At 47.2% G+C, this 144,179-nt stretch overlaps 3 protein-coding genes across 3 annotated transcripts in view; 1 reads left to right on the top strand and 2 right to left on the bottom strand.

The window, feature by feature from the left end:
* LOC149438172 (uncharacterized) overlaps positions 1-9,872 on the top strand; it is a 13,650-nt gene extending 3,778 nt beyond the window's left edge. Inside the window, exons 2-6 of the mRNA XM_089660187.1 lie at positions 401-498; positions 588-809; positions 888-1,094; positions 1,205-1,346; positions 8,743-9,872. Coding sequence (XP_089516313.1) covers positions 401-498; positions 588-809; positions 888-1,094; positions 1,205-1,346; positions 8,743-9,653 — 1,580 coding nt within the window. The 3' untranslated portion in view covers positions 9,654-9,872. The remainder of the gene's footprint in view (positions 1-400; positions 499-587; positions 810-887; positions 1,095-1,204; positions 1,347-8,742) is intronic.
* Positions 9,873-37,713: 27,841 nt separating this feature from the next.
* LOC149438170 (uncharacterized) lies at positions 37,714-136,127 on the bottom strand. Its single transcript, XM_089660186.1, is given in 7 exon segments — positions 37,714-40,126; positions 52,143-52,394; positions 52,710-53,180; positions 74,782-76,685; positions 89,787-89,919; positions 134,825-135,657; positions 135,660-136,127. Coding segments are annotated over 7 exon segments (5,652 nt in total). The 5' UTR covers positions 136,102-136,127; the 3' UTR covers positions 37,714-38,509.
* Positions 54,432-56,479, bottom strand: LOC149438171 (uncharacterized). The gene has a single exon (XM_089660171.1). It carries the CDS (start codon positions 56,427-56,429, stop codon positions 55,278-55,280), a length of 1,152 nt encoding a protein of 383 aa, XP_089516297.1. The 5' UTR covers positions 56,430-56,479; the 3' UTR covers positions 54,432-55,277.
* Positions 136,128-144,179: the final 8,052 nt, after the last annotated feature.

Here is a 144,179-nt window from a genome sequence, read left to right as displayed (position 1 = left end):
CCCTGATAGAAGAGAGAAAGAAGAAGAAGATTCTAGAAGTCACCAGAGAGATCACTGAGCTGCTGACAGGAGAGGTGAGCGGTGCCGGGAATTCTGGGACATTCTCCAGTAACAGACAAGGGATGTGTCTGGATGGTGACTGTATCATTGTGTGTGTCAGGTTCCTATAAGGTGTCAGGGTGTCACTGTCTATTTCTCCATGGAGGAGTGGGAGTATTTAGAAGGACACAAGGATCTCTACAAGGACGTCATGATGGACAATCAGCCGCCCCTCACATCACCGGGTAAGAGGAGACTTTATTGTAAAGGAGAGAGCAGTACGGAGGATCCACCTAGATCCCCCATCATCTGATAAACACATAGAAACAATGGATTCAGTCAGTGTGTGTGTTTCCTACAGATGGATCCAGTCATGGGAACCCACCAGAGAGATGTCCCCGTCCTCTGTATTCCCGGGATTCCACACAGGAAGGTCACACCATCCCTCACCATCATCAGGTAGATGAGGAACAATCACTGATAGTATCATTAGGATCTGTACATTATCTGCATTGTTACCATTGATGTCATTTTTATTATATATTCAGAGTGGAAACCTGAGAGATCCTAAAGTTGAGGTTAAAGAAGAGATAAAAGAGGAGGAGGATGGGGGGATGGAGGAGTCAGAGCTTCTAAAAGAACACAAATATCTGTACCAGGACACCATGATGGAGTCATCCAGCTACAGGAACCCACCAGAGAGATGTCCCCGTCCTCTGTATTCCCGGGATTCCACACAGGAAGGTCACACCATCCCTCACCATCATCAGGTAGATGATGACAATTATTGGTAGTTGTGATTTATACACAGCATGTTTGTTACAATGAATGTTTTATTATATATTCAGAGTGGAATCCTCGGGGATGATAATATTGATGTTAAAGAAGAGTATAAAGAGGAGGATGAGGAGTATGGAGTGATGGAGGAGTTTTCAGAAGGACACAAGGATATGATGGAGCCACCTAATACCAGGAACCCACCAGAGAGATGTCCCCATCCTCTGTATTCCCAGGATGCCACACAGGAAGGTCACACCATCCCTCACCATTGCAAGGTTGGTGGGATGGAGCATCTAGAACATGGACTTGTAGAGACAATGTGTGGAGTTCTTTTATGTGACCTTATATTTTACAGATGATATTTTCTCTCATTTCCTTGATTTAGAGTGGAGATCCAATCGATATAAAAGTTGAGGTGAAAGCAGAAGAAGAAGAGGCGTATGTGAGGGATGATCAGCAGTCTATGGAGGAGGATGGAATAACGGGGACATTTATAGAGGAGGACACTCCTACAGAGATCAGCACAGGTGGGTCATGAACACTAAATCCATTCCTCCACCCATACTGCTCACTGATTGGTCCAGAGTAGGGCGGGGACTGGGTGATATCAGCCTGTAATCCCCTGGTCACTTTCCTGAGCTGTGTTCCCCGTCCTGTATTCCTGGATTTCTCTCGGATAATCTTCCTTCTCTGTGCTGCAGACACAATTTATGTATCTAGACTGGATTTATGGAGGTTCTGGGGCTCAGCTGGCAGCAAAATGTTCATTTTCACCATAGACATTACTTGACCTAGACACCTGGGATGTGTGCTTTTGGTATTCTGCCCCATGCCTGGGTGTAGTAAAATCTCTGATAGAACAATTCTCCCAGGGCTACTTGTTCTGTGGTCTGCTGGCTGTGCCGGGTGGAGGGATATGTCTGTAGTGTCTCAGACCCAAGTCACTGAGTGCAGTCTCAGGAGATGGGAGGCAGCGGTGTGGGATCTCTGCAACTTGTCTACAGTAAACATTTAATCTTCCACTGATTGCTGAATACCTATATTATGTCCCCTGCACTATATACTCTATGTTGTACATTACATCCTCCTGACCCCTGCACTATATACTCTATGTTGTACATTACATACTCCTGACCCCTGCACTATATACTCTATGTTGTACATTACATCCTCCTGACCGCTGCACTATATACTCTATGTTGTACATTACATACTCCTGACCCCTGCACTATATACTCTATGTTGTACATTACATCCTTCTGACCCCTGCACTATATCCTCTGATGTACATTACATACTCCTGACCCATGCACTGTATATTCCATGTTGTACATTACATACTCCTGACCCCTGCATTATACCCTCTGTTGTGCATAAAACACTCCTGACCCCTGCACTATATACTCTATTTTGTACATTACTTCTGAGAACATCTTAATGACCTCTTCAGTAGTAGCGAGGTCAGAAGAGGAAAGTGTTGAGGGAGGTTTAATATAAGGTATGCTAAGTGGGATGGATGTCTGTGCAGTGGTGATGCCCCTACAAATTGTATCAATCTTGTTTTTGAAATATTTTGCCATCTTGTGAGCAGTGAGTGAGCTACTGGGTGGAGGTGGAGAAAGTAGAGAGTTAAAAGTAGAGAAGAGACGACGAGGACTGGATGACAAGGTATTTATGAGAGGGACAAAGTCGTCTTGTTTGGCAGCATGGAGGGAGGAATTGTATGTGAAGAAAGCAGATTTATATCGGGTGAATGCTTGCTGAGATTTGGTTTTACGCCACAGTCACTCCAGCGCACGACTATGTCTCCTAAGATGTCTGGTGTGGTCAGTCTGCCACGGATGTAATGGTCGGGGCCTGATGCTTCGTGTTGTTAGAGGACCAAGTGAGTCCAGTGTGGATGACAGTGAACTGTTGTAGACAGCAGTGGCCAGGTCAGGGCAGGACAGGGGAGAGATTCTGTCATAGAGTTGGTCAGTTGCAGAGTGGAAAGGAGCCGGGTTCAAGTTGTGAAGGTTTCTGCGGGTAATTGTTGGCTGCTTGGAGGGATAGGTGTTTGAAGACGAGGAGACTGTGAAGGTGATGAGATTGTGATCAGAGAGAGGAAAGGGGGTGTTTGTGAGGTTGTAGGGAGTGCAAAGATGGGAGAAAACAAGTCTAATGTATTCCCATCAGAGTGAGCGGAGGACGGCGTCCGTCAGAGTGAGCGGAGGACGGCGTCCGTCAGAGTGAGTGGAGGACGGCGTCCGTCAGAGTGAGTGGAGGACGGCGTCCGTCAGAGTGAGTGGAGGACGGCGTCTGTCAGAGTGAGTGGAGGACGGCGTCCGTCAGAGTGAGTGGAGGACTGTATACATTGTGCTAATGCAAAAGATGAGGTTATCTTGAAGAGTTGGGATGTAGCCGGGTTGTTGACATTAATAGGGATGGTAAAATCTCTGAGAATGATAGTTTGTAGTTCAGAGGAAAGAAAGTAGGGTTGCCAGGCGCAGAAATCATCAAGATATCGGGACACGGGTCCAGGAGGCCGATAGATCACTGCAATCCTCAGAGAAATTGGAGAAAACAGCCGGATTCAGTGAGTCTTGAAAGAAGAGAAGGATAGAGAGGGAGGGTTAGGGGGGACTTGAAAGGTGCTCAGTGAGGATAGAAGCAAATCAACCCCACCACCTTTCTGACCACTGGGTCTGGGTGAGTGGGTCCAGATGAGGCCTCCATAGGAAAGTGCCACGAGAGAAGCAGAATCTGCTGCTTGAAGCCAGGTTTCTAATCGCTAGTAGGTTAAGGGAGCCGGAGACAAAAAGGTCATGGACAGAGGTGAGATTATTACAGACAGAGTGGGCATTCCAGAGCGCACATGAAAAAGGGAGGGTGGTTTTTGGGAGCACGGGGGCAAATATTAAATTGAGGGGATTGCGGCTATTCCTGGATTAAAGAGGGTGCCTGGTGTGGGGGTGAGATAGTGGAGGACCAGGGTTTGGGGATATATCCCCAGAGGTTAGGAGAAGGAGGGTGCCTGTTGTGGTGGTGAGATAGTGGAGGACCAGGGTTTGTGGAGATATCCCCAGAGGTTAGGAGAAGAAGGAGGGTGCCTGATGTGGTGGTGGGATAGTGGAGGACCAGGGTTTGGGGAGATATCCCCAGAGATTAGGAGAAGGAGGATGCCTGGTGTGGGGGTGAGATAGTGGAGGACCAGGGTTTGGGGAGATATCCCCAGAGGTTAGGAGAAGGAGGGTGCCTGGTGTGGTGGTGAGATAGTGGAGGACCAGGGTTTGGGGAGATATCCCCAGAGGTTAGGAGAAGGAGGGTGCCTGGTGTGGTGGTGAGATAGAGGAGGACCAAGGTTTGGGGAGATATCCCCAGAGGTTAGGAGAAGAAGGAGGATGCCTGGTGTGGGGGTGAGATAGTGGAGGACCAGGGTTTGCGGAGATATCCCCAGAGGTTAGAAGAAGGAGGATGCCTGGTGTGGGGGTGAGATAGTGGAGGACCAGGGTTTGGGGAGATATCCCCAGAGATTAGGAGAAGGAGGATGCCTGGTTTGGGGGTGAGATAGTGGAGGACCAGGGTTTGGGGAGATATCCTCAGAGGTTAGGAGAAGGAGGGAGCCTGGTGTGGGGGTGAGATAGTGGTGGACCAGGATTTGGGGAGATATCCCCAGAGGTTAGGAGAAGAAGGAGGATGCCTGGTGTGGGGGAGAGATCCCCAGAGGTTAGGAGAAGGAGGGTGCCTGGTGTGGTGGTGAGATAGTGGAGGACCAGGGTTTGGGGAGATATCCCCAGAGGTTAGGAGAAGAAGGAGGATGCCTGGTGTGGGGGTGAGATAGTGGAGGACCAGGTTTGGGGAGATATCCCCAGAGGTTAGGAGAAGAAGGAGGATGCCTGGTGTGGGGGTGAGATAATGGAGGACCAGGGTTTGGGGAGATATCCCCAGAGGTTAGGAGAAGAAGGAGGGTGCCTGGTGTGGTGGTGAGATAGTGGAGGACCAGGGTTTGGGGAGATATCCCCAGAGATTAGGAGAAGATGGAGGGTGCCTGGTGTGGTGGTGAGATAGTGGAGGACCAGGGTTTGGGGAGATATCCCCAGAGATTAGGAGAAGAAGGAGCATGCCTGGTTTGGGGGTGAGATAATGGAGGACCAGGGTTTGGGGAGATATCCCCAGAGGTTAGGAGAAGGAGGGTGCCTGGTGTGGGGGTGAGATAGTGGTGGACCAGGGTTTGGGGAGATATCCCCAGAGGTTAGGAGAAGAAGGAGGATGCCTGGTGTGGGGGAGAGATCCCCAGAGGTTAGGAGAAGGAGGATGCCTGGTGTGGGGGTGAGATAGTGGAGGACCAAGGTTTGGGGAGTTATCCCCAGAGATTAGAAGAAGGAGGATGCCTGGTGTGGTGGTGAGATAGTGGAGGACCAGGGTTTGTGGAGATATCCCCAGAGGTTAGGAGAAGGAGGGTACCTGGTGTGGTGGTGAGTTAGTGGAGGACCAGGGTTTGGGGAGATATCCCCAGAGATTAGGAGAAGGAGGAGGATGCCTGGTGTGGGGGTGAGATAGTGGAGGACCAAGGTTTGGGGAGTTATCCCCAGAGATTAGGAGAAGAAGGAGGATGCCTGGTGTGGGGGTGAGATAGTGGTGGACCAGGGTTTGGGGATATCTCCCCAGAGGTTAGGAGAAGGAGGGTGCCTAGTGTGGGGGTGAGATAGTGGAGGACCAGGGTTTGGGGAGATATCCCCAGAGGTTAGGAGAAGGCGGATGCCTGGTGTGGGGGAGAGATCCCCAGAGGTTAGGAGAAGGAGGGTGTCTGGTGTGGTGGTGAGATAGTGGAGGACCAGGGTTTGGGAAGATATCCCCAGAGGTTAGGAGAAGGAGGGTGCCTGGTGTGGTGGTGAGATAGTGGAGGACCAGGGTTTGGGAAGATATCCCCAGAGGTTAGGAGAAGGAGGGTGCCTGGTGTGGTGGTGAGATAGTGGAGGACCAGGGTTTGGGGAGATATCCCCAGAGGTTAGGAGAAGGAGGATTCCTGGTGTGGGGGTGAGATACTGGAGGACCAGGGTTTGGGGAGATATCCCCAGAGGTTAGGAGAAGGAGGGTGAGTAAAGTAAGATGGGAGCGGGATGTACATGAGCGCACATGCCTTCCAGTCCTGGTGTTTGGGTCAGCAGGAGAGTGAAGTATCAGCAGGAGGTGATGAGAGCAGTAGTAGGGAGATGGTAGCAGTGAGGGGGAGATGTACAAGTTTTGGGGTGGAGCAGAGGAGTAAAGAAGTGAGATTTTGGGAACGCAGGAAAGTAATATGAAAAGGAGGAGTAGAGGGGACATAATAAAAGGTACACGGAGTGGGTCTTGCTGGGAAGGGGTTAATTTGGCCCCTGGGATGATCTGGAGGACCCCTCGGAATTCCGGGACCATACAATGACAGACCACAGGAGCAGGATGGTTCTAAGTATGCTCATTTATTAGTAGCAAAAGAAGGATTTAAATACAATTATGGAGGGAGGATGTCTCTCCATCCAATCAGATTATTACAACCAATATCGATTCAACCAATCAGAACATCATTAGCTAAACGTATTTCATAACATGATCTCATCCCAATAAGTATTATTATATAAAAATACTGTGTGTTGCAGAAATCAAAGTCCAATATCTGTAGCTGGCGTGATATGACACATTTCGGGCAGGTTGACATGACATATTAGAATTTGTATAAACAGTAGCCGAGTAAATACTCCGTATTGATTTCATCAACGTTCTCTGTCTGTGAGATGTTAGTATGTTTCAGAATTATTGAAATAGATTTTAGAGAGGTATTAGAGATGAACCCTTTCTCACACAGGACTCAGACTTGTAGGAGATGTTTCCCGGGGTGTTTGCTCGCAGTCTGTCCAGCATGCAGGAGAGTTTCTTGTTGTATCTTCCTGCTGCTTGAGTTCTCCTGCTTTAATTCAACTGCTGTGTTGAATTGTGTCTCCGCACTCCATCAAAACAGCACTCATGCAAAAGCAGCACCCCATCTGTGACTATGTGCCCCCATCTGTGACCACCCCCATGAGCTGATCTAAATTTATAGGGAGATGGCCAAATGAGCACTCATCTCCGCCCCAATTAGTAACTGATAAGGATCACATGAATAGGGGGGATGTTTCTCAAACACAGACCAGACACAGGCCACAGTCATTAAAAAGGGTGCAACAAGAGGTGAGAACTAATCAACACAAACAGACAAATATATATATATACACTATTTGTTCTGAAATTAAAAGGAGTCAATGTGCTGTTGTAGTTTAGAGTGGAGAGCAGATAGCAGCATTTACCTGTGAAAAGCAGGGAAGGTATGATTAGACTGCTGTGTTCAACTGCGTCTTAGCACTCCTTCAAAAACAACACTCACGCAAAAGCAGCACCCCATCTGTGACTATGCCCCCCCCGATCTGAGAAATACTCCTGACCCCTGCACTATATACTCTGCTGTGCATTACATACTCCTGACACCTGCACTATATACTATGTATTGTACATTACATACACCTGACCCCTGCACTATATACTCTGTGTTGTACATTACATCCTCCTGACCCCTGCACTATATACTCTATGTTGTACATTACATATTCTTGACCCCTGCACTATATACTCTATGTTGTACATTCCATACTCCTGACCTCTGCACTATATACTCTATGTTGTACATTACATACCCCTGACCCCTGCACTATATACTCTATGTTGTATGTTACATACCCCTGACTTCTGCGCTATATACTATATGTTGTACATTACATACTCCTGATTCCTGCACTATATACTCTATGTTGTACATTCCATACTCCTGACCCCTGCACTATATACTCTGCTGTGCATTACATACTCCTGACACCTGCACTATATACTATGTATTGTACATTACATACACCTGACCCCTACACTATATACTCTATATTGTACATTACATACTCCTGACCCCTGCACTATATACTCTATGTTGTACATTACATACTCCTGACCCCTGCACTATATACTCTGTTGTACATTACATCCTCCTGACCCCTGCACTATATACTCTATGTTGTACATTACATACTCCTGACCCCTGCACTATATACTCTATGTTGTACATTACATACTCCTGACCCCTGCACTATATACTCTATATTGTACATTACATACTCCTGACCCCTGCACTATATACTCTATGTTGTACATTACATACTCCTGACCCCTGCACTATATACTCTATGTTGTACATTACATACTCCTGACCCCTGCACTATATACTCTATGTTGTACATTACATAGTCCTGACTTCTGCTCTCCCCCCTCCCCCCACTGCTATATATACACATAATATGGATTCTCTCATGTTACACCCATTTCCCCCCAGCTGGACATTTTATATCGGATGCTGTGATTGGAGCACAGACTTTTACATGGTGATAATAATGTGATAACATCCTCCAACTTTGGACCCTTAAACAGAAAGTGATAATGAGGGAGGAGTCAATACCCCAATGATGGTGGTCTTCAGGATCAGTCCAGTCTTCATCTTGGTTGTTCTCCCCCCATCCTCACTCTCTGACCTCTGGTGGGGCTCAGCCCCGCTGTTCTTCATGACTAAATCATGGAGTAAATCAGGAAGTGCAGTACTTCTTGTGTTGGGAAGATGGCAATGAGTGATAGAGGGGGTGGGGACCCTCGTCCTATAATCCCCTCATCACTGTCCCTCCTATAAAAGACAGTTCTGGTTGTTTCCTCACTCTCTGACTAAGGTCCATGAATAAAGAAATGACCTGGTAGGAGATCAGAGGAGCCATTTCCTAGTTCCCTTGAGGGTGGAATAGTAAGCTCCTCAGAGACCAAGCTGCCTGATGTGGGCGAAGTCCTGGTTTGGGGAAACCAATCAGCTCCTGTCTAGTAATCCTCTTTGTCTTTGTATTTTAGTCCATGGCCGGGAGATGAGGAAAACCTCCGAGGATTGTCTCACTTTGGCTCCAGACTGGAAAGTAGAAGATGAGGACATCACACAGTATAGTCCAGGAGAAAACCCGGCTCCCTCCAATGTCCATCCGGCACCACCCAGTGTAGATGGACCATCGGATTCCTCGTATTCTGAGGAACCTCAGACTGTGCGGGACCAGGCCGGCCTTCCAACAGGGAAGAGCTTCTCCTGTCCTGAGTGCGGGAAATGTTATTCACAGAAGTCCCATCTTCACAGGCATCAGAGATCTCACACAGGGGAGAAGCCATATTCTTGTCCTGAGTGCGGGAAATGTTTTTCACTGAAGTCAAGTCTTTGCAGCCATCAGAGATCTCACATGGGGGAGAAGCCTTATTCCTGTCCTGAGTGCGGGAAATGTTTTTCACAGAAGTCCAGTCTTTACAGACATCAGATATCTCACACGGGGGAGAAGCTGTATTCCTGTCCTCAGTGTGGGAAATGTTTTTCACAGAAATCCAATCTTTACACACATCAGAGATCTCACACAGGGGAGAAGCCGTATTCCTGTTCTGAGTGCGGGAAATGTTTTTCAGACAAGTCCAGTCTTCACACACATCAGAGATATCATACAGGGGAGAAGCCGTATTCCTGTCCTGAGTGTGGAAAATTTTTTTCACAGAAGTCCCATCTTTACAGACATCAGAGATCTCACATGGGGGAGAAGCTGTATTCCTGTCATGAGTGTGGGAAATGTTTTTCACAGACATCCAGTCTGCACACACATCAAAGATCGCACACAGGGGAGAAGCCATATTCCTGTCCTGAGTGTGGGAAATGTTTTTCAGTGAAGTCCAGTCTTTGCAGACATCAGAGATCTCACACAGGGGAGAAGCCGTATTTCTGTCCTGAGTGAGGGAAATGTTCCTCACTGAAGTCCTGTCTTCCTGTACATCAGTGATTATAACGGGGTAGACAGATCAGACCGGGGTCAGTTCTTATTGGAGGGGTGGAATGGGGAAAGATGGGGGGAGGGCTATGGCAGATAAGAAGGTTCCCATGTTGCAACCAGTGGAATTGGTACCATTTGTATTAAAGTGAAACAATTACAGAAAATCCATGTGAACAAGGTGTCGGTGAATGAACAAGGTGTCAGTGAATGAAAGTGTTTGTTCCCCAATGCCAGAAGTGTGCCCAGCACAATAGGTGAGTTGGAAGGTTTGGTGCATGAAGAGAACTAGGATTGGATTGGTATTGCTGAATCTTGGCTTCATTCCTCACATGACTGGGCCATTCATATTCCTGGCTAGGTTCTCTTTCAGAGAGACGGGGGAAATAGGAAAGGTGGTGGTGTCTGTCTCTATGTGAGAAGTGATCTCAGAGCGAGTGTGAAAGAGGACCTAGTTGATGGAGAGTGTGATGAGGCTGAAGTATTATGGGTGGAACTGCACATGGGGGGCGGTACTACAAAGGTCATCATTGGAGTTTGTTATAGGCCTCCCAGTGTTAATGAGGAGGTGGAGACTCAGCTCCTCCCACAGATGGAAAGGGCTGGGACAGTGATAATAATGGGGGATGGTAACGACCCGGAAAGTGACTGGAGTAATGGAACTGCCGGTGTAAACACAAAACAACCCCTCCTGCCCTCTATGGCCCAGAACTGATCCTCCCTATCCAGGAGAGGTGAAGATGAGTCCAGGAGAGAAGTAGGACTCTCAAGTATTTGAAAGTGGGGATGTAGTTGGGCTCATGGAGTGTGTTGTACGAGCGAGGGAGATGAATGCCCAAATAATCCAGGTAGGAGGTGGGCCAAGGAAACTATCATTCTGTTTTACAGAGGAAAGGGAAATGTATGGAGTACAGAGAATAGGACTGGCAGGGAGGTGTTGGGTTGGACCAAAGTAAGTAAAAGATCATCGGCAAACAATCTGACTTTACCCAGTTCAGGACCGACCACCACACTTATACTGCGGCAGGGCAGTCCCTCTGTTCCAGATCACATACAGTACATGTACACATGTGAGCCCACCGCCCTGACTGTGCTGTCATTCAGTACAGCACAAGCCGATCAGGTCCAGCCAATGATTTCTGGCCTGGACCTGCTGATCACCTGGACCTGCTGATCACCTGCACCTGCTGATCACCCGTACCTGCTGATCACCTGTACCAAATCAGAGATCATTCTGTGTCCATATTTATAAACACAGGAACTGGAAAGGTACACTAGTGAAGAGGAGCACAAATAATACAAAGTATTCCCACAAGCAGCTAAAAAAGGTGATCAATAATCAATAAACCAACCTAACAGTGAATTCAACTAAAACAACTCTGGCCACACCTAAACATACTCATATATGTGCAAAAATGTCAATAAATAGAAATACAGCGCCGAGCTTTCCTTAATTGCTTTAAGTCCGCCCTATAGCAGAAATACTTCAGGGAGGAGTCCCTGCACAAAATCATGTGTATATATGTGGTTCATGCTCCCGCGGTGACCGGGGACGTGTGTGCACGCACCAACCTGCCGTTGCCATGATTCAGTTCCTGACCAATCATCATGTTCAGGCCAGTGATGTTCGGATCTGATGATCGATCCCTGCCCTATCAGAGATCTTCCTGTACCTGTGTTTACATTACACAGGTACAGGAAATGATGAAATCTCTCTCTGAGCACATTCCGTCCCAGAGAGAGAAGAAAGCAGATCCACGCACTGCACACACAGTAAAATCACATGTAGGACACATTTAACCCCTTGATCGCCCCCCAGTTAACCCCTTCACTGCCCTGTCACCAGTGTCATTAGTACAGTGTACAGATTTTTTGCTGATCACTGTATTAGTGTCACCGGCAATTTCAGATAGCGTTAGCGTCCCTCTCAGATGGTGTCAGATTGCCCATCACTACACCAGTCATCACATTTAACCCCTTGATTGCCAGGAAGACGCTCATATACAATAAACCTCCATTGCTAGTTTAGTGTGTGAATGGATCAATATCTTTGATTAGATCAGCACTATACCAGCATTCACACACCTGCCAGCACCTGCATTTAGCCCCTACGCTTACCCCCCTTCTCCCCCAGCAAGTGCAGTGTCAGTAGGTCACTGTCACTTGATACATTGCACACAAAACCGCAGTGTTTGCAAAATCAAAACGTCCTTGACAGCCAGGTGCTCTTTTTCCCGTGAGTCGCACTAGGTACCTATACATTTAGTGGCCAAAATGTCCAATAAAAGGTACTATAGTGAAGAGGCCTCCAGGATTCTGAGCATGTCAGGTGAGAGCGAAGGGGAAGATTCACTGATACAATCAGCCTCAGAACACGAACCTGCAGACAACAGCAGCACCCTGACAGATAACTCAGATGATGGAGAAGAGGTCCCTGCTAAGGTCAGGTGTACCCGACCCCATTCCCAGGTTGCTGAGGTGGTATAACTGCATGATGACTCTCATATGCAGCTGAGTGCCAGTACTAGTGCCGCACTACCTTTTGGTGAACTGGCGAGCACCAGCGGCCTAGTACGTCCTGGTCTTATACATACCAGCACTGCAGTATGACTTGGTGACATGGCGAGTCCCATAAGTGCAGTACAAGCTGGTGCGGTGGCGAGTACAAGTATTGTCCCACAACCACCAAGAATTCGCACACAGGCTCATAGAGCCCCTAGTATCCTTCTGGATGTGCTTGCAAATCCCAATTGGCAGCCCACAAATTCTGCAGCACCCGTACTTCCCCCATTCACTCCCCAACCCGGAATTCAGGTGGACACAGCAAATTTAAATACTCCCCTTGATTTTTTGGAGCGGTTTTTCATGGAAGATCTATATGCATTAATTGTGGATTAAATCAATGTATAAATCAGTTTATCGCCACCAACTCAAGTTCAAACCTTACCAGACTATTTGAATGGAAACCTAATACGTTTTCCAAATTTAAGTTTTTTTTGGGCCTAACCCTCAACATGGGCATTACTTAGAAAAATGAATTGCGGTTGTATTGGTCCACAGACCCGATTCACCATATGCCGTGTTCTCTGCTGCCATGGCCAGGCATAGATATGAGACGATATTGCATTTTATGCACTTCAACGACATCTCCTCGGGGTGACCCTGAATTTTACTGACTCCACAAAATTCAGTCCCTCGTAAATCACCTCAACCAAAAATGTGCAGATGTCTATACTTCCCAGCAAAAAATCTGCATTGATGAGTCCCTCATTATTTTTATGGCCAACAATTTTTCCCCAGCAAGCGTGCCAGATATGGGGTCAGGGTTGGCGCTATCCTGGTATTTCAGTGCCTCCAAAACTGTGATAGGTAGTGAGGAAGTGAAATGAGGAAGTTATGCACTTTCAGGCTTTCAAAGTGGTCATTGGATTTCAGGTTCCTGTATGTGGCTAGGCTCCCAAAAAGTCTGACATGTGGTATCCCCATACTTGGTAGAAGTAGCAGAATGTATTTTGGGGTGTAATTCCACATATACCCATGGCTTGTGTGAGCAATATGTCACTTAAGTGACAATTTTGTGTAAGAGAAAAAAAAAGGGGAAAAAAAAATCTTCCATGGACTCAAAATGCCTCTCAGCAGATAGCTTAGGGTATCTTCTTTCTGAAAAGGGGTCATTTGGGGGTGTTTGTACTCCTCTGGTATTTTATCACCTCAAGAAATGTGATGAGCAGACAGAAAGTAAAAGCTGTGTAAATTCCATTATCTATCCCATAGTTTGTAGACGCTATAACTTTCACACAAACCAATTAATATGCAGTTATTTGGATTTTTTTTTTACCAAAGACCAAATACATTTTGACCTAAATTTATGATGAAATTTGACTTAATTGGATATTTTTTATAACAGAAATGAGAAAATATTGTTTTTTTTTTTTCAAAAGAGAATTAGAGTTCCGATTTCCAGAATCCCATCGTTGGGAGTTTGGTTGTATGAGTTTGTTTTTGGAGTAGGTGGTAGAAGGTAGAGAGATGGGAGCTGGACGGTGTAGAGCTGTTGAAGAGTGTTATGAGGCCCATGGGCTGAGTGTTCTCACACCAGTGCAGGTGAGGTAGCATATGTCTAATTCTGAGGAATTTGTAGAAGTCTTTCTGGTCCTGAAAATAAGTGAGGCTGGGATTCTGAAACGTTCTTATGTAAGTGTTGTTCAGCAGATCTTTGACAGAGTAAATGCCCTTTGTGTACAAGTTTACAGGCTGATATCTTCAGATAGGAGTTCCAAGGTGAGAAGAGAAGACATTGCAGAACTTTTTGCAGTATGTCTAAAGAGGATTACTCCAAAGAGTTCCACATTCATATGATTGGTGTGGAACTTTTGGTGTCCAGGAATTCTGGTCAGTTTCTATCATTGCACCATGGAGAGTATTCTTCCCATCCACACTGCAGTGTAGTATGATAGCTGTAGGGTGGAGGATAGGAAGTGTCGGTCTCGGGAGGAGAAATAAAGCACAGCGGATCATAGGTACAGATCTATCGAACTTGGACACAGCTATGCCAGCAGACTAAAAAAGAGAGCAAATGGCAGAGTGATCCTTCCCGGTTACAGTGTGTTTGTATCTATGATAAATGACAGGCTAAACCCACCTGGAGACTTTCTCCACACCTGGAGTGTGCTGAGTTCTTGGAGAACGTCTACACAGTGTTTCCAGATTGGCTTTATCACCCCAACGAGCTCGCTCCAGTTCATGGATGTCATCATTATGTTTGGAGGATCTCACCAGTCAGGAGCCTTTCCTGTCATCCTACATGTTCCCTTCTGAGGATTGTTCTATCCCTGTACTTTATGTTTAACATTTTCATTATGAGAGGATTGATATATATTTTTATACTTTAAAGCAGGGCTTAAAATTTTGAGTCTAGACCTACTAGCCAGGAAAAAACCTTACTCTCCACCAGTTGCCCCACCCAACCTTGTCCAGGTCTGCCTCCAACCCCACCTCTGGCCTGTCCCCAAACCCTGCTCCTAGCCCTGCCCCCAACCACACCCCCTTAAAGCTTAAATTACATTTTTCTTTAGAATAAAGAGTCCAAAATATAAAAAACTGCAATTATAACATAGCTTTATTATGTCAATTTAAATATCACAGCAATAGCTTAATGGCAATCGGGTGCAATCAAAATATCAAGTTTTACAGCTTTAAACCTGCAGTGAACATTTTGTATTTTTTTGTTTATCTCTTGCAGCTTTAGTAACTAAAGTCTCTTATAAAAGATGTAAATTTAGTTAAAGTAATTTACCTTAAGCTGGTGGGTGTAGTGATGTGCAGTGTTGGCGGGTCTCTCCTTCACGTGTCCCCCAAGGCAGTGTAGAGCGGGCCTCTCCTCGTGTCCCCCAAGGCGGTGTAGAGCAGGCCTCATGTCCCCCAAGGTGGTGTAGAGTGGGCCTCATGTCCCCCAAGTCGGTGTAGAGCAGGCCTTGTGTCCCCCAAGGCAGTGTAGAGTGGGCCTCGTGTTCCCCAAGGTGGTGTAGAGCGGGCCTTGTGTCCCCCAAGGCGGTGGAGAGCGGGCCTCGTGTCCCCCAAGGCAGTGTAGAGTGGGCCTCGTGTTCCCCAAGGTGGTGTAGAGCGGGCCTTGTGTCCCCCAAGGTGGTGGAGAGCGGGCCTCGTGTCTCTTAAGGCGGTGGAGAGTGGGCCTCATGTCCCCAAACGTGGTGGAGAGTGGGCCTCGTGTCCCCAAATGTGGTGGAGAGTGGGCCTCGTGTCCCCCAAGGCAGTGCAGAGCGGGCCTCTCCTCGTGTCCCCCATGGCGGGGGAGAGCGGACCTCTCCTCAAGTCCCCTGTGGTGGTGGAGAGCAGGTGTCTCCTCTCAGTGGAGGAGAGCAGACCTCTCCTGCACCTGTCCCCTCAGTGGCGCTGCCAGTGTAATGGCGGTGCTGAAGAAGAAGTCGGAAACCGGAACTCGGCTTCACAATGAGGCTTGGAGCTCCATCTGTGCTCGCCACACAAGGATTTCCCTTCGTATTTGGCGAGCGGGCGAGCGGCTTTTTCAAGCCCTGCTTTAAAGAATAATTTTACATTTTCTTTACCAAAAAGATTGATTTCAGAGGGAATCTGTTTTAATGTATTTTCTATATGTAATAAAATATCTTTGTTAAAGCGTTGGTTCCATAAGAGCTAGAATTATATTTTCTTCCTTATCTTGTGTTATATTTGAGTTTCCCTGGTAGCCGTGTAAGGCAGATATTTTACAGGAGTGATTATTCAGGCTGTTCACACCAATGCATTTTTTAGTACTTTTTGTTTTCAGAAACGCACTCCAGTCCATTAAATATGGTTTCCTATGGGACACATTCACATCTAAGCTTTTTTGAGCTGCTGTGTTTTTGGAAAGGGTCAGGGACTTTTTAAAAAGCAAAACGAAGCATTTTTGCTACAACAGAGTTCAATGGAGAATTTGCTGAAATGCATGGTTGTGCATTTTTATTCTGCCCAGCAAATAAAAAAATTCGACTTTGGAAAAAAAAAACTGAACAAAACACAAAATGCACCACAAAGGTATCACAAACGTATCAACATGCAAGTGTACAATCCAAACGCACACGTTCCTGCATTAAAAATGGTTCGGTTGGAACCAAACAGAATCAGCAAGGGAGAATATTACCAGCACACCGAGGATCACCAATATGGGGCCAAACGTTTTAATGAACGATCACATAGTTACATCAAGGCAATGTTTTGGAGACTCGCAGGACTCCTCCGTCACATGCCTGATGAAGGGGTCCTGCGAGACTCCAAAACGCTGCCTTGCTGTAACTATGTGATCATTTATTAAAACGTTTGGACCCATATTGGTGATCCTCAGTGTGCTGGTGACATTCTCCCTTACAAACATATCAAAAACACATAAAAAATGCAAAATGACCTGCGAAAAGCAAACTGCAAAGATGTGAACAGAGCCTTACAGATGTTTCTCGGGGCTGCAGTTCCTCTGAGCTCCTCAAGGTGGTGATCTCACTTCTACCCAGACAGGAAGTCTCTATGGAAGACAGACAGGAAGTGATGTCAGGTACAGACAGGAAGTGATGTCAGGCAGGAAGTTCCAAGTGGTTTTGAAGTAGAGAAGAGACGTTACCAGAAGTGACAGCAGAGGAGGTAATAAGACATTATTTTCTATTTACACCCAGTAACCCCCATCATGTCCATCCTCTTCCTCCATAGTCACATCCGTCCTCTTCCTCCATAGTCACGTCTGTCCTCTTCCTCCATAGTCACGTCCGTTCTCTTCCTCCATAGTCACGTCTGTCCTCTTCCTCCATAGTCACGTCTGTCCTCTTCCTCCATAGTCACGTCTGTCCTCTTCCTCCATAGTCACGTCCGTCCTCTTCCCCCATAGTCACGTCCGTCCTCTTCCCCCATAGTCACATCCATTCTCTTCCTCCATAGTCACGTCCGTTCTCTTCCTCCATAGTCACGTCCGTCCTCTTCCTCCATAGTCACATCCGTCCTCTTCCTCCATAGTCACGTCCGTTCTCTTCCTCCATAGTCATGTCCGTCCTCTTCCTCCATAGTCACGTCCGTCCTCTTCCTCCATAGTCACGCCCGTCCTCTTCCTCCATAGTCACATCCGTCCTCTTCTTCCATAGTCACGTCCGTCCTCTTCCTCCATAGTCACGTCCGTCCTCTTCCTCCATAGTCACGTCCGTCCTCTTCCTCCATAGTCACGTCCGTCCTCTTCCTCCATCATCATGTCCGTCCTCTTCCTCCATAGTCACATCCGTCCTCTTCCTCCATAGTCATGTCCGTCCTCTTCCTCCATAGTCACGTCCGTCCTCTTCCTCCATAGTCACGCCCGTCCTCTTCCTCCATAGTCACATCCGTCCTCTTCTTCCATAGTCACGTCCGTCCTCTTCCTCCATAGTCACGTCCGTCCTCTTCCTCCATAGTCACGTCCGTCCTCTTCCTCCATAGTCACGTCCGTCCTCTTCCTCCATCATCATGTCCGTCCTCTTCCTCCATAGTCACATCCGTCCTCTTCCTCCATAGTCACTGTGACGTCTTTTATCTCCAGCAGATGATGATACACACATATACAGTGTGGGAACCCAGATTAACCCCTTCAGGGGCAGAACATTCCCCCACTTCCGGGGCCGGAACATTCTCCTCATTGTGGAGATAAATTCTAGTAATATGGTCCTCTAAACAAACAGCACTGACAATAAATAGACAAGACAAGGACCATCCTGACCATACATGGCCTACAAAGGGCAATGATGACACTACACAGGCAGCCAATGGGCAATCATTACACTATGCAGCCAACACAATGATGGAGTGCCGGGGTCAGGAGTATGGAGCATAGAGCCCCTTACATTGCTGCTCAGGAGGAAGGAAACATTCCCCAGCCGGCCATGAAGAACATGTTCCATCATTGGTGTCAGGGGGAGGATAATACTGAGGGAAGTAGAGGACTGAGGGGTCTCTGAGGAGGTAGTGGGACTAAAGAACTCTGGATCCTCTGAGGGATTCCTGCATCTGAAGGACTCTGGGACCTCTGAGGAGGAGGAGTAGCTGAAGAACTTTGGGAGCCTGTTAGGAAGTAATAGGGCTGAACAACTCTGAGAGGTTAGTGGGGCTGAAGGACTGTGGGGGCCTCTGAGGGGGTATTCAGGCTGCAAGGCTCTGAGGTAAGAGAGGACTCATAGGAACTCTTGGTCTCTGATGGTCCTCCCACTCCACCTTCACTTACTTTTCTGACCTCCTTAAAGAACTCCTGCCAGCACATGTAGGAAGTCTTCACCTCTCCATCTCACTGGTCAAGAATTATATTGCAAGACACAAAATAGAACAAAGAAGGACACTTGGTCCTTGGGGAGGTCTGTTTTCATAGCATTAATGCTTAATGGATGGACAGTCCAATACCTTCCCATACCACAGAATCTGGCAGTGCCGGTACTAGAATTCAGAACCTCAAAAATCCACTGCCACTCTGTACAATGTCCTGGAAATTTCAGAATACTTGGCAACTAAGAGATCAAACCCTTCCCCCTGCTGTCCTCCTCCTACCCACACATAGAAGAGATGAGAACAGACTCCTCCCCCACAGCTCTCTACTCCACTAGCACCATCCTCCTGCTATCCCATCCAATCCCTTCTCTTATTGCAGAGAGTGACAGTGACATCACTCCTGTCAGCAGGGTGCCGGAGATTGGAGCCTTGCAGCCGTAGTTCTGCCAATTATCCTGATTATCCAGCAATTCCAGCCAAAAATCAGCAAGTTCCCCGTCCTGGACATCATGATGATCCGACATTGACCTCACAGCACTGCCTCAGAGCAAACTAGTCATAGGAAGGATCAGATTTATCATTCCTTGTCTGCAGATCTAATACTCATCAAAACCAGTTCAGAGACCAAACAAACCCAACAGAGAAAAGGGGATTTCTGATGCAGCAGGTCAAGAGGGTCCCGGGACCTTGAAAATTTAGTAAACCCTAAACAGTCCTGACTAAATGTCTTCCCATGGGGGGAGTAGTCGTTCAATGTCCAGCAACCCTCCTATTCCCCCCTCACATCCACATCCTATTATTGTGTGACCAATACCATCCAAATCATTCTTACTTTCATTTCCCAAAGTTATCCGTCTACAAGGAGACCTGTATAGATCACATGATGGCACCAATGAGGATGGAGGAGGACCGGAGTCACATGACTGAGAAGATACTAAACCTCACCCTGGAGATCATCTACCTGCTGACTGGAGAGGTGAGGAGGATTCTGGGAGGTCACATGACATCACTCATCTCTATTAATAAAACACAGACCTGACCAGAGAGGTGAGGAGGATTCTGGGAGGTCACATGACATCACTCTCATCTCTATTAATAAAACACTGACCTGACCGGAGAGGTGAGGAGGATTCTGGGAGGTCACATGACATCACTCTTACCTCTATTAATAAAACACAGACCTGACTGGAGAGGTGAGGAGGATTCTGGGAGGTCACATGACATCACACAGACCTGACCGGAGAGGTGAGGAGGATTCTGGGAGTCTAACATGATATTCCTATTGGTTCCTCCATACAGAGATTTCCTCTTCTGAAGTCAGGTGATCATATGACCATCACAGTGCCTCCATGTGACTCCCTAAACCCTGAGAGACACAACATGCAGAAGATTCTAGAAGTCACCAAGAAGATGATGGAGCTGCTGACAGGAGAGGTGAGCGGTGCCGGGAATTCTGGGACATTCTCCAGTAACAGACAAGGGATGTGTCTGGATGGTGACTGTATCATTGTGTGTGTCAGGTTCCTATAAGGTGTCAGGGTGTCACTGTCTATTTCTCCATGGAGGAGTGGGAGTATTTAGAAGGACACAAGGATCTCTACAAGGACGTCATGATGGACAATCAGCCGCCCCTCACATCACCGGGTAAGAGGAGACTTTATTGTAAAGGAGAGAGCAGTACGGAGGATCCACCTAGATCCCCCATCATCTGATAAACACATAGAAACAATGGATTCAGTCAGTGTGTGTGTTTCCTACAGATGGATCCAGTCATGGGAACCCACCAGAGAGATGTCCCCGTCCTCTGTATTCCCGGGATTCCACACAGGAAGGTCACACCATCCCTCACCATCATCAGGTAGATGATGACAATTATTGGTAGTTGTGATTTATACACAGCATGTTTGTTACAATGAATGTTTTATTATATCTTTCAGAGTGGAATCCTCGGGGATGATAATATTGATGTTAAAGAAGAGTATAAAGAGGAGGATGAGGAGTATGGAGTGATGGAGGAGTTTTCAGAAGGACACAAGGATATGATGGAGCCACCTAATACCAGGAACCCACCAGAGAGATGTCCCCATCCTCTGTATTCCCGGGATTCCACACAGGAAGGTCACACCATCCCTCACTATTACAAGGTTGGTGGGATGGAGAATCTAGAACATGGACTTGTAGAGACTATGGGCTCCAATCACAAAGCGGTATCTTCCCGTATCCCAGTATGTAGTAAGATGCTGCATGCTGTTTTTTAGCAGTGAAGCCTGCGGGGAATTTACCACTGGTGTCCATAGCAACACTTGTAAATAGCTTGTTGTTAAGGAGAGGGCAGCCGCCAGTGTCCTCAACAACCAGTAAACAAGGAGCGGACGGCCACCAAGTTCCTCGCAGACAGCTGTGACAGGTCTGCTATGGATTTTTAGGGAAACACCGATGCCAAAATAATTTAAAAAAGGCGTGGATTCCCCTCCAAAATCAATACCAGACCCTTAGTGAGTGCCCACCTTCCTCCTGAACCATACCAGGCCACATACCCTCAACATGGGGTGGGTGCTTCAGGTCAGGGGCGCTCTGCCACCCCAAAAGGACCTTATCTCCATGTCAATGGGGACAAGGGTCCCTTCCCCACATCCCTGGGCAGTGGTTGTGGGGGGCTGTGGGTGGGGGACTTATTGGAATCTGGAAGCCACCTTTAACAAGGAGGCCCCCAGATCCCAGCCCCCCCACAATGTGAATGAGTATAGAGTACATAGTACCCCTTTTCATTCACCAAAAAAGGGTAAGAAATTTTTTTTGACAAAACAAAAAAAAAGAACAATATCCCCCTGATGTAGATCCATCAATGATCCAATCACGATACTCGCTGTCATCGCTGACTCGAAGAAAAAACAAAGCTCCCCTCCTGACATCTGACAGCTCCGCCACCTCCCACTTCTAAATAAACTAAGGAGCGCTGCTACCCTGTGACATCACTGGGTGGCCTTGCCCTCTTGTGACATCACCAATACAACATGCCCCGGTCAGTGACATCACCAATACAACATGCCCCGGTCAGTGACGTCACCGAGTGGCACCGCCCCTTAGTATATTTAGTGGCAGGAGGCAGCAGAGCTGTCAGACAGAGGGGAGTCTTCATTGGGAGCGGAGCTTTTCTTTCCGAGTCAGCGGTGACAGGGAGCATCGTGATTGATGATGGATCTACACCGGGGGGACATTTTGCTTTATTTTTGCTTTTTTAATAAAGGACTTGTCAAAAACTGCCTGCTGTCTATTTAACAGAATACTTTTTTGGGGTGAATAATTAGGGCTACCATGTACCCCATACTCATTCACATGGGGTGAAGGATCTCAGGGCCCCCTTGTTAAATTTTGTAAGTCCTCTGCCTGCAAACCCCCACAGCCACTAGCCTGGGTTGCGGGGAGTCCCTTGTCCCCATCAACATTGACAAGGTGCTCTGGGGGAGCAAAGCCCCCCTGCCCCAGAGCATCCACTCCATGTTAAGGGCACGTGGACTGGTATGTTTCAGGATGGGGGGTCAGTTGCTCATCCCCCCGTTTACTGACCTGCCAGGCTGCATGCTCAGATAGGGGACTGGTATGTATTTCTTTCATTTTGGAATGGGGTCTCCCTCAAAATCCATACCAGACCCGAGGGGGGGGACCCCACACCATTTCCTTAATTTTTCATTGCTGATAATTCTTTTTTTCAGATTTATCGGTTGGTTAGGACGAGGCGGCCGCTCGCTCCCTAACAACCATGTTGTTTACTGGTTGTTAAGGATGCCAGCGGCCGCCCACTCTTTACCAAGCAGTACACATTTCCTGAATGCCGCATGTCTCCACCACTAATTAATGACCGCATGCATTTCATTCTTTATTTCCTTCTGTGAATGTAACGCCTGTTCATGCGGTATTTACTGAGCGTGTTCAGTGTTTGTGGTCAATACCGCAACACGGGATAGGAAATGGACAGTTTCAGGATGGCATGCGGTATTTAGGGGAAATGTACCGACATATCACATGTGATCTGCTTCTGTGAAGGGAGACAATGTGTGGATTTTGTGTGTGATGTCACAATCATAAATCTTACATTTTACAGATGATATTTTCTCTCATTTCCTTGATTTAGAGTGGAGATCCAATCGATATAGAATTTGAGGTGAAAGCAGAAGAAGAAGAGGCGTATGTGAGGGATGATCAGCAGTCTATGGAGGAGGATGGAATAACGGGGACATTTATAGAGGAGGACACTCCTACAGAGATCAGCACAGGTGGGTCATGAACACTAAATCCATTCCTCCACCCATACTGCTCACTGATTGGTCCAGAGTAGGGCGGGGACTGGGTGATATCAGCCTGTAATCCCCTGGTCACTTTCCTGAGCTGTGTTCCCCGTCCTGTATTCCTGGATTTCTCTCGGATAATCTTCCTTCTCTGTGCTGCAGACACAATTTATGTCTCTAGACTGGATTTATGGAGGTTCTGGGGTTCAGCTGGCAGAAAAATGTTGATGCTCACCTTAGACGTTACTAGACCTAGGCACCTGGGGTGTGTGCTTTGAGTTTTCTGTCCCATGCCCAGGTCTAGTAAGATCTCAGGCAGAACATTTCTCCCAGGGTTCCTTGCTCTGTGGTCTGCTGGCTGTGCCGGGTGGAGGGATATGTCTGTAGTGTCTCAGACCCAAGTCACTGAGTGCAGTCTCAGGAGATGGGAGGCAGCGGTGTGGGATCTCTGCAACTTGTCTACAGTAAACATTTAATCTTCCACTGATTACTGAATACCAATATTATGAGTCCTGAGCCCTGCACTGTATACTCTATGTTGTACATTACATACTCCTGACCCCTGCACTATATACTCTATGTTGTACATTACATACTCCTGACCCCTGCACTATATACTCCATGTTGTACATTACATACTCCTGACCCCTGCACTATATACTCTATGTTGTACATTACATACTCCTGACCCCTGCACTATATACTCCATGTTGTACATTACATACTCCTGACCCCTGCACTATATACTCCATGTTGTACATTACATCCTCCTGACCCCTGCACTATATACTCTATGTTGTACATTACATCCTCCTGACCCCTGCACTATATACTCTATGTTGTACATTACATACTCCTGACCCCTGCACTATATACTCCATGTTGTACATTACATACTCCTGACCCCTGCACTATATACTCTATGTTGTACATTACATACTCCTGACCCCTGCACTATATACTCTATGTTGTACATTACATACTCCTGACCCCTGCACTATATACTCTATGTTGTACATTACATACTCCTGACCCCTGCACTATATACTCTATGTTGTACATTCCATACTCCTGACCCCTGCTCTCCCCCCCTCCCCCCACTGCTATATATACACATAATATGGATTCTCTTTTGTTACACCCATTTCCTCCCAGCTGGACATTTTATATCGGATGATGTGATTGGAGCACAGACTTTTACATGGTGATAATAATGTGATAACATCCTCCAACTTTGGACCCTTAAACAGAAAGTGATAATGAGGGAGGAGTCAATACCCCAATGATGGTGGTCTTCAGGATCAGTCCAGTCTTCATCTTGGTTGTTCTCCCCCATCCTCACTCTCTGACCTCTGGTGGGGCTCAGCCCCGCTGTTCTTCATGACTAAATCATGGACTAAATAAGGAAGTGCAGTACTTCTTGTGTTGGGCAGATGGCGATGAGTGATAGAGGGGGTGGGGACCCTCGTCCTATAATCCCCTCATCACTGTCCCTCCTATAAAAGACAGTTCTGGTTGTTTCCTCACTCTCTGACTAAGGTCCATGAATAAAGAAATGACCTGGTAGGAGATCAGAGGAGCCATTTCCTAGTTCCCTTGAGGGTGGAATTGTAAACTCCTCAGAGACCAAGCTGCCTGATGTGGGCGGAGTCCTGGTTTGGGGGAACCAATCAGCTCCTGTCTAGTAATCCTCTTTGTCTTTGTATTTTAGTCCATGGCCGGGAGATGAGGAAAACCTCCGAGGATTGTCTCACTTTGTCTCCAGACTGGAAAGTAGAAGATGAGGACATCACACAGTATAGTCCAGGAGAAAACCCGGCTCCCTCCAATGTCCATCCGGCACCACCCAGTGTAGATGGACCATCGGATTCCTCGTATCCTGAGGAACCTCAGACTGTGCGGGACCGGGCCGGCCTTCCAACAGGGAGGAGCTTCTCCTGTACTGAGTGTGGGAAGGGTTTCCGGCGTAAATTAGAGCTTAATGTGCATAAAAGATCTCACACAGGGGAGAAGCCATATTCCTGTCCTGAGTGCAGAAAATGTTTTTCAAGGAAGTGCAATCTTTACAGACACCAGAGATCTCACATGGGGGAGAAACCTAATTCCTGTTCTGAGTGCGGGAAATGTTTTTCAGAGAAGTCCACTCTTCATAAACATCAGAAATCTCACACGGGGGAGAAGCCTTATTCCTGTCCTGAGTGCAGGAAATGTTTTTCAGAGAAGTCCACTCTTCATAAACATCAGAGATCTCACACGGGGGAGAAGCTGTATTCCTGTTCTGAGTGCGGGAAATGTTTTTCATGTAAGTCCAATCTTCACACACATCAGAGATCTCACACGGGGGAAAAGCCATATTTCTGTTCCGAGTGTGGGAAATGTTTTTCAGAGAAATCCCATCTTTACACACATCAGAGAACTCACACGGGGGAGAAGCCTAATTCCTGTCCTGAGTGCGGGAAATGTTTTTCAGAGAAGTCTAGTCTGCACAAACATCAGAGAACTCACACGAAGGAGAAGCCATTTTCCTGTCCTGAGTGCGGGAAATGTTTTTCAGTTAAGTCCAATCTTCATAGACATCAGAGATTTCACACAGGGGAGAAGTTGTATTCCTGTACTGAGTGTGGGAAAAGTTTTACACAAAAGTACAGTCTTTACAGACATCAGAGATTGCACAGAGGGGAAGAAGTCACTTCTGTGTTCTGAGTGCTGGAAATGTCTTGAAAAACAAGCAGATCTTTTTCATGCATCAAAGGTCTCACATGGGGAAAAGCCACATTCCTCTCCTGAGTGCAGGAAATGTTTTTCACAGATGTCCAATCTTTAAAGACATCAGAGATCTCACACGGGGGAGAAGCCACTTTCCTGTCCTGAGTGCGGGAAATGTTTTTCAGAGAAGTCCAGTCTGCACAAACATCAGAGATCTCACACGGGGGAGAAGCCACTTTCCTGTCCTGAGTGCGGGAAATGTTCCTCTCTGAAGTCCTGTCTTCCTGTACATCAGGGGTCCCACACAACCCTGGAGGTGTATTAGTGCCTTGAGTGCGGGAAATGTCTTCTAGATGAATGTTGCTGGACATCCCAGCTCTCATGTGGGGAAGAAGCACACCCTGATATACACCTCAGATATACTCCATGGCTGATCTTCATCATGGAAGAAACAGTTCATAAGGAGATCAGAGGTCACCAAAGACATGGATGAAGTGTGGGACCAGGTTGGCCATTGATAGCAGGAGAAGAATAAAAATGGAGTCCTGCCCTGTGATTGGCTGAGTACATTTTGTGGTGGGAGATTTCACCAACACTTGGAGGTCTATGGAGAACAATGTTGAACGGATGTGACCGGAATTCTCCAGCTGGGAGGAGTTTTGGCCGTATTTTATTTCTTGTGATCATTGGCTCCATCTAGTGGCCATAATATCATATTGGGCTAGTTTTACTGATGGAGATATTTCAGAAAAATCACCTCATTGTGGCCACTAGATGGAGCCGGCGATCATAGGAAATCTCTGTGTTACTTAACATAGGGCTGGATGTTGTCACAGCTGGAGGAATGATTGTCTCATTGGTCCAATGAATGTTCTATAAATAGAGCCCTTGGTTTCCTTCATCAGACATGGCTCTATACTAATCCCTGAGGTCACACTCCCGCACTCTGAGGTCACACTCCCGCACTCTGAGGTCACACTCCCGCACCCTGAGGTCACACTCCCGCACCCTGAGGTCACACTCCCGCACTCTGAGGTCACACTGCCGCGCCCAGAGGTCACACTCCCGCACCCTGAGGTCACACTACCCCTATCCTGAGGTCACACTCCCGCACCCTGAGGTCACACTCCCGCACCCTGAGGTCACACTCCCGCACCCTGAGGTCACACTCCCGCACTCTGAGGTCAAACTCCCGCACTCTGAGGTCAAACTCCCGCACTCTGAGGTCACACCCCCGCACTCTGAGGTCACAATCCCGCACCCTGAGGTCACACTCCCGCACTCTGAGGTCACACTCCCGCACCCTGAGGTCACACTCCCGCACCCTGAGGTCACAATCCCGCACCCTAGGCTCACACTCCCGCACCCTGAGCTCATACTCCCTTACTCTGAGGTCACACTCCCGCACTCTGAGGTCACACTCCCGCACCCTGAGGTCATACTCCCGCACTCTGAGGTCACACTCCCGCACTCTGAGGTCACACTCTCGCACCCTGAGGTCACACTCCTGCACTCTGAGACTGTATTTTGGTGGTATTTATTCATTGCTGGAAGGTTTATTTTTTTTGCTATATAAATGAAAATGTCCAAAAACTTTGAAAAAAAGTGTTTATCTTATAAAATGTTGCAAATACTGTAGAGACGTACTGTGACAAGCCCAACGGGGTCTCTGATCCACGTGTTAACCCGCTGTCCGACCTCACTCGTTCCATGTTCTAAGCTTTATAACTACCTTTCTGGCTTGGCTAATACTCGGGGATGTGATCCATCTTAATTTCTTAGTACCTGTACACGCTACCTCCGCATAACCTATTACTTCTCCCCCCCATAAAAAATTCCCCCCCCTTTTTTTTTTCTCCTTCTCCCCCTATATCCCCCCACCATTTCATCCTGCATCTCTTTTTTGTTCTGTTCTTCCTTCCCATCTCTCCTTTTTTTCACATCTGTCACTCCACCTTATCATTCCTTCACCACCATCCAGAATAGAGCCCGCACCTTAACACAGAAATGACTCACCGCAGCCATATCATACACTAACGTCATGAATACATAGCCATGATGTCCACAACATTCAGTGCCCTCCATACCTTACCACTCCATCATAACTAGATGTGGAGATTCAAGACGTGATCATACACACCTACATTGCTGGATTCTCTTTCCTCTGCGTATCCCCTGGTTGTAGTGTATGTTTGATGTATTGTTCCATTCCACATGGCCTTGAATTACAGTTTACAATGAGTCCCGTCTGCGAAACGGGAGACAACATGTTAGATCCATATTCTGAATGTGATTTATACCTGTATGTGCTCTATATGCTATCCTGTCTGCTCTTATGTCAATAAAATAATTTTTTGGAAAAAAAAAATGTTGCAAATAAATAATCTTTCTTCATAAATCTTGGCCAAAATGTATTCAGCTATCTTTTTAGTAAAAAAAACCCAAATTAGTCTATAACCAAAAATTATAATTTTTCAAAAAAAAATTTACTTTATTTTTTTATATTATTATTTATGTTTTTTTTACACCCATAAAGGCTGTAAAAGCAATAATTTCTCCTTTTCTCTGGCTGCATTCCTGCAGCCATTAAGAAATACTGTGAGAGCTGTGATTGGTCACAGCTTGTCACATGGTACAAGTCTGTTGGGAATAGCCCTGTACCATGTGACCTCGGTGATCATTCACAGATTTCACTGGTAGTGAGCAATGATGTCAGGAAGTGACATTCTCCTTACTACTGTTCATGTGATCACTTGTCTTCAGTTCACTGGTCTTCCCAGTGAATGGCTGTGCAGGGAGGGGGGATGTCAGGACAAATCTGATGATTGGAGGAGAGCAGACTGAGCTCCCAGCACAGCTACAGAACTGACCACGCTGAGCTCTCATGCCTAGTGTGGTCAGAAGGACTGGCAGGATCACACAAAGGAAGCAATACAGAGAGAAGAGGAGATGTCTTCATACCAGGACATGGGACAGCCGGCACAGATCAGGAATAGGACATGTTGGAGGAACATATTCTATGAAGGAGAAGTTCAGGCAAAGCTCTTTTGTCTGTACTTCTCCTGTGGATCAGAGGAGTGCAGTTCATTCAGGTGAAACCCGCTGTCAGCTGACGTCACTCAGCCGTCCAGTCTGGGGAAAGATCCCGACATCAGAGTCTGGATCCAGCCGCACCCTCCCCCTCCACAGCCCAGTGAGTGTGGGGGAGGGGGCAGGGCAGAGAGCAGTGACTGACAGTCACCACTCTCTGCTCAGAACGGCTGTGAGATCTCATGGTCAGCAATCACGCGATCGTTGAGTTCTCACACTTGGATCCGGCGGGGGATGGGTGCAGCATCCACCTAGGGGCAAGGATGATTATTACATTACATTGAGTTTATATAGCGCCAAAGGGTTTGCTCAGCGCTGTACAATAGAGGGGGGGGGACAATACATGAAACAGTACAGCAACTACAAACAGCACACGAGGGGTTAGAGGGCCCTACTCTTAGGAGCTTACAATCTAGGATGGAGGGGGTAGTGGTACAGGAGAAAGTGGCTGTGGGGGATGGAGTGGTAGGAGGAATGAAGGAGAGCAGCAGTTAGGTGAGGGTGGGGTAGGCTTCCCTGAAGAGGTGGGTTTTCAGGGAGCGCCTGAAGGTGAGGAGGGAAGGTGACAGTCTGATGGATTGGGGTAGTGAGTTCCAGAGGATGGGGGAGGACCTGGAGAAGTCTTGCAGACGTACGTGTGAGGAGGAGACCAGGGAGCAAGATAGAAGGAGGTCCTGTGAAGAGCGAAGGGTACGGGTAGGGTGGTACTTGGGAATCAGGTTGGTGAGGTAGTTAGGGGCAGTGTTGTGAACGGCTTTGTAGGTCAGAGTGAGTAGTTTGAATTTGATGCGTTGGGCGATAGGGAGCCAGTGGAGGGAGAGGCAGAGGGGGGTGGCAGAGGTGGAGCGGTTGGTGAGGTGGATGAGTCTAGCCGCTGAGTTGAGGATGGTCTGAAGCGGGGAGAGCCTGCACTGGGGTAGGCCGGTGAGGAGGGAGTTGCAGTAGTCGAGGCGTGAGACAATCAGGGAGTGTACGAGTAGTTTAGTGGTGTCTGGGGTAAGGAAGGAGCGTATTTTGGCGATATTGCGGAGGTGGAGTCTGCATGTGCTGCTGGATGATTTTACAAAGTCAATAAATAAATGTCATACTTTTCTGGCCTTTAGATGGCGCTAAGTATCATAGAAATTAGAACCATCTTATTGCCAAATGTGGTATTCTCCATTTTATATCCATGGAAACCATTCACCCCGCCCAGCACAGAGTCTACTCCCTCTACTCCCCCCATCCCATTCACACAGAGGGAATGACAAGCACATTCACCGGGTGTATTGCTGTGCAATTGTTTTATGAACAGACTCCTAGATGATTACAGCTACTTATATAGGGACATCAATTTACATATTTATTACCCATCAGTCCCCACCCCCGAGGAGCCTACAGTCTAAGGTCCCTAACTCACATTCATACATACACATACTAGGGGCCAATATAGACAGGAGCCAATTACCTTCCAGCATGTTTTTGGAGTGTGGGAGGAAACCACAGTACCCAGAGGAAACCCACACAGGCACAGGGAGAACATGCAAACTCCAGACAGGTAGGGAAGTGGTTGGGATTCAAATCAATGACAGAGCTGCTAGGAGGAAGTGCTAACCACTGAGCCACTGTGCTGCAGAATATGTTTCTATAAAGGTGGGAAGTATGTAGCAGTGAATAGACCTCCCAGCAATGTTATTACCAGGCTGCAGCTAGGGGGCGCTCTAATGTGTACAGTGTGACCCCAGCAGAGGGATCCCATCTAGCCCACATTAACCCTCTCACTGCCAGAGCTGTTTCTGCATTTTTCTTTTGCGTACATATTAAACCGCAGACTTTGGGCCTGAAGATTAGTTAAACCCCCAAACTTATATATCATGAAAGGAGAGGCCCTGGAGAATACAATGGTGATATTTTCGAATTTTTGAGAATACAAATACATTATTTTACCAATTTGTTAGTAAAATATAAAAGATGAGGTTGAGCCAAGTCAATAGATACCCAACATGTCCAGCCCTATTGAGATGATGAAAAACGTTTTATATATATATATATACTGCTCAAAAAATGAGAGGAACACTTTGAAAACCCATCAGATCTCAATGGGGAAAACTCTCTTGCTGAATATGTATACTGATATGGACAGGGCAATGTAAGGACGCCCCATCGTTTGAAGGACATGAAAATGATTGATCTACAGAGGACTGAATTCAGACACCATGAAAATCAAAGTGAAAAAGTGATGCAGCAGGCGAGTCCATTGTGCTGAAATTTAATTGCAGCAACTCAGAATGATACTCAGTAGTTTGTATGGCCCCCACGTGTTTGTATGCATGCCTGAGTGACAATGTCGGGGGAGGCTCCTAATGAGACGACCGATGGTGTCCTGGGGGATTTCCTCCCAGATCTGGACCAGGGCATCACTGAGCTCCTGGACAGTCTGAGGTGCAATCTGGCAGAGTTGGACGGACCAAAACATGACATCCCAGAGGTGTTCTATTGGATTTAGGTTTGGTGGCCATTCACTGGTATCAATTCCTTCATCCTCCAGGAACTGCCTGCATACTCTCACCACATGAGGCCAGGCATTGTGATGCACCAGGAGGAACCCAGGACCCACTGCACCAGGAGGAACCCAGGACCCACTGCACCAGGAGGAACCCAGGACCCACTGCACCAGCATAGGGTCTGACAATGGCCTAATAGCATTCAGGGTGCCATTGTCTAGCCTGTAGAGGTCTGTACGTTCCTCCATGGATATGCCCCCCCAGACCATCACTGACCCACCACCAAAACAGTTATGCTGAACCATGTTACAGGCAGCATAACATTCTCCACGGCTTCTCCAGACCATTGCATGTCTGTCACATGTGCTCAGGGTGAACCTGCTCTCATCTGTGAAAAGCACAGGGCAGCAGTGGTGGACCTGCCAATTCTGGTGTTCAATGGCAAATGCCAATCCAGCTCTGTGGTGCCGAGCAGGGAGCATAGGACCCACTAGAGGACATCGGGCCTTCAGTCCACCCTCATGAAGTCTCTTTCTGATTGTTTGGTCAGAGACATTCACGCCTGCTGGAGGTCATTTTATAGGGCTCTGGCAGTGCTGTTCCTCCTTGCACAAAGGAGCAGATACCGGTCCTGCTGATGGGTTTAGGACCTTCTATGGCCCTGTCCAGCTCTCCTAGAGTAACTGTCCATCTCCTGAAATCTCCTCCATGCTCTTGAGACTGTGCTGGGAGACACAGCCAACCTTCTGGCAATGGCACGTATTGATGTGCCATCCTGGAGGAGTTGGACTGCCTGTGCAACCTCTGTAGGGTCCAGGTATGGCCTCATGCTACCAGTGGTGACACCAACCCTAGCCAAATGCCAAACTAGTGAAAAACAGTCAGAAAAGATGATTAGGGAAAAAATGTCAGTGGCCTCTGTGACGATCGCGGCGTCAGACCCCAGCCCCTCTCACCAAACTTGTGACCGAAGGACTAGCCAATCTAAAACTGCGCTGTCACGTGCGTAACAATGCCACACCCAGCACAACGATTTTCCAGCTAATGGACCGCAGATCGACTTACCGGCAGCCTGAATGCGTTTGTTACTGGGTCAGGTTAATTACACAATTAACCCTTCACACTGCCACCACCTCCTTTTTATACAGAGAAAGAGGAAACTCAGCAATACACTAGGATGATTGGTTAATTGACAGTATACCACTATCTCTACAGACTGGTTGTACAGAGGGTTAAACACTCATTTATTTATTTCAGGTACTTATATAGCACTGTCAATTTACACAGTGCTTTACATATATATATGTATATATATTGAACATTCACATCAGTCCCTAACCCTCAAGGGGTGTACAATCTAAGGTCCCTAACTTACATTCATACATACACATATTACTGCCAATTTAGACAGGATCCAATTAACCTACCAGCATGCCTTTGGAGTGTGGGAGGAAACTGGAGTAAACCCACGCAAGCACAGGGAGAACATGCAAACTCCATGCAGGAGGCATGGTCAGGAATCGAACCCATGACCCATTTACTGCAAGGCAGATGTGATAACCACTAAGCCACTGTGCTGCCCACAGCAGGGACTCGTAAATTGCAATTAAGAGCTATAGAAACAATTCAACACTTTCAGAAAGTAAGATTTATTACTAAAAGGTCAAAAGGGTGCAGTAGAAATATTTACAGGAAGAAGATGTAACATATATATATAAATATACAGAGCAATACAGCACAGCAAACCGATAACAGAAAGAAGTTTAGGTAAATAAGTACTTGCCAAATAAATTCCTGGGGTTAAGCAGTTTCAAGTCTGATGAGCTAAAAAAGGGATTTCTGGTCTTGCATTGGGTTTCGTTGTTGCCGCGAGATTCTCCTTTGCTTTCTCTCCGATAGATGTTATATCGAACGGTCCTCACTTGTCTGACTCCTCACAAGAACTAACTGCGTCTTTTTCCTACACAAAATCTCTTCCCACGATGGACAAGCCAAGCCTTATTTGGCAAGAGGATTGTATAGACAGCCCCTTAGCAAGGTACGCTGAATGCGTTCCTGAGGGAGGGGGAAATCGGAGGAGAGAGACTGATTTGGGAGTTTAAGAGAAATACCAAAATGTAGTTGTTTGGAACAGAATGGATGACCGCGCCCATCTCTGTGTGCATGATTGTGACAGCCTCCACCTGTAAAACCATGTCTGTTTTGGGGGTCGTCTCATTTTTGCCCATCTAGTGTACCTGTTGTTCATTTTATTAACACCAAAGCAGCTGAATCTGATGAACAACCCCCTCTGCTACTTACCTGACCAGATCAATATCCCAGGAGGTTCATTGGCTTGGTGGTAGACTCTGATTAAAAAGTCTTCCTTTCATTTTTTTGAGCTATATATATATATCTATTCATATGTATGATTTGACTTTCTGAGTGTCAGCTCTTTATAATCCCATTTTTCTGACTGCTCTTCTTTATCAATGTCACACGTGAAGATCTCTTTGTATGATCTTAGCTTGAGTCTAGTAGGAACGTGTGGATTCTGTTCATTCCTTCCACCTTCCAGTGGCAATGTTGCTGCATATTCTTCTCAGGAAATTGTGGGCCTCATGGATCTGTTGCTACTAGAAGGTTTGTTATGGAATGACTGAGGCTCTGTTTTCATCTAAAATATAAAATCTATAAAAGAGATAACATCAGCGCAGAGTTGGAGGAAACAGAACAGACCTCCCTGTTGGCCCCAAGCTGATCCCCAAAAACTACCCATGAACCCCAATCCCTTCATCCTGGGGGGAGTAAAGATGATCAAACCTGATAAGGACACCCCGTCCTGGACTCATCTCCATCCCATCTCTTTCCTAAATGTCGATGTCTAAATCCTCATCCAACTTCTATCTAAATGGCTGAATTTATCCCCAAATCTCCTCATTTATAAAGTCTAAGTGGGCTTTGTTCCCTATAGACAAGCAGCCGACAATGTCTGACACACAATCCTCCTGAACCATCGAGTCCATCAGAGATCAGAACAGATGCTGCTTTCTTTGGATATGTATGAAGCAGATGAGACACCATCATGGTCCTATCTACCCCCCACCCTAACTCACTGGGGTCTAGGTGATGTCTTCCTGAAATGGGTCATGGCTCTATACAACCCCCATCTGTGATGAGTCAATGCCATGGAGTCCAGTCTTCCTGCTTTCTGATTTGTTATTGAACATGTCGGGGATGTCACCCCCCATCCCCCATTCATTCTAGCACCAGAACCTCTGGCTGCGCAGATCAGATCCAATCTGTGCATTAACCCTTTCTCTGCTGGGCCCTGAGATCCCCTTTTAACCCCTTGCCTACCGTGCACTGTCACCCCCTTCCTGCCCAGGACAGTTTTCAGCTTTCAGCGCTCTCACACTTTGAATGACACCAACTTTTCATCATTTTTGAGACAGATAGAGCTTTCTTTTCTTTTCTTTTGTTGGTATTTAATCACCACCGGGGAGCTTTTATTTTTTGCTAAACAAACTAAAAAATTACACAATTTTGAAAAAAGTTTCTGTTATAAAATGTAAATAAGTAATTTTTCTCCTTCACTGATGTGTGCTTATGAGGCTGCACTGATAGATGGTACTGATAGGTGACACTGATGGATACTGACAGGCATCATTGATGGGCACTGAAAGGTAGCACTGATGGGCACTGAAAGGTAGCACTGATGGGCACTGATAGGTGACACTGACTGGCAGTGATAGGTGCCACTGACTGGCACTGATAGGCAGCACCAACTGGCACTGATAGGCAGCACTGATGGGTACTGATAGATTGCACATATGAGGAGGCATTGATGGGCATTGACAGGTATCAGTGATGGGCACTGAAAGGCAGCACTGATAGGCAGCAGTGATAGGCAGCACTGATCGGTACTGATAGACTGCACTGATGAGGAGGCACTGATGGACATTGACAGGCATCACTAGTGGACACTGAAAGGCTGCTCTGATGGGCACTGATATTTGGCATTGATGTACACTGATTGGAGGCAAAGGTGGGCACTGAAAAGCAGCACTGATGGAGCTGCACTGATGATCATTGCCCTGATTAAAAGTGTAGAGGAGAGGACTGCCGATAGCAGCATTTCCTGTTTACATGTGATCAGGTGTGATTGGACACAGCTGATCACATGGTAGAGCCTACATCATTGGCTCTTTACCATGATCAGTGATCCACTGTGTCCCCGGGGGTGTGCATGCGCAGATAGAGTGGGAGGATGTCATATGTCCTCCCAGAACAAGAGAGCTCCCTCCCCATCCCCCATTTCTCTGTACGGTGGGCAGGAGGCGGTTAAACTCAGGTGGTCAGACCATTTTTTAAAAGTTTCCATTTTTTTATTTTTTACAAACAGCCTTGAAAATTGAGAAAATCAAATCTACACAAAACTGTCAAAGAGCAATTTTGTCTAAAAATTATAATTTTTCACTTACAGTTTCCAAATTGTATAAAACCGTACATTTTATGAAAGCATAGGACGGGTAGAATGAAAAGAAGGTGACACCCCAAATCACACATTTTCTGAAAGCATAGGATTGGTAGAATGAAGAGAATTTGCCCCCCCCCCCCCCCCCCACAAACTACATTTTATGAAAGCATAGAACTGGCAGAATAAAAAGAAAGTGACCTCCCCCCAAACTGTACATTTTCTGAAAGCATAAAAGCGGGAGAATAAAAAGGTGACCCCCCCTAAATCATACATTTTCTGAAAGCATAGAAGTGGGAGAATAAAAAGGTGACCCCCCCTAAATCGTACATTTTCTGAAAGCATAAGGCAGGTAGAATAAAAAGAAGGGGACCCCCCAAACTGTACATTTTATGACAGCTTAGGACCAGTAGAATACAAGAAGGTGCTAGTGATTTTTCAGGTCCCGTGATATTTGTGCAAATGTAAATAAATATATATATATATTTTCATTAAAAAAATACATAAAAGTCATTGTTAGCCGAGACAAACAACAAAACTCACAAAATTCCTGCTAACTTCCCACTAAATCTAAAACTGAACTGCGGTAATCAATAAGAAATCTTTGTACATTTTAGATTGCGCCTTTTTGGGAAATGGTGAAAATCAAATATTTGCAAAACAGTAAATGTGTAATTTAGTCTAAAAATCTGAAGCTTATAATTTTTCACTTAATATTTCCAGACTTTGTAAATGACCCCCAAACCAGACATTTTCTGGAAGCATAGAACCAGTGGAATAATAAAAAGTGCTACAGATATATTAGACCCGCAATAGTTGGGAAAACGTAAAAATACACTAAAATCATTATTAGAGACATAAACACAACACAACGTACAACATTCCTGCTATAGTCCTACTAAGGCCTCGTTCACACAGGAAATCCTATAGTGTACGCCCTGCCAGGCCTCGGTTCCCCACACGGTGATGGACAGATGTGCTGTGCGGTCCCATTGGTGTCATTGGGGATTCAGAGACTGAATGGAGGACACAGCTGCTGCCCCCACCCTGACATCCATGAGGGTGCACAGCCCTGAATGCAGACAGTGTGACTTCTGGGACATGCATCCACATGGATGTCAGATTGAGATCAGCAGCTGTGTGTGTGCAGCCGCTGCGTACCAATTGGCATCAATGGGACTGCTTGTACAGGGATACACAGAGCACCGCTGTATACACATGCGGGTGAACAAGGCCTGACATGGGCCTATGCTGTAATGTGCCCTGTAAGGATGACGCCCCACTTTTTTATTATTTTGTTTTTATAATTTTATTGTATTTATTTTTTTGTGGGGGAGGGGGGTGGTTAGATATCAGAGGACTAAAGAAATCCTCAGAGTCCTCAATGCAACCTCAGCTGCACTGTAGATGAATAAATAGGAGTCTACTGTACAGAGGCTTCTATTCATTCATGAAACTAAAGCACAGAAAACACTCTTTACTATGCTTCAGTGATGAATGACCACATGAGGGATTGGTACTGATCACTCATTGTGTTCATTCAGGAAGGGGCTGGTAAACATGACATGCCCACCCCCCACTCTCCATCCTGAACACCACACTGATCTTCCACTCCAGCAGCAGCTACAGCCATGGGCGGGGGTAGAGGGGAAGCCAGCCAGCAGCACTGCAGGGAAGGTGCTTCAGAGGATCAGTAAGAGGTCTAAGGACAAGGGGGGAGTCTGAGCGGCAGGAGGAAATATTTAGACATTTTGATTCCCTGTGGCTCCCCTGCAGCAGCTGAAGCTGGTGGGAGGGGAGAGGAGAAGAGGCCAGCAGCAGGGAAGCTAAAGGTAGATCTGTGCTGTGGGCGAGCAATGGGTGCTGCGTGGGGGGATCGGTGCTGTAGGGGGGATGTTAGAGGTGCAGGGAGCCATCCTAGAGGACAGGCAGAGGGTCTGTGGAGTGGAGGGAAGCTCAGGAGACCATGAGGTTATAGCAGAAGGGGAAAGCCATGGACATATGTTGTACTGACCTGGCCAGCTGGAAGCAGTTCTATAGGTCAGTACAACACCCATCCATGGCAGCACAAGGGTTAATGATCACCTTGGGGGGGTTTAGGGCGCCAACATTTTCCATCATTTCATCAGCACACACCATTCCAAGGATGGACATGTTGGGTGTCTATTTACTCGGCACAACCTCATATTTTACATTTTACCCCACAAAAAAAGTAAAATCTTACATTTGTGTTCTCTAATATTACATTTATTGTATTTATTTACTGAAATTTAATCTTGATAAATCATTGAGCTTAATCATGTGAAATACAAAACTGGAACTACCACCATTTTATTCTCCAGGGCCTCTGATATCACAGAATAGATGTTTGGGGGTTTATCTCATCTTCAGGACCAAAATCTGCATTTTCCCATGTGTGCAAAATCATGCAGAAACAGCTCTGGCAGTGAGAGGGTTAATGTGGGCTAGATGGGATCCCTCTGCTGGGGTGACATTAGAGCTCCCCCTAGCTGCAGCCTGGTAATAACATTGCTGGGAGGTCTCTTCATTTCTCTGCTCCATACTTCCCGTCTTTATAGAAACGTCTCCTGACATTTGGGGGTCTATTCATAGAATGTTTGTATAGCAATTCCCTCAGTGAGAGTTCATGTCCATTCCTCCTGTGTGAATGGGGGAACCAATGTTATTAGGATCACATCTGAGCTGCTGGAATGTCTTCCATTGATGGAAAATACATTGAAAACTTCTTCTCCTGCCATCAATGGCCAACCCGGTCCCACACTTCATCCATATCTTTGGGGACCTCTGATCTCCTAATGAACTGTTCCTTCCATGATGAAGATCAGCCATGGAGTATATCTGAGGTGTATATCAGGGTGTGCTTCTTCCCCACGAGAGCTGGGATGTCCAGCAACATTCATCTAGAAGACATTTCCCGCACTCAAGGCACTAATACACCTCCACGGTTGTGTGGGACCCCTGATGTACAGGAGGACAGGACTTCAGTGAGGAACATTTCCCTCACTCAGGACAGGAATATGGCTTCTCCCCTGTGTGAGATTTCTGATGTTTGTGCAGACTGGACTTCACTGAAAAACATTTCCCGCACTCAGGACAGGAAAGTGGCTTCTCCCCCGTGTGAGATCTTTTATGTTTACAAAGACTGGACCTGTCTGAAAAACATTTCCCGCACTCAGGACAGGCATACGGTTTCTCCCCCGTATGAGTTCTCTGATGTATGTAAAGATTAGACTTCTGTGTAAAACATTTCCCGCACACAGTACAGGAATACGGCTTTTCACCAGTGTGAGATCTCTGATGTCTGGAAAGATCGGACTTCTGTGAAAAACGTTTCCAGCACTGAGAACAGGAATATGGCTTTTCCCCTGTGTGAGATCTCTGATGTTTGTAAAGACTGTATTTTTGTGAAAAACATTTCCCGCATTCAGGGCAGGAATACGGCTTTTCCCCCATGTGAGAGCTCTGATGTATGTAAAGTTGGGACTTCCTTGAAAAACATTTCCCGCACTCAAGGCAGGAATAAGGCTTCTCCCCCGTGTGCAATCTCTGATGTGTGTAAAGATTAAATTTATGTGAAAAACTTTTCCCACACTCAGAACAGGAGTGTGGCTTTTCACCTGTATGAGATCTCTGATGTGTGTAAAGATTAGCCTTCCTTGAAAAAGATTTCCCGCACTCAGGACAGGAATATGGCTTTTCAACCGCATGAGACTTCTGATGTCCAACAAGTTTTGATTTTTCTATAAAACATTTCCCACACTTAGAACAGGAATATGGCTTCTCCCCTGTGTGAGATCTCTGGTGTTTGTACAGACTAGATTTTTGTGAAAAACTTTTCCCGCATTCAGGGCAGCAATATGGCTTTTCCCCCATGTGAGAGCTCTGATGTATGTAAAGATGGGACTTCTTTGAAAAACATTTCCCACACTCAGGACAGGAATATGGCTTCTCCCCCGTGTGTAATCTCTGATGTGCGTACAGATTGGATTTATGTGAAAAACTTTTCCCGCACTCAGGACAGAAAAACGGCTTTTCACCTGTGTGAGATCTCTGATGTGTGTAAAGATTAGCCTTCCTTGAAAAAGATTTCCCGCACTCAGGACAGGAATATGGCTTTTCAACCGCATGAGACTTCTGATGTCCAACAAGTTTTGATTTTTCTATAAAACATTTCCCACACTGAGAACAGGCATACAGCTTCTTCCCCATGTGCAATCTCTTATGATGATAAAGGTTAGACTTATCTGAAAAACATTTCCCGCACTCAGGACAGGAATGTGGCTTCTCCCCCGTGTGAGATTTTATATGCAAATTAAGATGGGATTTATAATGGAAACCCTTCCCGCACTCAGTACAGGAGAAGCTCTTCCCTGTTGGAAGGCCGGCCCGTTCCCGCACAGTCTGAGGTTCCTCAGGATACGAGGAATCCGATGGTCCATCTACACTGGGTGGTGCCGGATGGACATTGGAGGGAGCCGGGTTTTCTCCTGGACTATACTGTGTGATGTCCTCATCTTCTACTTTCCAGTCTGGAGACAAAGTGAGACAATCCTCGGAGGTTTTCCTCATCTCCCGGCCATGGACTAAAATACAAAGACAAAGAGGATTACTAGACAGGAGCTGATTGGTTCCCCCAAACCAGGACTCCGCCCACATCAGGCAGCTTGGTCTCTGAGGAGCTTACAATTCCACCCTCAAGGGAACTAGGAAATGGCTCCTCTGATCTCCTACCAGGTCATTTCTTTATTCATGGACCTTAGTCAGAGAGTGAGGAAACAACCAGAACTGTCTTTTATAGGAGGGACAGTGATGAGGGGATTATAGGACGAGGGTCCCCACCCCCTCTATCACTCATCGCCATCTTCCCAACACAAGAAGTACTGCACTTCCTTATTTAGTCCATGATTTAGTCATGAAGAACAGCGGGGCTGAGCCCCACCAGAGGTCAGAGATTGAGGATGGGGGGAGAACAACCAAGATGAAGACTGGACTGATCCTGAAGACCACCATCATTGGGGTATTGACTCCTCCCTCATTATCACTTTCTGTTTAAGGGTCCAAAGTTGGAGGATGTTATCACATTATTATCACCATGTAAAAGTCTGTGCTCCAATCACATCATCCGATATAAAATGTCCAGCTGGTAGGAAATGGGATTGAAAGAAGTAAGGCCAATATAATGTACAACTTATTATACAGGATACAAAAGTTCGGACTGTACAATATCAGAATGATGTAATGTACAACATAGAGTATATAGTGTAGGGGTCAGGACTAATAATATTGTATTCAGTAATCAGTGGAAGATTAAATGTTTACTGTAGACAAGTTGCAGAGATCCCACACCGCTGCCTCCCATCTCCTGAGACTGCACTCAGTGACTTGGGTCTGAGACACTACAGACATATCCCTCCACCCGGCACAGGTAACAAATACTGGGAGAATTGCTATGTCACCACCATGAGGAATAAGATCAAAATCACACACCCCAGGTGCCTAGGTCTAGTAATGTCTATGCTAAAAATCAACATTTTGCTGCCAGCTGAACCCCAGAACCTCCATAAATCCAGTCTAGATACATAAATTGTGTCTGCAGCACAGAGAAGGAAGATTATCCGAGAGAAATCCAGGAATACAGGACGGGGAACACAGCTCAGGAAAGTGACCAGGGGATTACAGACTGATATCACCCAGTCCCCGCCCTACTCTGGACCAATCAGTGAGCAGTATGGGTGGAGGAATGGATTTAGTGTTCATGACCCACCTGTGCTGATCTCTGTAGGAGTGTCCTCCTCTATAAATGTCCCCGTTATTCCATCCTCCTCCATAGACTGCTGATCATCCCTCACATACGCCTCTTCTTCTTCTGCTTTCACCTCAAATTCTATATCGATTGGATCTCCACTCTAAATCAAGGAAATGAGAGAAAATATCATCTGTAAAATGTAAGGTCACATAAACATCCACACATCATCTTTACAAGTCCATGTTCTAGATGCTCCATCCCACCAACCTTGTAATGGTGAGGGATGGTGTGACCTTCCTGTGTGGAATCCCGGGAATACAGAGGACGGGGACATCTCTCTGGTGGGTTCCCATGACTGGATCCATCTGTAGGAAACACACACACTGACTGAATCCATTGTTTCTATGTGTTTATCAGATGATGGGGGATCTAGGTGGATCCTCCGTACTGCTCTCTCCTTTACAATAAAGTCTCCTCTTACCCGGTGATGTGAGGGGCGGCTGATTGTCCATCATGACGTCCTTGTAGAGATCCTTGTGTCCTTCTAAATACTCCCACTCCTCCATGGAGAAATAGACAGTGACACCCTGACACCTTATAGGAACCTGACACACACAATGATACAGTCACCATCCAGACACATCCCTTGTCTGTTACTGGAGAATGTCCCAGAATTCCCGGCACCGCTCACCTCTCCTGTCAGCAGCTCCATCATCTTCTTGGTGACTTCTAGAATCTTCTGCATGTTGTGTTTCTCGGGTTTTAGGGAGTCACATGGAGGCAATGTGATGGTCATATGATCACCTGACTTCAGAAGAGGAAATCTCTGTATTGAGGAACCAATAGGAATATAATGTTAGACTCCCAGAATCCTCCTCACCTCTCCGGTCAGGTCTGTGTTTTATTAATAGAGATGACAGTGATGTCATGTGACCTCCCAGAATCCTCCTCACCTCTCCGGTCAGGTCTGTGTTTTATTAATAGAGATAAGAGTGATGTCATGTGACCTCCCAGAATCCTCCTCTCCGGTCAGGTCTGTGTTTTATTAATAGAGATAAGAGTGATGTCATGTGACCTCCCAGAATCCTCCTCACTTCTCCGGTCAGGTCTGTGTTTTATTAATAGCGATAAGAGTGATGTCATGTGACCTCCCAGAATCCTCCTCACCTCTCCGGTCAGGTCTGTTTTATTAATAGAGATAAGAGTGATGTCATGTGACCTCCCAGAATCCTCCTCACCTCTCCGGTCAGGTCTGTGTTTTTTTAATACAGATCAGAGTGATGTCATGTGACCTCCCAGAATCCTCCTCACCTCTCCGGTCAGCAGGTAGATGATCTCCAGGGTGAGGTTTAGTATCTTCTCAGTCATGTGACTCCGGTCCTCCTCCATCCTCATTGGTGCCATCATGTGATCTATACAGGTCTCCTTGTAGACGGATAACTTTGGGAAATGAAAGTAAGAATGATTTGGATGGTATTGGTCACACAATAATAGGATGTGGATGTGAGGGGGGAATAGGAGGGTTGCTGGACATTGAAGAACTACTCCCCCCATGGGAAGATGTTTAGTCGGGACTGTTTAGTATTTGTTACACTTTGGAGGTCCTGAGACCCTCTTGTCCTGCAAGATCAGAAATCCCATTTTCTCTGTTGGGTTTGTTTGGTCTCTGAACTGGTTTTGATGAGTTTTAGATCTGCTGACAAGGAATGATAAATACGATCCTTCCTATGACTTGTTTCCTCTGAGGCAGTGCTGTGAGGTCAATGTCGGGTCATCGTGGTGTCCAGGAAGGGGAACTTGCTGACTATTGGCTGGATTTACTGGCTAATCAGGATAATTGCCAGAACTCCGGCTGCAAGGCTCCAATCTCTGACAGCTTTCTAACTGACAGGAGTGATGTCACTGTCACTCTCTGCAGTATGAGAAGGGATTGGATAGAATAGAAGGATGGTGCTGGTGGAGTAGAGAGCTGTGAGGGAGGGGTCTGGTCTCCTTCCTCCAATGGTAGCCCAGTATGGGTAGGAGGAGGATGGCAGGGGGTAGGGTCTTGTTTTCATCATTGGCAAGTATACTGTAGTACACAGAACATTGTACAGAGTGGTGGTGGGTTCCTGGGGCTCTGAATTCCAGCACCGGGCACTGCCAGAGCCTGTGTCATGGGAGGTATTGGAGTGTCTCCTGAAGATGTTCAGCACTGAGCCCCTGACTACCTTTTAGTTGATAATGCACCAACAAACCTCCTCTAAGAATAAGTGCCCACCAAGGGGGGAAAGACTTCCCTTCTTCATTCCACTTGGTATCTTGGAAAATGTTATTTGACCGGTCAGATGATAAGAAGGTGAAGGTTGCCTTCCTTTCCTGGCTGGAGTTCTGTAAGAAGGTCTGGAAAATAAGTGCAGGTGGGAGGACAACCAGAGACCAAGAGCCCCCCTCCCTACCTCAGAGTCCCCCTGAGCCCTACAACCTTCTCTTCCCTCAGAGACATACTACCTGCCAACCCTATCAACCCAGATTTCACCATCTACTCTACACCCTCAGGGGCCCCAAAGTCTCTCATCCTTAGTACCCCCTGAGAGTCCTCTCAGCTCCCCTTCATCCCTCAGACCCCTCAGTATTTTCCTCCTTCTGACACCAATGATCGAACATATTCTTCATGGCCGGCTGGGAAATGTTTTGTTCCGGGTAGAGAAGAAAAATCTGTTTGGCTGCACATCCAAAAAAATAAATCACCTTTATTTGGACATATTCAAACCAGACCCTCCACAATGTATAAAAGAGGGAACATAGCAATTCAGTGGTGATTACTCTTCATTCATTTGGAATGTTTCCTTCCTCCTGAGCAGCAATGTAAGGGGCTCTATGCTCCATACTCCTGACCCCGGCACTCCATCATTGTGTTGGCTGTATAGTGTAATGATTGCCCATTGGCTGCCTGTGTAGTGTCATCATTGCCCTTTGTAGGCCATGTATGGTCAGGATGGTCCTTGTCTTGTCTATTTATTGTCAGTGCTGTTTGTTTAGAGGACCATATTACTAGAATTTATCTCCACAATGAAGAGAATGTTCCGGCCCCGGAAGTGGGGGAATGTTCTGCCCCTGAAGGGGTTCATCTGGGTTCCCACGCTATATATGTGTGTATCATCATCTGCTGGAGATAAAAGATGTCACAGTGACTATGGAGGAAGAGGACGGACGTGACTATGGAGGAAGAGGACGGACGTGACTATGGAGGAAGAGGACGGACGTGACTATGGAGAAAGAGGACGGACGTGACTATGGTGGAAGAGGACGGACGTGACTATGGAGGAAGAGGACGGACGTGACTACGGAGGAAGAGGACGGACGTGACTATGGAGGAAGAGGATGGATGTGGCTATGGAGGAAGAGGACAGACATGATGGGGGGTACTGGGTGGAAATAGGAAATCTTATTACCTCCTCTGCTGCCACTTCCACCAATGTCTACTCTTCTTTGAGCCACATGAAATGTCCTGTCTTTGTTCAGATCACTTCCTGTCTGTACCTGACATCACTTCCTGTCTGTACCTGACATCACTTCTTGTCTGTATTCCATAGAGACTTCCTGTCTGGGTTTACATGAGATCACCACCTTGTGGAGTTCAGAGGAACTGCAGCCCTGAAAATGTCTCATAATAGCCATTCCTGTATAATATCTACCTTTGAGGGCTACCACAGAAGATCAACAATTTTTTTAAAAAGTAAGAAAAATAAATCTAGATCTTTTGCAACCAATTGTTTATGTAATAAAATATCTTTGTTAAAGAAAAGTCTTAAAGACACAGAACACAACTTAAAAACAAAAGGTAAACCCAATGAAACAGATACCTCCGAAATGTATCTTTTTGTTGAAGAAAATGCAAATATACATCCTAAAGTATAAGAATATCTATCAATCCACTGATAATGAAGATGTTAGACATAAATGACAAGGATGTAATGGTCACAGAGGAATGGTGGTGGAGATCTCTCACAGTAAGAACACTTCCTTGAATGGTTCTATAAATAAAGAATGAATCCTGGAGGGAATAAAGCTGTAAAGCAATAAATAATATATAAACTGGGCCATCCACTTCATCCATAAAGACATTGTGATTGAAGATCTTCTAGATCACATAGAAGGAGGACTCATCCATGATTTCATACATTTGTTTGGAAGGATAGAACAATCCTCAGAAGGGAACATGTAGGATGACAGGAAAGGCTCCTGACTGGTGAGATCCTCCAAACATAATGATGACATCCATGAACTGGAGCGAGCTCGTTGGGGTGATAAAGCCAATCTGGAAACACTGTGTAGACGTTCTCCAAGAACTCAGCACACTCCAGGTGTGGAGAAAGTCTCCAGGTGGGTTTAGCCTGTCATTTATCATAGGTAGAAATGTCCACACATGGACTTCTACAGGGACCCCGAGACTACATATAGAACCTGTACAGTGTCCCCAGGTCTCCAGGTGGGTTTAGCCTGTAATTAACCACTTGCCTACCGGGCACTTATACCCCCTTATTTACCAGGCCAATTTTCAGCTTTCAGCACTGTCGCACTTTGATTGACAATTGTGCGGTCATGCAACATTGTACCCATATGAAATTTTGATCATTTTTTTCTCACAAATAGAGCTTTCTTTTGGTGGTATTTAATCGCCACTGGGCGCTTTACTTTTTGCGCTATAAATAAAAAAAGTGCAAAAAATTTGAAAAAAAAAAAAAAGTTTCTTTGTTTCTATTATAAAATTTTTCAAACAGGTATTTTTTCTCCTTCACTGATGTGCGTTGATGAGGCAGCACTGATGGGCACTGATAGGCGGCACTGATAGGCAGCACTAAAGGGCACTGATAGGCAGTACTAATGAGGTGGCATGGATAGGCGGCACTGATAGACAGCACTAATTAGGGGTCACGGATAGGCGGCACTAATATGCAGCACTGATAGGCGGCACTGATAGGTGACACTGATGATGGGTACTGATAGACGGCACTGACTGGCATCACTGCTGGGCACTGACTGGTGGCACTGACTGGCACAACCCCTGGGCACTGACTGGTGGCACTGACTGGCAGCACTGCTGGGCTGCACTGGTGGGTGGGCACAGGTGGGTGGCACTGGTGGGCACAGGTGGGTGGCACTGCTGGGCACAGGTAGGTGGCACTTCTGGGCACAGGTAGGTGGCACTGCAGAGTGGCACAGGTAGGTGGCACTGCTGGGCACAGGTGGGTGCACTGCTGGGCACAGGTGGGTGCACTGCTGGGCACAGGTGGGCGGAGCTAGTGGGCGCACTGCTTGGCACAGGTGGGCGGAACTTGCGGGTGGCACTGCTGGGCACCGATCATCAGGGCACTGATCATCAGTGCCCTGATGATCGGTGCCGATCCCCGCTCTGACAACTGCTGGTTCTCGGCAGTACTTTCCTCACGATCTGACAGCGTGAGGAAAGTGAAGCCGAGAACCGGCACTTGCATTTCCCTCTGATCAGCGTGTCATTGGACACTGCTGATCACATGGTAAAAGGCCGCTGTGATTGGCCTTTTACCACATCACGTGATCAGCTGTGTCCTACAGACACAGTGATCACGGAGATTGCCGGGTGCGCGCCCCCTGGGGCGCACAGGAGAGCGCGTTCTGGGAGGACGTCATATGATGTCCACTCAGAACTGGCCGGCCGCAGTGCAGCCGTCATTCGGCTATCTGCGGTCGGCAACTAGTTAATAATGCACAAATGTCCATAGATATGGATTTACAGGGACCATCAATGCCAACTATGCATGGCTTGGATGTCACCCATATTACTAGGAGTCCATAAAGCACATGACCACAACAAGATATAAAAGCCCACTCACTGTCATGGAACTTCAGACTGAAGGAACTTCAATCCAGTCACATTGTTCATTTTTTGCACATAAGCACCAAGTTGATATTGGTGGATCACTCGCAATAAATGGGAGCATGGGGGAGGGGAGGGGGGAGGAATAGAAGAAGGAGAAAGAGGAAAGACCTTAGTCAAGGAGTAGGTATAAGAAGTAAGGGGGAGGGGGTTCTCCACAATTGGGGGTATTCACTCGAAGTGTAACCACACAGCACAGAGTGGGCAGGGAGACCCCAGGCACAAGAGTTCAGGGATAGAACAAGATATGCACAGGGTGGATAAACAATATAGGAAAGCGATTTTAAAATCATTGACCTTTCCAAAGTGCTTGGAAGCAGTTAAAGATTTGTATTTATTTGCCGGTACATTGGCCCTGAAAGCATTACATTCTAGAAACAATAGACAAGATGATCATTGTGATGGACTGGTTAAAGCTTGGTCCCAGCTCTCCAGAAAGGAGCATAGAGATTTGAGATTATGTTGCCCTATGGGAGGAAAGTCATGGAAAGGATAGTGAATAGTGATGGACTGAACACCCCCCTGTTTGGTTCGCAATCGAACATCCAAACCTACAGAATGTTCAACCACAAACTTTTAACATGAACAATATACTGAGCGGCATCTTCCAGCATCTGAGTATGTGGTGAGATCCCACTCAGTTATTACATTCCGGCATGAGTTATATATTAGACAGTTGATCCCCATTTGTCAGTACTAGGTCTAGAATATGATCGCCTTGGGTTGGACTTTTTACTGTTTTAGAGAGCCCCATTCAGTGCTTCCATTCCATCCCTGCTCCTGCTTGTAATAGCAGTTTGAGATTTCCAGTTAATGTCAGGCGTGGTGACGTCACCCAAAATGAAAACCTCCCCCTTCATTGCCATTTGAGTTATCTCATCAATCAAGAAGTCATCCTAATCTTCAGTCTGTCCTGGGGGTCTGTATATGACACCAATTCTAAGGGAAGATCCCTCTCTGGTTGGAAGGCAGACCCAGAGGGTTTCCAGTATTTCATTTGTTGTTTGAATTAATGTTCTCCTTATGCTATTTCTGACATATATGACAACTCCACCTCTCCTCCCCCCTTCTCTGTCTTTCCTGTATAGTGTATACCCTGGTATAGTTCCCAGTCATCTGAATCCTTGAACCACGTCTCTGTAATTACAAGAAGGTCCAAGTGATCCCTAGACATAAGAGCTGTCAGCTCACAAAGCTTGTTGCCTAAACTCGGAGCATTAGTGCAATGACATGACAAGCACTGCCATCTACTGCTTTATGTTTACCACCCGAAACTGTAACTGAAGTGACCCCATCAGCCCCGTCCTGAGCAACACCAACCTCACATTTGTTTCAGCCTGCTGGGGACAGAAATGATCCTCAACAATGACATCTCTGCCCCCATTTCTCAGTTTAAATGCATGTCCAAAAACCTCCTAAATTCCATAGTAAGGAGCTGAGCGCCCTTGTGTGAGGGATGCAGACCATCTCTATTGTACAGCTCAATGTCAGACCACCTGATGGCATCATGACTAACAGAACCAAAACCTTCAGCTTTGCACCAATCCTTTCACCAAACATTGGACTCTGCTATACCAAGTACTTCCTCTTGTTGTCCATTATGGACAGGTAAGACCTCTGAAAATATAACTGTACACCCTAACTGTTGAAGATCCTGTCCCAAATACTGAAATTCCTGTACAGAACACACATCATTCTGGGACAAATCATTTGTGCCAAGGTACATGACAACACCAACGCTGCACTCTTCACTAGCTTTTTTGACAATTTTTAAAATACTCCTTTTATCTCTTCTAACAGTAGCACCAGGTAGACATCTAACTTCCTTTGACACTTCAGCATGATTTCCTAAAGAAACACCTCTTACAACTGAATCACCAACAAGAAGATGGCTTCTCCTTTTAGGAGCCTTTTCCACAACACTTGCCTGGAATGGAACCTCAGACAAAACAGCTTCTTTTGGCAAAGCACTTTTGTTCTCAGGGTCCTACTTCCTATCTCACAATCCGCTAAGTTTGCAACCTTTGGATCTGCTTCTAGCTCAGAGAACACTATAGGAGTGATGCAGTGTCACAACAAAAGCTTCATATTTATGGTCCACAGGCCTCACTCTTCCTGACCCAACAGTTGTCCACACCGCCCTTCTCCTGAGCAGTCTTGGAGGAAGAGGCGGCTTTTTGCAGGGCAGTTCAACAGAACAAATTGGCTAAGATGGCCTCCTGATCTCAGACTGCAGGGCACCAACCAATGAATTTAGACAAGCAATGTCATCATGTAGGATAGAAATCTGCATACAAATGGGACAACATCCCAGCTTCCAAAAAGCACCACGAAAAACAAATGCCAAACAAGTACTGCACTGAACTAAACCAGACATTTTAAAGAAGATTTTTCTCAAACTGAAACACAAATACTAACCAAAGATAGCCGGCTGTTTCCAAACTCCTACAGTTTTCATCTGCTGATCACACTCGGCACTTCTGTCCTGCTGCACTCCTGCACTTCCGACAAGCAAAGCCTACGGAGTCAACTCTACAGAGTGTTGTCCCTCTGAAATACAACAATAATTAGGCACCAGTTAGGACAACAGGTCACCTCTCTTACACACGCTAATTGACAACACCCAGCACTCGACACACGCTAATTGACAACACCAGGTAGTCTGCACACGCTAATTGACAACACCCGGTACTCTGCACACACTAATTGATAACACCCGGTACTAAACACACGCTAATTGACAACACCCGGTACTGAACACACGCTAATTGACAACACCCGGTACTGAACACACGCTAATTGATAACACCCCGTACTGGACACACACTAATTGACAACACCCGGTACTCGACACACGCTAATTGACAACACCCGGTACTGAACACACGCTAATTGACAACACCCGGTACTGAACACACGCTAATTGATAACACCCGGTACTGGACACACACTAATTGACAACACCCGGTACTCGACACACGCTAATTGACAACACCCGGTACTCGACACACGCTAATTGACAACACCCGGTACTCGACACACGCTAATTGACAACACCCGGTACTCGACACACGCTAATTGACAACACCCGGTACTCGACACACGCTAATTGACAACACCCGGTACTCGACACACACTAACTGACAACACCCGGTACTCAACACACGCTAATTGACAACACCCGGTACTCGACACACACTAACTGACAACACCTGGTACTCGACACACACTGACAACACCCGGTACTCGACACACACTAACTGACAACACCTGGTACTCGACACACACTGACAACACCCGATACTCGACACACACTAATTTACAACACCCGGTACTGAACACATGCTAATTGATAACACCCGGTACTCAACATGCTAATTGATAACACCCGGTACTCAACATGCTAATTGATAACACCCGGTACTCAACATGCTAATTGATAACACCCGGTACTCGACACACACTAACTGACAACACCCAGTACTCGACACACGCTAATTGAGAACACCCGGTACTCCACACAGGCTAACTGACAACACCCGACACTCGACACACTAATTGAGAACACCAGATACTTGATACACGCTAATTGATAACACCCAGCACTTGACACACGCTAATTGATAACATCCGGTGCTCGGATTGATAATCATTTTCACTGTTTGTTTTTTGTATGGCATATTATTTGGTCAGTTCCACTTTTTGGTATATTCTTTATGGACCATTTTGAATGTATTTTTTATCAGGTCTATTCAATTGGTTTGATTTTTTTAAATCTAATTTACTTTGTTCTCTATACTACTTACAGTCCCATTGGGGGTTGTTTTGGTGCTCCCTAGTTGCTCTTGGTTCCTGGTGATTTACATCTGACCACTCTTGCTTTCTTGGATGGTACATTCCTCCGGGACCTGGAATCATGTCTCTCATCTTGGATGTCATCTATTTTACATATTGCTCTGACATATGTTGTTGTAAGTATTATTTTGGGATATGAGATAAAATTTCTGTTGACCATTTGTTTATTTTCTGGTATATATTTACCTATTACTATTTACATGTTTACTAGAAAGTTTCCTTGTCTTTATGCCCCCTGAAGAGCTAAAATGCGGAATGATCGAAACACGTTGGGGTAAGTTTGTTTCCTGTGTGGCCTTTGACCTTGTGCAAAGAGTCTTTATGTAAGAACACTGTCAGAGTGATGTTTCCTTTAGAATTTATGTATTTTATACAAATAATGCGTATGTAATAAAGCTGACAATTCTTTTACCACAATGTCTTGTTGGATATACAGTGGTTCCTCGGCTTACGAATTTAATGTGTTCTATGGAATGTTTCATATTGTGAAAAATTTGTAAACTGAAATGCAGTTTCCCATAGGAATGAATTGAAAACCAATTAATCCGTTCCCGAGGTCAGAAAAAAGTCAAAAAGAGTCTTTTATCTGTTCAAAACTCTTTATAAAATACACTTTAAAGGCATAAATCCTGTACAGGGACATGATTAATCAAGCAATAACATTTCAAACATCCAAATTCAATGTTTAAAACATGGCAAACATTTCAAACATGGCACAGTACACGTCAACTCTACATAAATCACACTTCAACAGGGAAAACATGGCAAACTTCAACTGTTCAATATTTAAAAACCTTTTCAAAACAATTTCAACACTTTTTGGAAGAGGAGAAGGAGGAGGAGGGCAACTGGGCAGCACTAACACAAGCAGGTTCTTTTTCATGTCTAGGCGGTTTTGGTAGAAACCTTTCCATTGCCTGCTGCCTCTGGTGCCTTTTAAGCATCCCTTGGAAAGGGAACATGATGTCGGTGTCAAAATTGTTCACAAGTCTCTGGGCTAGAGCCTTATCTGGATGGTGCTGCTGTACAAAAGTCTGTAGGTTTACCCGCATTTAGCATGCCTTGAGTTCCCTGGAAGAGAGCTGTTCCTCATTAGTTTCCTCCTCCTCAAATGAGATCCACTCCTCCATTGCCTCCTTCTGCAGTTCCACCAGGTCCTCGGTGGTTAGCTCACGGTCATGTCCCTCCACCAGCTCGCAGACATCCTCCTCAGTCACCTCCAGCCCCATGGTTCTCCCCAAGGAAACATCCTCCTCCAACACTGTTGACTCTGGTGCAGGTGCAGAAGCATCGGAGTCAGGTGTCACAACACAATCTGGCCACAGGTTGCGCCAAGCATAATTTAGGTTTCTCTGGCTGACCCCGGCCCAGGCAATGGTGATAATCTGCGGACAGCTCACAATGTCAAAATGGTCTCTCCAAAATTCATGGAGGGTGAGGCTTGATGGATCTGTCATCTCAAAGCATCACCAGAAAAGCTCCCTTGTGTAGAGTTGTTTAAAATTAGAGATGATCTGCTGGTCCATTGACTGGAGTAGTGGAGTGGTGTTAGGCAGAAGGAACACGAGTGGTGTTAGGCAGAAGGAACATCTTTCTTGAGGCCTGGAGGATGAGCAGGAGCATTGGACATGAGCAGCATGGCCTTGAGTAGCAGGTTATTGTCCATAAGGTACTGCTTGACAGCAGGACCAAAAACCCACTGCACAAACAAGAGGCGTGTGACCCAAGTCTTTGGGTTGGACCGCCAAAAAATGCTCAATTGCTCCTTCTTCACCTTCTTTCTTGAAGGCCCATGGGTTCTCGGAGTGGTAGACAAGCAGGGGCTTGATCTTAAGGTCCCCACTGGAATTGGCGCAGAACAGAATTGTGAGATGGTCCTTCATTGGCTTGTGCCCAGGCAATGAGGTCTCCTCCTCCGTGACAAAAGTACGCTTTGGTATCCTCTTCCAGAAGAGCCCAGTCTTGTCGCAGTTGAAGACCTGCTGAGGAAGGTAGCCCTCTGAAGCCATGACCTCCAGGAACTCAGTAGCAAATTCCTCAGCTGCAGCAGCAACATCGGAAATCGTGGACTCTCCATGCCTGACCACGCTGTGGATGCCAGATCTGGTCTTGAACCTTTCGGACCACCCCCTGTTCCCCTTGAAGCCTTCTGCATTGGCTGACGTTCCTGGCTATTGGTCGAGGTCAGCATGCAAGGCTTTGGCTTTTTCGCAGATGATCGCCTTGGTCACTGTGTCTCCTGTATGCTGCTCCTCTTCAATCCAGAGCAGGAGCAACTTTTCAACCTCATCCAGAACAGGTGGCCGTTGCTTGGAGACCCTGGAGACTCCCTTGGCTGCATCTCTCCCGGTTATCTTCTCTTTCATATTTAGGATGGTAGTGATTGTGGATGCACTCCTTCCATACTATTTGGTGAGGTCAGTCAATCACATTCCTCCTTCATGCTTCCTGATGATTTCTTTCTAGACCTTGACCAGAATCATCTCCTTCTTCCTCTTCCCAGCTTCCACTGCTTTCTTGGGTGCCATGACACCACAGGCACTAAGTGAGCAGAAAATAAAAAAATGCTTTCCACCCCACCCAGGCTCAGTGTTCCAGTCCAAGAACCCCAAGTCTATCCACACAAGATAATGGAAACCCCAAAAATCTGTCCACATGAGCTGGCATGGAAACCACCCCACAATGCAAAGCACACAGTAACAGGCATGTACAGCACATGAGCTGGCATGGAAACCACCCCACAGTGCAAAACACACAGTAACAGGCGTGTACAGCACATGAGCTGGCATAGAAACCACCCCACAATGTAAAACACACACAGTAACAGGCGTGTACAGCACATGAGCTGGCATGGAAACCACCCCACAATGTAAAACACACAGTAACAGGCGTGTACAGCACATGAGCTGGCATAGAAACCACCCCACAATGTAAAACACACACAGTAACAGGCGTGTACAGCACATGAGCTGGCATGGAAACCACCCCACAATGTAAAACACACAGTAACAGGCGTGTACAGCACATGAGCTGACATGGAAACCACCCCACAATGTAAAACACACACAGTAACAGGCGTGTACAGCACATGAGCTGACATGGAAACCACCCCACAATGCAAAACACACAGTAACAGGCATGTACAGCACATGAGCTGGCATGGAAACCACCCCACAATGCAAAACACACAGTAACAGGCGTGTACAGCACATGAGCTGACATGGAAACCGCCCCACAATGCAAAACACACAGTAACAGGCGTGTACAGCACATGAGCAGCAGACATGGAACCCGCCCCACAATGCAAAACACACAGTAACAGGCGTGTACAGCACATGAGCTGACATGGAAACCACCCCACAATGCAAAACACACAGTAACAGGCGTGTACAGCACATGAGCTGGCATGGAAACCCCCCACAATGCAAAGCACACAGTAACAGGCATGTGCAGCACACGAGCTGACATGGAAACCACCCCACAATGCAAAACACACAGTGACAGGCATGTACAGCACACGAGCTGGCATGGAAACCACCCCACAATGTAAAACACACAGTGACAGGCGTGTACAGCACACGAGCTGGCATGGAAACCACCCCACAATGTAAAACACACAGTAACAGGCGTGTACAGCACATGAGCTGGCATGGAATCCCCCCACAATGCAAAGCACACAGTAACAGGCATGTGCAGCACACGAGCTGACATGGAAACCACCCCACAATGCAAAGCACACAGTAACAGGCGTGTACAGCACATGAACTGACATAGAAACCGCCCCACAATGTAAAACACACAGTAACAGGCGTGTACGGCACATGAGCTGACATGGAAACCCCCCCACAATGCATGCAAATGATGAAGCTCTGCTCCCCACCTTTCCACCACTTGAGAAATGCACCAAAAAAGTTCCAAAAAGTCCAAAAACCTCTGCAAACAAATTTCAGAATGGCTACAAAACTCGATGCAAAAACCGCTCCAACTCCTCCACACTCAACGCCTCGTGCTACCCAGACTCCAGCATGCATGAGGGCGGCACTATAAACCTCCCAGGTGCAATGCATCCTGGGGAAACTTGCTTTGTAGTGCACAAAAAATCATAACCCGAGGCATTATTTTCAATGGATTTTTATTTGTAACATGAAAATGAGGTTAACCGAGGCGTTCATAAACCGAGGTACACCTGTATGTATAATTTATCACTGCTGCAATAAAGTCCCATTGGGGGGTCTTCTGGCACATGTATTCAGTGAGGAACATTTCCCTCACTCAGGACAGGAAAGTGGCTTCTCCCCCGTGTGAGATCTCTGATGTGTGTAAAGATCAGACTTCACTGAAAAACATTTCCCGCACTCAGAACAAGAAAACAGCTTCTCCCCCGTGTGAGATCTCTGATGTCTGTAAAGAATTGACTTCCTTGAAAAACATTTCCCGCACTCAGGACAGGAAAATGGTTTCTCCCCAGTGTGAGATCTCTGATGTGTGTAAAGATTGGATGTCTTTGAAAAACATTTCCCACACTCAGGACAGGAATACTTTTTCTCCCCCATGTGAGACTTCTGATGTTTGTAAAGATTGAACCTCTCTGAAAAACATTCCCCGCACTCAGGACAGGAATACTGCTTCTCCCCCGTGTGCAATCTGTGATGTGTGTAAAGATTGGATTTTGCTGAAAAACATTTCCCACACTCAGGACAGGAATACGGCTTCTCCCCCGTGTGCAATCTCTGATGTGCGTAAAGATTGGATTTCACTGAGAAACATTTCCCGCACTCAGGACAGGAATATGGCTTTTCCCCCGTGTGCAATCTCTGATGTGCGTAAAGACTGGTCTTGTCTGAAAAACATTTCCCGCACTCAGGACAGGAATAAGGCTTCTCCCCTGTGTGAGATCTCTGATGTTTGTAAAGATTGCTCTTCTGCGAAAAACATTTTCCGCACTCAGGACATGAATATGGCTTCTCTCCCGTGTGAGATCTCTGATGTGTGTTAAGATTTGACTTACGTGAAAAACATTTCCCACACTCAGAACAAGAATGTGACTTCTCTCCTGTGTGAGATCTTTTATGCACATTAAGTTTTGATTTATAACGGAAACCCTTCCCGCACTCAGTACAGGAGAAGCTCTTCCCTGTTGGAAGGCTGGCCCGGTCCCGCACAGTCTGAGGTTCCTCAGGATACGAGGAATCCGATGGTCCATCTACACTGGGTGGTGCCGGATGGACATTGGAGGGAGCCGGGTTTTCTCCTGGACTATACTGTGTGATGTCCTCATCTTCTACTTTCCAGTCTGGAGACAAAGTGAGACAATCCTCGGAGGTTTTCCTCATCTCCCGGCCATGGACTAAAATACAAAGACAAAGAGGATTACTAGACAGGAGCTGATTGGTTCCCCCAAACCAGGACTCCACCCACATCAGGCAGCTTGGTCTCTGAGGAGCTTATAATTCCACCCTCAAGGGAACTAGGAAATGGCTCCTCTGATCTCCTACCAGGTCATTTCTGTATTCATGGACCTTAGTCAGAGAGTGAGGAAACAACCAGAACTGTCTTTTATAGGAGGGACAGTGATGAGGGGATTATAGGACGAGGGGCCCCACCCCCTCTATCACTCATCGCCATCTTCCCAACACAAGAAGTACTGCACTTCCTGATTTAGTCCATGATTTAGTCATGAAGAACAGCGGGGCTGAGCCCCACCAGAGGTCAGAGAGTGAGGATGGGGGGAGAACAACCAAGATGAAGACTGGACTGATCCTGAAGACCACCATCATTGGGGTATTGACTCCTCCCTCATTATCACTTTCTGTTTAAGGGTCCAAAGTTGGAGGATGTTATCACATTATTATCACCATGTAAAAGTCTGTGCTCCAATCACATCATCCGATATAAAATGTCCAAATGGTAGGAAATGGGAGGAACAAAAGAGAATCCATATTATGTGTATATATAGCAGTGGGGGGAGGGGGGAGAGCAGACGTCAGGAGTATGTAATGTACAACACAGAGTATATAGTGCAGGGGTCAGGAGTATGTAATGTACAACAGAGTATATAGTGCAGGGGTCAGGAGTATGTAATGTACAACATGGAGTATATAGTGCAGGGGTCAGGAGTATGTAATGTACAACATAGAGTATATAGTGCAGGGGTCAGGAGTATGTAATGTACAATAGAAATTATACAGTGTAAGGGTCAGGACTCATAATATTGGTATTCAGTAATCAGTGGAACATTAAATGTTTACTGTAGACAAGTTGCAGAGATCCCACACCGCTGCCTCCCATCTCCTGAGACTGCACTCAGTGACTTGGGTCTGAGACACTACAGACATATCCCTCCACCCGGCACAGCCAGCAGAACACAGAGCAAGGAACCCTGGGAGAAATGTTCTGTCAGAGATCTTACTAGATCTGGACATGAGGAAGGACACCCAAGACACACCCCAAGTGTCTAGGTCTAGTATTGCTTGTGCTGAAAAACATTTTGCTGCCAGCTGAACCCCAGAATCCCCATAAATCCAGTCTAGATACATAAATTGTGTCTGCAGCACAGAGAAGGAAGATTATCCGAGAGAAATCCAGGAATACAGGACGGGGAACACAGCTCAGGAAAGTGACCAGGGGATTACAGGCTGATATCACCCAGTCCCCGCCCTACTCTGGACCAATCAGTGAGCAGTATGGGTGGAGGAATGGATTTAGTGTTCATGACCCACCTGTGCTGATCTCTGTAGGAGTGTCCTCCTCTATAAATGTCCCCGTTATTCCATCCTCCTCCATAGACTGCTGATCATCCCTCACATACGCCTCTTCTTCTTCTGCTTTCACCTCAAATTCTATATCGATTGGATCTCCACTCTAAATCAAGGAAATGAGAGAAAATATCATCTGTAAGATATAAGGTCACATAAAAAAAAAAAAAAAACACACATCATCTTTACAAGTCCATGTTCTAGATGCTCCATCCCACCCACCTTGTAATAGTGAGGGATGGTGTGACCTTCCTGTGTGGAATCCCGGGAATACAGAGGACGGGGACATCTCTCTGGTGGGTTCCTGTAGCTGGATGACTCCACCATGGTGTCCTGGTACAGATCTTTGTGTCCTTTTAGAAGCTCTGACTCCTCCATCCCCCATCCTCATCCTCCTCCTCTTTTATCTCTTCTTTAACCTCAACTTTAGGATCTCTCAGGTTTCCACTCTGAATATATAATAAAATGACATCAATGGTAACAATGCAGATAATGTACAGATCCTAATGATACTATCAGTGATTGTTCCTCATCTACCTGATGATGGTGAGGGATGGTGTGACCTTCCTGTGTGGAATCCCGGGAATACAGAGGACGGGGACATCTCTCTGGTGGGTTCCCATGACTGGATCCATCTGTAGGAAACACACACACTGACTGAATCCATTGTTTCTATGTGTTTATCAGATGATGGGGGATCTAGGTGGATCCTCCGTACTGCTCTCTCCTTTACAATAAAGTCTCCTCTTACCCGGTGATGTGAGGGGCGGCTGATTGTCCATCATGACGTCCTTGTAGAGATCCTTGTGTCCTTCTAAATACTCCCACTCCTCCATGGAGAAATAGACAGTGACACCCTGACACCTTATAGGAACCTGACACACACAATGATACAGTCACCATCCAGACACATCCCTTGTCTGTTACTGGAGAATGTCCCAGAATTCCCGGCACCGCTCACCTCTCCTGTCAGCAGCTCAGTGATCTCTCTGGTGACTTCTAGAATCTTCTTCTTCTTTCTCTCTTCTATCAGGGAGGGAGGTGGAGGCAATGTGATGTCATATGATCTCCAGACTTCACAGGAGGAAAACTCTACATCTGAACACAAATAGTCACATCAAATGATATTCCCAGAATCCTCCTCACCTCTCCATTCAGGTCTCCATTTTATTAAAGCCCCACTTCAGGCTGAGGTATAATTCCCCCCACAGGACCCCCACACTACGCAGGGTATAGGCTTGTTCTAACTATTGAGAATACCAAGGGACACCCACATTCTAAGAGCATCAGAAAAAGAAGCCAGCCGGAGGGACATTTTGAGGAGAAGCTGTGAGATCAGTGTGATGTCATAGGATTCTCTGACTCTGGTTGGAAGGACATTGGGAGGAGAACTGTGTGGTCAGTATGATGCAGGGGTGGACTGACAACTCATGGGGCCCCCGGGCAATAGGGGATCATGGGGCCCCTGTGTCCTTGCCCAAACTCAAAAAAGCCTATGAAAAAGGTACAATGGGCATCTCATGGGGCCCCCAACTGACCCTGGGCCCTCGGGCAGTGCACGAGTTTCCGAATGGTCAGTTCACCCCTGGTATGATGTCATAGGATTCTCTGACTCTGGTTGGAGGGACATTGGGAGGAGGAGCTGTGAGGTCAGTGTGATGTCATAGGATCCTCTGACTCTGGATGGAGGGACATTGGGAGGAGGAGCTGTGAGGTCAGTGTGATGTCATAGGATTCTCTGACTCTGGATGGAGGGACATTGGGAGGAGGAGCTGTGAGGTCAGTGTGATGTCATAGGACATATAGACTCTGGATGGAGGGACATTTGGATGGGGAGATTTGAGGGGTCCTCTATATGAGGCTCCCCTATAAACCAAATCCTTGTTCCTGGGTGCGTCCTACCTCTCCTAAACTGAAGAGTGAACTTTGACCTTTACCATCCAGAAATCTGTCCGGAATCTGTGGAAGTAAGCTGTCATGTGATCAGGTGACGTGCGGAGGAACGGAGTGTAAATAGCAGACAATTGTCTCCAGAGCCCCTAATGGTGGGGATGGATTTGGCGGCGTGCTGGTGCCAAGTTTCCTCCCCCCAGGGTCACTGCAGGTGTGGAGAAAAGCTGTGTAAGAGGATATGGAGGAGAGATGAGGAGGAGATCCAGGAATCAGGAGAAAGGTCAGGGCAAGCAACAGACGAGCGCATCCAAGAGACCAAGCCGGGGTCACTACACAGAAAATCAATCCAAGGAAACAACAGGCAGGACGAGGAATAGCAAGAAGGAGCTGAGAGACAAATGAGAATATTGCTCAGCCAATGGGAGATGATCTCAGCATGACTTCCATCATGAAGGAGATGAGGGGGAGGGGAGGAAGTCACTGAAGGTGACCATAGATCCATGGAAATTCAGCTGGTTCAGCAGGGATCGCTCACATTTCCATCCATGTGTGGCCACTGCCGGATAAAAGCCACTCCCCCAACGGCTGCAGCCAATAGCTTCAGTGCTGATCTGTGTATTCTGAGAGCGGAGGAGTCCCCCCATTGTCAGAATACAAGAGTGCAGCGGGGAGGAGTCCCCCATCCACCTCCAATGTGCGGATGGGGGAATCACTTCAGTTTTTATGGTCATCCCGCTGGCTGAACGATAAAACTGAACCATGTAGGCCAGCTTTGGGAGCAAATATATTATCATCAACTCCTCCCCCTGAAGGGGTTCATCTACGTATTACCTCCTCTGCTGCCACATCCAGGAATGTCTCCTCTCTACTTCCTCATTCATAGAACGTCCTGCCTGTACCTGACATCACTTCCTGCCTGTACCTGACATCACTTCCTGTCTGTCTTCCATAGAGACTTCCTGTCTGGGTAGAAGTGAGATCCCCACCTTGTGGAGCTCAGAGGAACTGCAGCCCCGAGAAGCGTCTGGTAGTGTGACCCCGGCCTTGTGCTGGGTGTGTATGGACTGTAGATCCTTATAGAGGGGTCACCTCCACTCCCACCAAGGGGGACAGAAATATATGACTCCTCGGGGGAGGGGTTTTGGCCCCTTTGATTTTGCAGTAACATTGATGGCAGATTTAGTCCTGTAGAACATCTGGTATATGGATACAAAGCCCCCCAGCTGGGAGTAAAGGGTGGAAATGGCTGGTGACCCCCAGATTTGGGCAATGATGTCATCACTATAAATGGATAAAACCCGCGCTATGTGTAACAACTCCAAACCTACAAAAACCTTCTAGCGGACTGCTGCTGTAACAAAGGGAAGGATTCCCTGTCATCTAGAAGAGCATTATGTGTCACAGCGCTGTCCTATTGTGTGTGCACAGAAATCATCACAAATACACTACAAATATGTGGAGACATTCAGAGATAAAGAGCTCAGGGCTCCAAATCCTATTCTCTGCACATCCACTGCTTCCACTTTACACCCACTTCATTGGTCTTATGGGGTTTATCAATAAATGAAGGAAACTGAACTGTGTGCAAATCCATCCACAACATAAAGTGCTTTGTGCTCAAGATGCTGCTCCATGCACATCCACTGCTTCCACTTTACACCCACTTCATTCATCTCATCAGATTTGCTGCTATAGGAAATCATTTAAAATGATGGTAAAAACAATTCTGCAGCTAATTGGCCACTAGGATTACTTTTACATGAAAGCCAACCACCAGCTAATAAACCAGCACTAGAATGGTGCCTGTAGCTGCAAGCATCCTCCCGGTATAACCACTCCAAGTCCAGCGACGTTCCAGTACATTGCTGGTCCATGTTGGACATATATGTACCAGCAGAGAACACGGACATACCATGAATCGGGTCTGCGGACCAATATGACTGCAATTCATTCTTTTCTGTAATGTCCATGTTGGGGGTTCGGCCCAAAAAAGTTTTAATTTCATAAACGGTGATAGAGTTCCATGTGAATTGTGTGACAAGAGCTGAATTTGGGTGTCGCCATGTATTGTGGTGTATAAATTGCCTTGGCCCACAATTGGTACAAATCTTCTGTGAAGAACAGTGGAGGGGCTGAACACTAGTGCTGGCAGTGACCGGGCCGATCCGGCTAACACTGAGTATTGGGGACACTATACAAAGCCGGCACTAGTATAGTTCTGTTCATGATCAATATATTGATCCGTACAAACACTATACTAGTAATGGCGGTGATCAGCGACCTATAGCGTGAGTGCGACAGTGTGCGGCCAATCTTACGCCAGCTGACCCTGGCTGGGAGGGGCTTACTGACCCTGACACTATGTGATGTCACTAGTGGCAGGAATACAGTGATCAGTGAAACATTCTATATACTGACACTGTACTAATGGCACTGGCTGGGTGATAAGGTGTGGTCATGGTTCCCTACCTACACGGGATGGGTGATAAGGTGTGGTCATGGTTCCCTACCTACACGGGATGGGTGATAAGGTGTGGTCATGGTTCCCTACCTACACGGGATGGGGAATAAGGTGTGGTCATGGTTCCCTACCTACACGGGATGGGGGATAAGGTGTGGTCATGGTTCCCTACCTACACGGGATGGGGGATAAGGTGTGGTCATGGTTCCCTACCTACACGGGATGGGTGATAAGGTGTGGTCATGGTTCCCTACCTACACGGGATGGGTGATAAGGTGTGGTCATGGTTCCCTACCTACACGGGATGGGTGATAAGGTGTGGTCATGGTTCCCTACCTACACGGGATGGGTGATAAGGTGTGGTCATGGTTCCCTACCTACACGGGATGGGGAATAAGGTGTGGTCATGGTTCCCTACCTACACGGGATGGGGAATAAGGTGTGGTCATGGTTCCCTACCTACACGGGATGGGTGATAAGGTGTGGTCATGGTTCCCTACCTACACGGGATGGGTGATAAGGTGTGGTCATGGTTCCCTACCTACACGAGATGGGGAATAAGGTGTGGTCATGGTTCCCTACCTACATGGGATGGGTGATAAGGTGTGGTCATGGTTCCCTACCTACACAGGATGGGGAATAAGGTGTGGTCATGGTTCCCTACCTACACGGGATGGGGAATAAGGTGTGGTCATGGTTCCCTACCTACACGGGATGGGGAATAAGGTGTGGTCATGGTTCCCTACCTACACGGGATGGGGAATAAGGTGTGGTCATGGTTCCCTACCTACACGGGATGGGTGATAAGGTGTGGTCATGGTTCCCTACCTACACGGGATGGGGAATAAAGTGTGGTCATGGTTCCCTACCTACACGGGATGGGTGATAAGGTGTGGTCATGGTTCCCTACCTACACGGGATGGGGAATAAGGTGTGGTCATGGTTCCCTACCTACACGGGATGGGGAATAAGGTGTGGTCATGGTTCCCTACCTACACGGGATGGGTGATAAGGTGTGGTCATGGTTCCCTACCTACACGGGATGGGGAATAAGGTGTGGTCATGGTTCCCTACCTACACGGGATGGGGGATAAGGTGTGGTCATGGTTCCCTACCTACACGGGATGGGGAATAAGGTGTGGTCATGGTTCCCTACCTACACGGGATGGGGGATAAGGTGTGGTCATGGTTCCCTACCTACACGGGATGGGGGATAAGGTGTGGTCATGGTTCCCTACCTACACGGGATGGGTGATAAGGTGTGGTCATGGTTCCCTACCTACACGGGATGGGGAATAAGGTGTGGTCATGGTTCCCTACCTACACGGGATGGGGAATCACACTCATGATAAATAATGACACAAACATTATTGATGATATACTGGAGAGAACTCTAAGGACATGGGGCTGCTAAATACTGAGACCAGAGCTATTAGAGAACAGCTGGAGATGAAAGAATTAGCTATTGAAAGCATGAGTGCTGCTCTGACAGGTCTGTGTGAGATGACAGAGGACATCTATCAGTCAGGGATACACCAGTAGGAGGAGCTCGAGCGGCAGCGCAATGACGTCATATCCGGCGTTGACGCCATCTTGGTGCACCCGGATATATCCACACATGCAGTACACCCATGCTGTAGTGGAACTAATGCTGTGAAAACATCTACAGATGTGAGTAGATCCAAGTCTTTATATTTTAACAATAAAAGGTTTCACACTATATCGGATTTTCTTACTTCATTGGGGACGAGTTTGGAAGGTCATTGGCCCTGAGAAGCAGGAGAGTTCAGGGGAGACCCCGGTACAGAGGAGGAGAGAGTCCCAACATTACTACTAACAAGGAAGCTTTCCTGTGGAACAGCAATACTGCAAGGCTCATTGGCCCTGTGGGGCCGGGGCAGGAAGGTGAGGGGGCACCCCAGCCACTGAGGACTGTCACTGATTGGTTGCACACCGGCATGAAGATCATAATTATTATCATGAATTGATTGTTTCCATTAAGGACACTTTATTATTGTGTTGTGCATGCCACACGCTATGAAGGGGTTTATGCACCCATGTAGCATGTATTGAGGGACACAAGGACTATTGCACTTTATAGGCCATCTGGAATATTGGGGTTCTATTTACTTCTATACACTTATGTGTTTCTATCACATCCTTGTAAGAGTTTTCTATATGTGCTCACATCAGTTTATTTGTATTATTCCATTATATTTGTCTCTGTGATATTATTGTCTAGCGCTGCACTACCTATATATTCATCTCAGCCCCCCTGACCACATTGTGACCCCTCTGGCTATCACACCTCAGCTGCTAAGCAGCTTCTGACCAACCATTAGGGTGTAGATCCCCCTGGCTGAACTAGGAGGGCGCTACAATGTATAATCTTCTACCTCAAAAGTCCAATTTTACTAGACATACAAAAAGTATATGTGAGCTAGAAGGAATCACTCTCCTGTGGGAACACTTCAAACATTAGAGCTCCCCCTAGCTGCAGCCTGGTAATGACATTTGTAACGGACATGTAAAATTTATTGTAACGGACATGTAAGATTTGAGTGGAAATATGGTATCATAGCCATGACAGGTTGAGTAGATTAGATTATGTCAGGCCCTTTCATTACAAAGGTGTGTGCAGGAACAGACTGGTCATTAAGGATGTACATTGAGCCCCTGGGCAGTAGGGAAATGAATAGAAGGTACAAACAATTGATATGGGGTCAGAGGTGTATGTATACACAATTCCTCAATAGGCCTTACAGACCCAATCATCATTTAGCATTAATTAGTCTAAAGCCAGGTTCCTGGAGGTGACAACTTTTGTGTGTCAATCAGGTTATCACCTTCTGAGGAAAACCAGTGACAGCAGACAGACTGTGTGCCTTATGTGGAAAGCTCTATAGGTAATATTCACATCAAAGAAGTATGTTTAATCTCTTATAAAAGATGAAATATTAATTGGAGAGAGATGGAAATGCTTCCTTTGTGCAGACCATTCTGTACACTACATTTACATATAAGAATCATATTTGTGGCTTGGGGAGGAAGCCAGGGAAATGCATGGAATGATTAGATGGCGCGGGGGCGCGACAGTCGGATGGTGTTTGGTACTGTTGCGATCGGGCTGACGCGCTGGTGTCAGAAATCCAATCCCCAACTTGGTGTTCAGGCCAGTCTCGGCCCAATTGAACTTGGGCAGGTCCATACACAGTACCTCTTGTGGGCAGGTCAGGACCACCTCCCCCAGAGTCAATTGGCCGAAGACTAATGTCCCGCCCATGTCCAAATCGCCATAAATTGAACGCATGGACATCTGGACAGGGTGATTCGTACGGAGCTGGTTCGATTGACTAGCGGATTGCCAAGTTTCTGGCTTGCTCCAGCCGCAGGGTAAAGTGTTATTCTGTCTTTTTATTCCCTTTTATTTTATAGTAATCAGTCATTTGTGTGTCTTCTTATATCTGTTGTATTTGCTGTAACCTTTTATCTTTTGTACATGTTTTATGCACTGCCCACTTTGGGAAATTAAATCTTAAAATTAATTAGTGAACTTCTGTGTATTTAAGCACGTGCTCATATCTTCGGAGAGACTAGATCGGTGAGACTAGATCGGAGAGATTAGATTGGGTTATATTGTATTGTATTTTAGTGCCTTTAAAACGCTCGGTTAAGCTCATTGCCAATCTGTATGCAACTGCACTGTGAGTGGGCAGATTGCACGCAGATTGCAAAGGTAACAGATCTGCCAGACGGAGATCTGTGTGGGTGTGGTGTCTCAACAGACCATTCTGCGGATAAACTGTTGGGTGGTGGCAGGCTACCTTTGTGGTGCGTCTGGTGTGGGGGTGTGTGGACAGTGGAAGGGTTATCAACACCGGGGTTCGAGCTAGGATAGCTGAAGGGACCTTTAGAAGGGTGTGTGATTACTAAGCTGGTCCTCAACTCTAATCAGGGCACCAGGTTGTATGTAAGATTGTATCTGCCAGTGTGTGGTCAACCAGCTGGATTGGAGTGGAGTCTCCATCTGGTGGTGGCCAGAGGTAGTGCAGGCTGTGAAAAGGTATCACGGCTGATCTTATATACGGTTTGAGATATTTAAGTGTAAATCCCTTTATTCCCCCTCTTTACCACCCTGTCGCGGCCGCACGCGTGCGTCACGGTTAGCTAGTCGCTGTGGGCGTGGTGTGTGGCGGACACGTGACAGGGTGATCGTTTAAGTGAATCCTTGACAACATTACTAGGAGGTCTGTTCATTTATCTGCTCCATACTTCCCGTCTTTATATAATTTAACATAACATAATACAATATAATAGAATATATTATATCTCCTGACATTTAGGGGTCTATTCATAAAAACATTTGTCTAGCAGTGCGCTCAGTGACAAAGCATGTACATTCCTTCTGTGTGATGGGGAACAATTTAAAATGAATTTTGACTTAAAATGGAAAATGTTGCCTTTTGTTAGAATTTCTATGAGGAAGATCATATTTTCATCGTTTCCCCGGGTTGAACCATGGGAGTTATTATACCAAATAATAGACAAGGGTCATTTTCAGGTCTCAAGTCCCACAAGGGACAAACTTCTCCCCAACTGAAGTATTTAGTTCTGTGTATAGAGAAGGAATGGAAGCCGGGACCCCTCAGTGCAGGAACAAGGGGGAGGTGATTACAAACACCAAATAATCCCGTGGTGGTCCCCACATCCTCTAGTCTAGCTGAGATGTCATTGTTCTGCCAACGAGAAGGATGAACAAGATGAAGAGACGCGGTATATGGAAGTATTCTCTACGTTTCTGCAGACACAGCGGCCATTATTCCAAGCTGAGGGATTCTGGGAGAGCTTGGGAATAAACGTCACAATGGAAGAGTTTCTGTACTCCAATGTAATGAGGACAAGAGAAGTCCCACATCATGGATTATACACTGTGTCACGGATAAAATGCATGCCCATGACGACTAGCTAACCAAGGCATGGTCCGCCCGTGACTTGGGGTAAAGAGGGAATGAGGGGGACTTTGAGCATATAAGACTGGTCAGGATACCCTTTCACAGCCCGCATTACCTCTGGCAATCACTAGAGGGAGACTCCACTCCAATCCAGCTGGCTGACCACACACAGGCAGATATGAATCTTATATACAATCTGGTGCACGCTAAGGATTGAGGAGCAGTCTAGAAATTGGCACACCCTTCTAGGATTCCTCCAGCTATCCTACAAGCTAGAACCCCGGTGTTAATCACTCTTCCACTGTCCACAGACCCCCACATTAGACACACAACACACGGTAGCTTGCCACCACCCAACAGTTTGTCCACAGACTGGTCTACTGGGCCACCACACACACACAGATCCCCGTCTGGCAGATCTATGTTACAATCTGCAGGCAATCTGCCAACACACAGTACAATTGCATACAGATTGGCAATGAACTTAGACTGAGCACATAGACTCTACAATACAACAATCTCTCCGGAGATATGAGCCCGAGCTTAGTACACAGAAGTCACTTATTCATTTTATGATTTAATATCCCAAAAGTGGGCAATGTATTAAATATGTACAAAGAAAAAAAAGTTGCAGAAAATACAAAAAGACACACAATTGGCTATTCATTATAAAATAAAAGGGAATAAAAACAGAAATAAAACTTTTACCAAGATTTATCCTGTGACTGGAGCAAGTCAGAGAAAGTCCACGATTCACCAGTCACATGGAACCGGCTCCGTACAAATCACCCCGTCCATATCTCAGGGTACTCAATTTATTGAAATATGGATGTGGACTGCACATTAGCCCTTGGCCAATCAACCCTGGGGGGTGTTCCTGTAGCAGCCCATAGGATGTTCTGGGTTCTGAAGTGCCCAGAGCTGAATGGTTTAGATCACTTGGTCAGGGATAGAATTTCCGACACCAGTGTGTTAGTCCGAACACAACAGAACCAATCGCTGTTCAGCTGTTGCAATCAGGCACCATATAACTGTTTCCTGTGTTTCTCTGGGATTCCACAGGGGCTACAAATACAGTTTTACATGCAGATGTAGCCTACAGTGTGTCCAATCAGAAGGAAGTATTTTCATCTCTCTGCAACAAATATTTTAGCTTTTATGAGAGATGAAATACATTCCTTTGATTTGTGGATATAAATCAAAGCTGACAGAAACTTCGGAGCCTTCTCAAGGTCTCCTGCTGACTCTTGTAGCAGAAATGACTAGGATTCTTCTTCTAGGTTCAAGAAGGTGGCAAACTCTGGCTACATAGGTGACAACATTGTATTGGCATCCAGGTGACACCTCTAGCCTAGAAGCTGCTCTGTCCTTTCAGATGCTAATTGGTGAACATATGTCTCTGACCGAATACTGAACACTTATCTGTAATAACATGGAATGAAACTAGATTCACAATTACATATTTCTACTGATCACCTCACATCTCAGCTACCCGACCCTTACATTTATGTTACGCATTGCTCCAAAAAATGAAAGGAACACTTTGAAAACCCATCAGATCTCAATGAGGAACAATCTCCTGCTGGATCTTTATACTGACATGGGCTGGGTAATGTGTTAGGAATGTAAGGATGCCCCATTGTTTAATGGAAATGAAAATGATCGACCTACAGAAAACTGAATTCAAAGGCACCCCAAAAATCAAGAAAAATGATGCAGCAGGCGAGTCCATTTTACCGAAATTTAATTGCAGCAACTCAGAATGGTCCTCGGTAGATTGTATGGCCCCCATATGCTTGCATGCATGCCTGACTATGTTGAGGCATGCTCCTAATGAGACCATGGATGGTGTCCTGGGGGATTTCATCACTGTGCTCCTGGACAGTCTAAAGTGCAACTTGGCGGCTTGGATGAATCTAAACATGACATCCCAGAGGTGTTCTATTGGATTTAGGTCAGGACAGCATGGGGGCCATTCAGTGGTATTAATTCCTTCATCCTTCAGAAATTGCCTGCACACTTTTGCCACATGAGGCCGGGTATTGTCGTGCACCAGGAGGAACCAAGGACCCAATGCACCAGGAGGAACCCAGGACCCACTGCACCAGTGTAGGGTCTGAAAATGGGTCCAAAGATTTCATCCCAATACCTAATGGCAGTCAGGGTGCCATTGTCTAGCCCAGCAATGGGCAAACTACGGCCCGCGGGCCGTATACGGCCCGGCGGACCTTTTAATCCGGCCCGCGGAGCTAGGCTCCCGCAAGGCCAGTGGTCGGCAAGCCGCGGCTCTTTACAAACTTAGATGCGTGCCGGGCGCCCGCTCCCCTCCCTCCTCTCGGGCGGGCGGGCGGCCTCCTCTCCTCCTCCTCTCGGATGGCCGCCCCCCCTCTCGGATGGCCGCCCCCTCCCTCCTCTCGGGCGTCAGGACTCTGCAGCTGTCACGATGTAGGCGGGGCAGCCTGGATGTAGGCGGGGCAGCGTGACGAACTCTTCTCTCACAGTCCTCCCTGAAGACCAGAACGGCGCGGGAATACGAGAGGAACGCGCGGAGCAAAGGTAAGTGAATTGACACAGGGGGGACTTACTATATGGGGGATGAATTACTATATGGAGGACTTACTATATGGGGAATGAATTACTATATGGAGGACTTACTATATGGGGAATGAATTACTATATGGAGGACTTACTATATGGGGAATGAATTACTATATGGAGGACTTACTATATGGGGGACTTACTATATGGGGAATGAATTACTATATGGGGGACTTACTATATGGGGAATGAATTACTATATGGGGGACTTACTATATGGGGGACTTACTATATGGGGAATGAATTACTATATGGGGGACTTACTATATGGGGGATGAATTACTATATGGGGGATGAATTAATATGGGGGATGAATTACTATGTGGGGGATGAATTACTATATGGGGGACGAATTACTATATGGGGGATGAATTACTATGGGGGATGAATTACTATGCTTACTATGGGGGAATATTACTATACTTACTATGGATGACACATACACATCATTCATCTACTCTTGGTCCGGCCCCCGGGTCCAATATATGAACCCATTGCGGCCCTCAAGTCAAAAAGTTTGCCCACCCCTGGTCTAGCCTGTAGAGCTCTGTGCGTCCCTCCATGAATATGCCTCCCCAGACCATCACTGACCCACCACCAAAACTTTCATGCTGAATGATGTTAAAGGCAGCAGAATGTTCTCCACGGCTTCTCCAGACCCTTTCATGTCTGTCACATGTGCTCAGGGGGAACCTGCTCTCATCTGTGAAAAGCACAGGGCACCAGTGGTGGACCTGCCAATTCTGGTGTTCAATGGCAAATGTCAATCCAGCTCTATGGTGCCGGGTAGTGAGCACAGGGCCCACTAGAGGATGTTGGGCCCTCAGGCCACCCTCATGAAGTTCCTCCTTGCACAAAGGAGCAGATTACGGTTCTGCTGGTGGGTTAAGGAACTTCTACGGCCCTTTCCAGCTCTCCTAGAGTAACTGCCTGTCTCCTGGAATCACTTCCATGCTCTTGTCTCCTGGAATCACCTCCATGCTCTTGTCTCCTGGAATCTCCTCCATGCTCTTGTCTCCTGGAATCTCCTCCATGCTCTTGCTGGGAGACACAGCAAACCTTCTTGCAATGGCAAGTATTGAAGTGCCATCGTGGAGGAGTTGGACTACCTGTGCAACCTCTGTATGGTCCAGGTATGACCTCATGCTACCAGTAGTGACACTGACCCGAGCCAAAAGAAAAACTAGTGAAGAACAGTCAGAAAAGATGAGTAAGGAAAAAAATGTCAGTGGCCTCCACCTGTAAATTCCTGTTTCGAGGGTTGACTAATTGTTGCCCATCTAGTGCACCTGTTCATAATTTCATTAACACCAAAGCAGCTGAAACTGATGAACAGCCCCCTCTGCGACTTCACTGACCAGATCAATATCTCAGGAGTCTCATTGACTTGATGCTAGACCCTGATTAATAAGTCTTTCTTTCATTTTTTGAGCCGTGTATTATGAATGCTAACTCTACAAAGCTGCAGATCTGTGAGAGTTCTTTTCTGGATTCTTCTGTTTATAGATTACTGAGACCTTTACGGTAAGATGTGCATTTCCTCATGTAATGTTCTATTTGTGTGTTTTGTTTTTTATGTTTCACTTCCCTCCACCCATCAACCAATAAGTTTGGAGACCACTGCTCTAGTGGGACCAGGGAAAAGAAAGAAGAGATGCAGCAGAGCACAGCACTGGATCAAGAATAAACTCAGGGTAAACGGATCCACCTTGCATTAGAGTGGAAAGCCAGCTGTGATGACATTTGCGTGCTGCTGCCCAGAATCTCTGGCGAGAAGGGGGAGTACTTTAGTCCACAGACACACTCCCGGGATGGATTACTGCTACCCAGCCTAACCAGAGGGATACCACCTACCAGGAGCTCATAGGGGGACCCCTAGTGGAAGAGGACCATCAGCCTCATACCCAACAGAGGGAGGACCACCCACAATCAGATGACATCGGGATTATTTATACACAAAACCGCATTTATTATGCGCGTCCGGTGAGTGCGCATTGCCTTATCATTACCACACAGGTACCGGATCTCTAAGTCACCCGAGCACTTATATCTTTATATTGATTTGCTGGACTATCTTCTTCGGCTTTTGAACTTTTATTTATATATATTTACAATTTAATAAGGATTTATTTTCATTTCTTTACACACATTGGTTTTAACATCGAGCGCTGCACTTTATATATACATTGCTATTTCCTAGGGTGATATTGGTACCTTTTTTGTGCATAGCAGCTTGTTACCTATATACTTAGGCACTTGTACTACTTACTGCATACATTTTTGCTTTTTCTGTTGGTTGGACTGGATGGATTGGTGTCTTTTTTCCATCCAGATGAACTCTGTAACTATGTAACAAGGTGACTCCAGTAACACTGCTGAGACTCATTTCATTTTCATGAAAAGGTACAAAAAGGAACCTCCCTGTTTCCATATAATTCATGCTATATGAAAAGACGTGATGGGGATAAAATACCAGATTGTCTCATAAGAATGTAGGACGTATATTATGGTATGTTTGTTGATTGGTAATCCCATGATATATATTTAGTGTGTTGGAGTTTATCGGTATTGTCAGGAATATTGTATGCATGCTACCAAAGCCGTAATCAATCAGTAGATCAGTATACAAATTATTCTTTTATTATCTCTCCTCTGTGTGTACAACTATTATTCTAATCGCTTTATGTAATCCAACCTCCTGATAGTTACAATTCTCCATTTAATCACTGTTACACCAAAACGTAATGATTGTAAATGAGGAATAATATCTACTCTCCCAGGCATTCTATAGATTTCACAAGGAACAATTTGTTATAGTGAAATATTCATTTTTTCTGATCACAGATTAGTTACTTCTGACCCCAAAAAAACTCAGACCAGACAATTCTTATCCAAGGATGACACCCAGTGGCCATGGGAGGTAATGCTTGAGTAAACATGGGTTAGAGAATCAGATTCCCCAATCACAGAGAAGGTTCCGCCTTCTGGCCAGGTTTTTTCAGATTTGATGAGTCTATTAGTCATAACTAGATAAAACTGGCAGGAACACTCACAGAGGGAGGACCATCTACACAGCCATCTGGAAGGTAGACATCATCTCACACTCAGATCATCTAAAGACACTTATCAACTGAAGAAGAGATGCCATTTTGTGGAAGCTCAATCCCAACCGTTAATTGGCAGCCATCTTTGAGTCTGATCATCAGTTCTCCAAAAAGATTACCTGATACTTGGAGGGTAATTATATATTTTCTGTTGATTTTGCTTGCTTAGACTAGTAAGCCAATTGCCACATTCCTTTGTGTAACCTAATAACTCTCCCCATGATAACATCATTTCAAGTTAAGTCATTTATAAAAATGTTCCTGTTCTTAGGCCATAGTGGTGGACTATTCTGCATAGTTTATTCCTTCTGCAGGAGACAGATTATTGTCTGTTTTTATTGGTTATGATGTTTACAGGGAGAAACTGATTATTGAATTTAATTCACTCTATTTTAGAGCTTTTACAGAAACATCTTAGTGTCAGTGTAAATCACAATCTGACTATTGTTTATGGTGTTTGTAAGTGACTTATGTAAACAAATATTGATTTTCATACTCTGCAGTCTATACCTACACAGATCTTGTTTGAGTTCTTAAAGAATTTTTCAGATTAAGTTATTTTTATAAATCATTTTTTGTATTGCAGACACTGTGATTAAAACCAAAAATACCTCATTTGGCCTTTAGATGACGCTAAGTATCCTAGCAATTAGCACCATCTAGTGTCCAAAGTGTCAGGGAACACCTGAACAATTGATTTAGTCAGCTAAATCAATTGTTCAGGTGTTCCCTGAGAATTTGGACACTAGATGTGCTAATTGCTAGGATACGTAGTATCATCTAAAGGCCAAATGAGGTATGTTTGGTTTTAAATCAATGGTTGGTTTAATTCTGTGGTTTTATGTAATTTATATCTTCAATGTTTGAAAATGTATGATCTCAGGTATTTGTATGAAATTACCCCTAACATAGTAAACTAAGGGGTCTATGCAAAAAATATATTGGGGGAGTGTGACAAGCATGTGTCCAGCTGTGACAAATTCTGGCCATATTTTAATAAATTCAGTGACTTCCTATAATCATCAGCTCCCTCTAGTGGCCATAATGATGTATTACTTCCAAAATACCTCACTCAGGAAAAACAGTTTAATACCACATTATGGCCACTAGATGGAGCCAATGATCATAGGAAATCCCTGTATGAAAAGATCCCAACATGTGACATGGCTGAATGAATGCTGGTCATATTAGTTCATCTATTCTCTAAGTGGGGCGGTATCTATTGGGCCAATCCCTTTTACAAACCACACATAATATCGCCCTTCAAAGTGAAAACAGAAACGATTTGCACAAAATCAAAGAGTAGCAATATTTTCCGGTGGATCCCATCTACCCAGACCCCATATGTAGACATAGAACAACAAGCTGTGTTCCCTCTCGTGCCGCACTCCTCCAACCACCCAAACCCACACAGAAGCCAAGGGAAATAATGAGAAGAATGTTCCCTCCTAGTTTGGGGCGGAGTTCTCCTTCCCTCCTGTTGGGGGATGGGAGAAGGATGGACTGAAGACAGAGAGATGCTTCGGGGTCACCACTGTTCTGTAGAGCCTTGAAATGAAGGACATCAACTTCAGAAGTTCTTGTTGTCTGTGTAAAGTTCCCCGATAACGAGATCTGGGCTCTCCCGGCTTCTAGCTCTGTAACCCGCTATATCATTATCAGGAAACGCAACTCCGACACCCAAGAAGGGCTGAAGTTGTGTCCTTCATTTCCAGGATCTACTGACCACTCTGCACCCCGACATTTACTCCACTTCATCCATGTCTTTGGGGGCCTCTCATCTCCTTATCAACTGTTTCTTCCATGATGAAGATCAGCCATGGAGTATATCTGAGGTGTATATCAGGGTGTGCTTCTTCCCCACATGAGAGCTGGGATGTCCAGCAACATTCATGTAGAAGACATTTCCCGCATGCAAGGCACTAATACACCTCCAGGGTTGTGTGGGACCCCTGATGTACAGGAAGACAGGACTTCAGCGAGGAACATTTCCCTCACTCAGGACAGGAAAGTGGCTTCTGCCCCGTGTGAGATCTCTGATGTTTGGAAAGATGGAACTTCCGTGAAAAACATTTTCCACACTCAGGACAGGAATATGGCTTCTCCCCCGTGTGAGATCTCTGATGTATGTAAAGATCGGAATTCTGTGAAAAACATTTTCCGCACTCAGGACAGGAATACGGCTTCTCCCCTGTGTGAGATCTCTGATGTGTGTAAAGATTGGACTTCCGTGAAAAACATTTCCCACACTCAGGACAGGAATACGGCTTCTCCCCTGTATGAGACCTTTGATGTCTGTAAAGACTGGACTTAGCTGAAAAACATTTCCCACATTCAGGACAGGAATATGGCTTCTCCCCCGTGTGAAATCTCTGATGTCTGTAAAGATGGGACTTCTCTGAAAAACATTTCCCGCATTCAGGACAGGAATATGGCTTCTCCCCCGTGTGAGATCTCTGATGTTTGTAAAGACTGGACTTCTCTGAAAAACATTTCCCGCATTCAGGACAGGAATGTGGCTTCACCCCCGTGTGAGATCTCTGATGTGTGTAAAGACTGGACTTCCCTGAAAAACATTTCCCGCATTCAGGACAGGAATGTGGCTTCTCCCCCGTGTGAGATCTCTGATGTGTGTAAAGATTGGACTTCTCTGAAAAACATTTCCCGCATTCAGGACAGGAATACGGCTTCTCCCCCGTGTGAGATCTCTGATGTTTGGAAAGATAGGACTTACGTGAAAAACATTTCCCACACTCAGGACAGGAATACGGCTTCTCCCCCGTATGAGACCTTTGATGTCTGTAAAGACTGGACTTATCTGAAAAACATTTCCCACATTCAGAACAGGAATATGGCTTCTCCCCCGTGTGAAATCTCTGATGTCTGTAAAGATGGGACTTCTCTGAAAAACATTTCCTGCATTCAGGACAGGAATATGGCTTCTCCCCCGTGTGAGATCTCTGATGTTTGTAAAGACTGGACTTCTCTGAAAAACATTTCCCACATTCAGGACAGGAATGTGGCTTCACCCCCGTGTGAGATCTCTGATGTGTGTAAAGACTGGACTTCCCTGAAAAACATTTCCCACATTCAGGACAGGAATGTGGCTTCTCCCCCGTGTGAGATCTCTGATGTGCGTAAAGACTGGACTTCTCTGAAAAACATTTCCCGCATTCAGGACAGGAATACGGCTTCTCCCCCGTGTGAGATCTCTGATGTTTGGAAAGATAGGACTTAGTTGAAAAACATTTCCAGCACTCAGGACATGAATAAGGCTTCTCCCCCGTGTGAGATCTCTGATGTATGGAAAGATAGGACTTAGTTGAAAAACATTTCCCACACTCAGGACAGGAATACGGCTTCTCTCCCGTGTGAGATCTCTGATGTGAGTAAAGATGGTTCTTAGTTGAAAAACATTTCCCACACTCAGGACAGGAATACGGCTTCTCCCCCCTGTGAGATCTCTGATGTATGGAAAGATAGGACTTAGTTGAAAAACATTTCCCGCACTCAATACAGGAATACGGTTTCTCCCCCGTGTGAGATCTCTGATGTATGTAAAGATAGTACTTAGCTGAAAAACATTTTCCGCACTCAAGACAGGAATACGGCTTCTCGCCCGTGTGAGATCTCTGATGTGTGTAAAGATAGTACTTAGTTGAAAAACATTTCCCGCACTCAGTACAGGAGAAGCTCTTCTCTGTTGGAAGGCCGGCCCAGTCCCGCACAGTCTGAGGTTCCTCAGGATACGAGGAATCCGATGGTCCATCTACACTGGGTGGTGCCGGATGGACATTGGAGGGAGCCGGGTTTTCTCCTGGACTATACTGTGTGATGTCCTCATCTTCTACTTTCCAGTCTGGAGACAAAGTGAGACAATCCTCGGAGGTTTTCCTCATCTCCCAGCCCTGGACTAAAATACAAAGACAAAGAGGATTACTAGACAGGAGCTGATTGGTTCCCCCAAACCAGGACTCCGCTCACATCAGGCAACTCGGTCTCTGAGGAGCTTACAATTCCACCCTCAAGGGAACTAGGAAATGGCTCCTCTGACCTCCTACCAGGTCATTTCTTTACTCATGGACCTTAGTCAGAGAGTGAGGAAACAACCAGAACTGTCTTTTATAGGAGGGACAGTGATGAGGGGATTATAGGACGAGGGGCCCCACCCCCTCTATCACTCATCGCCATCTTCCCAACACAAGAAGTACTGCACTTCCTTATTTACTCCATGATTTAGTCATGAAGAACAGCGGGGCTGAGCCCCACCAGAGGTCAGAGAGTGAGGATGGGGGGAGAACAACCAAGATGAAGACTGGACTGATCCTGAAGACCACCATCATTGGGGTATTGACTCCTCCCTCATTATCACTTTCTGTTTAAGGGTCCAAAGCTGGAGGATGTTATCACATTATTATCACCATGTAAAATCTGTGCTCCAATCATATCATCCAATATAAAATGTTCAGCTGGGATGAAATGGGGAGAACAAAAGAGAATCCATATTATGTGTATATATAGCAGTGGGGGGAGGGGGAGAGCAGAAGTCAGGAGTATATAATGTACAGCATAGAGTATATAGTGCAGGGGTCAGGAGTATGTAATGTACAACATGGAGTATATAGTGCAGGGGTCAGGAGTATGTAATGTACAACATGGAGTATATAGTGCAGGGGTCAGGAGTATGTAATGTACAACATGGAGTATATAGTGCAGGGGTCAGGAGTATGTAATGTACAACATGGAGTATATAGTGCAGGGGTCAGGTGTATGTAATGTACAACAGAGTATATAGTGCAGGGGTCAGGTGTATGTAATGTACAACATAGAGTATATAGTGCAGGGGTCAGGACTATGTAATGTACAACATAGAGTATATAGTGCAGGGGTCAGGAGTATGTAATGTACAACATAGAGTATATAGTGCAGGGGTCAGGAGTATGTAATGTACAACATAGAGTATATAGTGCAGGGATCAGGAGCATGTAATGTACAACAGAGTATAATGCAGGGGTCAGGAGTATGTAATGTACAACATAGAGTATATAGTGCAGGGGTCAGGAGCATGTAATGTACAACATAGAGTATATAGTGCAGGGGTCAGGAGTATGTAATGTACAACATAGAGTATATAGTGCAGGGGTCAGGAGTATGTAATGTACAAGTTATATAGTATAAGGGTCAGGACTCACAGTATTAGTATTCTGTAATCAGTGGAAGTTTAAATGTTTACTGTAGACAACATGTAGAGGTGAGCTGGGATTAAACTATCATGAAACAGGTTAGATTGGAGGTGAGCAAATCCTTGGACAGAGGGGTGGCGGGGGACGTGGTACACTTGGACAGAGGGGTTGGCGGTGGACGTGGTACACTTGGACAGAGGGGTTGGCGGTGGACGTGGTACACTTGGACAGAGGGGTTGGCGGTGGACGTGGTACACTTGGACAGAGGGGTTGGCGGTGGACGTGGTACACTTGGACAGAGGGGTTGGCGGTGGACGTGGTACACTTGGACAGAGGGGTTGGCGGTGGACGTGGTACACTTGGACAGAGGGGTTGGCGGTGGACGTGGTACACTTGGACAGAGGGGTTGGCGGTGGACGTGGTACACTTGGACAGAGGGGTTGGCGGTGGACGTGGTACACTTGGACAGAGGGGTTGGCGGTGGACGTGGTATACTTGGACAGAGGGGTTGGCGGTGGACGTGGTATACTTGGACACAGTTCCCCCAATGGCTAATGTGTAAGGTAAAGTCTATGGGATGGAAAAATCTGAATGCAAATGGACGTGGTACACTTGGACAGAGGGGGTGGCTGCGGATGTGGTACACTTGGACAGAAGGGTGGCTGTGGACTTGGTATACTTGGACAGAAGGGTGGTGGTGGGGGTTGTATACTAGGACGGGGGGGGGGGGGGCGGTGGACGACGTGGTATACTTGGACAGTGGGGTGGCGGTGGACGTGGTATACTTGGACAGAGGGGTGGTGGTGGACGTGGTATACTTGGACACAGTTCCGCACACACGGCTAATGTGTAAGGTAAAGTCTACGGGATGGAAAAATCTGAATGTAAATGGATAGAAAACTGGCTAACAGATTGTATTCAGAGAGTAGTGGTTAATGATTCATACTGTGAATGGTCTGGGGGTGTCAGTGGGGTACCCCAAGGTTCAGTGTTATTCGTGGGGTACCCCAAGGTTCAGTGTTATTCGTGGGGGCCCCCAAGGTTCAGTGTTATTCGTGAGGTTCCCCAAGGTTCAGGGTTATTCGTGGGGTTCCCCAAGGTTCAGGGTTATTCGTGGGGTTCCCCAAGGTTCAGGGTTATTCGTGGGGTACCCGAAAGTTCAGTGTTATTAGTGGGGTACCCCAAGGTTCAGTGTTATTAGTGGGGTACCCCAAGGTTCAGCATTAGTGGGGTACCCCAAGGTTCAGTGTTATTAGTGGGGTACCCCAAGGGTTCAGTGTTATTAGTGGGGTACCCCAAGGTTCAGTGTTATTAGTGGGGTACCCCAGGGTTCAGTGTTATTAGTGGGGTACCCCAGGGTTCAGTGTTGGGACCCTTACTTATTAATATATATAAACAATATGGGGTGTGAGATTATAAATCCCATTCCAGTCTTTGCAGATGACACCAAGCTGTGCCGGGGAATAACGTCCTTACAGGATGTCTCCAACTTACAAGCCGACCTCAATGCTCTGTGTAATTGGGGGACTATGGGGCCAATGAGGGCTAATGGTGATAAATGTAAGGTTCTGCACTTGGGGGCTAAGAATATGCATCATACATACTAGGGGGGTACAACTGGGGGTGCAATGGTGGAGAAGGATCTGGGCAGTCAATGGTGATGGATCTGAAGGGGTCAATGGTGGAGAAGGATCTGGAGAAGTCAATTGTGGAGAAGGATCTAGGAGACAATGCTGGAGAAGGATCTTTGGGGGGACAATGCTGGAGAAGGATCTGTGGGGGGACAATGCTGGAGAAGGATCTGTGGGGGGTCAATGTTGGAGAAGGATCTGGAGAAGTCAATTGTGGAGAAGGATCTAGGAGACAATGCTGGAGAAGGATCTTTGGGGGGACAATGGTGGAGAAGGATCTGTGGGGGGCCAATGGTGGAGAAGGATCTGTGGGGGGCCAATGGTGGAGAAGGATCTGTGGGGGGCCAATGGTGGAGAAGGATCTGTGGGGGGCCAATGGGGGAGAAGGATCTGTGGGGGGCCAATGGGGGAGAAGGATCTGGAGAAGTCAATGGTGGAGAAGGATCTGGAGAAGTCAATTGTGGAAAAGGATCTAGGAGACAATGCTGGAGAAGGATCTTTGGGGGATCAATGCTGGTGAAGAATCTGTGGGGGGGTCAATGGTGGAGAAGGATCTGTGGGGGGCCAATGGGGGAGAAGGATCTGTGGGAGTCAATGGTGGAGAAGGATATGTGGGGGGTCAATGGTGGAGAAGGATATGTGGGGGGTCAATGGTGGAGAAGGATCTGTGGGGGGTCAATGGTGGAGAAGGATCTGTGGGGGGTCAATGGGGGAGAAGGATCTGTGGGGGGGTCAATAGGGGAGAAGGATCTGGAGGAGTCAATGGTGGAGAAGGATCTGTTGGGGGTCAATGGTGGAAAAGGATATGAGGGACTGTCAGGGATCGCGGCGGCAAGCTGGTCTGCGCAAGCGCAGAACGCCGATTCATTCTAGCCGGCGGGCACTAGGACCTGGGCGGCCGCACATGTGCACTCCCGATCGAGGATGCTCGCCTGGCACCAATGACAGGGCGCACTATTTAAACCTGCCCAGCACAGACTCTCATTGCCGTATGGTCTTGTATCCTGTGTATCTGCTGATTAACTTGTTACCGACCCTGCCTGATCCTGACCTCTGCCGACTTCTCCTGATCCTGACCTCTGCCGACTTCTCCTGATCCTGACCTCTGCCGACTTCTCCTGATCCTGACCTCTGCCGACTTCTCCTGATCCTGACCTCTGCCGACTTCTCCTGATCCTGACCTCTGCCGACTTCTCCTGATCCTGACCTCTGCCGACTTCTCCTGCTCTGACCCCTGGCTCATTTGACTTCTCTCCTGGATACTCCTACTGATCTTAACTCCTGTTACTGAACCCGGTGAGTGACCTGATTACTCTTCGCCTGCTGCCTTGTACTACGCTGACCCCACTGTTACCGATCCGGCCCATCTGACCACGCTCACTACTCTGCCATCCATCCATCCTGCACAGATCCAGTCATCACGGCTCCAGCCTTCCAACCTCTTCACGTCAGGCTCTCTACCTGCATATACCTCTGGCGGATCCCTCTACCACGGTGTACTCAGGGGCCGCAACCTGGTCACTGTCTGCTCCAAGTCCATCCCCACCATCAGGGGCCCTGGTGAACAAGCAGACTGGGACTTAGACTCCACGCTCCTGGGAATCCTGTCCTGTGGACTGCTAGAGGTACTGCCAGGCGGTGTCTGACAGAACCATACGGCCATGACTGAGCCTGGAAGAGGGCCATCCCCACTGGAGAACATATGTCAGCATCTGGCGGCACTAACTCAAGCCATCAAAATGCTGCAGGAGGGTTACACACACCTCGAGAACCGGATTCAGATGTTAGCCGCACCAGCTGCTCCATCCCAGAGCACGAGTTCTCCTTCTGCAGCCATAGAGCCTTCAGAACCTCCTGCCCGATCATTAGTCACGTTGCCTCCACCGGAACCCCGCGTACCATTGCTGGAACGTATCAGCGGGGACCGAGCTAAATTCAGGGCCTTCCGGATCAGGAGAAGTCAGCTGTATTTCAGCCTGCAGCCACGGACATTTCCTTCTGAATCGGTGAAGGTGGGGTTCATCGTCTCTTTACTCCAGGGCGAGCCCCAGGCCTGGGCTCACTGACTAATGGAGACCCACGATCCCCATCTGGAGACCGTGACAGACTTCTTCAATGCGATGGCAGTCCTATATGACGATCCGCAGCAGGCAGCATCCGCAGAGACGGCCCTGTACTCCCACAGACAGGGCCGCCGGGCAGCGGAAGAGTACGCATCTGAGTTCAGACGCTGGATGGGGGACACCCGGTGGAATGATGCCGCACTACATCACCAGTTTTGCATGGGCTTGTCCGAGTCCCTTAAGGACGAGTTAGCCAGGGTGGGCCTACCTGACTCTTTGGAAGATCTCATCACCCTGGCCATACAGATTGACCGCAGACTGCGGGAACGCAGGTTAGAGAGGTCCAACTCAGGGCAGAGACCCACGTGGGTACTTCCCCGTGCTGCAGTCCAATCCCTGCCAGGAGGAAGCCGGAACTTGGAGTCTGAGGAGATGCCAGAACCTATGCAGCTCGGATTGGCACGACCATCGTTGTCAGTGGAGGAACGCCAGAGGCGCCGGGTGAACAACCTCTGTCTTTACTGCGGGGAAGCAGGTCATGTGGTGCGTTCTTTCCCAGCAAAACTGGGCAAGTGTGCTTCTGTTTTTTCCAACGTATCCTCCAAATGTTCTAACCATTCCAATTACTTAGCCATACCCATTTCTTTTCAGCTTCCAGGAAGAACCGTGTCAGCAACAGCAATTATTGACTCCGGGGCATGTAGTTGCTTTGCCGATTTAGATTTTGCCAACCGACAGAGGATCCCCCTCCAGATCAAGGAATGTGGGCTTAATATCTTTTTGGCTGATGGGTCACGCATTAAGTCAGGATTAGTAGACCGCGAGACCCCACCTATCTGTACTACGGTGGCTAACCATCATCGAGAGTTCCTCCGTCTAGATGCCATTGCATCCCCTCTGTTCCCAGTTATCCTAGTACTCCCTTGGTTGTGGGCACAATCCCCAGATTGATTGGAAAACTGGGTCTATCCAGTTCCTATCACCTTATTGCCAGGAACATTGTCACGCCCCGACCTCCTTGACTCCCCAGTCTCTCCTATGTATTCATGGGGACGCCAAGCTCATTTCCCCGGCCTACCACGACTATCTAGACATGTTTAGTAAACGGAGGCAGACATTCTTCCTCCACACCGAACCTACGACTGTCCCATCGACCTCCTACCCGGATCTGAGATTCCTTTCAGACGGATATTCCCCCTATCGGAGCGGGAATTGGGGATACTCAAGGAATACATTGATGATAACCTCCAGAAAGGGTTTATCTGCCCCTCCACATCACCAGCCGGAGCAGGAATCTTTTTTTTTTATCAAGAAAAAGGACAAATCCCTAAGGCCCTGTATCGATTATCGTGACTTAAATAAGATTACGATAAAGAATCATTATCCCCTTCCCTTGGTTCCAGAACTATTCCAAAGGTTAAAGACAGCAGCCGTGTTTACTAAATTAGATTTGTGGGGCGCGTATAACCTGGTCCGCATACGGGAGGGGGACAAGTGGAAGACCACATTTCGCACTAGATTTGGGCACTTTGAGTACCTTGTCATGCCCTTCAGACTTTGCAATGCCCCAGCTACATTCCAACATTTCATTAAGGACGTATTTAGAGACTAACTGGACATTTTTGTGGTCGTTTACTTGGACGATATTTTGATCTTCTCCTCTTCTTTGGAAACCCATAGGGGTCATGTCAAACGGGTGTTGGAACATTTACGCCAACACGGGTTGTATGCCAAAGCTGATAAATGCAGCTTCGAGCAGAACAGCATTGCATTCTTGGGGCTGATCATCTCCACCACGGGGGTTGCGATGGATCCCCAAAAGGTCTTGGCAATTTTAGAATGGCCAGTACCCACGGACAAGAAGGGCGTGCAACGCTTCATAGGGTTTGCAAACTTTTACAGAAAGTTCATCAAGAACCAAGCAGGGGGCCCGTTTCTGGTGGACACCTGAGGCTCAAGCAGCATTTGAGACATTGAAGGAGCTGTTCACTACTGCCCCCATCCTTAGTCACCCTGATTCCTCTCTGCCATAGATTCTGGAAGATGATGCTTCTGAGAACGCAGTGGGGGACATTCTGTCCCAGAGAACTCATGCACCCAGTGGCATTCTTCTCAAGAAAACTCACATCAGCAGAAAGGAATTATGACATTGGAGACCGGGAACTCCTGGCTATCAAAAACGGCACTGGAAGAGTGGAGGTATCTGCTGGAGGGGTCCACACATCCAATCTTGATTTTCACAGACCACAAGAATCTGGAGTACTTGAGGACAGCCAAATGCCTGAGACCACACCAAGCAAGATGGGTACTTTTCTTCTCCCGATTTGTGTTCCACATTACATATAGACCCAGGTCCAAGAATACAAAGCCCGATGCTCTCTCTACAGAGCAAGGAAGGTCTCTTTTGGAAAGAAGGGCAAATTGTGGTACCCGAGGAGGTCCAAACCTTAGTTCTGGGGCACTGCCATCACCATACACTGGCAGGCCATTTTGGAATTGCAAAGATCCTAGAGTTACTCTAGCATACGTTCTGGTGGCCAAGCATGGCTAAAGATTGTGCCTATACCTGACTGGCCATGGCAGATGATCTCCATGGATTTTTATAGTGGAGCTTCCACCATCTCAAGACCATTCAGCGATTTTCGTAATTGTGGATCGCTTGTCAAAGATGGCCCATTTCCTGCCGCTAAAGAACCCACCCTCGGCTCTGGAAACGGCACAAATCTTTGTGAAAGAAGTGGTAAGGCTCCATGGAATTCCAGAAGATATTGTCTCAGACCGAGTGGTCCAGTTTACATCTAAAGTCTGGAAAGCATTATGCGAGGTTTTGGGAATCAAACTGTCCTTCTCGTCTGCCTACCACCCACAGACAAATGGGCAGACGGAAAGGACGAACCAGACGTTGGAACAGTACCTGAGATGCTACAAATCTTTCCTCCAGGATGACTGGCTGGCGCTCTTGCCATTGGCTGAATTTGCGTACAATAACACAAATCATTCTGCTACAGGGCAATCCCCATTTTTTGCCAATTACGGGTGTCACCCCACGTTTTTACCTGACCCGATTCCTGAAAGCCCAGTCCCCGCTACGCAAAATATGCTGTTTTTTTTTCTGCCAATAACAAGGTGCTTCAAGAAGCTGTTGCAAAGGCCCAGGAGGACAGCAAAAGGGCTTTCGACAGAAGAAGAGCTGAACTAAGCCTGCAATCGGGGGACCAGGTCTCGCTAGACTCTACCAATATGAGGATGTCTTCTCCTTTGAAAAAACTGGGGCCGAAATTTAAGGGTCCATTCCGGGTGAAGCGGAAAATCAATGTAGTGGCGTATGAACTGGCACTTCCAGGAACTTTTAAGATTCACCCAGTTTTCCATGTGTTGCTACTGAAGCCAGCAGTGCCAGATCCCTTCCCGGACCGAAGGTCCAGACCTCCGGAGGCCATAACCATTAATGAACAAGAAGAATTTGAGGTTGAAGCAATCATAGATTGCAGGAAAAGAGGCGGCCAGACACAGTTCCTGATTAAGTGGAAGGACTATGGTCCTGAGGAGAATTCGTGGGAGCCGGCCCAGAATGTTCACGCCCCTAGAATTGTCCGGGAGTTCTATCGTAGCCACCCATGGAGGAGAGATTGGTTGGGCATCCGGAGGATGCCCGTGGGGGGGAGCAATGTCAGGGATTGCGGCAGCATGCGGGTGTGCGCATGTGCAGAACGCCGATTCATTCTATCCGGCGGGCACTAGGACCTGGGCAGTGGTGGCCGCGCATGTACACTCGCGATCGCGGATGCTCGCCTGGCACCAATGACAGGGCACAGTATTTAAACCTGCCCTGCACAGACTCTCATTGCCGTATGGTCTTATATCCTGTGTTCCTGTGTATCTGCTGATTGACTTGTTACCAACCCTGCCTGATCTTGACCTCTGCTGACTTCTCCTGATCCTGACCTCTGCTGACTTCTCCTGATCCTGACCTCTGCTGACTTCTCCTGATCCTGACCTCTGCTGACTTCTCCTGATCCTGACCTCTGGCTCATTTGACTTCTCTCCTGGATATCCCTATTTGATCTGACCTCCTGTTACTGAACCCGGCGAGTGACCCGACAACTCTTTGCCTGCTGCCTTGTACTACGTTGACCCCACTGTTACCGATCTGGCCCATCTGACCACGCTCACTACTTCTGCCATCCATCCTGCACAGATCCAGTCATCACGGCTCCAGCCTTCCGCCTCTTCGCGTCAGGCTCTCTACCTGCATATACCTCTGGCAGATCCCTCTACCATGGGCAGGTGTACTCAGGGGCCGCAACCTAGTCACTGTCTGCTCCAAGTCCATCCCCACCATCAGGGGCCCTGGTGAACAAGCAGACTGGGACTTAGACTCCACGCTCCTGGGAATCCTGTCCTGTGGATTGCTAGAAATACCGCCAGGAGGTGTTTGACAGGGACAGTGGTGGAGAAGAATCTGATGAGGGTCAATGGTGGAGAAGAATCTGTGAGGAATCAATGGTGGAGAAGGATCTGTGAGGAATCAATGGTGGTGAAGGATCAGGGGGGGGTCAATGGTGGAGAAGGATCTGGGGGGGTAAATGGTGGAGAAGGATCTGGGGGGGGGGGGTCAATGGTGGAGAAGGATCGGGGGGGGGGGGGGGTCAATGGTGGAGAAGGATCGGGGGGGGGGGGTCAATGGTGGAGAAGGATAGGGGGGGGGGGTCAATGGTGGAGAAGGATCGGGGGGGGTCAATGGTGGAGAAGGATCGGGGGGGGTCAATGGTGGAGAAGGATCGGGGGGGGTCAATGGTGGAGAAGGATCGGGGGGGGGGGGACAATATTGGAGAAGGATCGGGGGGGGGGTCAATGGTGGAGAAGGATCGGGGGGGGGGTCAATGGTGGAGAAGGATCTGGGGGAATCAATGGTGAAGGATCTGGGAGGATCAATGGTGGAGAATCGGGGGGGTTCTGGTAGATTACATGCAATGCAAAGCTACGGGTTCTAAAGCAAGCAAAATCCTCTCTTGTATTAGGAGAGGTATAGACTCCAGAGAGAGAGATATCACCCCCTCCCCCCCCGGTACAAATCATTAGTAAGACCTCATCTGGAATATGCAGTTCAGTTTTGGGCTCCAATTCACAAAAAGAACATTGGGGAACTAGAGAAGGTACAGAGAAGGGCAACCAAACTGATACGAGGCATGGAGGAGATCAGCTATGAGGAGAGATTAGAGGAACTGAATGTATTCTCTACTGAGAAGAGGAGATTAAGGGGGGATATGATCTCCACGTATAATACATAAGGGGGGGGATATGATCTCCATGTATAATACATAAGGGGGGGATATGATCTCCATGTATAATACATAAGGGGGGATATGATCTCCATGTATAATACATAAGGGGGGATATGATCTCCATGTATAATACATAAGAGGGGGATATGATCTCCATGTATAATATATAAGGGGGATATGATCTCCATGTATAATACATAAGGGGGGATATGATCTCCATGTATAATACATAAGGGGGGATATGATCTCCATGTATAATACATAAGGGGGGGATATGATCTCCATGTATAATACATAAGGGGGGATATGATCTCCATGTATAATACATAAGGGGGGATATGATCTCCATGTATAATACATAAGGAGGATATGATCTCCATGTATAATACATAAGGGGGGGATATGATCTCCATGTATAATACATAAGGGGGGGATATGATCTCCATGTATAATACATAAGGGGGGGATATGATCTCCATGTATAATACATAAGGGGGGGATATGATCTCCATGTATAATACATAAGGGGGATATGATCTCCATGTATAATGCATAAGGGGGATATGATCTCCATGTATAATACATAAGGGGTGATATGATCACCATGTATAATACATAAGGGGGATATGATCTCCATGTATAATACATAAGGGGGGATATGATCTCCATGTATAATACATAAGGGGGATATGATCTCCATGTATAATACATAAGGGGGGATATGATCTCCATGTATAATACATAAGGGGGGATATGATCTCCATGTATAATACATAAGGGGGGGATATGATCTCCATGTATAATACATAAGGGGGGGATATGATCTCCATGTATAATACATAAGGGGGGATATGATCTCCATGTATAATACATAAGGAGGATATGATCTCCATGTATAATACATAAGGGGGATATGATCTCCATGTATAATACATAAGGGGGGGATATGATCTCCATGTATAATACATAAGGGGGGGATATGATCTCCATGTATAATACATAAGGGGGGGATATGATCTCCATGTATAATACATAAGGGGGATATGATCTCCATGTATAATACATAAGGGGGATATGATCTCCATGTATAATACATAAGGGGGGATATGATCTCCATGTATAATACATAAGGGGGGATATGATCTCCATGTATAATACATAAGGGGGGATATGATCTCCATGTATAATACATAAGGGGGGGTATGATCTCCATGTATAATACATAAGGGGGGGTATGATCTCCATGTATAATACATAAGGGGGGGGTATGATCTCCATGTATAATACATAAGGGGGATATGATCTCCATGTATAATACATAAGGGGGGGATATGCTCTCCATGTATAATACATAAGGGGGGGATATGATCTCCATGTATAATACATAATGGGGGATATGATCTCCATGTATAATACATAAGGGGGGGATATGATCACCATGTATAATACATAAGGGGGATATGATCACCATGTATAATACATAAGGGGGGATATGATCTCCATGTATAATACATAAGGGGGGATATGATCACCATGTATAATACATAAGGGGGGATATGATCTCCATGTATAATACATAAGGGGGGATATGATCTCCATGTATAATACATAAGGGGGATATGATCTCCATGTATAATACATAAGGGGGGATATGATCTCCATGTATAATACATAAGGGGGGATATGATCTCCATGTATAATACATAAGGGGGGATATGATCTCCATGTATAATACATAAGGGGGATATGATCACCATGTATAATACATAAGGGGGATATGAGCTCCATGTATAATACATAAGGGGGATATGATCACCATGTATAATACATAAGGGGGGATATGATCTCCATGTATAATACATAAGGGGGGATATGATCTCCATGTATAATACATAAGGGGGGATATGATCTCCATGTATAATACATAAGGGGGATATGATCTCCATGTATAATACATAAGGGGGGATATGATCTCCATGTATAATACATAAGGGGGGATATGATCTCCATGTATAATACATAAGGGGGGATATGATCTCCATGTATAATACATAAGGGGGATATGATCACCATGTATAATACATAAGGGGGATATGAGCTCCATGTATAATACAAAAGGGGGGGGATATGATCTCCATGTATAATACCTAAGGGGGGGTTGCTGTAGGAAAGTCCTGGATTCTTTCTTGGATACACAGAATATAACTGGATATAACATTTATAGGGAAATTTGATCCAGGGAATATCCGATTGCCTCTCGGGGGGTCAGGAAGGAATGTTTTCCCCTGCAGGAGCAGATTGGATCGTGCTTTGCTGGGATTTTGCCTTCTGGTGGATCAGCTGTGGGTGTCGGATTATAACTTTTATTTTTAATGGTACAACTAGATGGACTGTCTTTTTTCAGCCAGACTAACTATGTAACTATGTAGGTCCCACACCGCTGCCTCCCATCTCCTGAGACTGCACTCAGTGACTTGGGTCTGAGACACTACAGACATATCCCTCCACCCGGCACAGGTGACAAATACTGGGAGAATTGCTATGTCACCACCATGAGGAATAAGATCAAAAGCACATGTCCAGGTGCCTAGGTCTAGTAATGTCTATGGTGAAAATGAACATTTTGCTGCCAGCTGAACCCCAGAACCTCCATAAATCCAGTCTAGATACATAAATTGTGTCTGCAGCACAAAGGAAGATTATCCGAGAGAAATCCAGGAATACAGGACGGGGAACACAGCTCAGGAAAGTGACCAGGGGATTACAGGCTGATATCACCCAGCCCCCGCCCTACTCTGGACCAATCAGTGAGCAGTATGGGTGGAGGAATGGATTTAGTGTTCATGACCCACCTGTGCTGATCTCTGTAGGAGTGTCCTCCTCTATAAATGTCCCCGTTATTCCATCCTCCTCCATAGACTGCTGATCATCCCTCACATACGCCTCTTCTTCTTCTGCTTTCACCTCAAATTCTATATCGATTGGATCTCCACTCTAAATCAAGGAAATGAGAGAAAATATCACCTAAAAAATCCACACATCATCTCTACAAGTCCATGTTCTAGATGCTCCGCCCCACCAACCTTGTAATACTGAGGGATGGTGTGACCTTCCTGTGTGGAATCCCGGGAATACAGAGGACGGGGACATCTCTCTGGTGGGTTCCTGGTATTAGGTGGCTCCATCATATCCTTGTGTCCTTCTGAAAACTCCTCCATCACTCCATACTCCTCATCCTCCTCTTTATACTCTTCTTTAACATCAATATTATCATCCCCGAGGATTCCACTCTGAACATTCAAAAGTAAATTCAATGTAACAAACACCCTTGAGGAACAATCACTAATAGTTATGATTTATACACATCTACCTGATGATGTTCTGCATAGTTGTGATCTTCCTGTGTGGAATTTCGGGAATACAGAGGAAAGGGACATCTCTCTGGTAGGTTCCCATGACTGGATCCATCTGTAGGAAACACACACACTGACTGAATCCATTGTTTCTATGTGTTTATCAGATGATGGGGGATCTAGGTGGATCCTCCGTACTGCTCTCTCCTTTACAATAAAGTCTCCTCTTACCCGGTGATGTGAGGGGCGGCTGATTGTCCATCATGACGTCCTTGTAGAGATCCTTGTGTCCTTCTAAATATTGAGTATCATCATCTGCTGGAGATAAAAGACGTCACAGTGACCATGGAGGAAGAGGACGGACATGACTATGGAGGCAGAGGATGGAGAGGACTATGGAGGAAGAGGACGGACATGATGGGGGGTTACTGGGTGTAAATAGAACATAACATCTTATTACTGTTTTATGACTGTAGCCTGTGTCTGGTCTGTTTGAGAATCATCCCCCATATTCATCTGATCCTTATCAGTTCCTAATTGGGGAGGAGATGAGTGCTCATTTGGCCATCTCCCTATAAATTTAAATCAGCTGTTGGGGGAGATCACGGATGGGGGGGCACAGTCACTGATGGGGGGAGATCACTGATGGGGGGGGGGGGCACAGTCACTGATGGGGGTGCTGCTTTTCAGTGAGTGCTGCGTTGATGGAGTGCTAAGAAGCAGTTGAACTAAAGCAGGAGAACTCAAGCAGAAGGAAGATACAAGTAACTCTCCTGCATGCTGGACAGACTGCAAGCAAACACCCCAGAAAACATCTCTTACAAGTCTGAGTCCCACTCCGTGTACCTTTCATATGTCCCCTCTACTCCTCCTTTTCATATTACTTTCCTGCATTCCCAAAATCTCACTTCTTAACCCCTCTGCTCCACCCCAAAACATGTACATCTCCCCCACACTGGCATGAGGGAAGGGACTGATGATTATGTTATTGATCTTGATGGAGAAGTCGGGGGGGGGCATGGGCTGGAGGGAATACTAAGAGCTCAGTTTTGGAAAGATTGAGTTTGAGGAAGTGGAGTGACATCCATGCCGATATGTCACTTAGTAGGTTAGTAATGTGAGAGGAGACTGAAGGGGTGAGGTGAGGAGAAGACTGAAGGGTTGAGGTGAGGAGGAGACTGAAGGGGTGAGGTGAGGAGGAGACTGAAGGGGTGAGGTGAGGAGGAGACTGAAGGGGTGAGGTGAGGAGGAGACTGAAGGGGTGAGGTGAGGAGGAGGACTGAAGGGGTGAGGTGAGGAGGAGACTGAAGGGGTGAGGTGAGGAGGAGACTGAAGGGGTGAGGTGAGGAGGAGACTGAAGGGGTGAGGTGAGGAGGAGACTGAAGGGGTGAGGTGAGGGGTAGAAAGATAGATTTGTGTGTCATCAGCATAGAGATGTTACTTAAAGCCATGGGAGTTTATCAAGTGACCAAGGGAGGAGGTGTAGATGGAGGATAGGGTCCAAGGACAGAACCTTGAGAGACCCCTACAGAGAGAGGGAGTAAAGAGGAGGAGGCAGAGGTTATAGGTAACACTGAAGGAGCGCTGCGATAGGAAGGAGGAGAAGGAGGAGAACTAGGAGAGAGCAGAGTCTAGGAGGCCAAGAGAGTGGAGTTTTTTAAGGAGGAGGGGGTGGGTCAACCGTATCAAAAGCCGTAGAGAGGTCAAGTAGTAAGAGTACAGAGTGGTGGCCCTTGGCTGGGATGAGTACGGAGTGGTGGCCCTTGGCTGGGATGAGTACGGAGTGGTGGCCCTGGGCTGGGATGAGTACGGAGTGGTGGCCCTGGGCTGGGATGAGTACGGAGTGGTGGCCCTGGGCTGGGATGAGTACGGAGTGGTGGCCCTTGGCTGGGATGAGTACGGAGTGGTGGCCCTTGGCTGGGATGAGTACGGAGTGGTGGCCCTTGGCTGGGATGAGTACGGAGTGGTGGGCCCTTGGCTGGGATGAGTACGGAGTGGTGGCCCTGGGCTGGGATGAGTACGGAGTGGTGGCCCTTGGCTGGGATGAGTACGGAGTGGTGGCCCTTGGCTGGGATGAGTACGGAGTGGTGGCCATTGGCTGGGATGAGTACGGAGTGGTGGCCCTTGGCTGGGATGAGTACGGAGTGGTGGCCCTGGGCTGGGGTGAGTACGGAGTGGTGGCCCTGGGCTGGGGTGAGTACGGAGTGGTGGCCATTGGTTGGGGTGAGTCCAGAGTAGTGGCCATTGGTTGGGGTGAGTCCAGAGTAGTGGCCATTGGTTGGGGTGAGTCCAGAGTAGTGGCCATTGGTTGGGGTGAGTCCAGAGTAGTGGCCATTGGTTGGGGTGAGTCCAGAGTAGTGGCCATTGGTTGGGGTGAGTCCAGAGTAGTGGCCATTGGTTGGGGTGAGTCCAGAGTAGTGGCCATTGGTTGGGGTGAGTCCAGAGTAGTGGCCATTGGTTGGGGTGAGTCCAGAGTAGTGGCCATTGGTTGGGGTGAGTCCGGAGTAGTGGCCATTGGTTGGGGTGAGTCCGGAGTAGTGGCCATTGGTTGGGGTGAGTCCGGAGTAGTGGCCATTGGTTGGGGTGAGTCCGGAGTAGTGGCCATTGGTTGGGGTGAGTCCGGAGTAGTGGCCATTGGTTGGGGTGAGTCCGGAGTAGTGGCCATTGGTTGGGGTGAGTCCGGAGTAGTGGCCATTGGTTGGGGTGAGTCCGGAGTAGTGGCCATTGGTTGGGGTGAGTCCGGAGTAGTGGCCATTGGTTGGGGTGAGTCCGGAGTAGTGGTCATTGGTTGGGATTGGTGCGGAGTAGTGGCCATTGGTTTTAGCAGTTAGTAGATCATTAGTGAGTTTTAGGAGGGCGGTGTTAGTGGAGTGTAGTGAGTGAAATCCAGACTGTAAAGGGTGAAGAAGGTTGTTGTCGGTGAGGGAGGAGCTCAGGCGATTGTAGACTAAGCGTTCTAGGAGTTTAGAGGTAAATGGCAGCAGGGAGATGGGTCTTAAGTTGTTCAGGTTGGTGGGGTCCAGGGAGGGCTTGTTAAGTATGGGAGTGATGTGCGCATGCTTTAGAGGGGAGGGGAAGGCACCAGTAGAGAGGGAGAGATTGAAGATGTGAGTGAGGGAGCATAGGATGGAAGAAGAGGGTGACCTTAGTAGTTGTGAGGGGACAGGATCCAGGGGGCAGGTAGTGAGATGGACTTCTGAGAAGACCTTAGTGACCTCTTCAGTAGTAGCGAGGTCAGAAGAGGAAAGTGTTGAGGGAGGTTTAGTATAAGGTATGCTAAGTGGGATGGATGTCTGTGCAGTGGAGATGTCCCTACAAATTGCATCAATCTTGTTTTTGAAATATTTTGCAATCTCATAAGCAGTGAGTGAGGTACTGGGTGGAGGTGGAGAAAGTAGAGAGTTAAAAGCAGAGAAGAGATGATAAGGACTGGATGACAAGGTATTGATGAGAGTGACAAAGTCGTCTTGTTTGGCAGCATGGAGGGAGGAATTGTATGTGAAGAAAGCAGATTTATATCAGGTGAATACTTGCTGAGATTTGGATTTACACCACAATCGCTCCAGCGCACGACTGTCTCTTAAGATGTCTGGTGTGGTCAGTCTACCAGGGATGTAATGGTCGGGGCCTGATGCTTCGTGTTGTTAGGGGAGCAAGGGAGTCTAATGTTGATGACAGTGAACTGTTGTAGACAGCAGAGGGCAGGTCAGGGCAGGACAGGGGAGAGATTCTGTCATAGAGTTGGTCAGTTGCAGAGTGGAAAGGAGCCGGGTTCAAGTTGTGAAGGTTTCTGCAGGTAATTGTTGGCTGCTTGGAGGGATAGATGTTTGAAGACGAGGAGACTGTGGAGGTGAAGAGATTGTGATCAGAGAGAGGAAAGGGGGTGTTTGTGAGGTTGTAGGGAGTGCAAAGATGGGAGAAAACAAGGTCTAATGTATTCCCATCAGAGTGAGTGGAGGACGGTATACATTGTGCTAATGCAAAAGATGAGGTTATGTTGAAGAGTTGGGATGTAGCCGGGTTGTTCACATTAATGGGGATGGTAAAATCTCTGAGAATGATAGCGGGTAGTTCAGAGGAGAGAAAGTAGGGTGTCCAGGCGGAGAAATCATCAAGAAAGCGGGACACGGGTCCAGGAGGCCGATAGATCACTGCAATCCTCAGAGAGATCGGAGAGAACAGCCGGATGCAGTGAGTCTGGAAAGAAGAGAAGGATAGAGAGGGAGGGTTAGGGAGGACTTGAAAGGTGCTCAGTGGGGATAGAAGCAAACCAACCCCAACACCTTTCTGACCACTGGGTCTGGGTGAGTGGGTCCAGATGAGGCCTCCATAGGAAAGTGCTGCGGGAGAAGCAGAATCTGCTGCTTGGAGTCAGGTTCCTATAATTGCTAGTAGAAGAGGTTAGGAGAAGGAGGGTGCCTGGTGTGGGGGTGAGATAGTGGAGGACCAGGGTTTAGGGAGATATCCCCAGAGGTTAGGAGAAGGAGGGTGAGGAAAGTAAGATGGGAGCGGGATGTACATGAGTGCACATGCCTTCCAGTGCTGGTGTTTGGGTCAGCAGGAGAGTGAAGTATCAGCAGGAGGCGGCCTCCACTCAGTATCCTCCACCCCTCTCTGCCAATCCCTCCAATCAGTGTCCTCCACCCACCTCTGACAATCCCTCCACTGGCCTCCACTCAGTATCCTCCACCCCTCTCAACCAATCCCTCCACTGGCCTCCAATCAGTGTCCTCCACCCCTCTCTGTCAATCCCTCCACCGACCTCCATTCAGTATCCTCCACCCCTCTCTGCCAATCCCTCCACTGGCCTCCATTCAGTGTCCTCCACCCCTCTCTACCAATCCCTCCACTGGCCTCCATTCAGTGTCCTCCACTGGCCTCCACCCCTCTCTGTCAATCCCTCCACCGACCTCCATTCAGTATCCTCCACCCCTCTCTGCCAATCCATCCACTGGCCTTCACTCAGTATCCTCCACCCCTCTCTACCAATCCCTCCACTGGCCTCCATTCAGTGTCCTCCACTGGCCTCCACCCCTCTCTGCCAATCCCTCCACTGGCCTCCAATCAGTGTCCTCCACCCCTCTCTACCAATCCCTCCACTGGCCTCAATTCAGTGTCCTCCGCCCCTCTGCCAATCCCTCCACTGGCCTCCATTCAGTGTCCTCCACCCCTCTCTGCCAATCCCTCCACTGGCCTCCACCCCTCTCTGCCAATCCCTCCACTGGCCTCAATTCAGTGTCCTCCACCCCTCTACCAACCCCCCCCACTGGCCTCCATTCAGTGTCCTCCATCCCTCTCTGTCAATCCCTCTACTCAGTGTCCTCCACCCCTCTGTGTCAATCCCTCCACCGGCCTCCATTCAGTGTCCTCCACCCCTCTCTGCCAATCCCTCCAATGGCCTCCAATCAGTGTCCTCCACCCCTCTACTGGCCTCAATTCAGTGTCCTCCACCCCTCTCTGCCAATCCCTCCACTGGCCTCCATTCAGTGTCCTCCACCCCTCTCTGCCAATCCCTCCACTGGCCTCCATTCAGTGTCCTCCTCCCCTCTGCCAATCCCTCCACTGGCCTCCATTCAGTGTCCTCCTCCCCTCTCTGCCAATCCCTCCACTGGCCTCCACCCCTCTCTGCCAATCCCTCCACTGGCCTCCACCCCTCTCTGCCAATCCCTCCACTGGCCTTTACCCCTCTCTACCAATTCCTCCACTGGCTTCCATTCAGTGTCCTCCACTGGCCTCCACTCAGTATCCTCCACCCCTCTCTGCCAATCCGTCCACTGGCCTCCAATCAGTGTCCTCCACCCCTCTCTGCCAATCCCTCCACTGGTCTCCACCCCTCTCTGGAAATCCCTCCACTGGCCTCCACCCCTCTCTGGAAATCCCTCCACCCCCCTCTGCCAATCCCTATACTGGCCTCCATTCAGTGTCCTCCACGCCTCTCTGCCAATCCCTCCACTGGCCTCCATTCAGTGTCCTCCTCCCCTCTGCCAATCCCTGCACTGGCCTCCATTCAGTGTCCTCCTCCCCTCTCTGCCAATCCCTCCACTGGCCTCCACCCCTCTCTGCCAATCCCTCCACTGGCCTCCACCCCTCTCTGCCAATCCCTCCACTGGCCTCCACCCCTCTCTGCCAATCCCTCCACTGGCCTCCACCCCTCTCTGCCAATCTCTTCACCGCTCTCTGCCAATCCCTCCACTGGCCTCCACCCCTCTCTGCCAATCCCTCCACTGGCCTCAATTCAGTGTCCTCCACCCCTCTACCAACCCCCCCACTGGCCTCCATCCCTCTCTGTCAATCCCTCTACTCAGTGTCCTCCACCCCTCTGTGTCAATCCCTCCACCGGCCTCCATTCAGTGTCCTCCACCCCTCTCTGACAATCCCTCCACTGGCCTCCACCCCTCTCTACCAATCCCTCCACTGGCCTCCATTCAGTGTCCTCCACTGGCTTCCACTCAGTTTCCTCCACCCCTCTCTGCCAATCCCCCCACTGGCCTCCAATCAGTGTCCTCCACCCCTCTACTGGCCTCAATTCAGTGTCCTCCACCCCTCTCTGCCAATCCCTCCACTGGCCTCCATTCAGTGTCCTCCACCCCTCTCTGCCAATCCCTCCACTGGCCTCCATTCAGTGTCCTCCTCCCCTCTGCCAATCCCTCCACTGGCCTCCATTCAGTGTCCTCCTCCCCTCTCTGCCAATCCCTCCACTGGCCTCCACCCCTCTCTGCCAATCCCTCCACTGGCCTCCACCCCTCTCTGCCAATCCCTCCACTGGCCTCCACCCCTCTCTGCCAATCCCTCCACCCCCCTCTTCCAATCCCTCCACTGGCCTTTACCCCTCTCTACCAATCCCTCCACTGGCTTCCATTCAGTGTCCTCCACTGGCCTCCACTCAGTATCCTCCACCCGTCTCTGCCAATCCGTCCACTGGCCTCCAATCAGTGTCCTCCACCCCTCTCTGCCAATCCCTCCACTGGCCTCCACCCCTCTCTGGAAATCCCTCCACTGGCCTCCACCCCTCTCTGGAAATCCCTCCACCCCCCTCTGCCAATCCCTATACTGGCCTCCATTCAGTGTCCTCCACCCCTCTCTGTCAATCCCTCCACCGGCCTCCATTCAGTGTCCTCCACCCCTCTCTGCCAATCCCTCCAGCGGCCTCCATTCAGTGTCCTCCACCCCTCTCTGCCAATCCCTCCACCCCTCTACCAATCCCTCCACTGGCCTCCATTCAGTGTCCTCCACCCCTCTCTGCCAATCCATCCACTGATCTCCATTCAGTGTCCTCCTCCCCTCTGCCAATCCCTCCACTGGCCTCCACCCCTCTCTGCCAATCCCTCCACTGGCCCCCACCCCTCTCTGCCAATCCCTCCACTGGCCCCCACCCCTCTCTGCCAATCCCTCCACTGGCCTCCACCCCTCTCTGCCAATCCCTCCACTGGCCTCCACCCCTCTCTGCCAATCCCTCCACTGGCCTCCACCCCTCTCTGCCAATCTCTTCACCCCTCTCTGCCAATCCCTCCACTGGCCTCCACCCCTCTCTGCCAATCCCTCCACTGGCTTCCCGTTGCTCAACGGATAAAATTTAAAACTCTGACTTATAAAGCCATTTATAAATCCGCCCCAAATTACATCACCGATCTTGTCTCTAAATATCACCCAAACCGTCCTCTCCGCTCCTCGCAAGACCTCCTACTCTCTAGCTCCCTTGTCTCCTCCTCCCATGCTCGTCTCCAGGACTTCTCCAGAGCTTCCCATCCTATGGAACTCTCTACCCCAATTTATCAGACTATCGCCTACTCTGCTCACTTTTAGGCGATCTCTGAAAACCTCTCTCTTCAGGGAAGCCTATCCTGCCCTCCGCTAATAATGGAATATTCTATTCTTCCAACCAGTCCATCCCCCACAGTTACAATGTTTGGTACCACTAGCCCCTCCCTCCGAGATTGTAAGCTCCCAGGATCAGGGCCCTCCTATCCCTCTTGTATTGATCTGTATTGTTGCTGTATTGTCTCCCGTTATATTGTAAAGTGCTGAGCAAACTGTTGGCGCCATAAATCCTGTATAATAATAATTACCTCCTCTACTGCCATGTCCAGCAACCTCTCCGATCTCCTTCAGACCGCATGCAACTTTGTGTCTTTATTCCATATCACTTCCTGTTTGTACCTGACATCACTTCCTGTCTGTCCTCTCTGTATTCCATAGAGAAGTCCTGTCTGGGTAGTACAAATGAGATCACCATCTTGTGGAGTTCAGAGGAACTGCAGCCCCGAGAAATGTCCCCTAATAACCATTCCTGCATTGTATCTACCTTACAGGGATATCAGTAAAGTGCCAAAATAACTAAAAAAAAGTAAGAAACAATAAACCTAACTCTTATGCAACCAACTGTTTAAATAAGATATTTTACTACAGATAGAAAAGTCCTAAAGACACAGAACATAAGATAAAAACAAAGGTATACATAATAAAACAGCGACCCCAAAATCAGATACACTACCCAGAATGTCCCGTCCTCCATATCAGAGACCGAGACAGACTACCCATAATGTCCCGTCCTTCATATCAGAGACCGAGACAGACTACCCAGAATGTCCCGTCCTTCATATCAGAGAGAGACAGACTACCCAGAATGTCCCGTCCTTCATATCAGAGAGAGACAGACTACCCAGAATGTCCCGTCCTTCATATCAGAGAGAGACAGACTACCCAGAATGTCCCGTCCTTCATATCAGAGAGAGAAAGACTACCCAGAATGTCCCGTCCTTCATATCAGAGAGAGACAAACTACCCAGAATGTCCCGTCCTTCATATCAGAGAGAGAGACAGACTACCCATAATGTCCCGTCCTTCATATCAGAGACCGAGACAGACTACCCAGAATCTCCCGTCCTTCATGTCAGAGAGACAGACTACCCAGCTTATCCCATCCTTCATATCAGAGAGAATGACGGACTACCCAGCATGTCCCGTCCTTCATATCAGAGAGACAGACTACCCAGAATGTCCTGTCCTTCATATCAGAGAGAGAGACAGACTACCCAGAATGTCCCGTCCTTCATATCAGAGACCGAGACAGACTACCCAGAATGTCCCATCCTTCATATCAGAGAGAGACAGACTACCCAGAATGTCCCATCCTTCATATCAGAGACCGAGACAGACTACCCAGAATGTCCCATCCTTCATATCAGAGAGAGAGACAGACTACCCAGAATGTCCCGTCCTTCATATCAGAGAGAGAGACAGACTACCCAGAATGTCCCATCCTTCATATCAGAGAGAGACAGACTACCCAGAATGTCCCATCCTTCATATCAGAGAGAGAGACAGACTGCCCAGAATGTCCTGTCCTTCATATCAAAGAGAGAGACTACCCAGAATGTCCCGTCCTTCATATCAGAGACCGAGACAGACTACCCAGAATGTCCCATCCTTAATATCAGAGAGAGAGAGACAGACTACCCAGAATGTCCCATCCTTCATATCAGAGAGAGACAGACTACCCAGAATGTCCCGTCCTTCATATCAGAGAGAGACAGACTATCCAGAATGTCCCGTCGTTCATATCAGAGAGAGACAGACTACCCAGAATGTCCCGTCCTTCATATCAGAGAGAGACAGACTACCCAGAATGTACCATCCTTCATATCAGAGACCAAGACAGACTACCCAGAATGTCTCGTCCTTCATATTAGAAACCGAGACAGACTACCCAGAATGTCCCATCCTTCATATCAGAGACTGAGACAGACTACCCAGAATGTCCCGTCCTTCATATCAGAAACAGAGACAGACTACCCATAAAGTCCCGTCCTTCATATCAGAGAGAGACAGACTACCCAGAATGTCCCGTCCTTCATATCAGAGAGAGACAGACTACCCAGAATGTCCCGTCCTTCATATCAGAAACAGAGACAGACTACCCAGAAAGTCCCGTCCTTCATATCAAAGAGAGAGACAGACTACCCAGAATGTCCCGTCCTTCATATCAGAGACAGACAGACTACCCAGAATGTCCCGTCCTTCATATCAGAAACAGAGACAGACTACCCAGAATGTCCTGTCCTTCATATCAAAGAGAGACAGACAGACTACCCAGAATGTCCCGTCCTTCATATCAGAGACCGAGACAGACTACCCAGAATGTCCCGTCCTTCATATCAGAGAGAGACAGACTACCCAGAATGTCCCGTCCTTCATATCAGAGAGAGAGAGACTACCCAGAATGTCCCGTCCTTCATATCAGAGAGAGACAGACTACCCAGAATGTCCCGTCCTTCATATCAGAGAGAGACAGACTACCCAGAATGTCCCGTCCTTCATATCAGAGAGAGACAGACGACCCAGAATGTCCCGTCCTTCATATCAGAGAGAGACAGACTACCCAGAATGTCCCGTCCTTCATATCAGAGACCGAGACACACTACTCAGAATGTCCCGTCCTTCATATCAGAGAGAGACAGACTACCCAGAATGTCCCGTCCTTCATATCAGAGAGAGAAAGACTACCCAGAATGTCCCGTCCTTCATATCAGAGAGAGACAGACTACCCAGAATGTCCCGTCCTTCATATCAGAGAGAGAGACAGACTACCCATAATGTCCCGTCCTTCATATCAGAGACCGAGACAGACTACCCAGAATGTCCCATCCTTCATATCAGAGACCGAGACAGACTACCCAGAATCTCCCGTCCTTCATATCAGAGAGACAGACTACCCAGCTTATCCCATCCTTCATATCAGAGAGAATGACGGACTACCCAGCATGTCCCGTCCTTCATATCAGAGAGACAGACTACCCAGAATGTCCTGTCCTTCATATCAGAGAGAGAGACAGACTACCCAGAATGTCCCGTCCTTCATATCAGAGACCGAGACAGACTACCCAGAATGTCCCATCCTTCATATCAGAGAGAGACAGACTACCCAGAATGTCCCATCCTTCATATCAGAGACCGAGACAGACTACCCAGAATGTCCCATCCTTCATATCAGAGAGAGAGACAGACTACCCAGAATGTCCCGTCCTTCATATCAGAGAGAGAGACAGACTACCCAGAATGTCCCATCCTTCATATCAGAGAGAGACAGACTACCCAGAATGTCCCGTCCTTCATATCAGAGAGAGAGACAGACTGCCCAGAATGTCCTGTCCTTCATATCAAAGAGAGAGACTACCCAGAATGTCCCGTCCTTCATATCAGAGACCGAGACAGACTACCCAGAATGTCCCATCCTTAATATCAGAGAGAGAGAGACAGACTACCCAGAATGTCCCATCCTTCATATCAGAGAGAGACAGACTACCCAGAATGTCCCGTCCTTCATATCAGAGAGAGACAGACTACCCAGAATGTCCCGTCCTTCATATCAGAGAGAGACAGACTATCCAGAATGTCCCATCCTTCATATCAGAGACCAAGACAGACTACCCAGAATGTCCCATCCTTCATATCAGAGACCGAGACAGACTACCCAGAATCTCCCGTCCTTCATATCAGAGAGACAGACTACCCAGCTTATCCCATCCTTCATATCAGAGAGACAGACTACCCAGAATGTCCTGTCCTTCATATCAGAGAGAGAGACAGACTACCCAGAATGTCCCGTCCTTCATATCAGAGACCGAGACAGACTACCCAGAATGTCCCATCCTTCATATCAGAGAGAGACAGACTACCCAGAATGTCCCATCCTTCATATCAGAGACCGAGACAGACTACCCAGAATGTCCCATCCTTCATATCAGAGAGAGAGACAGACTACCCAGAATGTCCCGTCCTTCATATCAGAGAGAGAGACAGACTACCCAGAATGTCCCATCCTTCATATCAGAGAGAGACAGACTACCCAGAATGTCCCGTCCTTCATATCAGAGAGAGAGACAGACTGCCCAGAATGTCCTGTCCTTCATATCAAAGAGAGAGACTACCCAGAATGTCCCGTCCTTCATATCAGAGACCGAGACAGACTACCCAGAATGTCCCATCCTTAATATCAGAGAGAGAGAGACAGACTACCCAGAATGTCCCATCCTTCATATCAGAGAGAGACAGACTACCCAGAATGTCCCGTCCTTCATATCAGAGAGAGACAGACTACCCAGAATGTCCCGTCCTTCATATCAGAGAGAGTCAGACTACCCAGAATGTCCCGTCCTTCATATCAGAGAGAGACAGACTACCCAGAATGTCCCGTCCTTCATATCAGAGAGAGACAGACTACCCATAAAGTCCCGTCCTTCATATCAGAGAGAGACAGACTACCCAGAATGTCCCGTCCTTCATATCAGAGAGAGACAGACTACCCAGAATGTCCCGTCCTTCATATCAGAAACAGAGACAGACTACCCAGAAAGTCCCGTCCTTCATATCAAAGAGAGAGACAGACTACCCAGAATGTCCCGTCCTTCATATCAGAGACAGACAGACTACCCAGAATGTCCCGTCCTTCATATCAGAAACAGAGACAGACTACCCAGAATGTCCTGTCCTTCATATCAAAGAGAGACAGACTAACCAGAATGTCCCATCCTTCATATCAGAGACCGAGACAGACTACCCAGAATGTCCCGTCCTTCATATCAAAGAGAAAGACTACCCAGAATGTCCCGTCCTTCATATCAGAGACCGAGACAGACTACCCAGAATGTCCCGTCCTTCATATCAGAGAGAGAGACAGACTGCCCAGAATGTCCTGTCCTTCATATCAAAGAGAGAGACTACCCAGAATGTCCCGTCCTTCATATCAGAGACCGAGACAGACTACCCAGAATGTCCTGTCCTTCATATCAGAGAGAGACAGACTACCCAGAATGTCCCGTCCTTCCTATCAGAGAGAGACAGACTACCCAGAATGTCCCATCCTTCATATCAGAGAGAGACAGACTACCCAGAATGTCCCGTCCTTCATATCAGAGACCGAGACAGACTACCCAGAATGTCTTATTCTTCATATTAGAAAGACAGACTACTCAGAATTTCCCATCCTTCATATCAGAGAGAGACAGACTACCCAGAATGTCCCATCCTTCATATCAGAGAACAAGACAGACTACCCAGAATGCCCCGTCCTTCGTATCAGAGAGAGAGACAGACTACCCAGAATGTCTCGTCATTCATATTAGAAACAGAGACAGACTACCCAGAATGTCCCATCCTTCATATCAGAGACCAAGACAGACTACCCAGAATGTCCCATCCTTCATATCAGAGACCGAGACAGACTACCCAAAATGTCCCGTCCTTCATATCAGAGAGAGACAGACTACCCAGAATGTCCCGTCCTTCATATCAAAGACCAAAACAGACTACCCAGAATGTCTCGTCCTTCATATTAGAAACCGAGACAGACTACCCAGAATGTCCCATCCTTCCTATCAGAGAGAGACAGACTACCCAGAATGTCCCGTCCTTCATATCAGAGAGAGACAGACTACCCAGAATGTCCCGTCCTTCATATCAGAGAGAGACAGACTACCCAGAATGTCCCGTTCTTCATATCAGAGAACAAGACAGACTACCCAGAATGCCCCGTCCTTCATATCAGAGAGAGAGACAGACTACCCAGAATGTCCCGTCCTTCATATCAGAGACCAAGACAGACTACCCAGAATGTCCCATCCTTCATATCAGAGACCAAGACAGACTACCCAGAATGTCCCATCCTTCATATCAGAGACCGAGACAGACTACCCAAAATGTCCCATCCTTCATATTAGAGAGAGACAGACTACTCAGAATTTCCCATCCTTCATATCAGAAACCGTATTCATATCTGTCCATATTTTAATAAACTCAGTGACTTCCTATAATCATCAGCTCCCTCTAGTGGCCATAATGAGGTATTACTTCCAAAATACCTCAGTCAGGAAAAACAGTTCAATACCACATTATGGCCACTAGTTGGAACCAATGATCATAGGAAATCTCTGTATGAAAAGACCAACATGTGACATGGCTGAATGAATGCTGGTCATATTAGTTCATCTATTCTCTAAGTGGGGTGGTAACTATTGGGCCAATCCCTTTTACAAACCACACATAATATCGCCCTTCAAAGTGAAGACAGAAACGATTTGCACAAAATCAAAGAGTAGAAATATTTTCCGGTGGATCCCCTCTACCCAGACCCCATATGTAGACATAGAACAACAAGCTGTGTTCCCTCTCGTGCTGCACTCCTCCAACCACCCAAACCCACACAGAAGCAAAGGGAAATAATGAGAGGAAAGTTCCCCCCTAGTTTGGGGCGGAGTTCTCATTCCCTCCTGTTGGGGGATGGGAGAAGGATGGACTGAAGACAGAGAGACGCTTCGGGCTCACCACTGTTCTGTAGAGCCTTGAAATGAAGGACATCAACTTCAGAAGTTCTTTTTGTCTGTGTAAAGTTCCCCGATAACGAGATCTGGGCTCTCCCGGCTTCTAGCTCTGTAACCCGCTATATCATTATCAGGAAACGCAACTCCGACACCCAAGAAGGGCTGAAGTTGTGTCCTTCATTTCCAGGATCTACTGACCACTCTGCACCCCAACATTTACTGCACTTCATCCATGTCTTTGGGGGCCTCTCATCTCCTTATCAACTGTTTCTGCCAGGATGGAGATCAGCCATGGAGTATATCTGAGGTGTATATCAGTGTGTGCTTCTTCCCCACATGAGAGCTCGGATGTCCAGCAACATTCATCTAGAAGACATTTCCCGCACTCAAGGCACTAATACACCTCCAGGGTTGTGTGGGACCCCTGATGTACAGGAAGGCCGGACTTCAGAGAGGAACATTTCCCTCACTCAGGACAGGAAAGTGGCTTCTTCTCCATGTGAGATCTCTGATGTCTGTAAAAACTTGACTTCCATAAAAAACATTTCCCGCACTCAGGATAGGAATACGCCTTCTCCCCTGTGTGAGATCTCTGATGTATGTAAAGATATGACTTATTAGAAAAAGATTTACCGCACTCAAGATAGGAATACGGCCTCTTCCTCGTGTGACATGTCTGATGTGTGTAAAGAATGAACTTCTCTGAAAAACATTTCCCACACTCAGGACAGGAATACGGCCTCTCCCCGTGTGAAAACTCTGATTTATCTGCCAACCGTCATGTCTGGAGGAAAGCAGGCACCGCTCATCACCTGGCCAATACCATCTGTGAGGGTAAGCAGGACAGAACACACAAGGCAGACGGCAATCACTTAAAGCTTTATTAAAACAGAGAACAGTCACTCAATGGGGAGTAGTGCAGGGAGAGAGTCCACAATACTTGTAGTCCAGCCCCAAGGGAAAGTTAAAGTCTCTACAGCATTTTTTAATCCAACAGGGGGGCGGTGTGAGTCTCTGTAGTAGTTGTAATCCAACAGGGGGGTGGTGTGAGTCTCTGTAGTAGTTGTAATCCAACAGGGAGGTGGAGTGGGAGTACAAGAACAGTTCAGGGAAAACAGGAGAGCATAAACTCACGGGTCTGACAGGGATGTCCTGGTTCACAGCGGACGGCAACAGCGGCGACCCTGCTCAGCACACAGCAACAGCGGGTAGTTCTAGCACACAGCCGAGGGGCAGTTGAGGCAAAGAGAGCCCGGGCACAGCAGAGGGCAATTCAGGCAGGCAAGGTAAGCAGGGCCCACAGCAGAAGGTAGCTCTGGCAGGAGGGAGGTCCAGGCACAGCAGAGGGCAATTCAGGCAGGCAGGAGAAGGCCCACAGCAGAAGGTAGCTCTGGCAGGAGGGAGGTCCAGGCACAGCAGAGGGCAATTCAGGCAGGCAGGAGAGGGCCCACAGCAGAAGGTAGCTCTGGCAGGAGGGAGGTCCAGGCACAGCAGAGGGCAATTCAGGCAGGCAAGGTAATCAGGGCCCACAGCAGAAGGTAGCTCTGGCAGGAAGGAGGTCTGGGCACAGCAGAGGGCAATTCAGGCAGGCAGGAGAGGGCACTCAGCAGAAGGTAGCTCTGGCAGGAAGGAGGTCCGGGCACAGCAGAGGGCAATTCAGGCAGGCAAGGTAATCAGGGCACTCAGCAGAAGGTAGCTCTGGCAGGAAGGAGGTCCAGGCACAGCAGAGGGCAATTCAGGCAGGCAGGAGAGGGCAATCAGCAGAAGGTAGCTCTGGCAGGAAGGAGGTCCGGGCACAGCAGAGGGCAATTCAGGCAGGCAGGAGAGGGCACTCAGCAGAAGGTAGCTCTGGCAGGAAGGAGGTCCGGGCACAGCAGAGGGCAATTCAGGCAGGCAAGGTAAGAAGGGCCCACAGCAGAAGATAGCTCTGGCAGGAAGGAGGTCCAGGCACAGCAGAGGGCAATTCAGGCAGGCAAGGTAAGCAGGGCCCACAGCAGAAGGTAGCTCTGGCAGGAAGGAGGTCCGTGCACTCAGCAGAGGGCAGGTCACAGGGTAGCCATCCAGGGACTCACCAGCCAGCAGTGTACATAGCAAAGTACAGTTACAAGCATCTCCTAGTTAAGGCTCAGGCAGGAGTAGCCCTGTCCATCATGACTCCAGCTCTCCCAACAACGAGTCCACATGGTCCTGCAATTGTCCCCACCCCCAACTTCCGGCTAAGAAGTGGCCTGGACTTCCCCAGCCACACAGAGCCATGCTGCCTTTGTTCTATATGGAGATACATCCCATTTCCCCTCCCCCTCTGAGGCCCAGGAACTTCAGACAACACACAAAAAAAGAATATTTCTGCTGTTCGTCACACCATCCCTACAGTGAAGCATGGTGGTGGCAGCATCATGCTGTGGAGATGGAACAGGGAGACTAGTCAGGATGGAAGGAAAGATGAATGCAGAAATATACAGACACATCCTTGATGAAAACCTGTTCCAGAGCGCTCTGGACCTCAGACTGGGGAGACGGTTCATCAAAAACAGGACAACGACCCTCAGCACACGGCCCACATAACAAAGGAGTGGCTGCGGGCCAATGATGGGAACGTCCTGGAGTGGCCCAGCCAGAGCCCAGACTTGAACCCGATTGAACATCTCTGGAGAGATCTGAAAATGGCTGTGCACCGACACCCCCCATCCAATCTGATGGAGCTGGAGAGGTCCTGCAAAGAAGAATGGGAGAAATCGCCCCAAAATGGGTGTCCAGGTCCAGGCTTGTAGCATCATACTCCAAACTACTCGAGGCCAGAATGGGGGCTAAAGGGGCTTCAACAAAGGATTGGGCGGGGGCTGGGAATACTTATGTACATGGGGGGGCTAGGAATACTTATGTACATGAGGGGGCTGGGAATACTTATGTAGATAGGGGGGCTGGGAATACTTATGTACATGGGGGGGCTGAGAATACTTATGTACATGGGGGGCTGGGAATACTTATGTACATGGAGGGGCTGGGAATACTTATGTACATGGGGGTCTGGGAATACTTATGTATATGGGGGGGCTGGGAATACTTATGTACATGGGGGGGCTGGGAATACTTTCTGGATGCTCTGTGTGTGTGTTATAGTGTAGCCATACCCAATGAGCAGTGTAGCCAGCTGCCGGATATGTCATTAAGCAATACCGGGACACTTACAGATGGGATTATGATGACACCTTTGCCCCCTAGTGCCCAGTGGTGGGAGGGCTACCTCACTTCCTGTTAGTAGAGTGGATCCAATTCTCCTACAGCAGAGGATCTTGGGACCTGTAGTCCTATAGACAATACATATTGTATTCCTGAGTGCTGACTGAACTACAACTACCAGAGAGCAGGCAAACCAGAAGGATTCTGGGAGAGCAGATCTATTCTACTGCAAGTTCCAGGCTGGCTTTCTTGGTACGGGAGTCAGAGCTGGACACACAGAGACTGCCCTTCTCAGGAAGAAAAGGATTGTGGGTCTGTGGACGTGGGACTCTGGGTAGCTGTTCTGCATAGCTGTGACTCCGACTACCACCCCGGGATTGTATCAGTCTTTGTCTGCAGCGGGGCTGTTACTGTCCAGCCACCACACAGACATCACTGTTCGCTGTGCCAGCAGGCTGTCAGGCAGTCACTCCACACATCCCTGTAGACAGTCAGGAGCCGATTCTATGACTCTTTGTTCCTAGGAGGCCGTGCTATCCATAGGGTTCAGGAGATGGAGAATGCCTGACCTCTCTGTCATCACCCTAGAGACCCTGGCCCTGATTTACTAATGTACATAGATGGCGTCTAGACACATTTCCGCCCCGAGAAATGTATTATAATAACCATTCCTTTGGCTACTACAAAAGATCGAAGAAATTTAAAAAAAGTTAGAAAAAATAAATGTAGCTTTTATGTAACCATTTAATATAAATGATGTATTACATATAGAAAAGTCTTGAAGACATAGGACACATGTTACAAACAAAGGTATACCTAATAAAACCGATAACCCCTTAAATTTATCTTTTTGGTGAAGAAAATCCCAAATGAATCCTAAAGCATAAAAGTATCTAAATATCCGGAGGCGCATGCGCAAGGCCCTCTGGACCAGACATGTCTACATGAGGCTCCGCACCGCTCAGTGATCACTCAGCCACTCACATCTACTGCTTGTCTTGGCACAGCTCACCAGCTGCCTCCTCACACCCCAGAGCTGGTGTCAGACAATCCAGGATGGTGTACGCCACCTTCACACAGAAACCCAAGCTGAAATCCATCTGGGAGGTTCTCACAAAGATCTATGCCAAGAGTCTGATACTGATCTGGGAACCTCTCCCCTGGCTTTTCAATCAGATCCCACTCACCCTGACTTGCTTAAGAAACTTGTGCAGATGGTCACAAAGGCTCTGAAGGCAACCTCAGACCACATTACAGACTGGCTATCCTTGGAAATCAGAGAGCTAGGACAGGGCACAGCTGAACTCCAGATATGGGTTGATGATCTGGACACCCTTGTTCACAGCCATACAGATGAGCTTGAGGCCCTCAGAGAGGAAAATCTCATCTTACAGTGTTGCTTGGAGGACTTAGAGAATAGGGCCTGGTGCTCTAACCTTCTCATCCACAGGATGTAGAGACCATCATGGATCTGGGCACCCTTTGTTCACAACCATACAGATGAGCTTGAGGCCCTCAGAGAGGAAAATATCATCCTACAGTGTTGCTTGGAGGACTTCAAGAATAAGTCCCGATGCTATAACCTCCTCATCCACAGGATGCTAGAGACCATCACAGATGTACAGTCCAAGGTAGCTGCTCCTTTTCAAGATCTGGCACCCTCCATCCCAACCGAGCATCTGGAAATGGACAGGGTCCACAGGGACCCGGCTCCTCATCAATGGTCCCCCCTTGGGACATAATTGCCAAACAGCACTATTACAATTCTAAAGAACAGCTCCTTTCCGCCTCACGTGGCAAGGAATCCCTTGTGGCTCCATCCCAGTACAACCACTTGAAGTCAAGTGATCTACCTGTACACCGCTTGTCAGCAAATGGTTAAAGAAGCTTCATTCCAGTTCCATCTATTTTTTGCACATAAGGGCCAAGTTGGTGTTGTAGGATCTGGAGTATTGAGGAGGGGAGGGGGGTAAAGGAAGGGATCTTAGTCAAGGAGGGGGAATAGGAAGGGATGGGAGGGGGAGGGAGGTTCTCCACAAATGGGGGTATTCATTTGAGGTGTAACCACACAGCACAGAGTGGGTGGGGAGGCCCCAAGAGACCGGGGATAGAAGAAGATACACACAGGATGGACAAACAATACATGAAAGTGACTTTTACATCATTAACCTTTCCAAAGTGATCCTCTCTGCTGCTCAGATTCTTCTTCTTTCTAAGGGTTTGAGGATTCCTCTGTTATGAAAGGTTCGAGCTTTGCAGCAGTTAAAGATTCCTATGTATTTGCCTGTACACGGGTCCTGAAAGCATTACATTCTACAAACAATAGATAAGATGATCCTTTTCATGGACTGATTAACCCCTCCCCCTCCAGAGGATTTACCCCCTTAATGACCACGCCTCTTTTTGCTACTCGGCGCTGCACTAATTTAACTAATAATTGCGCGGTCATGCAACGCTGCACCCAAATTAAATTTACGTCCTTTTTTTCACACAAATAGAACTTTCTTTCGGTGGTATTTCATCACCTTTGCACTTTTTATTTTTCGCACTATAAACAAAAAAAGACCAAAGATTTTGAAGAAAAACAATATTTTTTACTTTTGACTCTAAAAAATATATAGTAAACTCAAAGTTAGTTATAAATTTAGGGCAAAATGTATTCTGCTCCATGTTTTTGGTAAAAAAATCCCAATAAGTGTATATTGATTGCTTTGTGTGAAAGTTATAGCGTCTACAAACTATGGGAGAGATCATGGAATTTACGCCATTTCTTTGCTATACAGCGCTGCACTAGTTTAACTGACAATTGTGCGGTCATGCAATACGGTACATAAATTAAATTTATGTCCTTTTTTCACACAAATAGAGCTTTCTTTTGGTGGTATTTGATCACCTGTGCGCTTTTTATTTTTGGCGCTATAAAAAGAAAGTTTTGAGAAAAAAAATATTTTTTTTGCAAAAAACGATTTTTTCTCATTTCTGTCATAAAAAATATCCAAAAAAACTAAAATTTCTTCATGAATTTAGGCCAAAAGGTATTCTGCTCCATGTTTTTGGTAAAAAAAAATCCCAATAAGTGTATATTGATTGCTTTGTGTGAAAGTTATAGCATCTACAATCTATGGGAGAGATAATGGAATTCATAGCTTTTACTTTCTGACTGCTCACCACATTTCTTGAGGTGCTAAAATACAAAAATAGTACAAGCACCCCCAAATGACTCCTTTTCGGAAAGTAGACACCCTAAGCTATCTGCTGAGAGGCATATTGAGTCCATGGAAGATTTATTTTTTTTCCACAAGTTTCTGGAAAATTACAAAAACCTTTTTTTTTTTTTACACAAAGTTGTCATTTAAATGATAAATTTCTTGCACAAGTCATGGGTATATGTGGAATTACACCCCAAAATACATTCTGATACTTCTACTGAGTATGGGGGTACCACGTGTGTGAGACTTTTTGGGAGCCTAGCCACATACAGGAGCATGAAATCCAATGACCGCTTTGAAAGCCTGAAGGTGCGTAACTTCCTCATTACACTTCCTCACTACCTATCACAGTTTCGGAGGCCCTGAAATGCCAGGATAGCACCAAACCCCCCCAAATGACCCCTTTCTGGAAAGTAGACACTCCAAGGAATTTAAAAAAAGGCATGGTGAGTATCTTGCACATCTCATTTTTTTCTTATAAGGTTTTAAAATATATAAAAAGAAAAAAAAAGTTTTTGTTTACTTTCTTCATTTTCCAAAAACTTGTGGCAACAGACGAGATCTGTAAAATACTTACCGTGCTTCTTATTAAATTCCATGGTGTCTACTTTCCAAAAAGGGGGGGGGGGGTTGGTGCTATCCTGGCATTTCAGGGCCCCCGCATCTGTGATAGGTAGTGACAATTTTGTGTAAAAAAAAAATTTGTTTGTCAATCACCCTAGTGAATAAAATGGCGGGTGCTGCAATTTTTATGTCACATAGTACTTGAGCAGAGATTTTTCAAACGCAATTTAAAAAAAAAAAAATACACTTTTTTACTTTTAATGCACAAAAACACAATATATTGTCCAATTATTTGGTAAAATATAAAAGATGATATGCCGAGTAAATAGATACCAAACCTGACATGCTTTAAAACTGTGCATGCCCCGTGCAATGGCGACAAACTGCATACGTTTTTAATATCCATAGGCAGCACTTTAAAAACCATTACAAGCTACCATTTTAGATTTACAGAGGAGGTCTAGTGTTACTAATAGAATACTAGAATTACTGCCCTTCATCTGATATTTGTGGTGATACCTCACATGTATGGTGCAACCGCTGTGTCAGGGCTCCCGGGTATGACCAGAGGTGTGTGACTGACGCAGGGAATCGCAGACTTCAGGTATGTTATAAACAATATAATTTATTAACACTAACATTAACACTAACAATACAAACATAAACGCAGTGCAATACTAAAACATAACACAGTGCAAACAAACCAAACCAACCACCCACAGATAACAGTACATACAAGCAAGTGTCGTCAGGCAGGCCGGGTCAATATCAATCGGGCAGGTAGGTACAGGGGGAGCAAGCGGAGAATGGTCGGGATCACAAGCCAGGGTCAGCAGGTAGCGGGCAGCGTGGTACAGAGGGTCAGGCAGAGGGATGGTCAGGAACGAGCCGGGGTCAGAGCAGGAGAAGTCAGCAGAGGTACAGATCAGGCCGGGTCAGCAACAAGACAAGAATAGGAACAGAAACAGGAAGCAGGAACAGGATACAGGGCCCAGGAAAAACACACACCAAGGCAGAGCCTGCAGGTCTGGCCATCCCTTAAATACACCAGTATAAGCAGTTTCAGGTGTTTGGCTGGCTGCAAGATTGAGTCTCTGATTGCTGGGAGCACCCGCTGGCCAGCCCTGGTACTGCAGTCCATAAGGCAGGTGAGTCCCACCATTGCTGGCCAGTCCATTCCTGACAGTACCCCCCCCTCAAGGAGCGGCCTCAGGACGCTCCAAACAGTCCTAGTTGGGCAAAATGTTCCACCGCCCGGGTCTGGTAACTGGCGGGATATCAAAGACTGGCACACCGGGCAGGACTCTGGGCAGGACTCCGGGCAGAGGCACACCGGGCAGAGGCACATCGGGCTGGACTCCGGGCAGAGGCACATCGAGCTGGACTCCGGGCAGAGGCACATCGGGCTGGACTCCGGGCAGAGGCACATCGGGCTGAACTCCGGGCAGAGGCACATCGGGCTGGACTCCGGGCAGAGGAACATCGAGCTGGACTCCGGGCAGAGGCACATCGAGCTGGACTCCGGGCAGAGGCACATCGAGCTGGACTCCGGGCAGAGGCACATCGGGCTGGACTCCGGGCAGAGGCACATCGGGCTGGACTCCGGGCAGAGGCACATCGGGCTGGACTCTGGGCAGAGGCACATCGGGCTGGACTCCGGGCAGAGGCACATCGGGCTGGACTCCGGGCAGAGGCACATCGGGCTGGACTCCGGGCAGAGGCACATCGGGCTGGACTCCGGGCAGAGGCACATCGGATCACCAGGTGAAGCAGCAGGCAGCGAGCCACCAGGCGGAGCAGCAGGCCACCAGGCGGAGCAGCAGGCAGCGGGCCACCAGGCGGAGCAGCAGGCACCGGGCCCCCGGGCGGAGCAGCAGGCACCGGGCCCCCGGGGGGAGCAGCAGGCGGTAGGGCGTCAGGCATCGGGCCCCCAGGCGGGGCGACAGGCATCGGGCCCCCAGGCAGAGCGGCAGGCATCGTGCCCCCAGGCGGGGCGACAGGCATCGGGCCCCCAGGCGGGGCGACAGGCATCGGGCCCCCAGGCGGGGCGACAGGCATCGGGCCCCCAGGCAGAGCGGCGGGTGCCGGGCCCCCAGGAGGGGCGACAGGCATCGGGCCCCCAGGCGGGGCGACAGGCATCGGGCCCCCAGGCGGAGCGGCGGGCGCCGGACCCCCAGGCGGAGCGACAGGTCTCGGGCCCTCAGGCGGAGCGGCGGGCACCGGACCCCCAGGCGGAGCGACAGGTCTCGGGCCCTCAGGCGGAGCGGCGGGCGCCGGACCCCCAGACGGAGCGACAGGTCTCGGGCCCTCAGGCGGAGCGGCGGGCGCCGGACCCCCAGGCGGAGCGACAGGTCTCGGGCCCTCAGGCGGATCGGCGGGCGCCGGACCCCCAGGCGGAGCGACAGGTCTCGGGCCCTCAGGCAGAGCGGCGGGTGCCGGACCCCCAGGCGGAGCGACAGGTACCAAGTCACCAGGCACGACAGTGGGCTCCGAGTCAACTGGCATGACCGCTGGCACTGGGTCAGACATTGGATCGTCTGGCTGGACAGCGGGCATCGGGTCACCAGGCATCAGGTCACTTGGCTCGACAGCGGGCACCGCGTCATCTGGCAAGGCAGTGGGCTCCGAGTCAACTGGCATGACCGCGGTGTCAGGGCAGGGGCCGAGGAACGGACAGGCAGGCCTAACAATGTAACGCACTGGCTGACGACAACCACCACCCACAGACCGAAGTCCCTCAGGGCGCGGAGTCTAAGTCCCAGGCTGCCCTTCACCAGGGCCCCTGATAGTGGGGATGGACTTGACGCAGCCAGGAACCAGGTCGCGGCCCCCGAGACACCTCAGCTGCGGTAATGGCCGCCGCCAATGGCGTGTAGCTGGTGGAAGAGACAAAAGAGTAGTCAGACAAGCCGGGTCAATAACAACAGGACAAAACAGTACAGGACAGCAGACGAGAATCACAGGTCACGAGCCGGGTTCAGCAACAGAGGGTCAGATCAAAGGAGAATACAAAGAATAGTCAAGTCACAAGCCGAATCAGATACCAGGAGAGTCACGAGAGTCAGAACAGAGTAATAGCAACACAAAGACACAAGACACAAGTGCAAAGAGCATGTGCGGGCCACAGGCTTATATGTCATCAGCCACACCCCTCTGGGGGATGGACCACAGAGACCTGAAGGCATAAAAGGATTCCCATCATGCACAGCAGAATCCAAGATGGACGCCAGCACATGGAGTAACATAACCGCAGGGAAAATGTAGGACCTTGACACGCGGGCACTGGGTCAGACATTGGATCGTCTGGCTGGACAGCGGGCATCGGGTCACCAGGCATCAGGTCACTTGGCTCAACAGCGGGCACCGCGTCATCTGGCAAGGCAGTGGGTACCAAGTCACCAGGCATGACAGTGGGCTCTGAGTCAATTGGCATGACAGCGGGCACCGGGTCATTAGGTACCGGATTGTCTGGCTAGACAGCGGGCATCGGGTCACCAAGTATGACAGCGGGCACTGGGTCACCAGGCATCAGGTCATTTGGCTTGCCAGCGGGCACCGCGTCATCTGGCAAGGCAGTGGGCACCGGGTCACCAGGCATTGGATCGTCTGGCTCGACAGCGGGCATCGGGTCACCAGGTATGACAGTGGGCACTGGGTCACCAGGCATCAGGTCATTTGGCTTGCCAGCGGGCACCGCGTCATCTGGCAAGGCAGTGGGCACCGGGTCACCAGGCATTGGATCGTTTGGCTAGACAGCGGGCATCGGGTCAACTGGCCTAATAGGATCATCAGGCTGGATCAGTTCATCAGGCTGAGTAGAGGCATCAGGCTGAGTAGAGGCATCAGGCTGCGTAGAGGCATCAGGCTGCGTAGAGGCATCAGGCTGGGTAGAGGCATCAGGCTGGGTACAGGCATCAGGCTGGGTACAGGCATCAGGCTGAAGTGCGGGTGCCGAGGCACCAGGCTGAACAACGGAAGGCAGCTTCTCAGACGGCAGGCTCACCGGTTTGGATACTGGCAGGATGGTACTGGTTGGAAAGAATTTTCGCTTTTTTTCTGGTTTTAACTACTGGAGCACTGCAAGTAAACGCAGGTCTGCAAATGAATGGAGCAGCTGGAGACAGAGAAGAGCTGGAGGATGGAACAGGGGAGGGAACAGTTGCTACAGAGGACTTCTTTACAGGGTTAAAGGCAGGATAGGTGCAGCGAGTGGGAACAGGGTACTGACATGCGGTAGGTAGCAGGGTATACTGGGCTGTAACTGAAGGTGCTGTTGGGAATGCAGGAATAGAGCTTTGAGGAAATGGATTAGAAGCAGGACTGGGTCTTTGTAAGCTGACTGAGGCTGGGTGTAACAAGTCTGACCATGTCTGCAGTATGGGTTGAACAAAGCTGAGCTTACACAAAGCCTGTCTGACCAAAGACTGCACTGCGTTTATACAATCTCTTAGTATCTGTGGTGAACATGTGGAATAACGCTCCAGAAAGTAACCCACATCATCCTCTAATAACCACACCAGGGACTCTACCTGGTCTGCACTAAATGGGGGCAAAAATTCATCCCTGCATTCGGGGGTACCAGATGAAACCAACTCTGCACAAACCTCAATCAAAGGCTGCACCTCAGAGAACTCTGTGCCCTGATCTACTAGAACATGAGCGATCCGTATACATTCTAGCAGTTCATCCCGGGGATACTCCTTCAGAGTCTGATAAGCATACTCCCTGTCATCAAACATGTCATGGAAATTTTGTATTATTGGTCGAACTTTAAATGTGTCATATATTCGTGTTATTCATATGTCTCTCGTGTGGCTTAATTAAAGCTCTGAAGGCTGCAATTGGGCCATGCGCATGTACAATGTATGTATTACAGTACTCAGCTTGGTAATGGATGAGATGGCAGATCTGCGCTTATAGACCGGCGTGTATACCACCACGGCATTCCATGCGAATGCTGCTGTCAGTAGACCGTGGGCCTGTATCCGCATATCAGCAGCATGGTACCACGTGGGCTTCATAACGCAATGCGCAAGCGGTGTGAACTCCACGTGTAGGCTTATGCATATCTTACAACCCATTACAAATCTGAACTGTATCCGGATGGATGTGTTTTAATAAAGATCGTATCGGGCCCATCCAGGTACAGACTGATATTTTTAGGGAGATGCTTGTGCAGAGAATTTTGCATACCAATAGAAGCTAGTAGGACAGGAAATATGACCTCAGATGGCTCATAGGGGGGAAGGGGAGGAAGTCTGCTGACCTCAGAAGACTCATGGGGGAGGACCAGTGATAGATAATAGCAAAGGCTATGCTCCAATTGGAATGTACATCCTCTGTATAGGCAATCCCCATTGCATTGTTCGGTGGGAGGGATTGACTTTATTCATGTGGGGGGCATGTGTGTATTTTTAATAAAACAGAGAGCTGAGCCTAAAGCCGGCCCTTATGTGAGTTGCAACAGATCCTGAGTGTCGTTTGATCATTCTAGGGTAACGGAGCTCCAATCACCCACAAATTCAACAGAACCAAAGTATTTGGATGGGCAGGAATCGTGTAGTTTGGCTGCAGTCGTGGTAAGCGAGATTCGCACAGCTTTATGGGGGATTTCTGCGCATCCAACTGCGAGTACTCACGGTAAGGAGAAATTCGTTAAAGCGAATTTCCAAGACAGTTTGGCGAGCCTGGTGGATACTAACGCGTATTATTGCATAGCTAACAAAGAACGGGGGGGAAATGAACTATCATGAACTAGCAAAAAGTATGCCGGCACATTTCAGGTCTCTCTGCCATTAAGAGGATCGCTTTTTGCGTGTTCGTGTGGCTGATTTCGCTCTCTGTTAGCTAACAAGAAATACCGCTTAACAAGGACCTCGTTTTTTGTCCTAAACTCTTGATTTGTGGGTGAAAGACGAGGGTTTGTCTCTGCTGAGAGCAGCAGAGGGGGGGGTTTTGGTTGGCTGGATTTGGTCAAGTTTAAAAAATCTTCCAACCAAAAATTAAACGGGTATATGTTTTAGTGGGTAAAAGTTGTTGCATAGTGTTAGGTAAGTATTTGTGGGCTGTAGGTACTGTGGTGATTGCTTTACCCCCCTCCACGTGAGGTAATTATTACAGTGCTGAAAGGTTTAGGTTAATTGTTAACTGTTGTAAGATCTTTGTATGTAGTCTGTGCAATGTTTTGTGGTACTACTGCTCCCAGCAAGCATGCAGCAGGGGGTCCTTTCTGTTACATGTGCATGTTAGTGTGATATGTTGGTGTTTTATGTCCGTTCTGTGATTGTGCCCAAATTGTGTTGTATGTGTACTTCATATTGTTGTGTAATTGTCCAGTGTATGTTCTGTCTAAAAGTCTGTTTTATGTAAGAGGCAATTTTGAGGCTAGAGTGTTACCATGTGCTTCACTGTGGGGGGTCATTTTCTTGACTAAACCACATGGACTCCTTTTGTTTGGTGGCCATTTTGTTGGCTACCAAATGTGCAGTAATCTCTATGCAATGTGCATGAAGTTTCCTATATGCATTTGACCCATATTGTGTTTTTAATCCAAATTTTTTACAGTTTCATTTGTTTGCTTTTAGCTTTAAATTTGCGTATTGCCAGCCAATTTAAAGTGTATTAAGCGAGTTTTCCCTTCACGTGTTCCACATTTAATGAGCGCGGTGTAGTCTGGGTTTTTGCACATAGATTTCTTGTATAGTGATTATGTTTTTCTTGTGTTTTTCCTGTTAAAAGTAGTTCCTTATTGTAAAGCGGGTTTGTTTTAAGCTGCTGTGTCGCGTGTTTCACGTCCAGCAGACTTTTTGTGTAAACGGTTCTAGGTGGTTGCAGTAAAGATTGCGTGTATAACGTGGATCGTTTAGCGGTGCTGATAGGAGTGATTTTTGCATCAGCAACAAGGTTACTTTTGGCGCAGTTTTTCGGTTTACCTCTGTGTAATTGTTTTACTGTGAAACGTCCCGTGTTTTTCATAAGGATCCACTTTGTCCTTTTTAACAGTTTTTCAGGTTGAAAAAGGGTTTTTCTGTGTGTATTAGGAAAGTTTTTTTCTTTACACAAATTTCCTAAAGGTCAGTTAGTAGGTTTCTGCCCAACCAGTGACCCCTAAGTAACATCCAAGAACCCCTCTTTTTGTTTTGACTTGTGTTAGCTACTGTGTGCAGGGAGAGAAAAGCCACTTTCATCATTGTGCGGTGTGGCCTGCCAAACACAGTGGGTGATGAGAACCACATAAATTACGCTGTGTGAGTGGGCGGTCCAGGGAAGTATAACGCTTAGCCTGGTTACCACAAACACTTCGGGTGGTCAGGATCACACAAATTGCGCTGTGGGAGTGGGAGGTGTGCTCTCAGTCTGACCGCCACTTGATGCGCTTCGGGTGATCGATAAGTATCACATAAATTACGCTGTGCTGGGAAAGTGGTGGAATCAGGCCTCTCGGTAGGATCCCACCGAGTGCTCCAGGGGGTAAACAGGTACCCGGACGCGGGATATATACCAGTGACTAGTCACGATGGGCAGTAGTCAGTCCATGAAGAGAGAGGGGGAACCAGCCCTCTTCAGGGTAAGGACAGCTGCACAACTGATGAAGGTGAGTTTGGGGGGGAAGTCTACAGAACCCCTCAAAAGGTGGAATAAATGGTCGAAGGGTACCAGATGGGAAATTCCCCGGGAAGGTACATTTGACGCATGGAGGTGGGAAAAATTCATCTCTGAATTTGAACCACGGATGCAGGCGTCAGAACTAGAGATCGCACAGCTATGGCTTCACAGGTCAATCCGATTAGGGAAGCAGGGCATACATAAACTGGTGTCTGTCCGGAAGAACCAGGTGATGTATACCTGGCCTCCAGAGGGAATAAAACAGGAGGATCCAGTGTCAGAGGTGGAGGAAGCTCTTTCAGGGCTGACTCTACTAAGGCAGGCAGGATCAGGGTCTGCTGGGGTCCCCCAACAACCAACAGTGGCTGAGATAAGTATAACTGCACCTGTCTCTTCTGTTAGTGACGTCACTCTTGACATACCTTCTGTGTCTTCTGTCTCTATGCCTCAGCCTCTGCCTCTACCTCTCCCTTCTCCCTGCTTCACCCCAGCTCCTTCTGTTTCCAACTATGAAGCCTACTCAACAACCGATTTGCAGACTATCTGTGAATCAAGGGGAATAGACACCCGGTTAAAAAACAGGGCGGATTGCATCAAAGCGCTACGAACCACTGATCAGACCCCTGCCCCCCAGCTATACCCTGATCTGAGGGACCTCAAACCTGAAGGTGCAGTAAGCGAGGTGGTTAATCTAAGCCCACCGATGATGCTGGGTCAGCCCTTGCACTCTTCCCGGACCGAGGCCTATCCAGTCAGGGTGCAGCAATTTGAAGGTCCTCCCAATGCACGGGGGGAACGGACTTTAGGGGAACGGGTAGTTTGGCATGTCCCCTTCACCCCGGCAGAGATCCGCACTATTCTGGCTGAGCTCCCGGACTATCGAGTCAATCCGAGAGGATTTGCTCGAATGTTTGGACAAAACCAGTTCAGCTATGGTATGAGCGGGTCAGATTGTGCACAGATCCTACGGGCAAAGGTGGGCATGGAAGTGGCCAGTACAGTGATTGCAGGGTGCTCTATAACCACGCATGAGGAGATGACTTCAGGGGGCAAAGAGTTCTGTACACAGCTAAAGGCAAAGCTTCCAGAAATGTATGGTGCTACCTCTACTACGGACATGATGAAGCTCACCCAGGGTCCTAATGAGGAAAGCGCCTGCTTCTGGCGCCGTCTCAAGCAGACGGCACTGGATGCGGATCTGGAAGTTGGACCTGATGCTCCAACTGAAGGGGTAAAGGTGACCGCGACGCACATTCTGTTGCGGGCCAAATTTTTGGAAGGCATCGATACTAAAATTCGGGAAAGGCTGGTTCTGGCCCGACCCGAATATAATAAGATGTCTATCCCTGCTATCCTTTCCACTCTTGCGGCAATAGAGAGGGAAATGGATAGAAGAAAACAAGACAAGGCCAAAGTTCTTATGTCCCAGACCCCACACGAAAAACCAAGGGATCTGGGTCACAGGAAGGATAGGCCCCCACCCAGGTGCTTCCAGTGCCACCAAACGGGGCACATGAGGAGGAGCTGTCCCCAATTACCTAAAGGTCGGTGGCAGTTCATTCCTGATGAGTCCTCCGCCCCTATGACCACCATGGTAAGTAACTCCTATGAATTCTCATAGGAAGTTGACAAATCGGTGTCGGCCCAGATCCATCTTTTTCTAGAGGAATTAAAATATCCCCTCCCTTGCCTCACTGACACCGGTGCAGCAAGAACGGTCCTGCGAAAACAGGACATCCAAGGCAAGGTACCCCTCTCAGGGGAAAGCCCTCCTAACCCCTACTAACCTCACTATCAAACGATGCACTATTCTTAACCCAGCTTCTCTTCTTCCTGTGTCGGAAGATGAGAAGGGGGGGGAGGACAGCAATGACAGTGCTGAATTTTGCAACACGACTAACAATACTAACACCTCTTCTGCTAACATGTCTTCTTTGTCCACTACTAATCTCTCTTCCAAAGGACACGACTGCATTTCTTTGGTGGAACTGGAGTCAGCGGCGACACACCCCATATCACCCCGAGAGTAGCGGTAAGGTTGAACGTCTTCCGATACCCAAAAACCTTGGCCTGAGTGTCTCCCCATTGCCCCCTATTCCATCCGGAATGCCCCTCGGCAACCACATGGGCTGTCACCCTACGAGGTGTTGTTTGGGGGACCTCCCAAAACAGGGTTGTACTTTCCTCAACAGTTGTTGTCTTTGCATTCACAGCTTACAGGTTATGTGCAATCTCTGCAACGGGAGCTGCAGAAGATACACCATCGGGTTCGCGAATCGCTCCCCGATCCAAATACAATAACAGGTGTTCTTTCTATTGAGCCAGGTGATTGGGTCGTCCTAAAGAAACATCAAAGAACCGGACTCGAGCCACGGTTCACCGGACCATACCAAGTCCAGCTGACGACACCTACCTCACTCAAGCTCGAGGGACGAGACAACTGGGTGCACGCAAGCCACTGCAAGAAGCTTCTCAGCTACACCAGAGAATGAGGGGTGTCATTTTCCTTTTTCTTTTTGTTTGTATGTCTTACATGTGTGTGAACGGAGGAAAAGATGGCAGATACCCCAACCTTTTATTTAAAATGCACCTACGTTTAGCCAGAACCGCCAACAAAACCAACTGTTGGGTATGCTCTAAGCCCCCACCCAGTCATCACATGTCCGCAATGGCCGCTGTTCATGCCCTATATGACATCCGCGTCGGCATGAAAAAGCAAGGGACCCCTGGTCAGCCCCCACGTAGACATTTATCGGTAGAACTTAATGACACATTTTTAGCAGGTAACATCAGTTTCAGCACCAATATTAGCTCTAGCTCCTGTAGGGCCGTCACCAGTCCATTATGGGTAACTGGGCAGCTAGGCAGCCCTCAGGTGTGCTTTAACATCAGCTTTGGCACAGGTAACAAGTTTGTTGGGACTACCACCTGTGAGGGAGGTATAACTGTCAATCTGACTAACCAGACTTCCCTTCTGAGTAACCACACTGACCGACCAGACCACGTGTGTTGGAAGGACGGATGTGATGTGCAGACTGAGGGAGCAATCCCCCAGTCTGTGCAACTGTTGCTCAGTGCCAGAGGCCGAACGAGGAACTCCTCCTGTTCTGCTCTGACAGGTCCATACTATTTTCTGTGTGGTTCGGCAGCCTATAGAACATTCCCCCAGAACGCGAAAGGTTCGTGTGCCCTCATAAAGCTAGTCCCCGCATCCTATGTAGTGATGGACCATGAAGAGTTGATGGTCCACAAGAAGGTAAGGATGGCAGGGAGAGTTCGCAGGGAACTGTTCTCTGAGGGCGACCAGGCATGGGCTTGGTTCCCCTCATGGACAGGATGGGGAATAGAACTTATGAAGCGCCTGAACAATTTTTCTGTCATCGTGGATAGTATGTTTAACGAGACCGTAGAGGCTGTCAGAGAAATTGCCCAAGAACAACGGCAGATGGGAATTTTAGTGCTTCAGGAGAAGATGGCCCTTGATTATCTTTTAGCCGCCAAAGGGGGGTTCTGTGAGTTCATCGGAGAGGATTGTTGTACTTGGATAGAAGACACCGATGACAAGGTCCAGGCCCATATGGACAAAGTTAGTGAACTACAGGGAAAAGCTAGAGCTATAGCTAGTGAGGGTTGGAATCCGTTCAAGGGTTTGGGAGGATTGGGAGATTTCCTGTTCTCCATCGGATCTTGGTTGAAGGAAGTGGGAGTGTATATCCTGATGCTTCTCTTTTTCATCTGCCTTTTATATGCCGCGGTGAGATGTTCCTGTTGCCTCATCGACCGTGTAAGCCAAGCTCGGGCAGACGACCACATCTCCATGCCCGCTCCGGGGATCCCACTCCAACCACTGATCGGGGGAAGACCTCACCAACCAACCACCTTCTCTACAGATTACGTCCTGGCTTCCCTCTAATTTATCTCTCTGAAGACCACATTCTCCAAGACCTTCAAGCAAGCTTCAAGCCTCATCATTGTTTGTGTCTGCGATTTGGAAAACTGTCTGGGTCGAGACCAGCCTTGTGTGGCCCCGTCTGCAGGGGCAATTTGAGAATCTATTGCTGGATCTCCCCAGACCACCGTGGGATCACAAGCTTTATTCATACCACAAGTCTGTTTGTGGTTTTTGCAAGAGCCTTCCTGTAGTGAAGGTTCCAACGCTCTTGAGGATCATCGCTTCAATCAAGCCTGTTTGCGTCGAGTCTGCGTCGGGTCTTGTTGTTTCAGGTACCCCGTGGAGCTTTATTCTCAGGGACAACTACAGGAACTCTTTGAAGTTTGAGACTACACCCATCAAGCTGAAGAAGATCAAGAAGGGACACGAGGAGAATATGATAAAACAGGAGGGAATGTCATGGAAATTTTGTATTATTGGTCGAACTTTAAATGTGTCATATATTCGTGTTATTCATATGTCTCTCGTGTGGCTTAATTAAAGCTCTGAAGGCTGCAATTGGGCCATGCGCATGTACAATGTATGTATTACAGTACTCAGCTTGGTAATGGATGAGATGGCAGATCTGCGCTTATAGACCGGCGTGTATACCACCACAGCATTCCATGCGAATGCTGCTGTCAGTAGACCGTGGGCCTGTATCCGCATATCAGCAGCATGGTACCACGTGGGCTTCATAACGCAATGCGCAAGCGGTGTGAACTCCACGTGTAGGCTTATGCATATCTTACAACCCATTACAAATCTGAACTGTATCCGGATGGATGTGTTTTAATAAAGATCGTATCGGGCCCATCCAGGTACAGACTGATATTTTTAGGGAGATGCTTGTGCAGAGAATTTTGCATACCAATAGAAGCTAGTAGGACAGGAAATATGACCTCAGATGGCTCATAGGGGGGAAGGGGAGGAAGTCTGCTGACCTCAGAAGACTCATGGGGGAGGACCAGTGATAGATAATAGCAAAGGCTATGCTCCAATTGGAATGTACATCCTCTGTATAGGCAATCCCCATTGCATTGTTCGGTGGGAGGGATTGACTTTATTCATGTGGGGGGCATGTGTGTATTTTTAATAAAACAGAGAGCTGAGCCTAAAGCCGGCCCTTATGTGAGTTGCAACAGATCCTGAGTGTCGTTTGATCATTCTAGGGTAACGGAGCTCCAATCACCCACAAATTCAACAGAACCAAAGTATTTGGATGGGCAGGAATCGTGTAGTTTGGCTGCAGTCGTGGTAAGCGAGATTCGCACAGCTTTATGGGGGATTTCTGCGCATCCAACTGCGAGTACTCACGGTAAGGAGAAATTCGTTAAAGCGAATTTCCAAGACAAACACTAGCAGAGATAAATACACAACCTCATCCAGATCCATCCTTCCCATCAACAAGCCAAGATGGCTTCCCTGTGCAGCCACTTCTGGTCAGGATTGGCCTTGGTGTAATGTCAGGGCTCCCGGGTATGACCAGAGGTGTGTGACTGACGCAGGGAAACGCAGGCTTCAGATATGTTATAAACAATATAATTTATTAACACTAACAATACAAACATAAACGCAGTGCAATGCTAACATAATACAGTGCAAACAAACCAAACCAACCACCCACAGATAACAGTACATACAATGCAAGCGTCGTCAGGCAGGCCGGGTCAATATCAATCGGGCAGGTAGGTACAGGGGGAGCAAGCGGAGAATGGTTGGGGTCACAAGCCAGGGTCAGCAGGTAGCGGGCAGCGTGGTACAGAGGGTCAGGCAGAGGGATGGTCAGGAACGAGCCGGGGTCAGAGCAGGAGAAGTCAGCAGAGGTACAGATCAGGCCGGGTCAGCAACAAGACAGGAACAGGAATAGGAACAGAAACAGGAAGCAGGATACAGGGCCCAGGAAAAACACACACCAAGGCCGAGTCTGCAGGTCTGGCCATCCCTTAAATACACCAGTATAAGCAGTTTCAGGTGTTTGGCTGGCTGCAAGATTGAGTCTCTGATTGCTGGGAGCACCCGCTGGCCAGCCCTGGTTTTTTTTTTTAAATATTTTGATTTTTTTTATTATTTTTACACTGTCCCTTTCATTTTTTTTATCACTTTTAATACAATCACAGGGAATACAAATATCCCCTATAACTTCAATGGACATTGTCATATATTCTTTTTTGAGAAATCTGGGGTCTATCAGACTCTGGATATCTCCTCTGCCCTTACATTATCTAATCAAACCAACATCGGTGATCAGATGCTTTCCCAATTTACAAATGGCGCTGTTTCTATCCTGCGAAACTGAAGTGATGAAATGCTTGTAGCTTCCGAATTCTTAGACTATAGAGATGATTGGCACCACTCTGGTCTCCAATGCTGTAGGCATCATCCTGGTATTACCATTCAAAGTCCAGTGATGTAGGGGCGCATGCGCAGTGGCTCCGGCGATGGACGCTCAGGGAAGAGAGCTCCGTCCACCTGCCAGTACGATCGTGGCACACTACGACACCAGGGAGTCATTAACAGCTCGTTAGAGCCATTAACCCCTCGCCATCCATTCTTATTATTATACAGTATTTATATAGCGGCAGAAGGTTTGCTCCGCGCTGTACATTATAGTGGGGACAGAACATGAGACAATACAGTAACAATACAATACATGAGGGGTGTGAGGGCCCTGATCCTGGGAGCTTACAATCTAGGAGGGAGGGGATAGTGGTACAGGAGGAAGTGGCTGTGGGGGATGGAGAGGTAGGAGGAGTGGAGGAGATTGGTTGTTAGGTGAGGGTGGGGTAGGCTTCCCTGAAGAGATGGGTTTTCAGGGTGCAACTAAAGGTGAGGAGGGTAGGTGACAGTCTTATGGATTGGGGTAGTGAGTTCCAGAGGATGGGGGAAGTCCTGGAGAAGTCCTGCAAATGGGCGTGGTAGGTGGAGACCAGGGAGCTAGAAAGTAGGAGGTCTTGTGAGGAGCGAAGATTATGGGTTGGGTGGTATTTGGGTATCAGATCGGTGAGGTAGTTTGGGGCAGCATTATGTGAAAGGATCTAGATAACTTCCATTGTGTTGATGTACGCCATTTTAAGTATTAAGTTAGCTTTTTCCAGATATATTAGAAGTTTAATGAAACTGTTTTAGTTGTTGAAGGTTGTATCAACAGAAGCTAACATGACCCTGACAATGTCTTTATCTGGTTGTTTTTCAGAAAGTTAGCCAAAATAACTTATACCAAGAAATGTATATGTCATGTTTCATGTAGTCAGCTCATGATGGATATTTACAATTACAGTTTTAGAACTCGCTCCCCCCCCTTATTATTATCTGTAGTCTATATAATCTTATTAATGTCTAATAAACTTTCAACATCTCTGAACATAAGCTGTTATTTCCGTGTTCAAGGGGTGTTCCCAGAATTCTGCTGATAAACCAGGAATCTCTCCACAGACCGGGGGTCTCTGAGGGGATAAAGAAAATCATCCTTTCAGCTGGGGGCTCGTCCGGGATGACCACCCACCTCACTTGGTAAGTAAACCATTTGTCTTTTTATGACTAAAAGCTCTTTCTTGCCCTGTGTTGAGGGAAGGTCTTGAATCATTCTGTATTGTCTATATAGACCCGTGATAACCTGTAGCTGCTTTTGGTAAAGCAGACGTAACTCTTTGGTAAAGTTACAATATAGTGCACTATAAAAAAAAAGAGTCTTTTTGGTAAAACACAGATTGTTCTCTGGTAGAACATAAAAGAAATTGTTCTTTGGTAGAACACACTGTCCTTTGGTAAAACAGTGAAGAGATAACTTTTGGGAAGTTATCAAAAGGTTAATAAGTCTGTGGAGCAGATTCTGGTTTGTCTGTCTTTTGCTTTTTCTTTCTGTCGCGTAGAAGTATAAGATAATTTGTTGTGTGGAACAAAATAAGATTTGAAGGTAAAATTGTCTTATCCACTGTCTAAATATGGGTCAAGGAGGTAGTTACCCACCAGGTCCCCCAGAAAAGGGAGAAAATTGTAGGGATTATGTTGCTAGAGTTTGTGGAACGGACTATTATTTAATAAATCCCTGGGTGGATTGTATGGCAGGCTGGACAGAAGCCATGGGAAGTACAGACCCATTCCCAAGAAAGGGGGCAAATGATCCTTTTCATACAGACATGGTTAAGGGATTATGTTTGGGGGACAAACAAGCCTTTCCTTGGTATGAGGGGGACCCACAATGGGACCAAGTTTATATGAAGAAAGGGGGAGAAAACTGGTTGAAATGGTCACCGTATTGGGTTGATAATAGCAAAGGAAAGTTAAATTTGATTTTCTCTTTAAAACAAAAGAGGAAGTTGAAATTGGATACATTAAAAATATGACAGGAAAAGCATCAATCTGAAAAGACATGCAGACCCAAGATTGGACTGAAAACAGTTCAGACACCAATCCCACCCCCTCCGTATAATATATATCCTTCATTAAGTTGTTTTAAAAATGCTGCTGATGATGATTTTTTGATTAGTTTGGGGATGATTACTCCCCAGCCTAATGCCCCTCCAGCCCCTGCTCCTGTCTCTGCAGCTCCAGCCCCTGCTCCTGCCCCTGCCCCTCCAGTCCCTGCCCCTGTCCCTGCGCCATTTCCCGTCCCGGATCTACAACCAATTTTTAAAACAACTTAATACAGCCAGGCCCCTCCACTTGACCCAAACAGATCATTAGTATAAAATCACCAGACAAAGAGGGTAGCCAAGTTCAAGGCATCCTTACGGAAAATAATGACAACGAAGGAGAGTTGGAATACGAAGAACAGGGACAGGTAAATATAATAAAATTACAGAAAAAGGATGGTCAATGGAGAAGAAGTGACACCAGTCATAGAAAGGGCAGAGAGGTGGAGGAATTTAGAATGCAGCTTAGATCCATGGATAAGAAACAAGAGGGAAAAAGAGAAGATGAGGGGGCCGTAGGAGGAAAGGAGGTGGCTATATTGACACTACCATTTCTCACAGCAGGAGAACTAATTCTAAAAAACCCCATAGAATTAGAAGATATTAGTAAGATTGTTAAACATTGTCCCAAGCCTACAGTATCTCCTGGAGGTACACTTGCTTATGTAAAAAAGGCATGTTTGGGAAGAAATTACACACAGGAAGATATGAGATTGATCATTGATGGTATTCTGGGAAATAATCCAGCTTGGGATTGGATAAATGTAAAAAGCATTAGTCACATAGAACCAAGTAATACACAGGCTACTGCCTATAAACTGAACACCACAGAAGGGAGAGAAACTATGTGGGGGGAGCTTGACACAGAACTAAAAAGGGTTTTCAAGAATAAGGCTTCCCTCCCTATTGCTACAGCATGTAAACAGAAGGCAGGAGAAACTGTATTAGAATTCTGGAAAAGGTTGAAGGATGTCTGGACACAAGAAGCAGGACTGGCTCTAACTGGAGAGTTAAGTTCATTGATGATTCAGACATAACAGGTCTTAAGCCTGAAGCAGGATTAGCCGTGAAGCAGCAGGTCTCTGACTGGGCAACTAAAACTGTTGTTGAGTTTCAGACCTCCCTTCACGAGAAGGAGGCAGTGGGATGTTTAGATATTGTAAGAAAAGAGAAGGTTAATAGTAGTCATTTCCAAAGTGACCCCCAACAGGGAAATCAAGGGCAAGGACAAAGAGGAAGAGGATGGTATAGAGGTAGAGGAAAAGGAGGATTGGCAGGGGAAGAAGTAACTCTGAACCCCTCCAAATCCCCAGAAGAACTGGATGTTTCAACTGTGGAGGACAGGATCACTGGAGACATAACTGTCCATATGAACCTTCCTCCTCCCAGGGACAGCCACAACAGCGCCAACAGAGATACCAACCACCTAATGCCACCACCACCCCCCAAACACCACAGGCACAACCCCAAGATATTAAATATCCAATTCAGTGGGGGCCACAGCAGAACCAGAGACAATAGGGATGCCTGGAAGGTGGTGTCCCGGCATTTCCCTTGGTTTCTTCATCATACAGGCAGCAGCCCCTCATTTCTTTACAAGTAGGGGGGGCTGAAGTTCCATTTTTGATTGATTCAGGTGCGACATGCAGCAGCCTGAGTGAGGAATGTATCATGGGGAAACTAAAAATGCCGAACCTTCTATGGGAATAAATGGGATACTAACAAAAACCCTCAAGACTCCCCCCTTGCCCCTTTCAGCCCTCACATGGGATGAGGCCATCACTTGTCACAGGTTCAGAATCATTCCAAATTGCCCTGTAAATTTGTTGGGAAGAGATCTTATGGGAATTTTAGGGATTTCTCTGAGTGTAACATCAGAAGGAGGTATTGTTGCCAGATCCTCCAAAGTACCCATTATACCTGCCTATTTCAATGATGAGAGTCATCCCTCACACATTACACCCCCTCCTGATACACATCCAGTTTGGGCCACAAATTCTATGGATGTAGGATTCATTTCATGTACACCGTACACAGTCACACTCAAGGAAGGGGCATTGCCCTACAAACAGAGACAATACAAATTGTCGCCAGAGAAGGAGGAAGGGATTGCACCTCTAGTGGAAAGATTTTTAGAGACAGGTATTTTAGAAGAAACGGTTTCTCCTTACAACACACCTATCAATCCTGTTAAGAAGCCGGATGGCTCCTGCAGGTTTGTACAAGATTTGAGGACCATAAATAATTTGGTGGTTCCAATAGCCCCAATAGTGCCTGATGTCCCATCACTCCTCACCTCTATTCCATCCGATGCAGAATATTTTACAGTGATTGATTTAACAAATGCATTTTTTTCGGTTCCTATGGACCACCAGACGAGGGCGCTATTTGTATTTATATTCTGAAATTGCCAGATCACCTGGTGTAGAATGTCCTAGGGTTTTGTAGATTTGCCTGCAGTCTACTCACTTGCCCTCCAGACCACACTGAGGTCCTGGACCCCTCCCAATGGTTCGGTCCTCCTACAATATGTGGGACCTATTGATTTGTAGTCCAAGTCAGGCGGCCAGTCAGGAGGATAGTTGGTCTCTGTTAGAATGGTTGTCAGGGAATGGTCACAAAGCATCTAAAAAGAAACTGCAATGGTGCCAAAAACAGGTTGAATACCTTGGTGTTACTCTAAGTCATGGTGAGAGGAATGTCAGTCACAAAAGAGCTGCGGCTCTCGTGGGTCTGCCCCGCCCACAAACAAAAAAGGACATGCTACCTTTTCTTGGTATGATTGGTTACTGCCGCCAATGGATACCTGATTGTTCATTCTATGATCACACTCTGAGGTCTGTCACACTTTCAGAATCACCTGACATTCTCACATGGTCAAATGAAATGGTTGATGCCTTTGTGTACCTGAAGAATGCTATGGTAACGGCCCCTGGTCTTGGACTACCTGACTATAGAAAATGTTTCATCTGTATGCGGGGGAAAATTGTACAACCATGGCGGGGGTCCTGGCTCAGGAACATGGAGGCAAGCTCCGCCCTGTAGCTTTTTTTTTCCAAAGTAGTGCCAACTCAGGTTCAGGACATGCCTGCTTGTCTGAGAGCTGTTGCATCCTGCGCTATGGTGGTGGAGATGGCTATTTCTTTCACATTGGGACATGAAACTACCCTACACACCACACATCAAGTGTCCTTACTACTGAAAAACATACACACTCAACACATGTCAGCACAAAGGTTGAGCGGATATGAAGTGATTCTTCTATCTGATCCCAACTTGATTATTAAATATTCTTCAGCAAATTCAGGTCCTGCTCCAATTTTGAATGCCCTATTGGGGCTAAAGGGAGAACAGGATGAAGTGGCACCAGAACACAATTGTATAACCCACATACAGCAAGACACTTCCCCTAGGCCCGACATGTCAGCTGTGGCTCTTGATGGGGCCCCAGATGTGTTTGTAGATGGTTCATGTTCTAGGCCAAATGATAATACTTGCCATGCAGGAGATGCCATTGTGCAACTTCCTGACAAAATACTCGAGGCAAAGCCAATCCCATATCAGTCAGCCCAAGCAGCCCAACTGATTGCCCTTACAAGAGCATGTCAATTATTTGCAGGACAGGATGTCAACATTTACACAGACTCCAAGTACGCCCATGGTGCTGTACATGATTTTGGGGTCATTTGGGAGAGAAGAGGATTCATTGCTGCTGATGGCAAAACCATATCTCACTCTTCCTTGATATCTGATCTACTCAAAGCCATACAGTTACCAAAAACATTAGCCATTCTCCATTGCAGGACACATACAAATCGCAGAGATCATATTGCCAAAGGAAATGCATTAGCAGATAAGGTAGCAAAGGAAGCCGCATTACAACAGGTGGCCAGTGAGCAGATGTCTATGCCCACTTCAGGCGTCACAACCACCCCACATGACCAGATGTATGCAGATTTACAAACATTTGCTACAGAAGTCGATCTAGCAGACTGGAATGGTTCTGGAGCACAACTAGATCCAGCTTCTGGTCTAGTGTGCTTAGAGGGGAAACCATGCATTCCCATGTCAAGTGCCCCACTGTTCATTGCACAGTACCACGGTCTAGGACATAGAGGATGGAAAACGACATGTGAAACATTATTGCAGGATTTTTACATTACAGGCTTATCTAGGTTGGTGAAAGAATATGTTTCCAGGTGCATTACATGTATAAGGAACAATCCACAGAACCCAAAGAAATCACAACACCAGCATCTAGTGTACCCAACTACACCTTTCACCCATTTACAAATAGATTTTACCCACATGACAAAAACAGGACACAGGCAAGAGTTTTTGTTGGTAATGGTGGATATGTTCAGCAGATGGGTGGAAGCATTTGTCACTAATAAAGAAGACGCACAGACTGTAGTCAGAATTCTTACACAGGAGATAATACCCAGATGGGGATGTCCGCTGCAGATAAATTCTGATAACGGACCAGCCTTTGTGGCCAAGGTATGCCAAGACCTGGTAAAAGTACTTAGATTGGAAATGTCATATTCCCTATCATCCTCAAAGTTGGGGTATAGTAGAAAGGATGAACAGGACGATTAAGGATGAGTTGAGGAAGGCCACTGGAGGAACCTATACCCACTGGAAGAAGATGTTACCTGCAATTCTAGCAGAGGTAAGAATGACACCTAATAAGACTACAGGGTTATCTCCTTTTGAAATATTAATGGGAAGACCGTTCCCCACTCCTTGGGCTAGACAGCCACTTATGTTAGAAAGAGGGGACCTTGACCTGGTACAACAAGAATATGTGAGAAAATTGATTCAGACTTTAGATCAGATTGAAAGAAATGTTGCTTGCACTTTTCCTTTATTTTTCAGGAACCAACACACCTTTTCCAAGTGGGAGATGTTGTAGTGGTCCGCCAACTCGCTAAAGACAAGAAGCAAGGCTACCCCTTTGGACCGCCTACTACGGTGATAGCGGTTACCAGAACGGCTGTTCTGGTGGAGAATTCCCAGTCCTGGATCCATGCTAGTCGAGTGAAGAAGGTGAACCAAACACCTGAGAAACACGAGATGGAAAAAGGAGGTGAAGTGAGAGGAAAATCCTCGAAGAGCAGGTGAAGTAAGTGAAAAAGACCCTGAAGATGACATTCCTTACTGCCGCTCATGGTGCTTTGAAGATCTGGGTCCTATTGGGCACACTGACTGCTCTTTTTCCTGCCAGTATGGATCCTAACTAACTGTATTTATCACCCTGAGGACTTGGGCCTAATAAAAGGTATCTGTGGTCAAGGACTAGATTTAAATGAGACCCAGATAACCAAAAGTGAAAGAAAGTCAAAAAGAAGTTTTGAAGAGAACAATCCTTTTTCAGGAAAATGTTGATGATGCAGTTTAAATCTGCTTATGCTCAAAAGTCAGGTTCTGATAAATGTTGGATCTGTAGTAAGTTACATCCGAGCACATATGAAATTCCTCTTCTGGCCGCTCCAGGCAAAATATTTTTGTTAATAACAGGGAATGTAAGTATTGGTTTGACCAATATTATTTCTAATGCCACCATATCTTTTCCAACTCTGGGAGTCACTCAACTCCCCGATTGGTGTTTTAGACTGGGGAATACTTCCCACAAGGGAAAGGGAATGTGCTCTCAGTCCATATTAAACATATCTGATCCTGGAAGGAGGGATGGAACTTCTTCTGTGAAACTCTGGCAAGTAAATGGTAGAGCCCTGAATGAAAGTTTAGAAGGGATACAAGACAATGTGGGAAAACTATGTTTGGAAAACTTCTTTTTTATTTCACACTTGTTGTCACCCCTGAATTTCACTCTGCAATACAAAAATTGCCAATTTCCTTGGGAAACAATACCTATATCTGTTGTGGTAAGATCTGTTACCCTTGGATACCGAGTAATGTCCAGGGCTGGTGCTATGTAGCCCAATTAGTGCCAATCATGGCAGCTATAGACCAGAAGGAACACCAGGTAACAGCCAGTACATACCCAAAACACCAACTAACTCTGAGACAGAGAAGGGAAACCAAACAAGAAAAGGTAGATCTATTCTCTACAGGGGATAAGGTTTGGTCATGGTTCCCTACCTACACGGGATGGGGAATAACACTCATGAACAAAATAAATAATGACACAAACATTATTGATGATATACTGGAGAGGAACTCTAAGGACATGGGGTTGCTAAATACCGAGACCAGAGCTATTAGAGAACAGCTGGAGATGCAAGAATTAGCTATTGAAAGCATGAGTGCTGCTCTGACAGGTCTGTGTGAGATGACAGAGGATTCTGAATGTTGTACTTGGATATATAATACCACAATGACTGTTCCAGATTATGAAATAATAAAGCAACACAGGGAACAGGTAGATGGTTTAATGGAAGAAGCTAGAGCTATAGGAAAAGATGGATGGACTCCTTTTGATTGGTTAGGATCAGGATTTGGTTCCGTCTTTTCATGGATGAAAGGTATCGCTGTAAGAATAGTCATGATATTGTTTTTTGTTTTATTTTTATATCTATGTTTTAAATGCTCATTATATTGCATTGCTAGAGCTACCAAGCAGCAAAATACAAATGAAGGTTATCTGGTTATGTACAAAAAGATGAATGAGGTAAAGAATTGAGATCATGTTCATGATCTAAGAGGGGATTGAAAGGATCTAGAGAACCTCCATTGTGTTGATGTACGCCATTTTAAGTATTAAGTTAGCTTTTTGCAGATATATTAGAAGTTTAATGGAACTGTTTTAGTTTGGTGAAGGATGTATCAACAGAAGATAAGATGACCCTGACATTGTCTTTGCCCGGCTATTTCTCAGAAAGGTAGCCAAAACAGTTTATACCAAGAAATGTATATGTCATGTTTCATGTAGTCAGCTCATGATGGAAACTTACAAGTTACAGTTTTAGAATTCGCTCCCCCCCCTTATTATTTCTGTATCCTATATAATCTTAGTAATGTCTAATAAACTTTGAACATCTCTGAAAATAAGCTGCTGTTATTTCCGTGTTCAAGGGGTGTTCCCAGAATTCTGCTGATAGACCAGGAATCTCTCCACAGACCGGGGGTCTCTGAGGGGATAAAGAAAATCATCCTTTCATATATCAGGGTGTGCTTCTTCCCCACATGAGAGCTGGGATGTCCAGCAACATTCATCTAGAAGACATTTCCCGCACTCAAGGCACTAATACACCTCCAGGGTTGTGTGGGATCCCTGATGTACAGGAAGACAGGATTTCAGTGAGGAACAATCACCTCACTCAGGACAGGAATATGGCCTCTCACCTGTGTGAGATCTCTGATGTCTGGAAAGATCGGACTTCTGTGAAAAACATTTCCCGCACTCAGGACAGGAATATGGCTTCTCCCCTGTGTGAGATCTCTGATGTCTGGAAAGATCGGACTTCTGCAAAAAACATTTCCCGCACTCAGAACAGGAATATGGCTTTTCCCCTGTGTGAGATCTCTGATGTCTGGAAAGATAACACTTCTCTAAAAAACATTTTCTGCACTCAGTACAAGAATACAGCTTCTCCCCCGTGTGAGATCTCTGATGTTTGTGAAGAATGGACATATGTGCAAAACATTTCCCACACACAGGACAGGAATACGGCTTCTCCCCTGTGTGAGATCTCTGATGTGTGTAAAGATTAGAGTTGCTTGAAAAACATTTCCCGCACTTAGGACAGGAATACGGCTTCTCCCCCATGTGAGATCTCTGATGTGTGTAAAGATTAGAGTTGCTTGAAAAACATTTCCCGCACTCAGGACAGGAATATGGCTGCTCCCCCGTGTGAGATCTCTGATGCCTGGAAAGATAGGACCTCACTGAAAAACATTTCCCGCACTCAGGACAGGAATACGGCTTATCCCCTGTGTGAGATCTCTGATGTTTCTGAAGACTGGACTTTTCTGAAAACCATTTCCCGCACTCAGGACAGGAATACAGCTTCTCCCCTGTGTGAGATCTCTGATGTGTGTAAAGATGGGACTTGTCTGAAAAACATTTCCCACACTCAGGGCAGGAATACAGTTTCTCCCCCGTGTGAGATCTCTGATGTGTGTAAAGATTGGACTTCTCTGAAAAACATTTCCCGCACTCAGGACAGGAATACGGCTTCTCCCCGTGTGAGATCTTTTATGCCTATTAAGATTGTTTTTAGAACTGAAACATTTCCCGCACTCAGGACAGGAATACGGCTTCTCCCCTGTGTGAGATTTCTGATGTTTGTAAAGAATGGACTTGACTGAAAAACATTTCCCACACTCAGGACAGGAATATGGCTTCTCCCCTGTGTGAGTTCTTTTATGCACATTAAGTTTGGATTTGTAGTGGAAACATTTCCCGCACTCAGTACAGGAGAACCTCTTCCCTGTTGGAAGGCCGGCCCGGTCCCGCACAGTCTGAGGTTCCTCAGGATACGAGGAATCCGATGGTCCATCTACACTGGGTGGTGCCGGATGGACATTGGAGGGAGCCGGGTTTTCTCCTGGACTATACTGTGTGATGTCCTCATCTTCTACTTTCCAGTCTAGAGACAAAGTGAGACAATCCTCAGAGGTTTTCCTCATCTCCCGGCCATGGACTAAAATACAAAGACAAAGAGGATTACTAGACAGGAGCTGATTGGTTCCCCCAAACCAGGACTCCGCCCACATCAGGCAGCTTGGTCTCTGAGGAGCTTACAATTCCACCCTCAAGGGAACTAGGAAATGGCTCCTCTGATCTCCTACCAGGTCATTTCTTTATTCATGGACCTTAGTCAGAGAGTGAGGAAACAACCAGAACTGTCTTTTATAGGAGGGACAGTGATGAGGGGATTATAGGACGAGGGTCCCCACCCCCTCTATCACTCATCGCCATCTTCCCAACACAAGAAGTACTGCACTTCCTTATTTAGTCCATGATTTAGTCATGAAGAACAGCGGGGCTGAGCCCCACCAGAGGTCAGAGAGTGAGGATGGGGGGAGAACAACCAAGATGAAGACTGGACTGATCCTGAAGACCACCATCATTGGGGTATTGACTCCTCCCTCATTATCACTTTCTGTTTAAGAGTCCAAAGTTGAAGGATGTTATCACATTATTATCACCATGTAAAAGTCTGTGCTCCAATCACATCATCCGATATAAAATGTCCAGCTGGGAGGAAATGGGGGGAACAAAAGAGAATCCATATTATGTGTATATATAGCAGTGGGGGGAGAGAAGAAGTCAGGACTATGTAATGTACAACATAGAGTATATAGTGCAGGGGTCAGGAGTATGTAATGTACAACATGGAGTATATAGTGCAGGGGTCAGGAGTATGTAATGTACAACATAGAGTATATAGTGCAGGGGTCAGGAGTATGGAATGTACAACACAGAGAATGTAGTGCAGGGGTCAGGAGTATATAATGTACAACATAGAGTATATAGTGCAGGGGTCAGGAGTATGTAATGTACAACACAGAGTATATAGTGCAGGGGTCAGGAGTATGTAATGTACAACATAGAGTATATAGTGCAGGGGTCAGGAGTATATAATGTACAACATAGAGTATATAGTGCAGGGGTCAGGAGTATGTAATGTACAACATAGAGTATATAGTGCAGGGGTCAGGAGTATGTAATGTACAACATAGAGTATATAGTGCAGGGGTCAGGAGTATGGAATGTACAACATACAGTATATAGTGCAGGGGTCAGGAGTATGGAATGTACAACATACAGTATATAGTGCAGGGGTCAGGGGTATGTAATATTGGTATTCAGTAATCAGTGGAAGATTACTGTAGACAAGTTGCAGAGATCCCACACCGCTGCCTCCCATCTCCTGAGACTGCACTCAGTGACTTGGATCTGAGACACTACAGACATATCCCTCCACCCGGCACAGCTAGCAGACAACAGAACAAGTAGCCCTGGGAGACTTGTTCTATCAGAGATTTTACTAGACCCGGGCATGGGGAAGAAGATCCAAAGCACATAATCGAGGTCAATCAACATTTTGCTGCCAGCTGAACCCCAGAACCTCCATAAATCCAGTCTAGATACATAAATTGTGTCTGCAGCACAGAGAAGGAAGATTATCCGAGAGAAATCCAGGAATACAGGACGGGGAACACAGCTCAGGAAAGTGACCAGGGGATTACAGACTGATATCACCCAGTCCCCGCCCTACTCTGGACCAATCAGTGAGCAGTATGGGTGGAGGAATGGATTTAGTGTTCATGACCCACCTGTGCTGATCTCTGTAGGAGTGTCCTCCTCTATAAATGTCCCCGTTATTCCATCCTCCTCCATAGACTGCTGATCATCCCTCACATACGCCTCTTCTTCTTCTGCTTTAATCTCAACTTTTATATCTATCAGATCTTCACCCTAATAAAATAATAATAGAAGAGTTCATCTGTAAAACATAAACTCCAATATTATGGCATCACATAAAAAAAAAAAAAATCACTTCTGTGAGTCCATATTCTAGATTCTCCATCCCACCAACCTTGTAACAGTGAGGGATGGTGTGACCTCCCTGTGTGGAATCCCGGGAATACAGAAGACGGGGACATCTCTCTGGTGGGTTCCTGGTATTAGGTGGCTCCATCATATCCTTGTGTCCTTCTGAAAACTCCTCCATCACTCCATACTCCTCATCCTCCTCTTTATACTCTTCTTTAACAACAAAAATATAATCATCGAGGATTCCACTCTGAATATATAATAAAAATGCCATCAATGGTAACAATGCAGATAATGTACAGATCCTAATGATACTATCAGTGATTGTTCCTCATCTACCTGATGATGGTGAGGGATGGTGTGACCTTCCTGTGTGGAATCCCGGGAATACAGAGGACGGGGACATCTCTCTGGTGGGTTCCCATGACTGGATCCATCTGTAGGAAACACACACACTGACTGAATCCATTGTTTCTATGTGTTTATCAGATGATGGGGGATCTAGGTGGATCCTCCGTACTGCTCTCTCCTTTACAATAAAGTCTCCTCTTACCCGGTGATGTGAGGGGCGGCTGATTGTCCATCATGACGTCCTTGTAGAGATCCTTGTGTCCTTCTAAATACTCCCACTCCTCCATGGAGAAATAGACAGTGACACCCTGACACCTTATAGGAACCTGACACACACAATGATACAGTCACCATCCAGACACATCCCTTGTCTGTTACTGGAGAATGTCCCAGAATTCCCGGCACCGCTCACCTCTCCTGTCAGCAGCTCAGTGATCTCTCTGGTGACTTCTAGAATCTTCTTCTTCTTTCTCTCTTCTATCAGGGAGGGAGGTGGAGGCAATGTGATGTCATATGATCTCCAGACTTCACAGGAGGAAAACTCTACATCTGAACACAAAGAGTCACATCAAATGATATTCCCAGAATCCTCCTCACCTCTCCATTCAGGTCTCCATTTTATTAAAGCCCCACATCAGACTGAGATATATAGCGCATCCAAGAGACCAAGCCGGGGTCACTACACAGAAAATCAATCCAAGGAAACAACAGGCAGGACGAGGAATAGCAAGAAGGAGCTGAGAGACAAATGAGAATATTGCTCAGCCAATGGGAGATGATCTCAGCATGACTTCCATCATGAAGGAGATGAGGGGGAGGGGAGGAAGTCACTGAAGGTGACCATAGATCCATGGAAATTCAGCTGGTTCAGCAGGGATCGCTCACATTTCCATCCATGTGTGGTCACTGCCGGATAAAAGCCACTCCCCCAGCGGCTGCAGCCAATAGCTACAGTGCTGGTCCGTGTATTCTGAGAGCGGAGGAGTCCCCCCATTGTCAGAATACAAGATGTGTGGATGGGGGGATCACTTCAGTTTTTATGGTCATCCCGCTGGCTGAACGATAAAACTGAACCATGTAGGCCAGCTTTGGGAGCAAATATATTATCATCAACTCCTCCCCCTGAAGGGGTTCATCTACGTATTACCTCCTCTGCCGCCAGATCCAGGAATGTCGACTCTCTGCTTCCTCCTGACTCACCTTTCCCTAGAACGTCCTGTCTGTACCTGACATCACTTCCTGTCTATACCTGACATCACTTCCTGTCTGTCTTCCATAGAGACTTCCTGTCTGGGTAGAAGTGAGATCTCCACCTTATGGAGCTCAGAGGAACTGCAGCCCCGAGAAGCGTCTGGTAGTGTGACCCCGGCCTTGTGCTGGGTGTGTATGGACTGTAGATCCTTATAGAGGGGTCACCTCCACTCCCACCAAGGGGGACAGAAATATATGACTGCTCGGGGGAGGGATTTTGGCCCCTTTGATTTTGCAGTAACATTGATTGCAGATTTAGTCCTGTAGAACATCTGGTATATGGATACAAAGCCCCCCAGCCCAGAATAAAGGGTGGAGAGTGATTGAAGTAGATGCAAAGTGGAAGCGGTGGACTTGCAGAGAACACTATACTGAGCACACAATATTGTCTGTCTCCATGGATTTGCACAGGATTTGAGATGATTTCCTATAGCAGCAAATCTGATGAGATGAATGAAGTGGTGTAAAGTGGAAGCAGTGGATGTGCAGGGAGCAGCATCTTGAGCACAAAGCACTTTATGTTGTGGATGGATTTGCACACGGTTCAGTTTCCTTCATTTATTGATAAACCCCATAAGACCAATGAAGTGGGTGTAAAGTGGAAGCAGTGGATGTGCAGAGAATAGGATTTGGAGCCCCGAGCTCTTTATCTCTGAATGTCTCCACATATTTGTAGTGTATTTGTGATGATTTCTGTGCACACACAATAGGACAGCGCTGTGACACATAATGCTCTTCTAGATGACAGGGAATCCTTCCCTTTGTTACAGCAGCAGTCCGCTAGAAGGTTTTTGTAGGTTTGGAGTTGTTACACATAGCGCGGGTTTTATCCATTTATAGTGATGACATCATTGCCCAAATCTGGGGGTCACCAGCCATTTCCACCCTTTACTCCCAGCTGGGGGGCTTTGTATCCATATACCAGATGTTCTATAGGACTAAATCTGCAATCAATGTTACTGCAAAATCAAAGGGGCCAAAACCCCTCCCCCGAGGAGTCATATATTTCTGTCCCCCTTGGTGGGAGTGGAGGTGACCCCTCTATGAGGATCTACAGTCCATACACACCCAGCACAAGGCCGGGGTCACACTACCAGATGCCTCTCGGGGCTGCAGTTCCTCTGAGCTCCACAAGGTGGGGATCTCACTTCTACCCACACAGGAAGTCTCTATGGAAGACAGACAGGAAGTGATGTCAGGCACAGACAGGAGGTGATGTCAGGTACAGACAGGAAGTGATGTCAGGTACAGACAGGAAGCAGATCGGAGACATTTGTGGAAGTGGCAGCAGAGGAGGTAATAAGATGTTATTTTCTATTTACACCCAGTAACCTCCCTGTCATGTTCATCCTCTTTCTCCATAGTCACGTCCGTCCTCTTCCTCCCTGGTCATGTCCGTCCTCTTCCTCCCTGGTCATGTCCGTCCTCTTCCTCCCTGGTCACGTCCATCCTCTTCCTCCATAGTCACGTCTGTCCTCTTCCTCCATAGTCACGTCCGTCCTCTTCCTCCATAGTCATGTCCGTCCTCTTCCTCCATAGTCATGTCTGTCCTCTTCCTCCATAGTCACTGTGACGTCTTTTATCTCCAGCAGATGATGATACACACATATATAGTGTGGGAACCCAGATGAACCCCTTCAGGGGCAGAACATCCCCCACTTCCGGGGCCGGAACATTCTCCTCATTGTGGTGAGGTGGTCTTCTCATAGGAGTGAGCTGAGCTCTCCTGGGTTCGGTTCCAGTGTTGCTCAGGGAACTGGCTGAACTCAATCCTTCCTGAAGTCAATGGCAGCCAATGCACAATAGTTGGGCTAATAGACAAGGTGGTGTCAGACAATCACCCTGAGGGACATGTACAATGCAGGGATCCAGTTGGCCGGGAGCAGGGAGGTTCTAAATGGTTAAAGTGAAACATTATAAATGTCCAACACCTATAACCCCTCCCCTCTCGGGCACTGTCACCCCCTTCCTGCCCAGGCTGATTTTCAGCTTTCAGCGCTGTCACACTTTGAATGACAATTGCACGGTCATGCAACACTGTACCCATATGACAATTTTATCATTTTTTTGTGACAGAACTTTCTTTTGGTGGTATTTAATCACCTCTAAGTTTTTTATTTTTTGCTAAACAAACCAAAAACCACTGAAAATTTTGAGGACAAAATGTTTTTTTTTTAGTTTTTGCTCTAAAATTTTGTAAATAGGTGATTTATCTCCTTTACTGATGTGCACTAATGAGGCTGCAGTGATGGGCACTGAGAGGCTGCACTGACGGGCACTGATGTGGAGGCACTGACAGGCGTCACTGATGGGCATTGACAGGCGTCACTGATGGGCACTGAAAGGCAGCACTCATATATAACACTGATAGGCGGCATGGATAGGCAGCACTGATAGGAGCTGATAGGCAGCACTGACTTGCACTGATATGTGGCAAGTTTGTAAGGAGACTTGCGATGAAGAGACATTTTCTAAATAAACCTATCACAAGTGTAACATCCAATGTGAGTAACTCTAATTTCAAGAACACCAATCTCAAGAATGCGTCCTTGTTTAACCCCCAGGCACAATCATATATCGATGTATTTAAAAATATGGTCCTTAAAGATCTTGATAATATACGGGTAAAAAAACGGTACAATAAGTCATTTAACCAAGACAAGATTAACATGATGACCAATGTATTATTAAAGGAAAAGGAGTTGGTAATTAGACCAGCGGACAAAGGGGGAGGAGTTGTGGTCATGAATAAATCTGACTATTTAATGCAAGTTCAGAATATCCTCCAGGATAAAGACACCTATTTAGAACTTCCGAGTAATCCTCTGTTGTCATACAAAAAAGCTCTAAAGGTTCTGATAAAAAAGGGATCCGATTCGGGAATCCTAAATAAAAAAGAGCGTGATTTTTTGTGCCCTACGGTACCCAGACTTCCGGTCCTGTATTGCCTGCCCAAGATCCACAAGGACCCAATTAACCCTCCAGGTCGCCCCATTGTGAGTGGCATAGGGTCCTTGTGCTCCCGGGTTGGTGAATATATTGATTGTTTCCTACAGCCAATAGTCCGCAACACGCCATCTTTCCTGAGGGATTCAAAACAAATCCTGGTTGAGATCATGGACATTAAAATAGAGAAGCCTACCTTTCTGGTAACGGCGGACGTTGCTTCGCTCTACAGTAATATCAAGCATGCAGATGGTTTAGAGGCGGCAGAATATTATCTGAATGAGGCCATAGACATACCACGCATTCAGAAGCAATATTTATTGGAACTATTAAGCTTCGCAATGAAGCACAATTACTTTTGGTTTGACAACAAGTATTACCTGCAGACCACAGGCGTAGCAATGGGCGCGAAATTCGCTCCAAGCCTAGCGAACATCTTTATGGCAAGATGGGAGGAGGAGGTGATATATTCCATGGAGTGGCCACATTTGCGTTTTTATCGACGCTACATAGACGATATAGTGTTGCTATGGGATGGCGATGACTCTTCACTACTCAATTTTTTTACCACTCTAAACTATAACAACCTAAATATTAAGCTCACTTTCAATTATAGTTACAGTAGTATTGATTTTCTGGATCTCACCCTCATTAATGATGGTACTAGAATTACCACCAAAACCTTTTTTAAAGGTACAGACAGAAATGGGTACATCCCAAAAGACAGTTGCCACCTGCCTAGGTGGCTGAATAACATCCCCAGGGGACAATTCCTTCGGATATGGCGGAACTGTGGCAATATGCAAGACTACATTGCACAATCCAACATTCTTAGAACTAGATTGGCTAGAGTGGCTAGTTTGGACAGGGCCAATCTGTTAACTACACAACATAAGACCAATAAAGAGATTTTCTGTCCTTTTACAACTGCCTTCTCGATTCAATATAAAGAAGTTGCCACTATTATTAGGAAGAACTGGAACATTCTTAAGAGCGACCCGGTGATGTGTAAAGCCTTACCGGAACACCCAGAAATCATCTATAAAAAAGCACCTGCATTAAGAAACAGACTAGCCCCCAACGTTGTCAATCCTCCTAAGCAATTGACGTTTGACTTTCTAAATAGGAAAGGGTTTTTTCCTTGTAACAGATGTATGATATGCATTTGTAATGGCATTCACAAGAACCCGATAAAAAGTTTTTGTTCAAATGCTACCGGTAGATCATTTGACATTCAGTCTACTATTACGTGCTACAGCTCCTATATTGTCTACCTTTTGGAATGTAGTTGCGGGAAGCAATATGTCGGTAGAACGACAAGGAGACTGCGAGACAGGCTGAGGGAGCACCTGGTCAATATTAAGAAAGGTTACAAGGAGCACTCCTTGTCTATGCATTACCGCCAGCGACACAATAAGAATCCACACTCCCTGCGATTTGTGGGTATAGATATCATCAAAAGTAACTGGAGAGGTACCCACAAAAAACGCGCGGTCTCTATGCTTGAGATCAAGTGGATTTATCTTCTACAGTCCCAAGCTCCACAAGGACTAAATGTAGAATTAGATATCAATTGTTTTATTGATACCAGTTGATCGATCTTTATGATTTGAAGTGCATTGGTTTAGTATTTTTCATGATCTCACTTCTTAACCAG

This window comes from Staurois parvus, unplaced genomic scaffold (genome assembly GCF_062004578.1).
Source record: "Staurois parvus isolate SC_StPar_1 unplaced genomic scaffold, SC_StPar_1.0 ptg001208l, whole genome shotgun sequence".
Taxonomy (NCBI): Eukaryota; Metazoa; Chordata; class Amphibia; order Anura; family Ranidae; genus Staurois; species Staurois parvus.
Note: the sequence above shows the minus strand (reverse complement) of the source record. Positions and strands in the feature narration are given on the sequence as shown.

What these genes read in the sequence shown, in the direction of transcription:
- LOC149438171 (XM_089660171.1), bottom strand. Translation starts at nt 56,429, where the DNA reads ATGTGGGTGGAGTCCTGGTTTGGGGGAACCAATCAGCTCCTGTCTAGT.